The sequence below is a fragment of the Hemitrygon akajei genome, unplaced genomic scaffold, assembly GCF_048418815.1.
Source record: "Hemitrygon akajei unplaced genomic scaffold, sHemAka1.3 Scf000075, whole genome shotgun sequence".
Lineage (NCBI taxonomy): Eukaryota > Metazoa > Chordata > Chondrichthyes > Myliobatiformes > Dasyatidae > Hemitrygon > Hemitrygon akajei.
Genome location: NW_027331961.1, coordinates 1079819 through 1223304, shown reverse-complemented (window position 1 = coordinate 1223304; position 143486 = coordinate 1079819). Strand labels below are relative to the sequence as shown.

Below are 143486 nucleotides of genomic sequence, written 5' to 3'. Positions count from 1 at the left end.
GAACTTTAGCAGTGGGGAGATATTTTTTTCAGTGTGGTCTCTCTCAAACTGGAACATGGAAACTCTCAGAGTAAACAAGTTCTGGTTCACATCCAAGAGTCGTGCTTATAAATAAATGTTTTCTCTCCACACCTGCTCTCCCACAAGTACAAAACAATATTCGCCAACTTCCTCTGCCAATTGTTTTCTTCCTCAATTTACCTCCGTGAGCTCGTTTGCAAAGCACAGCATTTTAACCCTTCACCATCTTTTCTAAATATTGTTATTTGCAAAGCTGCCTTTTGTTGAAGGCAAGCGCAGATTACACAGATTGGGCATCTCAGAACTGTGGCTGTAGCGGAATTGTTTTTGTTTCAGTGAGGTGTCTCTCAAATTGGAGCAGAGAAACTCCACGTAAACGAGTTCTGGTTCACGTCTCCAATTCACTTCTGCAAGCTGGCAAAGATATGGCAGTTACGGTGTCAGTTATCACAAAGTGCAGTCGTGTCCGTCCGTTTCTGATGCCCACCAACTGTAAGTCTGAGGCTGCAGTCTGATCGGCCGAGATCTCCTGAAGCAGGGGAACATGCCCTATCTGCCGACTGGCCGACCTGAGTTCGCTTTGGAAATGTCAGTGCGTTAACCTCAGCAGTCCGCCCGATATCCTTTATGATTTAAAGTAAGTCATTGAAGAAATTGCAACTCGTTTAAACGTGTTTTGGGAACAATTAACTGATGAGTATTTGTCAGCTGCAGTTCGGATTTGCCAGTAATGACGTCACCACAGTGAACCACGTGGGAACTTGCGGGGACTTGGTTGGACAAGAGCACAGATGTACAGCTCCTGATTGCACTGCAGACAGGGTTCACGGCCCTCAGCATAGGGAGTCAGTCACAAAGAAGGAATAAGTTATTTACACCGTCTGTTACCGATCTATTTAGAACCATCGAACACTACAGCACAGTAGAGGCCTTCAGCTTTCCATGTTGTGCCGACCCAAATAATCCTCAAAAAAATGTACTAAACCCACACCACTCCGTAACCCTCCATTTGTCTTTCATCCATGTGCCTGTCCATGAGGCTCTTAAATACCCCTGATGTTTTAGCCTCCACCAGCAACCCTGGCAAGTCATTCCAGTCACTCACAGCCCTCTGTGTAAAAAACTTACCCCTGATGTCTCCCCTAAACTTCCCTCCCTTAATTTTGTACATATGCCCTCTGGCGTTTGCTGTTGGTGCCCTGGGAAACAGGTACTGGCTATCCACCCTATCTATGCCTCTCGTAATATTGTAGACCTCTATCAAGTCCCCTCTCGTCCTTCTACACTCCAAAGAGAAAAGTCCCAGATCTGCTAACCGTGCTTCATATGACTTGTTCTCCAATCCATCCTGGTAAATCTCCACTGCAGCCTCTCCATAGCTTCCACATCCTTCCTATAATGAGGTGACCAGAACTGAACACAGTACTCTAAGTGCGGTCTCACCAGAGATTTGTAGAGTTGCAACATGACCTCTCTACTCTTGAACTCAATCCACCTGTTTATGAAACCTAGCATCCCATAGGCCTTCTTATCTACCCTATCAGCCTGTGCAGCGACCTTGAGGGATGTATGGATTTGTACACAAAGCTCCCTTTGTTCATCCACACTCTTAAGTAACTAACCATTAATCCTGTACTCAGTCTTCTGGTTTGTCTATCCAAAATGCATCACCTCACACTTGTCCGGATTGAACTCCGTCTGCCATTTTACTGCCCAACTCTGCAGCCTGTCCACAGGTGAGTCTTGCTTTTTTATATTCCTAGACCACTTGAAATGGACGCTGTCGTTGCATTTGCCTTCCTCAAGCTGCAAGTGAACCTTGAGGGAATCCTGCAGCAGGACTCCCAAATCTATTTGCGCCTCAAGATTTGTTGATGTCACCCCCTCCGCCCGTCCGAACGCCGGCCGCAGTCCCAGCCATGGCCGGGAGGGGTCGCCGCTGCGCCGGGTCTTTCGCGGGACGGGACGGCGGGAGAAGAGGTCCCGTCCCGCGAAAGACCCGGCGGGATCGACTTCCTCCGGCCCCCTCCCACCAAACCCGTCCAGCACCCCCACATCCGAGAGGGTGGGGCCGAACTCCGGGAGAAAGAAAACATCGGGCACAGGGTGAGGGTGGAAGAAATAGAGAGGCAGAGAGAGTGAGAACAAGAACAAACAAGTTTATTGGAGAGTTAGTGTCGACACTGAAAGATAACAGGTAGGTCGGGAAGCACAGACCGATCTGTCCTCGCTCTCCGCCGCCTCATACTGACCTTCCGGAATCTGAAGTGGATCTGGTGAGTGTTTGTGTTAATAGAAGCATAGAACCACAGGACATTACAGCACAGTACAGTCCCTTCAGCCCTCTATGCTGTGCTGACCCATATAATCCTCAAAAAGGTATTAAACCTATACCACCCCATAACCCAACATTTATCTTTCATCCATGTGCCTGTCCAAGAGGCTCTTAAATACCCCTAATGTTTTAGCCTCCACCAGCATCCCTGGCAAGTCATTCCAGGCATTCACAACCCTCTGTGTAAAAAACTTACCCCTGATGCCTCCCCTAAACTTCCCTCCCTTAATTTTGGACAAATGCCCTCTGGTGTTTGCTGTTGGTGCCCTGGCAAACAGGTACTGACTATCCACCCTATCTGTGCCCTCTGGAGTGTTCTTTTCATTTCTGACGAAGAGAGAGTGGGTTTGAAATTCAGACGATATTTAGGACGGATAGTTTGAATGAACTTTGGACACTAAGGGGTAAAGTTGGAAAATGACATCAAAGCTTCTGGCCAATCAGCCGCGTGGTTTTTGAGTGATGGGTTAATCAGGGAGCAGGGGAAATGGTCATTTGAAGTTCCTATTTAATATGAGCTGACAATGGCCAGTTAACCCGCGACCAGCTGCGCTATGGTCCCCATCTGAGTTGAATAGGATGTAAAATGTTTTCGGATACAAATTATACAATCCAGGACAAAGCCAATTGGTCAGATAGCATCTACGGAAACGCAAAGGAATGGTGTTTCTAACTCGGAGCCATTTTACCTGAGCTCCCATGACACAGCCATGCACCAGCCGCTTATAATGCATGAGAATAACAGCGTCGACGAGACACGTGTTCAGCAACAAATGATGCACCATCTGCAATCCCACCAGACATCCGCGCGTTTATTCAATCACCGACCGAGTGTTGCATTTTGTCAATATCTCAGACACCTCAAATACGTCATCCTGGTATTAATGTTCTACTCACGGTCACAGTCTGGGTGAGAATTTGATAATTCACTGTAGAGGAACGAAAGAAGCTACAGAAAGTGGTAAAATCATGATGGAGACGCGAAATCTTCGGGGTAACCGCAGGTCTGTGTCTTTGCTGTCGCTTTGCTCACGCTGGAGTGCTCGGCGGCGGCGCCGATGTTTTTGTTTTTGCCGGTGGGGGGGAGAAGGGATTGTTGCTCGCTGGCGCCTACGCGCGGGAGGGGGGCATCTGGGGGGGACTTTGGGGTTCTAACATTCAACTCTCCTTCATTCTTTGGGGCACTCCTCTGTTTTCCTGGATGGTTGCGAAGAAAAAGCATCTCAGGATGTATATTGCACACAATTTTCTGGCATTAGATTGTACCCTTGAAAGATTGAACCTTTGAGAATGATCCCAAAACAAATAGGGCTGGATGTCACGGATAAAAATCTGGTTGCTGGATAAGACGATACTCACATCATATCTCTCAGTATTCAGTGAGCTAATTCTTATAACTTGCTAATACGAAGCCGCGGACGGGTCGGATGAAATCATTGGAATTATTGTCACGTGACCGTTTCAGCCGCTGCTCCAGGCTCCCGGACAAGAGAAAATCGAGGCGAGTCTGAAGGTTGAGGGTCACACATTGCTGTGTTTCAGATCCTCACGAAGCATGACTTTAGAAACGGAACCGCCTATAATGTGGGCAATAAGATTATTGAGATCATATCGCACAGCAACGTTGACAGGGCAAAGGTTGGTGGAAGGATGAGGGTGTCTAACATGGGATGTTGGAGTCTGGGTAGAGGTGACTGTCGAGAGAGGTATGACGGAGACATGGATAACGGTTGTAGATAAAAAGTGAGAGACGTTTTGAACGGTGGCTCCTTCAACGATGATAGTCCTTCTCATGTGTGAGTTCCCGGCCAACCGTCCTCTTCTATTCACCAGTGACGTCATCTGAGGAAATAAATAAACAATTCATGCTGGCTGTCATAGCAACCGGAAGGAAATAAAGTTGGTGAGTCAAAATACGGGCGATAGTTCCTTATTCGGTGTCAGAGATCGTGTCAATGAGAATTTGCAGACAATATATCTGTTTCGCAACCCACAGGCCCAGGACAATTATTCCTCTGAATAACAATGACTTGCTGCCCGTCGCCGCCTGACCCCAGTCCCACAGTGTTACATGTCTCTCATCTGTTAATCACTGGGTAACTTGAAATCACGCACAGCCGGGGCTCTGCTCAACTCATCGGCTTGGCAATAATGGGCATGTTCCCTTTGCAAGTCACATTTTGCATCGACAGTTTCATGTTCAGCTCACTAACCTCTTCAGATCACCGTAAACAGATCGATCGCCCAGAACCAGTCCCTGTTAAACGGAAGTAAATCACTGTGATTAGCAAAAGTTACTAACAAACGCAGTCTGTGAGAGAGGAGAATTGGAAGGACACCGAAAAGGACTTGGACACATGTAACAAATCGGCTCGGAAAGACCGTGGGACAGAGGGACCAGGCTGTGCTCCACAGTCCAGACTAACACATGATACTTCATGAGTTCATCCGCCATTTCTGCCGCCCCCATTGCCGCCTCTTCGACGTCATTCTCGCTGTCGAATGTCTCACTTCAGGGTCTGTTTCTTATTCTGTAAAGTGGAAACAATTACTTCAAAATGGGATTGACACAAATAATTCCCTCACCGTGTAAGTGGAGTTTCCATCTTGTGTATTGTTACTTGAGCCCTGTAAAGAGAAAAGGCGATTTATTTTTATCGTGACGTTTAACCAAGCGAGCACCAATTGTATTCTGACTCTGCACATTTAAACCCCGAGGGTATCGGTTTTCACATTCACTGCTGCTGGGAGCTCGCTGTTCGACGGACTGCGTGTTCCTGATTCACGCAGAATATTGACTGGAAGATTGCAAATGTCACTCCGCTATTTAAGAAGGGGGCAAGGAAGCAAAAAGGAAATTATAGACCTGTTAGCTTGACATCTGTGGTTGGGAAGTTGTTCGAGTCGATTGTCAAGGATGAGGTTACGGAGTACCTGGAGGCACATGACAAGATAGGCAGAACTCAGCATGGTTTCCTCAAAGGAAAATCCTGCCTGAGCAGATTTTTGAGGAAATTACAGGTAGGCTAGACAAGGGAGATGCAGTGGATGTTGTGTATTTTGATTATCAGAAGGCCTTTGACAAGGTGCCGCACATGAGGCTGCTGAACAAGATAAGAGCCCATGGAATTACGGGGAAGTTACATACGTGGATAGAACGTTGTTGATTGGCAGGAAGCAGAGAGTGGGAATAAAGGGATCCCATTCTGGTTGGCTGCCGGTTACCAGTGGTGTTCCACAAGGGTCCGTGTTGGGGCCGCTTCTTTTTTCGTTGTATATCAACGATTTGGATTATGGCTTTGTGGCTAAGTTTGCTGATGATACAAAGATAGATGGAGGGGCCGGTAGTGCTAAGGAAACAGAGAATCTGCAGAGAGACTTGGATAGATTGGGGGAATGGATAGAGAAATGGCAAATGAAATACAATGTTGGAAAGTGTACGGTCATGCACTTTGGTAGAAGAAATAAACGGGCAGGCTATTACTTAAATGGGGAGAGAATTCAAAGTTCTGAGACGCAACGGGACTTGGGAGTCCTCGTGCAGGTTACCCTTAAGGTTAACCTCAAAGTTTAGTCGGTAGTGAAGAAGGTGAATGCAATGTTGGCATTCATTTCTATAGGAATAGAGTATAGGAGCAGGAATGTGATGTTGAGGCTCCATAAGGCACTGGTAAGACCTCACTTGGCGTACTGTGTGCAGGTTTGGGCTCCTTATTTAAGAAAGGATATGCCGACATTGGAGAGGATTCGGAGAAGATTCACTAGAATGATTCCGGGAATGAGAGAGTTAACATATGAGGACCATTTGACCGCTTTTGGACTGTACTCCTTGGAGTTTAGAAGAATGAGGGGGGACCTCATAGAAACATTTCGAAAGTTGAAAGGCATGGAGAGAGTGGATGTGGCAAAGTTGTTTCCCATGGTGGGGGAGTCTAGGACGAGAGGACATGACTGGAGGATTGCAGGGCGCCCATTCAGAACAGAGATGCGATTTTTTTTTCAGCGAGAGGGCGGTAAATCTGTGGAGTTTGTTGCCAGGGGCGGCAGTGGAGGGCGGGTCATTTGGTGTATTTAAGGCAGAAATTGATAGGTATCTGAACAGCGAGGGCTTGAAAGGTTATGGTGAGAAGGCGGGGGAGTGGGACTAAAGGGGAGATTGGATCAGCTCATGATGAAATAGCGGAGCAGACTCGATGGGCCGAATGGCTGACTTCTGCTCCTTTGTCTTTTGGTTTTATGGTCTGATATATATTTTTTCCCTGACAGCATTCATATGCATTCAGCAATTCGGGCAGCATGATACATGTTACCTGATGAGGAACTCTCTTTCAGAACCGTTCGCCTTGAGAGATAAATCTGAATGAGAACGTGTACGTGGCGGATTGGGGATGTTGTGGTGGAGGGAGTACATTCAGATTGGAGGGTTGTGACGAGTGGTGTCCCACAAAGATCGGTTCTGGTACCTTGGCTTTTCGTGTGTTTTATTAACGACCTGGATGTGGGGGTAGAAGGGTGGGTTGGCAAGTTTGCAGATGACACAAAGGATGGTGGTTTTGTGAATAGTGTAGAGGATTTTCGAAGATTAAAGAGAGACGTTGATAGGATGCAGAAGTGGGCTGAGAAGTGGCAGATGGTGTTCAACCTGGAGGTGGTACACTTTGGAAGGACAAACTCCAAAACAGAGTACAACGTAAATGGCAGGATATTTGGTAGTGTGGAGGAGCAGAGGGATCAGGGGATACATGTCCGCAGATCCCTGAAAGTTGCCTCACATGTAGATGGGGTAGTTAAGAAAGCTTATGGGGTGTCAGCTTTCATAAGTCGAGGGATAGAGTTTAAGAGGCCCGGTGTAATGATGCAGCTCTATAAAACTCTAGTTAGGCCACACTTGCAGTACTGTGTCCAGTTCTGGTCACCTCACTATAGGAAAGATTTGGATGCATTGAAAAGGGTACAGAGGAGATTTATCTACCTGTTTTAGAGAGTATGCATTATGATCAGAGATTAAGGGAGCTAGGAATATATTCATTGGAGAGAAGGAATATGAGAGGAGACATGATAGAGATGTACAAGATATTCAGAGGAATAGACAGAGTGGACAGACAGCGCCTCTTCCCCAGGGCACCACTGCTCAGTACAAGAGGACATGGCTTTAAGATAAGGGGAGGGAAGTTCAAGGGGGATATTAGAGGAAGGTCTTTCACTCAGAGAGTGGTTGGTGCGTGGAATGCACTGCCTGAGTCAATGGTGGAGGCAGATACACTAGTGAAGTTTAAGAGACTACTAGAGAGGTATATGGAGGAATTTAAGGTGCGGTTTTATATGGGAGGCAGTAATCGGTTTGCTGAGGCGAGTGTGCCTTAGGAGAAAGGAGAGAAGGAGTGTCACCAGGGGGAGTTGATGGGCAGGTGAAGACAAGAGATAAGAGGCCAGAGTGGAAATAGAAGAAGAGGGAAGTGAACAAAAATACCTGTGGGATAAGCTCATCAGGTCTGGATCTATTTTGCGGAATATGACGTCTTGTTTCTCAATTAACTGAAAAGGAGATCCGGGATCGATCATCCAGGACCTTATAAATTGCCGAAAGACCCGATGGACGCCTCCGATCTTATATCCTCTTTGCGAAACAATGACTGAGATCATCTCCATCCTACCTGTTCATTCCTTGGGAAGTTTTCGTAGTTTTGCGATGCGTTCACGGTCTCTGTGTCCAAGGTACCTGTGGGAACAAAACGGATACGTCACAACGGCGCAGAGCATCGGGAGCCCTTGTTGAACACAGCAGACGTCAACCCGGCCCAGAACAAAACGGATACGTCACAACGGCGCAGAGCATCGGGAGCCCTTGTTGAACACAGCAGACGTCAACCCGGCCCAGAACAAAACGCCATTAACAGCATGAGCTTCCTTCCCACTCATCGCCGGACCCAGGAAGTGAGGGCCGATATTGATCAATATGAAGCTAAATTAAGTTGGATAAACTGCCATTCCAGCTCTCCGCTGATATTGTAATGTTGAGCAGAAAATTTCGACTTAAATAAGTGGAAAACTCAACGGCAGAATTCGCATAATTCGTGACCATTCGCTCGGATGAAAACCTCCAGCTTCCGTGCACTATGTGCTCCTAAAGTTAAATCAAATGTTTAAATTTCCACGGGAACAGCAATGGAACAGTTGAAACGGAATTCACTCACTTGGTCTTCCAGAATTGATGCTCGTATCGAGTTTGGATTGCGGTGGATCTTTGACCCTGAACAGACAGAAACAAAGATCAATACATGAATCGGGCAAGATGTCAATTTCCTGCGCTGGTACACCGAATGAGAACGGCTCCTGTAATTCCATGTGATTCTCTCTAGTATTCCCTTTCACGGCACTGGTTATCAGATGCCCGATTCCAGTCACCGTCATGGGTAAAGTGGAGAAAATTGCCCGGGCCTTTTTGACATACTCAGCTTTCCACACAGATATTGCTGAACGCAAACCTCTTTCAGAGAGGCGTTCAAATGTCAGACAAACAACTCCGCCGTGAACGTGGAATGCTGGTTCGGTCCACAGATGCCCCTGAATCCGAGCAGAAGCCGTTTCCGCCGAAATTCTCAAACACTAATTAAAGGTAGAAATGAGATTCGGAGAGAAATGCGTTTACCCTCCCGTTTTCCTCGCGATCAACCATCCGCTGACTCCGCCGATCAGGCCCACGCCAAGTAAACCAAGTACAATGCCCACGATCGCGCCAGAGGTGAGGGTACAACTTTCATCTGGTTTTGGTGCTAACACAGAAAACAAACATCAGTTTTACATTGCGAAAACGCATCTTATTTTTTTTTTAGAAATGATGACTGATCCACGCTCTGAATCGTTCCGGACGCTGTCTCGACATTGAACATTGGTTTGGTCCAATGTTCTGACATCATGTCGATGCCATTCGTCTGTAATCCGTAAAGACAACATAGTGTTCAACTCACCACGCAAGGAGATTTGGGAATCACCTACTTCCGGAGAGGGGTGAACAGGAAAGGTAAAGTGAATGAACGCGAATTCAGCTACTGGAAATGGTCATTCAATTTGTCACTAAGATTAAAAAAAAAACCAGTCCCGGCTCTTCTACTTTTTCTGACTGCATGACGCCCACGCAGAATGCCTGCCATCCGTTACCACCGTGTTCCTTCTTTAACCGATCAACCCACGCAGCAAAGCTTCTCTCGGCCCCGTGAATCCTGACTTTCCGAATGATCTCCTCGTTGGGAACCTTGTCCAACACCTCACTGAAATCCTGATACATCACTGCTCTACAGTTGATCACCCCCAATGTTGCCCTGTCGGTTTCGAGCTGTTCTTGTGATTCTACCCACGGTGTTCTCAAACCAGGAATATAACTTACCCGTTCTCACGGAAGTTGTGAATTTAAATTAGTGGGTGCCTTGTGAATGGCGACGTCATTTTTATTCACTACTTTTTGTTCAATGCTCGTGGTGTCGCTCAGGGTCTTCTTTTAAATCGATTATTACTTTAACCTGATCAGCCATTTACAAGTACGAGAGAATGTATGGAGTGTGGAGAGCGTGAGACGGAAATGGTTTGGATCTTTGATCATCGGGTTTACATGGACGAATGAGAGACACATTCACTCACCTTGTGCGGAAACATGGACAGTGAGGTTACTGCTCCGCTTGGTTACGTCGTTAGTAACCCGACATGTATAACTGCCAACGTCAACCGAGGTCACTGACACAAGGGTGAGTTCCTGCCCTGTCTGCAGGAGATTGTTCCCGTTGTACCATGCATACATACCCCAGGGGACTGACAGAGCAAAGCAAGTTAATGTCAGGTTTGACACAATATTGGACACAACTGGACGCTCCGGTACAATTCTGACCTTCTCTGGTCCATCTGTAAAACAAAAATAAATATATTGATGAGAGTAATGTCCTGGTGGATCCGGGATATTCTGACCTTCTCTGGTCCATCTGTAAAACAAAAATAAATATATTGATTAGAATAATATCCTGGTGGATCCGGGATACTCTGACCTTCTCTGTCCATCTCTACAAAGAGAACACACGTTGATAAATGTACTATCTGATACAAATGAACGCGGTTGACTAACTGTGGACTTACAGTAAACTTGCACGTTGGTCTCTCCAGCGCCACCGCTGATGGAGTTGCTGGCGATGCACTTGTACGTCCCTGCGTCGTTTCTGTTCACACTGATTATAGTCAGTTTCGCCTTGTCGAAAGATGTAAATATTCTGCCGTTTTCCCGCATGGGTTGGTCATCCTTGAACCATGTCCGTGTCTGAACAGTGCCCGACGCGTCACAACTCAGTGCGATGGTATCGAGGTTTTCCAGGGGAGTGGAATCATTGGTCACCACGGCAACCCCGGTCACTGCCACTGGATCTAAAATTAAATTTCGAATGGAGTTACACTTGTTTTCAGCGACATCATGTTCATAACAATTGGTTCGCCAACTCAAGATCCCTGCCTCTGTAAATGCAACCAAATTGCAAATTGTTTTACACTTGATTTTCTCTGCACGTTCAGGAAAATGTATGTGTCTCCAACTCAATATCGTCGCAATTCCTGTCTCTTATCCTCATGTGTTTCGATATCAGATCAGATCGCAGATGGAATGAAATTCCGGCAGAGTTTAAAGTTTTACTGTTGTTTTTAGGGGGACTAAGCAACTTGGCTAGAGTTTAATTGTCCTCTGGAACAATTGAGAATAAGCTGGTCTCCCCGTATACTCTGTCTTTACACATCTTATAAGACTTACAAAATTAGTCCTATAATATTTAAGGCAACATTGTATCACGGCGGAAAGGTTATAGCCGGGTGTTTGATACATATTGTATCGAAAGGACAGGCAGAAACACAAGCGGGTCGACGTTGCTCTGTTGGTGAAAAAGTGAAGTTAAAGTATTAGAAAGGGGTGAAAGTGGGTCGGAATGTATTAAACCGATGTGCAGAGAGCTGTGGAACAGCGAGGGTAAAAGGTCCCTGATGGGAATTGCACAGAGACCGCCAAACAGAGTAATGATGCGGCCTAAAACTACAACGTGTGATAGAAAATGCATGTCAAAAGGGCAATGTTACAATAAGTGAGGAGGGATTTCAATAGGAAGATTGATTGGGAAAATCAGGTTGGTGCTGGATTCCAGTTGGGCGATCTTGTAGAGTCCCTGCGAGCTGGCGTTTCAGGGCAGCTGGTGGTTGAGCCCAGTAGAGGATCATTTATTCCGGATTTGGTGTTGAGCAAAGATCCAGAATTGAATAGAGACCTTAAGGGAAAAGTAAACAAACAACTTCGAGATGTTGTTTATAATAGGAACGAATTCACCCTGAAATTTGTGAAGAAGAAGTCACATGTACCAGTATAACAATGGGGTAAATTGAATTACAGACCCATGGGAGGGGAGTTGGCCAGAATCATTTGGAGAGGATTCAATCATTAAGGATGAGGTCTCAGGGTACTTGGGGGCACATGATAAAATAGGCTGCAGTCAGCATGCTTCCCTCAGGGGGAAATCTTGCCTGACAAATCTGCTGCAATTCTTTGAAGAAATAACAGGCAAGATAGACAAATGATAACCGGTTGATTCTGTGTTCTGGAACTTTCAGAAGGCCATGACATGGTGCCATACATGAGGCTGTGTTATAATGGACGGGAGTTGGCCAGAATCATTTGGAGAGGATTCAATCATTAAGGATGAGGTCACAGGGTACTTGGAGGCACGTGATAAAATTGGCTGCAGTCAGCATCCCACAGCGGGAAATCTTGCCTGAACAATCTGTTGGAATTCTTTGAATAATGGATATGGTGAGGATGCTTCCTATAGTGGAGGAGTCTAGTGCCAGAGGACACAGATAGAGTGGATGTAGAGAGGATGTTTCCTGTAGTGGGGGAGTCTAGGACCAGAGGACACAGATAGAGTGGATGTGGAGAGGATGTTTCCTATAGTGGGGGAGTCTAGGACCAAAGGACAGAGACAGAGTGGATGTGGAGAAGATGTTTCCTGTAGTGGGAGAGTCTAGGACCAGTGGACACAGACAGAGTGAATGCGGAGAAGATGTTTCCTGTAGTGGGAGAGTCTAGGACCAGAGGACACAGATAGAGTGGCTGTGGAGAGGATGTTTCCTATAGTGGGGGAGTCTAGGACCAGAGGGCACAGATAGAGTAGATGTGGAGAGGATGTTTCCTATAGTGGGGGAGTGTAGGACCAGAGGACAGAGACAGAGTAGATGTGGAGAGGATGTTTCCTAGAGTGGGGGAGTCTAGGACCAGAGGACACAGATAGAGTGGATGTGGAGAGGATGTTTCCTATACTGGGGGAGTCTAGGACCAGAGGACACAAATAGAGTGGATGTGGAGAAGATGTTTCCTGTAGAGGGGGAGTCTAGGACCAGTACTCATTATCTAGAATCTCGGTCTGACCGATCCACTGGGCGAATGTTTTCCCTTTAAAGATCCAACTTCCACTGCTGACGTTGGACGACGGCCGGACTGAAAAAAGCGCATCAGCCCCAGCGGTGACATTTATCTGGCTGTGCTCAACGATAAAAGTAAATTGCTGGGACTCACCTGAGAAAGAGAAAATCATATGAGGGAAAAGCGACAGACGCGGATAGACTTGGGAACTGCACTTTCTCAATCTGTACAGATATCAGGGATCTGTTCTTAGCTCAGTCAGGTCGATAATTATAACCTGATCTTCATGCCTCCTACCACCCGCCACTCTGATGGTTCTCCCACCACTGAGGGTTCGAGAGAGTGACACTCACCCGCCGTTATGTGGAGACAAAGAACGAGAGCTGCGAAGGGCAGTCCCGACATCCCGGGAGAGCAGCGCCGATCTCTGTTACACTCGGAGACTGAGCCGCACTTCCTGGTTTGCGGGTCAGATATCTGGATTCTGACGTCACGAGCAGCGCTGATTGGGTCAGAGAGTCTGTACTTTGCTCAAATCTACATCAAATACTATGTGCTGTTCTACAACTATCTGCTGCTGTGTGGAATCCGATAATGGTCTCAAAGAGAGTTTCTCTCACCCACCGACATGAAGAGAAAGAGAGAGAGTAAAGTGAACGTCATCCACGCGATCCCGAGAGAGCGGCGCCTGTCTCTGTTACATTCGGAGAGTGAGCCTCATTTCCTGGTCTCCAAGAGAGATCCCGAGAGCCCGTTATCTGAAAAGCCGGAGCTGACTGGGGCGCAGAGCGAGAAGGCGGAGAATGAACGAACCTAAAACGCTGGAGAAGCAGAAGGCTATTCGGCCCTCGATACTCTGGTGTCGTCCTCCACCAGATCATGTAGAATTTTCCTCAAAACTACTTTCCTCCGGGATAGGTAGACTGTCTGAGTTGTCTCCGCAATAATCTTGCACACAAGGACAGCAAGACCAAGGATGTGACTGTGAACTCCGCGAAGGAGAAGTCGGGAGATCACACACCAGTCCTCATTGAAGGGTCGGCGGTGGTGAGGTTGAGCAGGTTTAAGCTCCTTCTGAGAGAATCTCTGCTTGGCCTCACATAGTTATACATTCACAAAGAAAGGCACGTCAGCGGCTGTATTCCATTAGGTGATAGAAACATAGAAACAGAGAAAGCCTACAGCACAATAAAGGCCCTTCGGCCCACAAAGCTTGAAGAGATTTGGTATGGGTATGTCACTAAAAACTGGGAAATGTTCGCACATGCAAGGCGGAGAGTATTCTGACTGTTTCCATCACCGTCTGGTGTGCAGGCTGTAATGCACAGGATCGACACAGATTGCAGAGGCTTGTGTACAACAATCACATTCATCACAGGGCAAGCCTCTTCATAATCGAGAAAATCTTCAAAAGGTGTTTCCTCAGGAATACCAGGTCCATAATTAAGGGCGATCACCGTCAGGTACATGCTCTTGTCTCATTACAACCATTAATCTCATTAAACGCCAGGTGAGTGAGACTGACTTTCGGGCACTTTTTGAGATGCTCGAAAGAGAGAGAGAGGGAGAGAGGGAGAGAGAGGTGGAGTTATTTGATGGACAAACGATGTTACGGTTTCTCTGCAGCTTGTTTACTTTTCACAGGGACAGTCACGGACACACAAACTCACACATTTTAGAGTCAAGATGGATTCGGTCAATGGAAGACACGAGTGAGTCGGTCGCTGGTTTAAACTATCAGTAGCCCGAAAGGGTGTGAATTAAGATCGATCCTGAGTATTGACAAATGACTCTCACAAGTTCTGCTACTCGATGTTTTGCAGAGAAGACAAGAGAGGAGAGGAAGGCTTGAAACTGAAGAAATCCAGTGACAAAGAGGTCACTGTTCGGACTCTCCTTCCCCGTAAGGGGTGAGTTCGTTTCCATTCGGATACGAAAGTGTGATGGTCACATGGTTAATCCACAGGAGTGGGTTCTGTGGTGAGGGGAAACCTTTGTGAATACCACGTATGTGTTTACCCTTTTGTCTGGGTGTGGTATTTCACTGAAGAAAGGCACCCCTGTGGTAAATCACTGTTGGAGTTACTTCCTGTGTCGTGGAGCTGGATAAGTGACTATCACGCGGTGTGTGATTGGGGTAACCTTGTGGAATCTGCCGGTGTGCTTACCCTTGCCTGGGTGGTAGTTTTCCCTGGAAGATGGCCCCTTTGTGATGAGCTACTGTTGGCGGTAATCCATGCGTGGATTCTGTTTGAGTATGCTGTGGCCGCCACTCTGGGATTTCCCGCAGCTGAATCCGGGTGTGGTACCACATGTGTTGAAAGGATGTTCGTTGAAGATCACTCTCGGTGATATTTCGTGTGTGGAGTGGAACAACTTCGGAGATAAAACCTACTGCAATTGCTATTTCGTATTGCTGTCGTGGAATCTGTGGAATATCGATGTAATTGCCGTCTCACAACATTCGCCTTTGGATTACAAACATCTCGCATTAATTAACCTGTGCATTTAAACTGAGCTGTCTAACACAACATAGCAAAACTGTATCACTTACCACCTGAGTTTGATGAAGTTTTGTGGATTTATATATTTACACCGATAACACCGTTAACTCTTGATTTAGCTGTTTAGGTTACTAGATGACGTAGTTACTAATAAAATAGTGGTTTGTTAACAGCAAAACCAGACTCCAGGTGTGTTCCATTGCTGCTGATGCTTTCACAGCGTTGCGTGTACGTCACACGCAGAAAATGCCGGAGGAACTCAACAGGCTAGGCAGCAGCAGAAGATAGAAGTGGAATATAGCAAACATTCGACATTTCGGGGCCCAGTCCCTTCATCAGGACTGGAAAGGAGGTTCGAAGGAGTCAGACTAAGAGAGTACCGGAAGTGGAGGAAGAAGAACAAGGTGGCATGTGGTAGGCAGAAAAAGGGTAAGGGGCTGGGCTGAGGTAAGGAGCTGTTCACTTGGTTTGCGGAAGAGATAGAGGGCAGGAGAGGGAGGCTGTCTAACTGGAGAGGAAATAAGACTACGGAAGAAAGAGGAAGGGAGAAGAGGAACAGAGCGAGGTTACGGGCAGGTAAGGAGGTAGAAAGGGAAAAGGGAATGGGGAATGTTAAAGGAGAGGGGATCAGAGAAGTGTCAGAAATTCAACAGCAAAGTTGAGGACAGTTGGAATTTTGAGGCGAAGTTGGTGAATTTGTTGAATCAGCATGGGCGCAGGAAAAGCAACTACGCAGACGACATTTTGAGACCGGAAAAATTCACGAGCACACCAAGCAAACGAAACCCCCTGCACTAAGGGCCAGTCAATATCAGGAAAATTAAAATCTCCCATCAGAAGAACCCTATCATTATTTCACTGTTCCAGAATCTACCTCTGTATTTTTTCCTCGATAACCTTGTTAGGATTGGTGGGTCTAGAAGAGAGCTTTTGTCTCTTTCCTGTTTCTGCTTTCCGCCTGCACTCCCTCAGTAGAGAATAATTTCATGACTTCCTCCTTTTCTGAAAACCAGACAATATCCCTGATTAACAATGCCACGCTCCCCCTCTTTTACCCCCATTCCTCTCTGTTGTGAAATATATAAAGCCCGGTACACTCAACCTTCCTGCCAGAGAGATATCTTAATCCCTGTAATGTCCAGAAAGTCACAGTCTCAAGTATTGATCCGTGCTCTAAGAACAGTTGCCTTGTTTAAGATACTCCTTGCATTAAAGTAGACTCATCTCAAATCACCAGGCTGAGTGTTTCCGTGATCTATCACCTGCCTATCCTTCCTCACAAACTCCCTGCAAGCTGCCCCTACTTGTGCACCAAACGCCCCATCCTCCGTCTCGTCATTTTTTACAATAATAGTTATCTAAGCTTCCATATTTGCACGAATCTGATTTGCTGGATGCTATTTTGAATATGAATCCTTTAGTAAGAGATTCTATTGGTAGAATTTATAATTTATTTTGACTACAAAAAATAACCTCTCACTAAAGATTAAACAAGATTGAGAGAGAGAACTTAATATGAATTTTGTTAACGAAGATTGGTTGTGAGTTCTGAAAATGGTCAATTCTTCTTTGATATGTGCCAATCACTGTTTAATTTAATTTAAAGTTGTTCACTGTTATTATTTAACAAAGGAGAGACTATCTAAAATATTTCCGAACATAGACAATTACTGCGATAGGTGTAAAACTGAATGAGCCACTTTGTCTCAATGTTCTGGTGATGTCCTTCATTAAAATCCTTTTGGAAATCTTAACTTTCTACAACTTCTAAAGCTCTGAAAATTAATTTACAACCTAATACATTAACTGCTCTATCTGGAATAGTTCCGCATCATATTCAGGGTATTTCATCTTCAGACCAACATGTAATTGCATTTGTTACATTGTGGGCAAGAAGGGCTATTTTATTAAAATGGAAAGACACCTCTGCCCCTACATTAATTCAAGGGTTTTCTCAAGTAATTTTTTGTCTCAGTTTGGAAAAAGCACAAGTAGAACTTTTGATCCTCGATTTGATTTTGAGAGAGGATGGGGCTCCTTTGCCAAATATTATCATTTAATTTGAATTATTTTATATGGTTTCCTTCCAATTTTATTTAAAATAAACATGAATTGGCGGTTGATGATTCATTTTTTATGTATATGGACGATGGTAAGTATTGCTCCGGGAGCTGATTCCTAATGTTTTTATTCTTTTTTCTGTCTCTTTCTCTTGTAGTTAGTGGGGTTTCTGTTTTTTTTTAGTAAGTTGGGGTTCTCTTTTTTCCTTCTTTTCTTTATATAAGTATTTTCATTATCATATATTATCCTTTTTTGATAAGTTTATTTCTTCATATTTAATAATTATATATATTGTTGAAGCTCTGTATCATTTTATAGCTGTCGAAGATTATGTATCAGACAAAAGATTTTTAAAATGAAAATGAATATATTTCATTACAGTAATTAATTTCCTGGTTTATTGATTTGTTTCAGACTGTTTCTTTGCTACAAATCACAATACAAAACAGGTGAGCTCTACCTGCAGTCTGTTTCTGAGCCACCTGGAACCTCCTGTACACACCAAACACCGCGCCCTGTTACTGAGCTTAAGTACCCTCCCTCCTCTGACTCCATCTTGCATTACACACAGCCACCCACAGTGTCTTCCTGTTCAAAGTGCGCATCTACTCTCCTTTTCACCCTCCAGGGGTCCCATGGTTTACCCTAGTTTTACTGTCAAATTACATATCCACCACCCCTTGTTACCACTGTCCATCACCTCTCAACCCCTGCCGTGTTCTCCATGTTTACACATCTGACGTCACTCCCATCTTTCAATCAGCCGCGTTTAACTGGACACCTCTGTCACGTGTCAGCTGCCATCGCACCCTCCACGCTCGACTCTTTATATAAATATCTCCCTCTTTATCATTCAGAAGATGACAGGCAATGACAGTGGAGAATTCCTTGATACATTTTCTAACATCATTTCGACTCTCTGCCCGCAGCAACTGCCCATCAAAGCCTCGCTGCTGGATCACTTATCCCACACTAGATCTTGCACCAGCCGACTTTGTAAACTATCTCACTGCCCTGGTGGTGTTCAGTATCGCTGCAGGGTCTCGACACGACCCGTGACGGCTCATTGCCCTTCTCAGATATTGCATGACCGCTGATTTCTCAACATTTATTGTGTCCATTATTTTCACACTCTCTCTCCTGTCCTTTCCAGTGATACACTTTGTGCGTGACCTGCTGTAGTCTTAATTTCGCAAGTGCATGTTCTGTTTCCTCAATAATAGACCGCTGCAAATTCCCCAAGCTAGAGGTCAAACTTTCCTCGCCTCATTTCTCCGTTTCTGCTTCTTCCGCTTTCATGAAATAGCGAAGTGTGCTTCACCGCGCTCTGTAGTAACTTCGGTAAAACATAAGGAGTTGGAGAAGAGGACAACCAAAGGTTCAACACACTCAATTGTCAGACCTTGTGAAACCTCCTGTTGCAGATGGTCAGATCCAAGAGTCGAGCTTATAAACATGTGTCAATTTCATTTAGACTGTGCTTTCTCACGGCACATATTCCCCCACAAAGTTCCGCCTTCCCCACAAGTACAAAACAATATGCGCCAACCTCCTCAGCTATTTGCCTTCTTCCTCAACTTACTTCTGTGCGGCCTTTTGCATAGAACGGAATTTTAACCCTTGACAATCTGTTCTAAATATTCATAATTGTAAAGCTGGCTTTTCTTAGCTGATGATGCAAATATTGGAGGCGTAATGGACACTGAAGAAGGTTTTCAAAGTTTGCAGACGGATCTGGAACAGCTGGAAAATTGGCTGAAAAATGGCAGACGTATTTTAATACAGACAACTGTGAGGTATTGCACTTTGGAAGGAAAACAAAAACAAGGTAGAACATACAAGGTAAATGGTAGGGCATTGAGGAGTGCAGTAGAACAGAGGGATCTAGGAATACAGGTACAACATTCCCTAAAAGTGGCGTCACAGGTAGATAGGGTAATAAAGAGAGCTTTTGGTACATTGGCCTTTATAAATCAAAGTATTGAGTATAAGATCTGGAATGTTATGGTGAGAATAGCCCAGGTGTATGGAGGGATATGGTCCAGGTGCAGGTCAGTGGGACTAGGCAGAAAAATGGTTTGTCAGAGCCAAGAAGGGCCAAAAGGCTTTTTTTCTGTGCTGTAATGTTCTGTGGTTCAATGGTTCTAAGGTTGAAGGCAAGCACAGTTTATATAGATTGGGAGTATTTAGAATTTTAGCTGCAGCGAGAATTTGTTTTTCAATGTAATGTCTCTTAAACGGGAACAAAGAAACTCTCTAGGTAAACACGTTCTGGTTCACGCCTCCAATTCCCATCACGGGTGCCTAAAATATCGCAGTTACGTCATTATTTATCACCCAGGCAGTCGTGCCCGTATATTCCTGACGCCCACCGACTGTGAGTCTGAGGCTGCAGTCAGACCGGCCGAGATCTCCTGAAGTCGGGGAGCCGGCTCTATATGGCGATTAGCCGACCGGAGTTCATGTTAGAAATGTCAGTGGGTTAACTTCAACAATTCGTCCGATATTCTTTCCGGATTAAAATAAGTGACTAAATAAACTGAAACTCGTAAAAACGTGTTTTTGTGATCAGTTTACATAGGAGCATTTGTGAGCTGCAATGAGGATTTACCAATAGTGACGTCGCCAGAGTGAACCACGTGGGAACTTGCGGGGATTTGGTTGGTCAAGAGCACAGATACACAGCTTCTGATTACAATGCAGACAGGGTTCACGGTCCTCAATATAGGGAGCCAATCAGAAAGAAGTAATAAGTTCTTTACAATGTCTGTTACCTATCTGTTTTTTTTTCTTTTAATTCTCGACCAAGAGATAGAGGACTTGAAATTCTGAAGATATTTCGGAGAGATAGTTTGAAAAACCTCTGGACACTGACCGGGCGATTTAGAACGTTACATCAACGCTTCTGGCCAATCAGCCACGAGGTTCTTGAGTGATATTTGATTTACCGTGCGGGTGGAGGCGAAATGGTCATCTGACGTTACTATTTAATATGATCTGATAATGGCCAATGAACCTGCTGCCCCAGTGACCCGCGACCGGCTGCACTATGGTGGCGCGCCTGAGTTGAATAGGCTTTAAAGTGCTCACTGATGCAAAACATATAATCCAGGACATAGTCAATTGGTCAGATAGCATCCATGGAGGCGCTAAGGAATATCTAATCGACCTCGGAGCCATTTTTCCTGATCGCCCTTGACACATCCATGCACCAGCCGCTTATACTGCATGGCTTTGAAGAGACACGTGTTCAACAACAAAGGATTCTTTCACGCTCCCCTTTCTACATCCTTTGTACATCATGGTTGTTTAGCTGTACCACCCGTTCCCTGGCTCAATGCAACACTCCTCTGCAGGACGCCGTATAAATGTTTCCTGAACATTTGCCACATTTCTGCCTTGGATTCCACTGAGAACATCTGCTCCCAGTTTATGCTCCCAGGTTCCTGCCTGATAGCATCATAATTACCCCTATCCCAATTAGAAGTTTTTCCAAATTGTCTGTTCCAATCCGTCTCAAGCGCTATGGCAAAGAGACAGAATTGTGATCACTATCTCTAAAATGGTCTCCAACCGAGGGGTCTGATACCTCACAGTGTTAATATTCCAATACCAGGTCAGGTACAGCCTCTCCCCTATTTGGCCTATCTACATATTGCGTCAGGAAAACTTCCCCAGCACATCCAACACACTGCACCTCATCTAAACGCCTTGCTCGAAGGAGACGCCAGTCAATATTAGGAAAGTTAAAATCTCCCATCAGAACAACCCCATTATTATTTCACTGCTCCACAATTTGTTTCTCTATTTGCTCCTCGATGTCCCTGTTCCGATTGGGGTGGGGTGGGGTCTATAATAACACCCATTAGGGCTTTTACCTCCCTCCTGTTTCTGCGTTCCACCCACACTGACTCAGTGGATAATCCTTCCATGAATTCCTCCTATTCTGCAACCCTGACAATATCCCTGATTAGCAATGCCACGCCCTCATCTCTGTTGCCTACTTCCGTTTCTTTTTCCAAACAGCTAATGTCCGGCACGCTCCACATTCCGGCCACTGAGATATCGACGTCTCTGTGACGGCCACTACGTCATAGTCCTACGTATTGATCGGCATTCTAAGTACATTCGCCTTGTGTGGGATACTCCGTGCATGAAAATAGACGCATCTCAGACCATTAGGCTGAGTGAATCCCTGTTCTATCATCAGCCCGTCCTCCCTCACAAACTCCCTGCATACTGTCTCTACTTGTGCGCCAACCGCCCGATCCTCTGCCTCTTCTCTTTGCTCCCCGGCCCCTGCAAATGTAGCTTAAACCCTCCCCAATAGCATTAACAAACCACCCCTCCAGGATATTCATTGTACACTGTAATCGTGATTTGAGGATTTGGGGTTGGACCGACGGTTCTAAACAGATGGCGGCCATGGAACCATAACTTCCATTCTCCCCGACTGAGAATCAGGGGAATTTCTCAAAATAAAAATCACATAGAAAATATGGAGTTACACTAATTTACGTTTGAAACATGAATCTGGAAATAAGAACATCAACTACACTAGTTTGCTACAGGTTTCATTCAATCTCATGAGAAAAAATGTAAAATCCAACACCTACAGTGTCCAGATAAAGTATTCACCAGCTTTCATGATCTATTACTGTACAGCTTTGAATCACAGTCGATTTAATTCGGCATTTTTGACACAGATCAACAACAGCAATATATATATTGCATATATATATATATATGCATGTGTGTGTGTGTGTGTGTGTGTGTGTGTGTGTGTATCCTCGGGTTAAAGTGAAAACAGATCTCCACAAAGCGATCTTAATTAACAAGAAAGATAAACACAAAATAATTGATTGCATGAATATTCCCCTCCCCCACCGTTAATAGGACAGGCCCAAACATTTTGATGCGGTCAGTTCATTTCAGAAGTCCCAGAATTAGTTAAACGGAGATAAGTTTTTGGAGACCTCCATACAGTCCAGTTGTTTCAATTAATTACTGAACAAATACACCTGCATCAGGAAGGTCCAGCTGCTGTTAGAATGGACCCCGGCAAAAAAATTACACCAGGAGGACAAATGAACACTCCAAACAGGTCCACGGAAAGGAGATTGAAAAGCACATGTCAGGAATGGGTTCCAAGTCACTGAATATTCCTTGGAGTGCAGTTAAGTCAAACGTAGGAAATGGGAAGAATATGGCACAGCTATAAATTTGACTAGATCAGGCCGTCCTTAGAAACGCAGTAACCGCTCAAGAAGGGGACAAGGGAAAGAGACCACCAAGAGACATATGGAGTTGCAACCTTCAGTGTCTGAGATGGGAGAGAATGCTCATACAACAACTGTTACCCAGGTGCTTCACCGGTCGCAGCTTTATGGGGCAGCGACACAGAGAAAACCACTGTTGAAAAAGAAGACATAGCCACATCAAATCGCACATAGAGCTGCCAGAAGGTATGTGGGAGACTCTAACGTCAGCTAGGGGAAGGTTCTATGTTCTGATGAAACCAAAACTGGGCTTTTTGCCCATCAGACATAATGCTGTGTTTGCCGAAAGCCACACACCGCACATCATCAAAAATGCACCATCCCTACCGTGAAGCATGGTGGTCGCTATATTACGCTGTGGGGATGTCTCGCTGCAGCGCGCCATGAAAGGCTTGTGATATTAGAGGGTCAAATGAATGCAGGGAAATACAGAGAGGTGTTGCTGCTGCGACACCTGCTGGTTAAGTGATGTCACAGCAGCAGGTTTGCACTTCGTGTCAGGGAGACCAAAAGGCTGATTGTGGACTACAGAAAGGGTAAGATGAGGGAACACGGGCCAATTCTCACAGGGGGATCAGAAGTGGAGAAAGTATGCAATTTTAAATTCCTCGGCGTCAGCATCTCTGAGGATCTAACCTGGTCCCAACACATTGATGCGACTATATTTTTATAAGGAGTTTGAAGATCCTTGCTTTGTCGCATAAAACACTGGAAAACTTCCACAGATGTGCCGTGGTGAGGATTCTGACAGGCCGCAATGCCATATCGGGGGTGGTGGAAGGATGATTGTTAACTGCGGAGGGTCGTAAGAAGCTACAGGAAGTTGTAAAATCTTCATCGACAGCAGCCTTCGCAATCTCCAAGACATCTTCAAGGAGCGGTGCCGCAGAAAGGGGGCATCCATCGGAAAGGAAACCCGGCACCCAAGGCAACCCCTCCTCTCACTGCTGCCATCTGTTAGGAGGTACAGAAGCCTGAAGTCACACCCTCAACGCTTCAGGAACTGATCCTTCCCCTCTGCAATACGATTACTAATTGGACATTTAACCCATGAACATTACCTCACTATTTAAATTATTTGTGCTTTTCTATAATTTAAATTTAAATATACACACACACACACACACACACACACACACACACACACACACACACACACACACACACACACACACACACACATATATATATACACATAAACATTTATATATATATTCTGTCTGTAATTATTTATCCCCATGTATTTTTTTCAATATCATATTGCATTGCATTGTACTGCTGCCGCTAAGATACCAAATTTCATGACGTATGCTGAAGGGGTATTTCTTTTCTGTAATTCTCAAAACAAAACACATGAGCTCCACCTGCAATCTACTTCGGAGCTACCTAGAACCGCCTGCACACAGCAAACACTCCACCCTGTTACTAAGCTTAATTACCCTCCCGCCTGTGACTCCATCTTGCATTACACACACACACTAAACCAAAGGTTCCACACACTCCGTTGTCAGACCTTGTGAAACCTCCTGTTGCAGATACTCAGATCCAAGAGTCGAGCTTGTAAACATATGTCAATTTCCTTTAGACTCTGCTTTCTCTCCGCCCCTGTTCCCCCACAAAGTTCCGCCTTCTCCACAAGTACAAAACAATATGCGCCAACCTCCTCAGCTATTTACCTTCTTCCTCATTTTACTTCTGTGCGCCCTTTTGCAAAGAACCGAATTTTAACCCTTGACAATCTTTTCTAAACATTCACAATTGCAAAGCCGGCTTTGGTTGAAGGCAAGCAGAGTTTATATAGATTGGGAATCTTTAGAACTTTAGCTGTAGGGAGATTTTTTTTTTCAGTGTGGTCTCTCTCAAACTGGAACATGGAAACTCTCTGAGTAAACAAGTTCTGGTTCACATCCAAGAGTCGTGCTTATAAATAAATGCTTTCTCTCCGCACCTGCTCTCCCACAAGTACAAAACAATATTCGCCAACTTCCTCTGCCATTTGCTTTCTTCCTCAATTTACCTCTGTGAGCACGTTTAACCCTTGACAATGTCTTCGAAATATCCATATTTGCAAAGCTGCCTTTCATTGAATGCAAGCACTGATTAAACAGATTGGGAATCTCAGAACAGATTTTTCTTTTGTTTCAGTGTGGTGTCTCTTAGACGAGAGCATAGAAACTCCACGTAAACGAGTTCTGGTTCACGTCTCCAATTCACTTCTGCAAGCTGGCAAAGATATGGCAGTTACGGTGTCAGTTATCACAGAGTGCAGTCGTGTCCGCCCGTTTCCGATGCCCACCAACTGTAATTCTGAGGCTGCAGTCTGATCGGCCGAGATCTCCTGACGCAGGGGAACAGGCTCTATCTGCCGACTGGCCGAACTGTGTGCACTTTAGAAATGTAAGTGCGTTAACCTCAGCCGTCCGCCCGATATCCTTTATGGTTTAAAGTAAGTCATTAATGAAATTGCAACTCGTATAAACGTGGTTTGGGAACAATTAACTGATGAGTATTTGTCAGCTGCAGTTAGGATTTGCCAATGATGACGTCACCACAGTGAACCACGTGGTGACTTGCGGGGACTTGGTTGGACAAGAGCACAGATGTACAGCCTCTGATTGCACTGCAGACAGGGTTCACGGCCCTCAAAATAGGGAGTCAGTCAGAAAGAAGGAATAAGTTCCTTAGACCGTCTGTTGCCAATCTTTTTTCTTTTAATTTCTGACGAAGAGATAGTGGGTTTGAAATTCAGACGATATTCAGGTCGGATAGTTTGAATGAGCTTTGGACACTAAGGAGAGAGGTTGGAAAATGGCATCAAAGCTTCTGGCCAATCCGGAACTTCCGGCGTGGTTTTTGAGTGATGGGTTAGTCAGGGTACGGGGGAAATGGTGATCTGAAGTTTCTATTCAATATGATCTGAAAATGGCCAGTTAACTGCAACCAGCTGCGCTATGGTGGAGCATCTGAGTTGAATAGGATTTAACATGTTTTCTGATGCAAAATATATAATCCAGGACAGAGTCAATTGGTCAGATAGCAACCATGGACGCGGAAAGGGAAGGCGATTCTAACTCGGAGCCATTTTACCTGAGCGCCCTTGACACATCCACGCACCAGCCGCTTATACTGCATGAGAATAACAGCGTTGAAGAGACACGTGTTCAACAACAAAGGATGCACCTTCTGCAATCCCACCAGACACCCGCGTGTTTATTCAATCACCGTCCGAGTGTTGCATTTTGTCAATATCTCAGACACCTCAAATCCGTCATCCTGGTATTAATGTTCTACTCACGGTCACGGTCTGGGCCAGAATTTTGAAATTCTCTGTGAATTTGTCACCACAAAGTGTTATCATTCTTTCCAAGACCCCTAGTTTACGTCACATTGTTGTTTATTTCACAAACCCGACCGCTAATTCTGCACTTCCCAGTGCCTGGAAAATCCCTTCTACAAGCCCATGTTTGGACCCCCCACACCCGCACCTCCCGCGCAGTCCAAATGCACCTTGTGCCTCTGTGACCACGGTGTGCGGCGGAGGGCGAGAAAGTGGTTCCTGGCAACTGCTGGCTGTAGAAACGGGCATCGGGGTGGCCACTCCCGTCAAGGTGGGAAAATGTTCGCCCCTCTTCCTCCCTGATTAGGGAGAGAACCTGTGGAATATCGAATACCGGGTGAAAGGCGAACTCTTCGGGGTAACTGCAAGTCTGTGTCTTTGCTGTTGATCGGTGATCGGTGGGGGTGCCGATGGCATTTTTGCCGGTGGGGGCGGAGAGGGGATGGTTGCGCGCTGCCGCTTATGAGGGGGTGTGGGGGTGAGAGCTGGGGGAGGGGGCTTTGGGGTGCTAATATTTAACTCTCGTTCATTCTTTGTGGGCCGAAGGGCCTGCAATGCGCTGCAGGTTTTCTGTGTATCAATGTTTCTATATCGCAGGGCAAAGTTGAGAGGGCGAATGTGGGTGGAAGCATGAGGGTGGTGAACCCATGAAGGTGACGTCATTGGATGTAGGAGTCTGGATTGAGGTGAGAGAACTCAGCGGCTTCGATACAAAATGAGTCTCGATCTTCAGTGATATCCCGGAGTGAAGATGTGACACCTGGCAGACATGTGGGGGAGTCATGGACAACGGTTGTAAATGTAACCCTCACGCAATCGGCTGGTGTATGTCCCGGGGAAATTCCGTCCACCCACCAAAACGGGCCTCCCGTGTACGTGGATGCTGTGACGTGCACCTGAGCAAAATCTCGCACACACACTATCAAACCGCACACCAGGTACTTTCACAGAATACCCTTTATATATCTTACTAGGACCAAGTGTTTAATAGCGATACAATATATATCAAAGAGAAGAAAGGAAAGAAAAATGTGCCAGAACTTATCAGGGTTCAGTGCACAGTCGTTGGAGCTCAACCATCGAAGACTGCGGTCCGCTATTCGATCCTCTCCGACCTCCACGACCCGCGCGCCTGGGACCACCCGCAGTGATCGACCACAGCGCCTCCAGACCGTCCGCCTTCCTCCCGATCTCCTCTCCAACTCCCCAAATACCGCGAAACCACAGCTCGCAGACCCACAAGAAACAATAACAGATATCCCAATTGGTTAACAAATGGATACCAGTCTCATGGTCAGTAACTATAACCCAAACTAGCTGCCAGAGAAAGCTCTCTCTCTGCAGTTACATAACAAAGAAGCCATTTTGATTAACATACGCAGTGACATACGAAACCCTCTACACACATAAAAAGTAAGAGATGTTTTGAGAGGTGGCTTCTTCAACGATGGTTGTCCTTCTCATGTGAGAATTCCCTGTCAACCGTCCTCTTCTATTCACCAGTGACGTCATCTGAGGAAACAATACACAATTCATGTGGATTACCTTTGCAACCAGAAGGAAATAAAGTTGGTGAGACCGAATACGGGCGAGATTTACTTATTCGGCGTCAGACATCGTGTCAATGAGAATTTGTAGACTGTTTATCTGTTTCATAAGGCCACAGGCCCATGACAGTTGTTCCTCTGAATACAATGACTTGCTGAATGTCGACGCCTGTAACGTGTCTCACATCTGTTAATCACCGGGTCTCGGCCGGGAACGTCGACAGTGCTTCTCCCTATAGCGATCACATCTCCGCTGCTTCTGACATTTCAAATACCCTAGAATGGTTTTCCGATTTAGTCTGAAGGTTATGGTACATTCAACTCGTTTTCAGAACTGACAAAACATGTCTTCCCACTGCCAGACCATAAGACCTCCTTCTAATCAGGCACTGATTTATCCATGCTGGAATCTTTCCTGTAATACCATGGGCTCCTAGCTTGCTAAGCAGCCTCGAGTGTGGCACATTGTCAAAGGTCTTTCGAAAATCCAAGTACCCAACATCAACTTATTCACCTCTCTCTAACCCGACTGTTATTTCTTCAAATAAAAATCGCCCGAATATCCTGCTATTAATTCAATATGCCAGCAACAACCTCTGACAAATAAGAGACCCAGCGAGTTTAATTTTTCGAGTTCTTCCATCACTCACTGATGAAAAACGGTTGCTGTATGTGTAAAGTAAATGCGATATCAGGCAAATTCACCAGCAGGAAATGGTCTAAATTTCATATGATGGCGCTGTGATCCTGCAATTTGTTTCCAGTGAGTGAACAATAAACTGAAGGAGAAGGGCATCCGTATCTTGCTGTCGACTTTGTACGGTAGTTATCTCTGGGAGATGGTAATCTCGGCACAGCCGCTCCCCATTGCCCATTACCCAAAGGTAACAACTGCGGGCAACTGTTAAAGATGGCTTTTAAATGGCCAACTTAAAATCAGTGCAAGCCCAGGCTACGGGGGCACAGTTAAATCTGGAGAAAGGGAATGTCCGCTGATCAAAAGAGAACATTATTCCAAATGCATAATATTTCATTAGAGTTGAGAGCGCCCTTGCTTCTGCTCATTCTGTGCAATAAACCCACAGCGATCTTTGCCCTGAGCTGTCGCTGGAGTTTATAATCTGACAATAAACTGGTCCCAAGGTGAACAATAACTCAAAGCGACGGCACCAACCGAACGGAACCAGGATGCGGGTTATGATTCCTCTCTGGAGGTGGTAAAATGTCGCGCACTGAAGTATTAATTCTAGTTCGGACCACAAGTTAGAATGACTCATTCAAGCAAGGTGAGTCTTTGTGTGGTTTAACACAAGCGTTGTGGAACAGGGTGTAGCGTTACATGCTGAATAGACTGAAGTTCTGGTTTATGAGCGTGTTATCAACTGAACATTGCTCAGGGTGTGTTCACTTACTGGTAGGGACATAAAATTCAGACACTCGGATTCACTGAAACTAGACCCAGGAGTCCTGCATCAGGTAGGAACATGGACTGTATTCGGGAATGTTATGGTGTTTTAATAAGCCTACTTCTAACGGGAGTATTTCTAATATTTCTACCATATCAATATTACCATTGAAATCGCGCGGATTTACAGATCTGTGCGCTCAATTATTCTGTATGTGTTTTTTCAGCGAAGACGAGGTAGATCTGACCGTGATATTTATATTAACAAATAATGTGATAATTCTCACTAACCGTAGACCAAAATAGCAAATTCTACACTCAGTGGGCGCTTTACTATGTACCTACTGTACCTAATAATGTGGCCACTGAGTGCATGTCCGGGAGCATCTGCTGCTGTTACCTGTCCGCTTCAATGCTGACCTCTACTCTGTGTTCGCTGGAACTCGATAAAGATGGGGAGTTGATTGTATTCGCTGTCATTTAGATGAAGGTGAGGAGATTTTATCCGCTGGTGGTTACATAAATGAATTAAGCTTATGCTGGAGACATCGAACATCACCTGGATTCCGAACAGGAATGTGGGGAACATGTTTGCTGCTGTAAGGGGAAACAGTTATTTTTTCCACTGAGGTGGAGCTAGTGTCTCTTTTCCTCAAAGGGAAAGAGAAGAAGAGTTTTCTTTCAATGTGGTTAATTCGGCAGCGCACAGATCCTCGACAGGCAACGGAGTGAAGTGTTGCAGCCGGTCGCAGGGATGTGTCACTGAGATCACGGTCCAGCTGTGATCATAGAGAATGGCGGAACAGGACTGAGGGGACGAATGTCCTGTTACTACTTCAATAGACCAGTGGCACATTCTGACGAATAAGGGACCCGGTGTATTTAACATTTGATGTTTTTCCTTCGATCTCAGACGAGGAACGGTAGTTGTATTTGTAAAATAAGTGCAATTCCTGCCAAGTTGGCCAGCGGGATATGGTCATAATTTCATATGGTTCTACTTTGCCATGGTAACTTGTTTCCAGTAAGCGAGCAATAAACTGAAGGAGAAGGGCGTTCTTATCTCGCTGTTGACTTTGACCGGTTGTTATCTCTGGGAGATGGTTATCTCGGCACAGTTGCTCCACAATCGGCCCATTATTGTAATGGACCAACTGCGGACTTCTGTTAAAAATGGTTCTTTCTAAACAGGCTGACCATCAAGTCAGCTCCAGGCAGCTGGGGCAGACTCAGGGAATGCCCAGTGTTCAAAAGGAAAAAAATATATATAAATGGCTCCAAATGCATAATATTTTACAATCGCCCTTCCTTCTGCTCTCTCTGTGCAATAAACCCACAGCGATCTTTGTCCTGAGCTGTACCTGGAGTTTATAACCTGACTATAAACTGGTCCCAAGGCGAACCATAAATCAAAGGGACGACACCAGCAGAACCGAACAAGGATACGGGTTGTGCTCCCTCCCTGGAGCAGATCAAATTTTCGAGAGAAAGGTAATCATTGCATCGGGCAGTGAAGTCGCACTTTTGGCTCGAACCACAGGTTAGAAACGAGTTTTTGCGTTTTTCTCTACAAGCGTTGTGGAACAGGGTGTGACGTTACATGCTGAATAGACTGAAGCTCAGGTTTATGAGCGAGTTATCAACTGAACATTGCTCAGGGTGTGTTCACTTACTGGTAGCGCCATAAAATTCAGATGCTCGGATTCACTGAAACCAGACTCAGGAGTCCAGCACCAGGTAAGAACAGGGACTGTACTGGGCTGTGTTATGGTGTTTCAATAAGCCCACTTGTCTCGGCAAGTACTTCTAGTTTTTCTACCGTATCAATACTATCAGTTGCTGTTCCAGGGGAAGCTGAAACAGGTGAAGACAGATGAGTTTATTTTTATGAGGTGGAACTGTTTTCAAAGGAAATGAGAACCGGGGTTTGGTTTTTTCAATGTTTTATATTCCGCAGGACACAGATTCCGGACAGGCAAGGGAGTGAAGTGTTGCAGACGGTCGCAGGGACGTGTCACTGAGATCTCAGTCCAGCTGTGATCATAGAGAATGGCGGAACAGGACTGAGGGGGTGAATGTCCTGTTACTAATTCCACACTCTATGTGGTGGAACTTGTGTGTGTTTAGAATGCTCTTCCTCAAATGAAACGAGAAGCAGGGATTATTTTCAGTGAGTTTAATTCCGCAGCGGAGAGATTCTGGACAGGCAAGGGAGTGAAGTGTTGCAGACTGTCGCAGGGATGTGTCACTGAGATCACAGTCCTGCTGTGATCACAGAGAATGGCGGAACAGGACTGAGGGGGCGAATGTCCTGTTACTAATTCAACAAACCAGCAGCAAACTCTGACAGAGAAGAAACGCAGTGAAATTAATGTTTTTACCTATCGTTCTCTGACGAGGAACGGTACAAGTTCCTTTAAAATAAATGCGAAGCTGGTGGATGTATGTGTGAAGTGAACGGGTTGCCAGGCAAATTCGCCAGCGGGATATGATGATAATTTCATATGATTGCTACTCTGATGTGGTAACCTGTTTCCAGTAAGTGAGCAAAAAGCTGAAGGAGAAGGGCGTCCTTATCTTGCTGTGGACATTGACCGGTGGTTATCTCTGGGAGATGGTTATCTCGGGACAGCTGCTCTCCAGTCGGCCCATTACTGCAATGATCCAACTGCGGACTACAGTTAAAGATGGCTCGTTATAAACGGGGTGACCTTGAAGTCTGCTCCAGGCAGAGGGGTCACAGTAAAATCTGGAGAAAAGGAATGCCTCCTGTTCAAAAGAGAACATTATTCCAAATACGTAATATTCCATCAGAGTTGAGAGCGCCCTTCCTTCTGCTGTCTCTGTGCAATAAACCCACGGCGATCTTTGCCCTGAGCTGTCGCTGGAGTTTATAATCTGACAATAAACTGGCCCTAACTGGTACAATAAATTGAAGTGTCGACGCCAGGATGCGGGTTGCGATTCCTCTCTAGAGCAGATCAAGTATTCTGGAGAGAGGAAATTACTGTACCGCTTGCACTGTAGTATTAATTCTGGTTCAGACTGCTTGTAAGAGTGACTTGTTCATGGAAATTAAGCTTTTATGTGGTTTAACACAAGCGTTGTGGAACAGGGTGTGGCGTTACATGCTGAATAGGCTGAAGTTCAGGTTTATGAGCGTGTTATCAACTGAACATTGCTCAGGGTGTGTTCACTTACTGGTAGCGCCATAAAATTCAGATGTTCGGATTCGCTGGAAACAGAATCAGGAGTCCAGCACCAGGTAAGGACAGGGTCATAGGGGAAATGCTATGGTGCTTTATTACGCCCACTGGTCGCACTAGTAATGCTATTGTTTCTATCAGTTCAATATTGTCCTTAGGGTTGCGTGGATTAACGAATATGTGTGTTTTATTCTGTTTGTGTTTTTTTAACAAAAACTTTATATATCTAGCAGTGATATTTAGGATAAATATTCCTGTAATAAATCTCACTGGCAGTTGATAAAAGAAAAGAAGTCTACACTCAGTGGGCACGTTTTAATGTGCTTCATTATCTCTCTGGTTAAAGTTAGACCTGCGGTGAGAGATTTATTGGAAGAAAAGTCCGCCACTGGAAGCAAACCACAACTGAAGACGAGGGGGCAGCAACAATGAACCAGCCCGAGGATTGAGAGCATCAACAGGAGAGGAACTCTTCTGACTCAGAGTTTCCATTAATTCAGTCAGGAGAAAGTTTGGTGAGTCTCATTTAGTCAAACACTGGTCCTTTAGATATTACATTCCTGTACCAAGGAAGGTACGAAATAGGTGGAATGGACTGAATGTGCCCAGAGATACCGGTTGCCTCTGCCTGACCCAGCTCCAATCACTAAAGATCTGGTAGAATAGGTGGAATGCCTCTGTCAGTCCCAGTTGCAATCACTCCAGGTCTGGTAATGTGCTTTCAGAAGCCCAGCTCTTTACAGTCACTCATATTCTCTCAGTCTTTGCTCATTTGAAGGTCCTGCATCATCTGAAGAAGCTTTTGGTTAGTTCTGATGTTTCCTTGTTACGTTATAATCATCTTAAAATGCGTTGACAATTTCCTGCCTTCATAAGAAGCCCCAAGTGTGTCATGTTGTAGTGATTGTAGAAATGTGGAATTACCATGAACTGCAGCAACATGCCCTTGATCCCATTGGCTATTGCAATCTGTCGTGATATACTTACCCTCGAATATATCGTCGCGTAGGCCTCTGCTGAGAACAGACCATTTATAAAGCAAAATATCCCACCTCTGCATTTTATTCAGTCCTCACTAGCACATGGCAACCCATAATTTACACTGACATACCTTGGCCTCATCAAGTACTTTTCTGCTAATTACATTGTCAGAACCTGTGAACGTGACATTAAGCAGAGGTGGAAATTCAAAGTTATGTTCCCATGGATGTTGTGCATGGGACTTCAGCAAAGCCTTTGACAAGGTGTCACATGGCAGCTTGGTCTCGGTGATCAGGTCCCATGCTGTCCGGAGAGAGCAAATTGGATGTATTCTAAATAATCTTTAAGGTAGCAAGCAAAGAGTGCTGGTTGAAGGTTTCTCCTCGCAATGGAGGCGAGTAATTAGCGGTCTGCCATGAGGCTACAAGTTGGGACCTGTGATATTCGTTATTTTATAGCAATGATTTGGATGCGATTACACAAGGATTACTTGACAGGTAAGTTCGCAGAATGCACAACATTAGTAGTTGCTGTTCACAGAGAAGATTATCGTAGCATCTAGGGGATCTAAATGGACAGGGGCTGGTAAAGAGATTGCAAAGCCAATCTGATCAGCAGCGGATTCATGCAGATGTTGGGGATCATGTGGAGGAAACAGCCAGAGGAAGTGGATGAGGCAGGTGCAGTTGCATAATTCAAAAAGCAGTTGGGGTGTGTAGATGGAGTGAAGAGGCCAGAAGGGAGATGGCCCCATCACAGGAAATTGTGACCATCTCAGTGGGCACTGTGGTTGGCATTGTCTCGGGCTGAACGCTCTGAATTTGGATTTTATTGCTCTGTGGCTCTGTCAGCAGATGCGCCAGTTATCAGTGGACAGATATGGTGTGGAAGTGGTTACTAACAGGGAATGTTTGGTCCCCATGCCAAATGCTACAGGGGATGGAAATACTGTCATATTTGCAAAGTAGTCGTACTCTCTGACTCACTGTCTGCTTGTTCTGAAATTTAGACCTCACCAGCAGGTGGAGCTGTCCTGCAGAGCGACCAAAGTGTAAACAAGACGACGACAATCAACAATCGTCAGTCAGAATCAGAATGGACAAAGGTATGATCACAGGGATCTTTGAATTAAACTTTTATCGCGTTTGTACACAATAGTTCAGATGAAAAAACTGACAGGTGTTAACAGTGCATAGAAAAGTTTCATCCAGCAGTGTCATTTATCCCACTGGTAAAGCGGCCTTGAGTAATTGATCAACCCAACAGTTCCAGCGCAGGGACCTGACACCAGTAATGGTCGAATCACTCCGCTCACCACACAAAGCTTCAGCTGAGTGAAAGGAGCAGGGGCTCCTGAATCAGGTGGTCGTGAGTGAAACACAGACAGGAATGTGACAGCGATCTTGTGGTTTATGTGAATGTTCAGGGTCAGGGTCCATTTCACCTCCAGACAGGCCCTGATGTGTAAGACATCCTCAACTTTCATTTATAAAATTCAGAAGCAGATGATAGAAGCATTTCCGGGATTTCCGAGATTCTATGATAACACAGCATTTCAGGTTTTGGAAGGAAAGCTACCAACTCCCCCCCTGGTTTTTCTTGCCTGCTACGCAAAGGAGGGGTGTCACCGAAATCTGTTTTCTGGAGCGGAGCGGAGATCATTGCCGGTGCTGGGAATGGCTGAGGATCAGGAGGCAGCTCATTGTAGATACATTTGTGATCTGCTTCGGAGTGTTAATACCCCAGTGAATGTCTGGGCTGTGGAGAAATGGTGAACCTGATTTTCTAAATATTTCCCTCTTGATATGATCTTCCACATGAATTTAAATTCCCAGGATCTTGGCTGGGAAACCCGGCATAACCAATGACCAAATGTCTCTGTCACCTGTAGACAATGTGATTGTGCTCAAATCTGAGATTCCAGCTGGAATAAAAACGATGCTCCAGCCTGGAAACGGGTCCTTCGGCCCATATAATTCATGCTGATCTAAATGTCCCATTTTCCTGCAGTTTTCCCAAATTTCCCTAGTAAACTTCTTCTCCCTTTTTTCCTGCCCACATGCTCTCAATTTTGTAAGTTTATTTGTGTTTGCGGCCTCCTCTGGATGCATGTAATTTATACCCATCAGCCACCACGTGAAAAATGCCCCTTTGGTCCCTTTTAAATCTCTGCCCTCGAGTCTCAGACTCCCACACCCGGGGAAAAAGACTCTGACCATCTACCCTATCTGCACCTCTGATTACTGTATGTGTGTGTGTAAGGTTTCCCTTCAAGCTCCTGAGCTCCAGGGCAAGCTGCCCCAGCCCAACCATATAACACAAAAAACAACACCCTAGCCCAGTACCGTAGTGTTCATTCTTCACTTCACACTTTCCAGCTTCATCACCTCCATCCTATAGATTAGCAACTGCAACTACACACAAAGCTCTATAACCAAGACTTTGCCAATGACATGCATAGTTGTTACATGATGATCAGCAGGTAGGGGAGAAGATGGCAACCAGGGGAGAGAACAGCATAGATCGCAAGGGAATGGTCAGCCTGCGACCCAGGGGACCGGACAACGTGCGTCTCAAGGGAATGGTCAGTCAGCGACCAAGGGGACTGGTGAAAGCAACTCCAGTCCCCTTGTCCAGTCTCCAGCCCCTCGTGTGACAAAGCAACTGGAGAATGTGTGATCCAGCAGACTGGACCATGTGTAATCCCGTTGCTGGTCTTTGTGTGACACAGACTACTGGACAGTTAGTGACCGAGGGAGATTTTAGCTTGTGGAAGATAATCACAGTGATATATCCCAGTATCACCGGACATCGGTGCATTATGATCCCATGGTCATCCGTGCGTTCAACTGCTGTGATTAGTATTACTGTGCTTATCGTGCTATTTTACTGGGAGTAAATGTGTCCAGTCACCAGCTTATCGGGATGATCACCTGACAGGGTGTACGGTTCACATTAACCAGCACATTTCCACTCCAAATCTGGTCACAACACAGAGAGAAAAAAAAACACACAACTACACTAAACTGCACACTAATCTAGGACTGCATAAAGTGCACAAAACAGTGCAGACATTACAATAAATAATATACGTGACAGTAGGGCAGTAAGGTGTCAGGCCAGGCGCTGGGTATTGAGGAGTCTGATAGCTTGGGGGAAGAAACTGTTGCATAGTCTGGCCGTGAGAGCCCGAATGCTTCGGTGCATTTTCCCAGATGACAGGAGGGAGAAGAGATTGTATGAGGGGTGCATGGATCCTTTATAATGCTGCTGGCTTTACGGATGCAGCGTGTGGTGTAAATGTCCGTGATGGCGGGAAGCGAGACCCCGGTGATCTTCTCAGCTGACCTCACTATCCGCTGCAGGGTCTTGCGATCTGAGATGGTGTAATTTCCAAACCAGGCAATGATGCAGCTGCTCAGGATGCTCTCAATACAACCCCTATAGAATGTGATGAGGATGGGGGGTGGGAAATGGACTTTTCTCAGCCTTCGCAGAAAGTGGAGACGCTGCTGGGCTTTCTTTGCTATGGAGCTGGTGTTGAGGGACCAGGTGAGATTCTCCGCTAGATGAACAGCAAGAAATTTGTTTTGTTCACATTCAGAGACAGGCTGCTGGCTCTGCACCAGTCCGTTAGCTGCTGCACCTCCTCTCTGTAAGCTGACTCGTCGTTCTTGCTGTGTGTTGCAGCACAGTCGTGGGTCAGCAGAGTGAACAGCAGTGGTCTGTGCACACAGCCGTAGGGTGACTCCGTGCTCAGTGTGATGGTGTTGGAGATGGAAAATTAATCCAGTTTTGTATCTGTAGGCAGGTTCAAGACACGGTTTTTTGTTGAGTTGGGTGAGAGCGGTGGAGACGAGGGATAACTGAGTTCAAGCCTACATTTTCCTTTTTATATTCACAGAGCCAGAGTTTACAATCTCTGACCTCCTGGCACAGGGGGAGGAATATCGACTGTACCAACTGACAAAGTTCTACGGGGACAGACTCAAACAAGCAATTGAAGAAAAGGTTGAGAGACTCGGTTGGATGTTGACAGAGGAGGGACATTTCAGTAGACATGAAAATGAGGTGAGTGCAGTTCGTGTATTGTCACTGATCTGCTGGTATCAGGGGGAATAGTGATCAACATTAATCTCCTGTACGTTTTAGGAGATCGACTTGGGAATGGAGACTTTGATCTCTGACTTGTCTCTCGCAGATCTGGTTTCAGTTGTTAAGGTGGGGAGCACTGGGAACTGCAGGTTTAGCATCACCTTTTCTTGTATCACCTGCTGTATTTATCAGTGTGAAGTAAGAGCAGTGGCTGCATATCTGGACTTCCAAAAGGCATTCGGTCTGAAACTAATTTCAAATCTTGGCTGAACCGTCGGGTAGCTTTACCTCATCTCATTAATCCAGGATGAGCATTAAACTGTCAATGGGGCCAACCGGCTTCACTGCGGTACCTGAGGCAGGGAAACCAGCTAACCACAGCTTGTCTTGGTTCCGTGAGTTCCCAAACAATGTGTGGCTGACTTGTCATAGTCACAGCAAAGTACAGTGCAGAAACAGGCCTTTTGGCCCATCTATTCCATGCCTGACTACAGAATCTACTTATTCCCACTGACCTGCACCGGGCCATGGCGCTCTATATGCTCATTACGCATGCATCTATTCAGAATTCTCAACCACTTGCACTACTTGCCCTGCTAGCTAGTTTCGCACTCTCACCACCCTCTGAGTAAACCGGTTTCACCTTTGTACCCTTTGAACTTTTCACCTTTCACCCTTTGGTGATAACCTCTTGTTGGAGTACCTCTTTACCTCAGTACAAAATGCCTGCTTGCATTTATCCTATCTATATCCCAATGTAATTACGTACACTTCTATCAGATCTCCGCTCAATCTTTCATGTTCCAATGAATAAAGCCCTAATCAGTTCACTCTTTTCATATAACTTATGTCTTCCAGTCCGGGTAACATCCTTGTAATGTTTTTTCTGTACTCTTTCAAACTTATTTCCATCTGTCCTGCAGGTAGGTGTGCAGAACTGCACATAATATTCAAATTAGGCCTCTCCAACGTCTTATACAACATCATATCGTACACGATATTTTCATTTACCAAGGATAATGCGCTAAGAAACTTTCTTTCAGAGCCTAGCAACATTTGCTGCCACTTTCAATGGCTTATGTACCTGTATTCCCAGATCACTTTGTTCTACCGGTCTCTCTGTAAGATCTACCCTGATTGGTCCATCCAAAGTGCTACATCTTGCACCTATCTGCATTAAATTGCATCGGCCCCTTTTAAGTCCATTCTCCAGTTGGTCCATATCTCACTGCAAGCTCGTGTAGTCTTCCTCTTTGTCCACTGCACCTTCCCAATTTTGGAGTCATCAACAAGTTTGCTGATGCTGTTAACCGTAATTTCATCCAGATCATTGATATAGATGACAAACAACAACAGGCACAGCACCGATCCCCCTGACACTGCACGAGATACAGGCGCCAAACAGAAATGCAACAGTCTATAGTGACACTCCGGATACTTTCAAAAAAGTTACTGTCTAATCCAGTTTACTATTTTATCTTGAATGCTAAGCAACTGAATCTTCTAGACCAACCTCCTATACAGGACCTTGTCAAATACCGTACTGAAGTCCATGTAGACAATATCCAGAACCTTGCCTTCATCAACTTTCCTGGTAACTTCCTCGAAAAACTCTGAGATTGATTGGATGTGAAAGATCACGCTCAAAGCTGATATCTTATGACCACAAACATCAATAGTTTGATCTAAAAGGGCAGAAGAAAGCACAAAACATAAATCTGGTGATCTAGCTGATATCTCATGATCCCAAAAAATCAACAGGTTGTCCTGAAAGGGCAGAAGATCAATAGTTTTTCCTGAAAGGGAAGGTACAAACCAAAAAAATCTGCTAACTTGCTGAATATCTGACTATGAGAGACAGGGTCACATCATTTCAGGTCGCTCTCCTTGGAGCTCACAAACAGAGATTGTCTTGTCCTAGATCTGACCTATTCAGCCATGAGTGGTATTACAAAATCAAGTGTGTTACACCCGTGATAACTCTGTTCTCGCTGGGATTCATTGGCGCTGTCTGTAATGAATCACACAGGCATTATCCAAAGGCAAGAATCTGTAAATATGATGCTGATCTATAAATTCATCATCTGGAGACGTCTGCTTTACTGGTAAAACTTTAAATTTCCTTCACAACGGTAACTCCTCAGACCTGGTAGCAGTGAAACTGAGGGATTATTTCACAGTGCAGTGGACCATCAGGGAATTATGCTGATTTATTCCATAATTGTTGTCCATTATCTGTGTTATGGAAAAGCTTTCCAATTTTCGAATGGACGTCCCTCGAATCTGAGACTGCTCCGTCTGGTTCTTGACTCCCCCAATTAGAAACATCATCTCCACCTCCTCTCAATGCCTTTCGATATTCCACAGGTTACAATTAGATTCGCCCTCATCCTTCCACACTCTGGCCAGTACAGGTGCATCCAGGAATCATTCCCATCAAAATCTGGTTTAACATCACTGGTTCTGTTCGTTTAGATTCCTCTCTGGATTTTGCACAATGCCATCACATATTTTCTCTGATCAGGGGATCAAAATATGCGAGTGCCGTCTGGCCAGTGCTTGTTCTTATATTCTGATCCTCTCGAAATGAATGCTGGCATTTGTATTTGCCTTTCCGAACACCGACTCAACCTACACGAAATCCTGCACCAGGTCTCAAGAGACCCTTTACAACTCCGATTTCTGAATTTTCTCCCAGATTCAAAAATTCCAACAGTTCTGTCAGGCAGGATTCCCTTCCATGGATGTTGGCCTTTTTCTTATCATGTGCGTCGAAATACCCCGAAAACTTATCCTCAATTATCGACTGCTGACATCTTCCCAAACGCTGATCAGACTAACTGCCCTATAGTTTAAAATGATCAGTCCTCCGGAACCATTCCAAAATCTAGTGATTCTTGAGTGATCATTACTAATGTCTCCACAATCTCTTCAGCCTCCTCCTTCAGAAGCAATCGGGTGAGTTGATCTGGACTCATCTATCTTCAGAACTTTCAGCTTACCAAGCGCCTTCTCCGCAATAATTGCAAATACACTCACTTCTGCCACCGGACATTCTCAAATATCTGGCACGTTCTAGTGTTTTTACAGTGAGGACTGACGCAAAATGCCGACCAATATCTTCCGGCATTTCCTTGTCCCCTGACAGTACCTCTCCACTGTCATTTTCCAGTGGTCCAATATCCACTCTCCTCTCTTTCAATCTTCATATATCAGACGGACGTTTTGGTAAGCTATTTTACATCATTCTCTAGCCTACCTTCATATTTCATATTTTCTCTATTTACGGCTTTTTAATTGCCTTCTGTTGATTTGTAAAAACATCCCAGTCCTCCAGCTTTTTACGATATTTTTTAATACTCTGTGCCCTCTACTTTGCTTTTGTGCTGCTTTGACTACCTCGTCAGCCACGGTTGATCATCCTCCCTTTAGAATAATTCTTCATCATTGTGATCATTTGTCCCGCACCTTCTGAAATGCTCCGAGAAAAATCAGCCATCCCTGCTCTGCTATTGTCCCTGTTAATGTCAGTTCCGAATTTATTTTTGCCCAGCTCCTCTCTCATACAGAGGTATTTCCTTTATTCTACTGTAGCACTGATACCTCTGACTTCACCTTCTCCCTTTCAACCTGCTGGCTGAGTTCTGCTATTTTATGATCACTGCCTCTTAAGGGTTTATTTAGCTAAAGCTCCCTAATCAAATCTGGTTCAATACACAACACAGAATCCAGATCCACCTTTCGTATAGTGGGCTCAACCATAGGCTTCTCTCAAAAGCCATCTCATAGGCATTCTATAAATTCCCTCACTTGGGATTCAGCACCGACCTGATTTTCCAAAGCTACCTGGATATTAAAACTCCCCGTGACAATTTTAGCATTGACTTTTTCCATGCATCTCCTCTCCCCGTTGTAATTTGTAACCCACATCCTGGCTACTGTTAAGACGCCTGTATATGATTTCCATCAGGGTCATTTTACCTACGCAGTTTCTTAACATCCACATCATCGAATCCGACATCACCTCTTTCTCAGGACTTTTCATTTTTAATGACAGCAGCTTCGACCCAACACTTTCACCTACCTGCGTATCCTTTCGATTCAATATTTATCCTTGGATTTAAGCACCCAACTATAAACTTTTGTCAGCCACGACTCAGTGATGCCCGCCATCCATTTGTTTTTGTTCTCTCTCTCCCATATCTTCCGTTCTTGTTGTCACATCTTGTTGATGTAATGCTGCACATTGACAGATCGAGGAAATTAATCACATTGCATCTACTGCAGGGTGTCAGAAAATCCTTATTCTTACACACTATTGATTTAGAATTTCCTTCAGTTACTGTTTCTCTGTTAATGACTGAACCCAGAGAGGATGAGGCAACAGCCCAGTGACTGCATCTGTTCTGAATCTACTGGTGCCATGAACAGATACTTTCCTGCACATTCTCCATGTCTGTCTGTCTGCTCCACAATAAGTCCAATGTTTGCTTTTATAGAAAGTCACTGAGCTGACAGAGAAGGGAAACCGGACAGAGAGTTCCAGACTCTTCCTCAGTTTGGTGAATGGCAAAGGTTCCCGGGCCCGGAGGGCGATGTGGGAATCCTTTGTGACATGGAGGACTGAGTTACCGAAGTTGGACAGAATACTGAGGGAAATACAGGAACACGGTATGTTAAAACCACGCACTGAACACAAAGGCACATTGAGATAAACATTTTAGTTATTTTAATTATCTCAACTCTGTTTCCATGGATTTTTTTATATTTAAATAGGTCCTGATCCACAGAAATACATGAACATCGGGCAAGGTTTATCGGAATTACCCACTCAGCTGATCGGTGAGTGATCAAATGCACAGTTCAAACCACATCTCAAGTGTTAGTCTGTGACTTGGCAAAGCCTGGGAATCAAAATTCGCCATTAGTCATTCGCTGAACTCTGGATTCAAGTAACAATTCAAAGAATCTCCCTTTGCAGCCTGAATATTCTACAATATATTTTTCTATTAATCCAGCTGTTGGTTCTGATGAAGCCTTCACTCCAGGTCCTCACGCTCTGGGAATCCCCGCACACCCCAGGCAGGTTCCTGATACACTGTATGACCCAGTCCAGGTGACTTTTCTATCTTCAGACCTTTCATCTTCCAAGCCCCTTTTCCTTTGTAATAGCACTACACGCAATTCTGTTTGCTGATGTTCTTTACCTTTTGGAATTCTGCCAGTGACTTGCACAGAGTTTGTCTGGCATTTCCTTTTCACCCGTTACTGCAACTACAACAGCAGTTTCTATGGTACGATATCGACCCTCTCCCTTTTTTCACTCCTTATATATCCGGGAAAGAAAAAATATATACTTTGGTATCCTTTCTTATATTATTGACCATTTCCTTGCATTTCCTGCACATTCATGTATAACTAGGAGCATCTATAACATAGTTGCCTCCGACATGACCCTAGTCACTAGACTCTAGACACTAGAATACTACAGCACAGTGCAGGCTCTTCCGCCCCGGATGTTGTGCCGACCCATGTATTCCTTTAAAAAGAGTACTAAACCCACAGTACCCCGTGACCCTCTATTTTTCTTTCATCCATGTGCCTGTCCAAGAGGTTCTTAAATACCCTTAATGTTTTAGCCTCCACCACCATCCCTGGCAAGTTGTTCCAGGCACCCACAACACTTTGTAAAAAACTTACCCCTGATGTCTCCCCTAAACTTCCCTCCCTTAACTTTGTACATATGTCCTCTAGTGTTTGCTATTGGTGCCCTGGGAAACAGGTTCTAGCAATCCATCCTATCTATGCCTCTCATAACTTTTTAGACCTCTATCAAGTGCACTCTCATCCCTCTACGCTCCAAAGAGAAAAGTCCCAGCTCTGCTAACCTTGCTTCACATGACTTGTTCTCCAAACCAGGCAACATCCTGGTAAAACTCCTCTGCACCCTCTCCATAGCTTCCACATCCTTCCTATAATGAGGTGACCAGAATTGAACACGATACTCTAAGTGCGGTCTCACCAGAGATTTGTAGATTTGCAACTTGGCCTCTCTACTCTTGAACTCAATCCCCCTATTAATGAAGCCTAGCATCCCATAGGAGGTCTTAACTATCCTATCAACCCATGCAGTGACCTTAAGGGATGTATGGATTTGAACCCCAAGGTCCCTCTGTTCATCTACACTCTTAAGTAACCAACGATTAAACTTGTACTCAGCATTCTGGTTTGTCCTTCCAAAATGCATCACCTCACACTTATCCGGATTGAACCACATCTGCCACTTTTCTGCCCAAATCTGCACCCTGTCTATATCCTCTTGTAACCTTCGACAACCTACAGCTCCATCCACAACTCCTCCAATCTTCATGTCATCCACAAATTCACTCACCCATTCTTCCACCTCTATATCCAGGTCCTTTATAAAAAATCACAAATAGCAGGGGTCCCAGGACAGATCCCTGCGGCACTCCACTAGTCACCGACCTCCAGGCAGAATACTTTCCTTTCACTACTACCCTCTGCTTTCTTCCTGTATGACAATTATTTATCCAAACAGCCAAGGTTCCACTTATCCCGTGCCTCATGATTTTCTGGATGAGTCTCTCGTGAGGGACCTTGTCAAATGCCTTGCTAAAATCCATGTAGACCACATCTACTACCGTACCTCCGTCAATTGCTTTTTGTTACCGCTTTAAAAAACCCAGTTAGCCTCGTGAGGCACGACCTTCCCTTCACAAAGCCATGTTAACCCAGACAGTAAATTCCAGGCACCCACAATTCTGTTAAAAAACTACCCACAATTGCTGTAAATTTACCCCATCTCACCTTAACCAAACGCCCTCTGGTAATAGACACCAGTCATATGTAAAAAATAACAAACAAAATACAAGCTGTCGACCCAAACTCTTATCTCTCAAACTTGTACACCTCAGTCAGATCTCTATTCTAACTCCAGAACAAACAAACCAGGTTTATCACACTTCTACTTGTAGCACATGTCACCGAATTCAGGCAACATCCTGATGAACCTGTTCTGCACCCTCTCCAATCCTTCCAAGAGCTGGACAATCAGAAGTGAACACAATACCCCAGATGCTCCCTAAAACCATAAGACCTAGTAGCAGAATTAAGCCATTCGGCTCAGTGAATTTGCTCTTCAATTCCTCTCTACCCCATTATCCCAGTAAACGTCGACACTCTTCCTAATCAGGAACATATCGACCTGCATTTTAAACATATCAAATGAAGTGTCTTCCTCAGCCGTCTATGACAATAATTTCACAGATTCACCACCCGCCAGCCAAGACATTTCTCCTAGTTTGTGTCCCCGGCAGCCAGGACAGTTCCCCACATTTCTCAAGCATGTTAATATTCTGTATGAACCTCCCATGTGGGACCTTGTCAAACACTCTACCAATATACAAGTTGACAATATCCATGTGTAACTGCATCCATCACCTTTGTCACCTCCTGGAGGAACTCAATCAAGCTGGCAAGACACAAACCCGAACCAAAGCCTTGCTACTGAACCCCAAACCACCTCATGCATCCTCTCTGTCATACACCCACGGGGCAGAACATATAAAAGGCTGAAGGTATGTACCACCAGCCTGAACTACAGTTTTATTCTGCATTTATAAGACTACTAAATGGTCACCTACTATATTATTATTGGCTCTTAATAATAATAAGACAATTTTATATCTAAAATTATAGCATTGTACATCTCGTAACTAATAACAACTCAGATAACAATTTAGATAACCACAATATACTCACAGGAGAGCAGACAGAATACCGTTCGGGTTTGAACAACAGATAACAGATTATGTAATTCTATTTCAAACCCTGTGGAAAGCAGAAAACTTTCAGTGTTATATTGTCAATAAAAAAAAACATCTGATACTGTTCCTTGTGTTTAAGAGAAGTTCCAAATATATATAAAATTCATACAATACTTGTGAAATTTCTACAACTGATGAAGCATTCGCGTAAAATAATCATCCTATTAACAACCACAGAGGAACAACGACCACTATCAAAATAAATGGAGGGATTTTCCAGAGCGACTCATTAAGCCCACTGTGGTTTTGTCTAGCTTTAAGCCGACTCATAATTTACTGAAACAGACAAAAATCAGGTATCTAATCAGAAAAATATACGAACTATACCTTGACACAGCTATACATTGATGATTTGAAATTATTTGCTCTTGCAGCAATAAAGCTGAAACAAATAATTCAAATAATGGAACTAATTTCCAAATATATAAGCATGAACTTTAGACTAAGAAAGTACAGAACATGATTAAACATAAAGAAAGGTGCAATAGAGCCGGTAGAATATCAAACAGAGCATCAGGATGCAATGTAACAGAATATGAAACGGATATTTAGGATATCAAGAAGCAAAGAAAAAAGATAATAGTGTGATAAAGGAAAACCTTCCAACAAAATGTACTTCAAGGCTGAAGAAAATCTGAATTTACTGCAAGGCTGAACAAACTTTGAATTTACACCAAGGATCAAGAAAATCTGCCAAACAGAGCTGAACAGTAAATATATAACGAAGGTAGTAAACACTGACTGTGCCCATATCGATGTATAATTTTGGTAAAATATCCTGGTCTGAAACAGATCTGGAAAATATGCAAAAAAATAAGAACTGAAATAGCAATTTCTGGAAAACCCCACGTGCACTGGAGCGCACTTGGATTGATATGAACGAGGACAGTATGAGGATGATGAATAACAGATCTAAAAAAATGAGACAGCAGCCAGATAAAAATTTTCAGGATCAGGGTTAATATCATGGACACATGTCGTGAAAATTGTTTTTCTGTACCAGCAGTACGATTACAGTAAAGTGTGTGCAGTGAGTCTGTATTTATGTATACAATTGTGGAAATAGAATTGTATCAGCGTGAATTAATCAGTCTGATGGCCTGGTGGAAGAAGCTGTCCCGGAGCCTGTTGGTCCTGGCCTTTAAACTGTGGTACCATTTCCCGGATGGTAGCAGCTGGAACAGTTTGTGGTTGGTGAGACTTGGGTCCAGAATGATCCTTCGGGCACTTTTTACCCCCTGTCTCTGAAATGACCTGAGTAGTAGGAAGTTCACACCTACAGATGCACTGGGCTGTCCGCACCACTCTCTGCAGAGTCCTGCAATTGAGAGAAGTACAGTTCCCATACCAGGCAGTGATGCAGCCAGTCAGGATGCAGAAAGTTGTGCCCCTATAGAAAATTGTTAGCATTTATGGGCCCATCCCAAACGTCCTCAACCATCTCAACCATCTGTTTTTCTGTTTTTCTTTTCTTTTTGTTCAGACTAGAGAATATGCCAGGCAGGATGTCGGAATGCTCCTCTTGCAGGATGTGGGAAGTCAGGGAGACATCCAGTGTCCCTGACAACGATACCTGCAAGAAGTGCATCCAGCTGCAGCTCCTAACAGACCGCATTAGGGAACTGGAGCAGGAGCTGGATGACCTCCGGATCATTCGGGAGACTGAGCAGTTTATAGATAGTAGCTTCCGGGAGGTATTTACACCTAAGAAACAGGGCACAGGTAATTGGGCTACCGTCAGGCGAGTGAAGGGGAAAGGGCAGTTAATGCAGGGTTCTTCTGTGGCCATTCCCCTCCAAAATAGGTATGCCTATTTGGATACTGTTGCGGGGGGGGATGGGTTACCTGGGACAAGCTGCGGCAGCCGGATCTGTGGCACTGAGTCTGGTTCTGCAGTGCAGAACGGAGGGAGGAGGAAGAGGACAGCGGTAGTGATAGGGGACTCCATAGTCAGGGGTACAGACAGGAGATACTGTGGTTGTGACAGAGACTCCCGGATGGTTTGTTGCCTCCCGGGTGCCATGGTCAGGGATGTCTCTGATCGTCTGCACAGCATTCTGAGGTGGGAGGGTGATCAGCCAGGTGTCGTGGTACACATCAGTACCAATGACATAGGTAGAAAGAGTCAGGATGTCCTGAAGAGTGAGTACAGAGAGCTTGAAAAACAGGACACAGAGGGTAGTAATCTCCGGATTGCTGCCTGTGCCACGTGCCAGTGAGGGTAAGAGTCCGATGCTCTGGCAGATGAACACGTGGCTGAGAAACTGGTGTAGGGGGCAGGGTTTCAGATTTCTAGATCATCGGGACCTCTTCAGGGGCAGGTGGGACCTGTACAAGAGAGACGGGTTACACCTGAACTACAAGGGCACCAATATACTTGCAGGGAAGTTTGCTAGTTTTATTGGGGAGGGTTTAAACTAGATGGGAACCAGAGTGCCAGAGCAGATAGTGGAACTGGGGTAAAAATAAATGATGTTGGTACTTCATGCAAAGTCACAAATAGCAAGGCTGTGTGTGCTGGTAATAATCTTCTGAGGTGTATATATTTCAAAGCGTGGAGTATTGTGGGAAAGGCAGACGAGCTGAGGGCCTGGATTGACACATGGAATTATGACATCATAGCCATTACTGAACCTTGGCTACAGGAGGGGCAGGACTGGCAGCTCAGTGTTCCGGGGTTCCAATGTTTCAGACGTGATAGAGACAGAGGGATGAAGGGTGGGTGGTGGCTTTGCTAGTCAGGGAAAATATTACAGCAGTGCTTCGGCAGGACAGATTAGATGGCTTGTCTACTGAGGCCATATGAGTGGAGCTGAGAAACAGGAAGGTATGACCACATTAATAGGGTTGTATTATGGACCACCCAATAGTCAGCGAGAATTGAAGGAGCAAATCTGCAAAGAGATAACAGACAACTGCAGGAGACAGAAATTTGTGATTGGAGAGGATTTTAATTTTCCACACATTGATTGGGACTCCCATACTGTTAAACGTCTAGATGGGTTAGAGTTTGTAAAATGTGTTCAGGAAAGTTTTCTAAATCAATATATAGATGTACCAACTAGGGAGGATGCAATATTAGATCTCCTATTAGGAAATGAGTTAGGGCAGGTGATGGAAGTGTGTGTAGGGGAACACTTTGGTTCCAGTGATCATAACATCATTAGTTTCAACTTGATCATGGATAAAGATAGATCTGGTCCTCGGGTTGACGTTCTAAACCTGAAAAGGGCCAAATTTGAAGAAATGAGAAGAGATCTAAAAATCGTAGATTGGGACAGGTTGTTCTCTGGCAAGGATGTGATTGGTAAGTGGGAGACCTTCAAAGGAGAAATTTTGAGAGTGCAGAGTTTGTATGTTCCTGTCAGGGTTAAAGGCAAAATGAATAAGAATAAGGAGCCTTGGCTATCGAGGGATATTGGAACTCTGATAACGAAGAAGAGAGATGTATAACATGTATAGGCAACAGGGAGGAAATAAGATGCTTGAGGAGTATAAAAAGAGCAAGAAAATACTTAAGAAAGAAATCAGGAGAGCTAAAAGAGGACATGAGGTTGCTTTGGCAGTCAGGGTAAAGGATAATTTTAAGAACTTCTACGGGTATGTTAAGAGCAAAAGGATAATAAGGGATAAAATTGATCCTCTTGAAGATCAGAGTGGTCGGCTATGTATGGAACCAAAAGAAATGGGAGAGATATTAAATGGGTATTTTGCATCTGTATTTACTAAGGAAACTAGAATGGAGTCTATGGAAACAAGGCAAACAAGTAGGGAGATCATGGAACTTATACAGATTAAAGAGGAGTAGGTGCTTGCTGTCTTGAGGCAAATCAGAGTAGATAAATCCCCAGGACCTGACAGGGTATTCCCTCGGACCTTGAAGGAGAATAAATGTTGAAATTGCAGTGGCCCTGGCATAAATATTATGTCAATATCCACGGATCGGGTGTCAGAGGATTGGAGGATAGCTCATGTAGTTCTGTTGTTTAAAAAAGGCTCAAAAAGTAAGCCGTGAAACTATAGGCCGGTAAGTTTGACATCGGTAGTAGGTAAATTATTGGAAGGAATACTAAGAGATAGGATCTCCAGGTATTTGGTTAGACAGGGACTTATTAGAAAAAGTCAGTATGGCTTTGTGCGTGGTAGATCATGTTTAATCAATCTATTAGAGTTTATTGAGGAAGTTACCAGGAAAGTGGATGAAGGGAAGGCAGTGGATGTTGTATACATAGACTTCAGTAAGGCCTTTGGCAAGGTCCCGCATTGGAGGTTAGTTAGGAAGATTCAGTCGCTTGGTATACATGGAGAGATAGTAAATCGGATTAGACATTGGCTCAATGGAAGAAGCCAGAGAGTGGTAGTGGAGGATTGCTACTCTGAGTGGAGGCCTGTGACTAGTGATGCGCCACGGGGATCAGTGCTGGGTCCATTGTTATTTGTCATCTATCTCAATGATCTGGATGAGAATGTGGCAAATTGGATCAGCAAATTCACTGATGATACAAAGATTGGAGGTGTAGTGGACAGTGAGGAAGGTTTTCAAAGCTTGCAGAGGGATTTGGACCAGTTGGAGGAATGGGCTGAAAAACGGCAGATGGAGTTTAATGCGGACAAGTGTGAGGTATTGCACTTCGGAAGGTCAAACCAAGTTAGAACATACAAGGTAAATATTAGGACACTGAGGAGGGCAGTAGAACAGAGGGATTTGGGAGTATAGATACATAATTCCCTAAAAGTGGCGTCACGGGTAGATAGGGTAGTAAAGAGACCTTTTGGTACATTGGCCTTTATAAATCAAAGTACTGAGAATAAGAGTTGGAATGAAATGGTGAGGTTGTATAAGACATTGGTGAGACCGAATTTGAAGTATTGTATGCAGTTTTGGTCACCTAATTACAGGAAGGATATTAATAAGGTTGAAAGATTGCAGAGAAGGTTTACAAAGACGTTGCCGGGACTTGAGAAACTGAGTTACAGGGAAAGTTTGAATAGGTTAGGACTTTATTCCCTGGTATGTAGGAGAATGAGAGGTGATTTGATAGAGGTGTATAAAATTATGATGGGTATAGATAGAGGGAATACGAGCAGGCTTTTTCCACTGAGGCTAGGGGAGAAAAGAAATCAGAGGTCATGGGTTAAGGGTGAAGGGCGAAAAGCTTAAAGGGAACATTAGCGGGGGCTTCTTCACACAGAGAGTGGTAGGAGTGTGGAATGAGCTGCCAGATGAAGTGGTGAATGCGGGATCACTTTGACATTTAAGAAAAACTGGGACAGGTACATGGATGAGAGGGGTTTGGACGGATACGGTCCGGGTGCAGGTCAGTGGGACTAGGCGGAAAAATGGTTCGGCACAGCCAAGAAGGGCCAAAAGGCCTGTTTCTGTGCTGTAATGTTCTATGGTTCTATGGTTCTATCTGAGGTGAAAGAGGTGCTGTTGTGCCTTTTTTCACCACACAATTGATGTGTACAGACCACGTGAGGTCCTCAGTGATGTGAATGCCGAGGAAATTAAAGCTGTTCACTGTCTCAACCCCAGATCCATTGATAGCCCGTCTCCATTCCTCTTGTCTTTGCAACATTGCATCCAGCTCCTTTGTTTTTGCGACATTGAGGGAGAAGTTGTTTTCTTGTCACCACTGTGTCAGGGTGATGACTTCTTCTGTGTCGGCTGCCTCGTTATTATTTGAGATTTGGCCAATAAATATAGTAACCTCAGCAAATTTAATTAGCAGATTGGAGCTGTGGGTAGCGACACAGTCATGTAGGGGGTCCAGTGTGGGTGGTAACAAGCTGCAGATGCAGTCCTTGACCAGTCTCTCGAAGCATTTGCTTATTATTAAGGTGAGTGCGACAGGACGCCAGACGTTCAGGCATGTTGCCTTAGTTGTTTTAGGTTCAGGAACAATGGTGGATGATTTGAAGCAGGAGGGAACTCTACACTGGGAGAGGGTGAGATTAAAAATATCCGTAAATACACCTGCCAGTTGTGCCTCGCGCATCCTGAGTACCCGCCCTGGGACGCCGTCCGGTCCCGCAGGCTTGCGACTGTCCACTCGTTGGAAACACCTGCGAACTTCAGCCTCAGAGATGACCAATGTGCAGGTCGCTTTGTCGGCTCTCCTCGGGGTCTCAGTGTTGGCGATATCGAACCGAGCGTAAAGAGACTTAGATCCTCTGGGAGACAGGCAGCGATGTTGGCAGCACCACTGCACTCAGCTCTGAAGTCTGCATTGGGGTGCAGAGCTTACCATAAGCTGTGTGTGCTGTTGGTGGAGAGCTGTGCCTGAATACGATCTCTGTATTGTCGTTTCGCTGCCTGGATGACTTTGCACAGATCGGAGCTGAATTTCTTGAGCTCCTGCTGATCACCGGCAATGTAAACAGTCGGTCACATGGCAAGTGCTGTTCACACAGAACTGTTGATACAAATTTTGTGGTTTGGGAAGTCCTGACCGATTTCTGAAGGAAATCATCTCCCCTCTGTGACAATAACACACAACTGGGGGATGTTGTTATTACACAGCTGTGATAATAACAGCCGGGAACTCCCTTGGCAGCCGGAAAGGTTTACACAGCAGCACCAGGTACTCCATTCCAATGCTCTGCAAGTCACATCTGTAGAAATATTCGAGTGATGTTGGAAACTCCTGATGAACTATAGCCACTGTTCTGCCTTCTTTGTAGCTGCATCGATATATTGGGTCCAGGTTAGATACTCGGAGATACTGACAGCAAGAAATTTGAAATTGCTCACTCTTTCCACATCATATCCCTCTATGAGGACTGGTGTGTCGTGTTCCCTCAGCTTGCCTTTTCTGAAACCCACAATTAGCTCTATTGACATACTTTCATAACGCAACCAGGATTCAGCACTCCATACACGTATATGCAATTCTGATAAGGGATACACATCACTGAACGTAAATGAAAGCATAACCCATAAAAGTGAAGAAACTATCATAAAAGTAGAAAACGTTAACCAATGGAAGAGTCTGACTCCCCACGGAGGACATCCACACGATCTGAGCCGATTAGATGTCGACAAGGAAGCGTCGAGCTCCTGGCTCAGAGTTGGAGACCTCTTCCCAGAAACAGAAGGGATCATTGTAGCAATACATGACAAGATTGTTGACACATGTAGTTATCAATAATACAGAATAAACGACCAATAGATTCAGGACGATAAATGCTGAAAATTACAAGGGAAACCAGAAATAATCCAACACTTTACAACATCCTGCAGTAATTTAACTGAATCTCATGACTTGCACAAGCACAATCAAGTGGTGGACAACATTCCCAAAAATCTTGCTTGAACTACAACTGATGAAAAACACGATAACTTACAATAAGTACAAGCCTGCTCCACTTTTAGAGTTAGAGTCCTTCATATCATAATGCGTCCGATCATTATTTCGGATAGGATAATACATGATCTGCGTTCGGATGTAATTTTACAGGATAAACAAGCAAAAGCAACTTTTTAAATATATATAGCCATTCCAAACACACATAACTTACAGAAATGAATTAGTAAAAAAAAAATACCAGAAATATGTTGAATTGAAAGGGCAAAATGAAAGACTATGGAACACGAACAGGGTATTATTTATCCCAATCATAATATCAATAACTGGTATCATCCTAAAGGCTTTACAGAATAGTATTAATAAATTAGGCCCACACGGCGATACTTGTGTAAATCTTCGAAAACCCATAACACTATACACCACGAGAATAGTCTGAAATCTCCTATCAATTGAGACATGAGTGTGCTTGGCTATGCCTGTACCTCAAGTTTTACCAGTTTAGGCTAAGATGATGGTGATGATGATGATGATGATGATGATGATGATAATAATGATAATAATAATAATAATAATAATAATGACTTATTTATAAAGCACCTTTCATCCAGACGATGCCGTTCAAACGGCATCACAACGGGATAAAGTGCAAACTAGAAAATGAAAGACAAAATGTGTCAGTCCTAATATACACCTCAGACTTCTGCACAGTACTGTAGTTTAAGGTGTTGAATTCTACAGTTTAGGAACATAGTCCCAATAAAACTCAACGCTGACTTCACAATGATCCTTTGGCCTTCTACCTTATCGTCTGCCTGCACTGCATTTTCTCGGCAACTGAAACACTGTTTCCCTGAACTATTCTGTTCCATTTTTCCTTGTACAACCTCATTGCACCGATGTGATGTAATGATCTATTTGGATCGCATGCAGAAAAGTTTTCCATTTTACAGTGGGGAATGTCACAATAATAAACCAATCTACCGATTCATTGTCAATAATACAGCGCCCCTTGGTTGCTTAAGATTGTTATAACTGGGGGGGAGGGGGGTGACAGTGCGGATGAGCTGCCACGACCTATTAAATGCTCCCAGTGGCGAGTAGCCTCTGTCCAGCTCTTGGCCTTCACGTGCGGTTTAGCCACTAATCCCGGTGGAAGCGTTTCTTCTGACAGGAGAAGGGGCAGAGGTGGGTTACTGGTGCCTTACAACCAGTCGCTTTGGGCAGATGGGGCTCATCGGCCGAGATTGGCAGCTCACCCAGGAGCAGGAAAACTCTGATCTCAAAACTCCACTGCCTTGTAACTGTAACCCCTCATGGGGAAGAATTTGGGAGTAAACCCAATGGGAAAAGCCTGGAGCTGGAGTCCCTGAGTCAGTGTTAAATGGTGTTCAACGCAGACTGGCATCTCCTGCGACACCTCTGGTGCCAAGCTGTGTCAGTCTCTGTCGTTCCTTTGTGTACATCAGATGCATGGAGAGAGGGAGCTTGCTACATCGGCAGAAGCTTCCTCTCCATATCGGAGTGTCCCGGCTTGCAGGGGCAGGACATCCATGGTCGACTCTGACAGACGGAGGCCTCATTAGACAGAGCCCCACACCCCCACAGCAAGACTGATGAGTAGCAGTTGCCAAGACTTCACCACCCTCTCCCACAGACACGATGTACATCACTGAGACAGACGCTTGTGGCTTCTTCCATTAACACAGATTCCATCTTTCCACCAATCCTCCATCACTGCGATTGAAAACTACCCATTTTCATTCCTGTCATTCCGATGGGTTATGGATCCGCAACTTCACTGTGATTCTTCACAAACGCTGCCCGACTTGAGTATTTCCCGCGTATTCTGCTACTGTTTTGATGCAAGAGCATTGGACACCTGTGACTCCCCAGTGTGTAGATTGGCCAAAATGTACAGTGTCCTGCTCTCCATAGTTCCACACCAGATCAACATTAACAGCGTCTGCTAATGATGCAAACAATGCTTTAAATATAGTGAAATGTTGTTGTAACGGGAGTGCAGTCAGAACTGCAATAGGATATTCAAGATTCTAAAACTTTATTGTCATTCCAACCGTACATCAGCTCTGCAGGGTAGAATGAGACAGCGTTTCCCAGGAGCAGTGCAATCATAACATAACAAACGCAAAACTAAATAATAAACACAACAATAAGTAATAAAACACAACAGCCACATGTCGGTTTAAATCAAGTTATAAGTGTTCGGTGCAAGTTAAAAGTGTCCAAAGCAGAGTCAGATAGAGCAGCTATTTAGCAGTCTGACTGCCTGAGGGAGGAAGCTGTTTAGTAGTCTTGTGGTTTTAGTTTTGATGCTCCTGTAACGTTTGCCTGATGGCAGAAGAACAAACAGTTCATGGAGAGGGTGTGAGGGGTCTTTAATGATGTACTGTGTCTGCTGGAGGCATCAAACCTGAAAGAGGTCTTGGACAGAAGGTAGGGAGACCCCAATAACCTTCTCTGCTCCCCTAACCACCCCCTGCAAGGCTTTTTTGTCGGCAGCACTGCAGCTGGAGTACCAGGTTGTGATGCAAAAGGTCAGCACACTCTCAACCACGCCTCTGTAGAATGTAGTTAAGATGTTAGTGGGGAGTGATGCTTGTTTAAGCTTCCTCAGAAAGTGCAATCAGGGGAATGTTCACCTTCACAAACAAGTAGAACCAGAACATGAGGATTGCACATTTTCAGGTACATCCATTGCTGTCAATTCCGTGTCTGTGAACAGAATTTTACTTTCTGTCCTAATATCCATGGAAGCATTGAATTTATTCATGTAATCTCAAACACTGAATGCTGAAATACCGTTATAAAGTTCTTTGTCAGATGAGCCATTTAACTTTTTGAATATGTTCTCTGTTCCCATGGAAGATGTTCAACAGAAACACAAGCAGACTCTGCGGGCACAAACTGAAACACTGAGAGTGAACACGATCCTGATGAGGGAGAAGGTGAAGGTTTTCCAGCTGGTTGATCGATACGTTGAGCTCACGGTCATTTCTACTGTTCGAGATCGGACACTAGTGGAACATGAGCTGCTGGCAAGAGGCAGAGACCATGAGGATTATAGAGAGGAGCAACTCCGCAGACAGCTGGAAAAAATCCGGACTGATCAGTTATTCCAGAGCAGGTTTTCCCGGAGTAAATCCAAATCTGGGAGTTCAGCAGCAGTGGCCGGAGTCCCGGGGATCGGGAAAACAACGATGGTACAAAAGATTGTTTATGACTGGGCCATGGGGAAAATATACCAACAATTCCAGTTTGTCTTCAGTTTCAAATTCCGAGATTTAAGCACCATTAACTGTAGAATAAACCTGAAGGAACTGATTCTGGATCAGTATCCTTACTTTGGGAATATCCTGAGAGAAGTCTGGAAGAACCCAGAGGGATTACTGTTTATATTCGATGGTTTAGATGAATTCAAACAAAAAATCGATTTTGCGGACAGTCGGAGAGATACAGAACCCAAGCACCAGTGCCCAGATCCCGAGTGGTGGTGTGAAGTGTCTGACATTGTGTACAGTTTAATCCAGGGCAAGCTGCTCCCAGGGTGTTCAGTGCTGGTGACCACCCGTCCCACTGCGTTACATTTATTGGAAAAGGCGGAGATCAGTGTCCGGGCTGAAATCCTGGGATTTGTTGATAAGGAACGAAAGGAATATTTCATCAAACATTTTGAAGATCAGACGGTGGCCGATGCTGTTTTCAAACACGTGAAGGAGAATGAGATCCTGTACACAGTCAGCTACAACCCCTCCTACTGCTGGATCCTCGCACTGGCACTGGGCCCCTTCTTCACACAAAGAGTCAGGGACCCACAGCGAGTTCCCAAGACCATCACACAACTGTACTCCTACTATATTTACAACATCCTGAAAAACCACGGCCGTGAGATTGAGAGACCCCGTGATGTGTTACTCAGGGTTGGTCAGATGGCCTTCAGAGGAGTGTCCGAGAAGAAGATTGTGTTTACAGATGGAGATTTGATCAAGTACAATCTGCAGCCTTCCCAGTTCCTGACCGGGTTCCTGATGGAGCTTTTGGAGAGAGAGGATTCTGCCCAGAGCGTGGTGTACACATTCCCACACCTCACCATCCAAGAGTTTGTAGCTGCAGTCGCACAATTCCTGAATCCACATCCCGGGGATATCCTGAAATTCTTCACTGATGCCCACAGCACGACAGATGGGCGATTTGAGGTTTTTCTCCGTTTTGTTGCTGGTCTCTCCTCCCCAATGACAGCTCGGGGCCTGGTGGAGTTTCTGGGTCCATTTCATCATGAAACAACCTGCCGGGTGATTGACTGGGTGAAGGAGGAGGTTCAACGCCAGAGTGGAAACACAGGGAGTGAAGCTGGTAAAAGGAGCCTCCTGAACACATTGCACTACCTGTTTGAGTCTCAGAATCGTGGACTGGCTCAGGCCGCACTGGGATCTGTGGAAACATTTTCATTCAGTGGAATGACACTGACCCCGATTGACCTCGCGGTCCTGTCTCATGCCATCGGACTCTGTGATACAATAAAACACCTCGACCTGGAGAACTGCCACATTCAGTGTGAAGGAATCCAGCGGCTGGGACCCGGGCTGCACAAGTGCCAGGAGTTGAGGTAACTTGATTTATCTCTCACTCTGAACTGTGAAAATGTTCTATTGTGTCATTTCAATGTAAAGGGACTTGGGTTAAACTGTGATAAATCAGATTGTGAAGAATTGTGACAAATGCCCAGGGGATCGGTCAGTAACTCCCAAGGACAGGAGGGTTCTGTGGTTCCTTGTGAAGGGATGTTGGAGACTTCATCAGATCAGTGACCAACGACTATTGGTTTAATGGTAGTAAATCACAGGAATGGCCGTGTTTCCTGCTGCCTGTGACACGTCCATTGACAATGTTCCTTCTCACTGTTACTGACACCCAGACAGACACTGACTGCAGCAGGTGGGTCAGAGATTCACACCCCCTTCCCGGTGAGGGACAAGAGACCGTCAGCAGACTGTCACAGTGAGAAGGAAAGAAATACCATTGTGAGATTATCCTCCCCTGCCCTTGATAGTGTGTGACTTTGCTCACTACCAGATACACAGAGAGCGAGGCCGCATCTCCTCTGGGTCTCTGATCAGACTCAACACACACGTACAAAAATTTTCTGCATCCTCTCGTCTTGTAGGATTATCGTTTACCCTTGGAATCCTCCTGTGGGAACTCTTATCCAAATCCCCCTTCGATTCTTAGGGATCTCGTCCCCATCCCCATTCCTCCTGTGGGCTCTCTATTACCCTTTCCTCATCCTCCAGTGGAATGTCTTTTCCCCACTCCCCTTACTGCGGGATCTTTCTTCCCCATGACCCTTCTTCCCGTGAGATCTCTCTTCCACATCACCCTTCCACCTGTGGGATCTCTCTTCCCCATCCCCCTTCCTCTTATGCGATCTCTCTTCCGCATCCACCTTCCTGCTGTGGGATCTCTCTGCCCATCCCCCTCCCTCCTGTGGGACCTCTCTTCCCCATCGCCCTTTCCTCCTGTCGGATCCCTCTTCTCCATCTCCCTTCCTCCTGTGGGATCTATCTTCCACATCCCCCTTTCCTCCTGTGGGATCCCTCTTCTCCATCCCCATTCCTCGTGTGGGATCTCTCTCCCCCATCCCCCTTCGTCTTGTGGGATATCTCGTCCAGATCCCGCTTCCTCCTGTAGGATCTATCTTCCCGAAACCCCTTCCGAGGGATCTCTCTTCCCTACCCCCCTCCTCCTGTGAGTCCTCTGCTCCTGTGTCCCCTCTTCCTGTCGTATCCCACCTCCCCATGTTCCTTCCTCCTGTGGGATCTATCTTCCACATCCCCCTTTCCTCCTGTGGGATCCCTCTTCTCCATCCCCATTCCTCCTGTGGGATCTCTCTCCCCCATCCCCCTTCGTCTTCTGGGATATCTCGTCCAGATCCCGCTTCCTCCTGTAGGATCTATCTTCCCGAACCCCCTTCCGAGGGATCTGTCTTCCCTACCCCCCTCCTCCTGTGAGTCCTCTGCTCCTGTGTCGCCTATTCCTGTCGTATCTCACCTCCCCATGTTCCTTCCACCTGTGGGATCTCTCTTTACCATCCCCCGTCCTCCTGTGGGATAACTCTTCCCCATCCCTTCTTCTTGTGGGATCACACTCCCCCATCCCTTCCTCTTGTGGGATCTCCCTTCCCCATCCCCTTCCTCCTGTGGGATCTCACTTCCCCATCTCCCTTCCTCTTGTGGGATCTCTCTCCCCCATTCCCCTTCCTCCTGTGGGATCTATCTCCCCAATCGACCTTCCTCCTGTTTGATCCCTCTTTCCCATCCCTTTCCTCCGGTGGGATCTCTCTCCCCCATCCCCCTTCCTCCTGTGGGATATCTCTTCCCCATCGCCTTCCTCTTGTGGGATGTCTCTTCCACATCCCCATTCCTCCTGTGGGGTCTCTTTTCCACATCCCCCTTCCTCCTGTGGCATCTCTCTTCCCCAACACTTCCTCCGCTGGAATCTTTCTCCCCCATCCCTCTTCCTCCTGTGGGATCTCTCTTCCCCATCCCCCTTCCTCTTATGCGATCTCTCTTCCGCATCCACCTTCCTCCTGTGTGATCTCTCACCCACATTCCCCTTCCTCTTGTGGGATCTCTCTACCCCATCCCCCTTTTTCCTGTTGGGCCTCTGTTCCCATGACCACATCTCCTGTGGGATCTGTCTTCCCCATCCCCCGTCCTCCTGTGGGATCACTCTGCCCCATCCCTTCCCCTTGTGGGATTTCTCTGCCCCATCACCCTTCCTCCTGTGGGATCACTCTCCCCCATCCCTTCCTCTTGTGGGATCTCCCTTCCCCATCCCCTTCCTCCTGTGGGATCTCACTTCCCCATCCCCCTTCTTCTTGTGGGATCTCTCTCCCCCATTCCCCTTCCTCCTGTGGGATCTATCTCCCCAATCGACCTTCCTCCTGTGTGATCCCTCTTTCCCATCCCTTTCCTCCGGTGGGATCTCTCTCCCCCATCCCCCTTCCTCCTGTGGGATATCTCTTCCCCATCGCCTTCCTCTTGTGGGATTTCTCTTCCACATCCCCATTCCTCCTGTGGGGTCTCTTTTCCGCATCCCCCTTCCTCCTGTGGGATCTCTCTTCCCCAACGCTTCCTCCTATGGAATCTTTCTCCCTCATCCCTCTTCCTCCTGTGGGATCTCTCTTCCCCATCCCCCTTCCTCCTGTGGGATCTCTCTCCCCCATCCCCCTTCCTCCTGTGGGATCTCTCTTCCCTATCTCCCTTCCTCCTGTGGGGTCTCTCTTCCCCATCCCCCTTCCTCCTGTGTGATCTCTCTCCCACATTCCCCTTCCTCTTGTGGAATCTCTCTACCCCATCCCCCTTTTTCCTGTTGGGCCTCTGTTCCCATCACCACATCTCCTGTGGGATCTGTCTTCCCCATCCCCCTTCCTCCTGTGGGATATCTCTTCCCCATCGCCTTCCACTTGTGGGATTTCACTTCCCCATCCCCATTCCTCCTGTGTGATCTCCCTTCTCCATCCCTTTCCTCATGTGGGATCTCTCTCCCCCATCCCTCTTCCTCCTGTGGGATCTATCTCCCCAATTGACCATCCTCCTTTGGGATCTCTCTTCCCCATCCCCCTTCCTCCTTTGCGATCTCTCTTACCCGTCTCCATTCCTCCTGTGGGATCTCTCTCCCCTATCCACCTTCCTCCTGTGGGATATCTCTTCCCCATCGCCTTCCACTTGTGCGATTTCACTTCCCCATCCCCCTTCCTCCTGTGGGGTCTCTTTTCCCCATCCCCCTTCCTCCTGTGGGATCTCTCTTCGCCATTCCCCTTCCTCCTGTGTGATCTCCCTTCCCCATCCCTTTCCTCCTGTGGGATCTCTCTCCCCCATCCCTCTTCCTCCTGTGGGATCTATCTCCCCAATTGACCATCCTCCTTTGGGATCTCTCTTCCCCATCCCCCTTCCTCCTGTGTGATCTCTCTTCCCCATCCTCCTTCCTCCTTTGCGATCTCTCTTACCCGTCTCCATTCCTCCTGTGGGATCTCTCTCCCCTATCCGCCTTCCTCCTGTGGGATATCTCTCCCCCATCCCTCTTCCTCCTGTGTGATCTCTCTTCCTCATCAAATTCCAACGGTGAGATATGTCCTTCCCATCCCACTTCCTCCCGTGGGTTCTCCCCTTCCCAAAACCTTTCTTCCCATGGGAACTCTCTACCCTATCTGCCTTCCTCCATTGGGATCACCTGACAATCTGACTTCCTCCTGTGGGATAGCTCTACCCCATTCCCATTCCTCATCTGGGATCTCCCTTCCCCATCCCCTTTCCTCCTGTGGGGTCTCTTTTCCCCATCCCCCTTCCTCCTGTGGGATCTCTCTTCCCCAACGCTTCCTCCTATGGAATCTTTCTCCCCCATTCCTCTTCCTCCTGTGGGATCTCTCTTCCCCATCCCACTTCCTCTTATGCGATCTCTCTTCCGCATCCACATTCCTCCTTTGGGATCTCTCTGCCCATCCCCCTCCATCCTGTGGGATCTCTCTTCCCCATCCCCCTTCCTCCTGTGGGATCTCACTTCGCTATTTCCTTCCTCCTGTGGGGTCTCTCTTCCCCATCCCCCTTCCTCCTGTGCGATCTGTCTCCCACATTCCCCTTGCTCTTGTGGGATCTCTCTATCCCATCCCCCTTTTTCCTGTTTGGCCTCTGTTCCTATCACCACACCTCCTGTGGGATCTCTCTTCCACATCCCCGTTCCTCCTGTGGGATCTCTCTCCCCCAACCCCCTTTCTCCTGTGGTATCTCTCTTCCCCATCCCTTCCTCCTGTGGGATCTCTCTCCCCCATCCCCTTCCTGTTGTGTGATTTCTATTCCACATCCCCCTTCTGCCTGTGGGGTCTGTCTTCCCCATCCCCCTTCCTGCTGTGGGATCTCTCTCCCCCATCCCCCTTCCTCCTGTGGGATCTCTCTTCCCTATCTCCCTTCCTCCTGTGGGGTCTCTCTTCCCCATCCCCCTTCCTCCTGTGTGATCTCTCTCCCACATTCCCCTTCCTCTTGTGGGATCTCTCTACCCCATCCCCCTTTTTCCTGTTGGGCCTCTGTTCCCATCACCACATCTCCTGTGGGATCTGTCTTCCCCATCCCCCTTCCTCCTGTGGGATATCTCTTCCCCATCGCCTTCCACTTGTGGGATTTCACTTCCCCATCCCCATTCCTCCTGTGTGATCTCCCTTCTCCATCCCTTTCCTCATGTGGGATCTCTCTCCCCCATCCCTCTTCCTCCTGTGGGATCTATCTCCCCAATTGACCATCCTCCTTTGGGATATCTCTTTCCCATCGCCTTCCACTTGTGGGATTTCACTTCCCCATCCCCCTTCCTCCTGTGGGGTCTCTTTTCCCCATCCCCCTTCCTCCTGTGGGATCTCTCTTCGCCATTCCCCTTCCTCCTGTGTGATCTCCCTTCCCCATCCCTTTCCTCCTGTGGGATCTCTCTCCCCCATCCCTCTTCCTCCTGTGGGATCTATCTCCCCAATTGACCATCCTCCTTTGGGATCTCTCTTCCCCATCCCCCTTCCTCCTGTGTGATCTCTCTTCCCCATCCTCCTTCCTCCTTTGCGATCTCTCTTACCCGTCTCCATTCCTCCTGTGGGATCTCTCTCCCCTATCCGCCTTCCTCCTGTGGGATATCTCTCCCCCATCCCACTTCCTCCTGTGCGATCTCTCTTCCTCATCAAATTCCAACGGTGAGATATTGCCTTCCCATCCCACTTCCTCCCGTGGGTTCTCCCCTTCCCAAAACCTTTCTTCCCATGGGAACTCTCTACCCTATCTGCCTTCCTCCATTGGGATCACCTGACAATCTGACTTCCTCCTGTGGGATAGCTCTACCCCATTCCCATTCCTCATCTGGGATCTCCCTTCCCCATCCCCTTTCCTCCTGTGGGACCTCACACCCCATCCCCCTTTCTCCTGTGGGATCTCTCTCCCACATCCCCCTTCCTCTTGTGTGATTTCTCTTCCACATCCCCCTTCCTCCTGTGGGGTCTGTCTTCCCCATCCCCCTTCCTCCTGTGGGATGTCTCTTCTCCATGCCCCTTCCTCCTGTGGGATCTCTCTTCGCTATCTCCCTTCCTCCTGTGGGGTCTGTCTTCCCCATCCCCCTTCCTGCTGTGGGATGCCTCTTCCCCATCCCCCTTCCTCCTGTGGGATCTCACTTCGCTATTCCCTTCCTCCTGTGGGGTCTCTCTTCCCCATCCCCCTTCCTCCTGTGCGATCTCTCTCCCACATTCCCCTTGCTCTTGTGCGATCTCTCTCCCCATCCCCCTTCCTCCTGTGGGATCTCTCTTCCCTATCTCCCTTTCTCCTGTGGGGTCTCACTTCCCCATCCCCCTTCCTTCTGTGTGATCTCTCACCCACATTCCCCTTCCTCTGGTGGGATCTCTCTACCCCATCCCTCTTTTTCCTGTTGGGCCTCTGTTCCCATCACCACATCTCCTGTGGGATCTGTCTTCCCCATCCCCCGTCCTCCTGTGGGATAACTCTTCCCCATCCCTTCCTCTTGTGGGATCACTCTCCCCCATCCCTTCCTCTTGTGGGATCTCCCTTCCAAATCCCCATCCTCCTGTGGGATCTCACTTCCCCATCCCCCTTCCTCTTGTGGGATCTCTCTCCCCCATTCCCCTTCCTCCTGTGGGATCTATCTCCCCAATCGACCTTCCTCCTGTGTGATCCCTCTTTCCCATCCCTTTCCTCCGCTGGGATCTCTCTCCCCCATCCCCCTTCCTCCTGTGGGATATCTCTTCCCCATCGCCTTCCTCTTGTGGGATTTCTCTTCCACATCCCCATTCCTCCTGTGGGGTCTCTTTTCCCCATCCCCCTTCCTCCTGTGGGATCTCTCTTCCCCAACACTTCCTCCTCTGGAATCTTTCTCCCCCATCCCTCTTCCTCCTGTGGGATCTCTCTTCCCCATCCCTCTTCCTCTTATGCGATCTCTCTTCCGCATCCACCTTCCTCCTGTGGGGTCTCTCTTCCCCATCCCCCTTCCTCCTGTGCGATCTCTCTCCCACATTCCCCTTGCTCTTGTGCGATCTCTCTCCCCATCCCCCTTCCTCCTGTGGGATCTCTCTTCCCTATCTCCCTTTCTCCTGTGGGGTCACACTTCCCCATCCCCCTTCCTTCTGTGTGATCTCTCACCCACATTCCCCTTCCTCTGGTGGGATCTCTCTACCCCATCCCTCTTTTTCCTGTTGGGCCTCTGTTCCCATCACCACATCTCCTGTGGGATCTGTCTTCGCCATCCCCCGTCCTCCTGTGGGATAACTCTTCCCCATCCCTTCCTCTTGTGGGATCACTCTCCCCCATCCCTTCCTCTTGTGGGATCTCCCTTCCAAATCCCCTTCCTCCTGTGGGATCTCACTTCCCCATCCCCCTTCCTCTTGTGGGATCTCTCTCCCCCATTCCCCTTCCTCCTGTGGGATCTATCTCCCCAATCGACCATCCTCCTGTGTGATCCCTCTTTCCCATCCCTTTCCTCCGCTGGGATCTCTCTCCCCCATCCCCCTTCCTCCTGTTGGATATCTCTTCCCCATCGCCTTCCTCTTGTGGGATTTCTCTTCCACATCCCCATTCCTCCAGTGGGGTCTCTTTTCCCCATCCCCCTTCCTCCTGTGGGATCTCTCTTCCCCAACACTTCCTCCTCTGGAATCTTTCTCCCCCATCCCTCTTCCTCCTGTGGGATCTCTCTTCCCCATCCCTCTTCCTCTTATGCGATCTCTCTTCCGCATCCACCTTCCTCCTTTGGGATCTCTCTGCCCATCCCCCTCCATTCTGTGGGATCTCTCTTCCCCATCCCCCTTCCTCCTGTGGGATCTCTCTCCCACATCCCCCTTCCTCCTGTGGGATCTCTCTTCCCTATCTCCCTTCCTCCTGTGGGGTCTCTCTCCCCCATCCCTCTTCCTCCTCTGGGATCTATCTCCCCAATTGACCATCCTCCTTTGGGATCTCTCTTCCCCATCCCCCTTCCTCCTGTGTGATCTCTCTTCCCCACCCTCCTTCCTCCTTTGCGATCTCTCTTACCCGTCTCCATTCCTCCTGTGGGATCTCTCTCCCCTATCCGCCTTCCTCCTGTGGGATATCTCTCCCCCATCCCTCTTCCTCCTGTGGGATCTCTCTTCCTCATCAAATTCCAACGGTGAGATATGTCCTTCCCATCCCACTTCCTCCCGTGGGTTCTCCCCTTCCCAAAACCTTTCTTCCCATGGGAACTCTCTACCCTATCTGCCTTCCTCCATTGGGATCACCTGACAATCTGACTTCCTCCTGTGGGATAGCTCTACCCCATTCCCATTCCTCATCTGGGATCTACCTTCCCCATCCCCTTTCCTCCTGTGGGGTCTCTTTTCCCCATCCCCCTTCATCCTGTGGGGTCTCTCTTCCCCATCCCCCTTCCTCCTGTGGGATCTCTCTCCCCCATCCCCCTTCCTCCTGTGGGATCTCTCTTCCCTATCTCCCTTCCTCTTGTGGGATCTCTCTACCCCATCCCCCTTTTTCCTGTTGGGCCTCTGTTCCCATCACCACATCTCCTGTGGGATCTGTCTTCCCCATCCCCCTTCCTCCTGTGGGATATCTCTTCCCCATCGCCTTCCACTTGTGGGATTTCACTTCCCCATCCCCATTCCTCCTGTGTGATCTCCCTTCTCCATCCCTTTCCTCATGTGGGATCACTCTCCCCCATCCCTCTTCCTCCTGTGGGATCTATCTCCCCAATTGACCATCCTCCTTTGGGATCTCTCTTCCCCATCCTCCTTCCGCCTGTGTGATCTCTCTTCCCCATCCCCCTTCCTCCTTTGCGATCTCTCTTACCCGTCTCCATTCCTCCTGTGGGATCTCTCTCCCCTATCCACCTTCCTCCTGTGGGATATCTCTTCCCCATCGCCTTCCACTTGTGGGATTTCACTTCCCCATCCCCCTTCCTCCTGTGGGGTCTCTTTTCCCCATCCCCCTTCCTCCTGTGGGATCTCACTTCGCCATTTCCCTTCCTCCTGTGTGATCTCCCTTCCCCATCCCTTTCCTCCTGTGGGATCTCTCTCCCCCATCCCTCTTCCTCCTGTGGGATCTATCTCCCCAATTGACCATCCTCCTTTGGGATCTCTCTTCCCCATCCCCCTTCCTCCTGTGTGATCTCTCTTCCCCATCCTCCTTCCTCCTTTGGGATCTCTCTTACCCGTCTCCATTCCTCCTGTGGGATCTCTCTCCCCTATCCGCCTTCCTCCTGTGGGATATCTCTCCCCCATCCCTCTTCCTCCTGTGGGATCTCTCTTCCTCATCAAATTCCAACGGTGAGATATGTCCTTCCCATCCCACTTCCTCCCGTGGGTTCTCCCCTTCCCAAAACCTTTCTTCCCATGGGAACACTCTACCCTATCTGCCTTCCTCCATTGGGATCACCTGACAATCTGACTTCCTCCTGTGGGATAGCTCTACCCCATTCCCATTCCTCATCTGGGATCTCCCTTCCCCATCCCCTTTCCTCCTGTGGGACCTCACACCCCATCCCCCTTTCTCCTGTGGTATCTCTCTTCCCCATCCCTTCCTCCTGTGGGATCTCTCTCCCACATCCCCCTTCCTCTTGTGTGATTTCTCTTCCACATCCCCCTTCCTCCTGTGGGGTCTGTCTTCCCCATCCCCCTTCCTGCTGTGGGATGCCTCTTCCCCATCCCCCTTCCTCCTGTGGGATCTCACTTCGCTATTCCCTTCCTCCTGTGGGGTCTCTCTTCCCCATCCCCCTTCCTCCTGTGCGATCTCTCTCCCACATTCCCCTTGCTCTTGTGCGATCTCTCTCCCCATCCCCCTTCCTCCTGTGGGATCTCGCTTCCCTATCTCCCTTCCTCCTGTGGGGTCACACTTCCCCATCCCCTTCCTTCTGTGTGATCTCTCACCCACATTCCCCTTCCTCTGGTGGGATCTCTCTACCCCATCCCTCTTTTTCCTGTTGGGCCTCTGTTCCCATCACCACATCTCCTGTGGGATCTGTCTTCCCGATCCCCCGTCCTCCTGTGGGATAACTCTTCCCCATCCCTTCCTCTTGTGGGATCACTCTCCCCCATCCCTTCCTCTTGTGGGATCTCCCTTCCAAATCCCCTTCCTCCTGTGGGATCTCACTTCCCCATCCCCCTTCCTCTTGTGGGATCTCTCTCCCCCATTCCCCTTCCTCCTGTGGGATCTATCTCCCCAATCGACCTTCCTCCTGTGTGATCCCTCTTTCCCATCCCTTTCCTCCGCTGGGATGTCTCTCCCCCATCCCCCTTCCTCCTGTGGGATATCTCTTCCCCATCGCCTTCCTCTTGTGGGATTTCTCTTCCACATCCCCATTCCTCCTGTGGGGTCTCTTTTCCCCATCCCCCTTCCTCCTGTGGGATCTCTCTTCCCCAACACTTCCTCCTCTGGAATCTTTCTCCCCCATCGCTCTTCCTCCTGTGGGATCTCTCTTCCCCATCCCTCTTCCTCTTATGCGATCTCTCTTCCGCATCCACCTTCCTCCTTTGGGATCTGTCTGCCCATCCCCCTCCATTCTGTGGGATCTCTCTTCCCCATCCCCCTTCCTCCTGTGGGATCTCACTTCGCTATTTCCTTCCTCCTGTGGGGTCTCTCTTCCCCATCCCCCATCCTCCTGTGCGATCTCTCTCCCACATTCCCCTTTCTCTTGTGGGATCTCTCTATCCCATCCCCCTTTTTCCTGTTGGGCCTCTGTTCCTATTACCACACCTCCTGTGGGATCTCTCTTCCACATCCACCTTCCTCCTGTGGGATCTCTCACCCCCAACACACTTTCTCCTGTGGTATCTCTCTTCCCCATCCCTTCCTCCTGTGGGATCTCTCTCGCCCATCCCCTTCCTGTTGTGTGATTTCTCTTCCACATCTCCCTACCGCCTGTGGGGTCTGTCTTCCCCATCCCCCTTCCTCCTGTGGGATCTCTCTTCCTTATCTCCCTTCCTCTTGTGGGGTCTCTCTTCCCCATCCCCCTTCCTCCTGTGTGATCTCTCTCCCACATTCCCCTTCCTCTTGTGGGATCTCTCTACCCCATCCCCCTTTTTCCTGTTGGGCCTCTGTTCCCATCACCACATCTCCTGTGGGATCTGTCTTCCCCATCCCCCTTCCTCCTGTGGGATATCTCTTCCCCATCGCCTTCCACTTGTGGGATTTCACTTCCTCATCCCCCTTCCTCCTGTGGGGTCTCATTTCCCCATCCCCCTTCCTCCTGTGGGATCGCTCTTCCTCATTCCCCTTCCTCCTGTGTGATCTCCCTTCCCCATCCCTTTCCTCCTGTGGGATCTCTCTCCCCCATCCCTCTTCCTCCTGTGGGATCTATCTCCCCAATTGACCATCCTCCTTTGGGATCTCTCTTCCCCATCCCCCTTCCTCCTGTGTGATCTCTCTTCCCCATCCTCCTTCCTCCTTTGCGATCTCTCTTACCCGTCTCCATTCCTCCTGTGGGATCTCTCTCCCCTATCCGCCTTCCTCCTGTGGGATATCTCTCCCCCATCCCTCTTCCTCCTGTGTGATCTCTCTTCCTCATCAAATTCCAACGGTGAGATATGTCCTTCCCATCCCACTGCCTCCCGTGGGTTCTCCCCTTCCCAAAACCTTTCTTCCCATGGGAACTCTCTACCCTATCTGCCTTCCTCCATTGGGATCACCTGACAATCTGACTTCCTCCTGTGGGATAGCTCTACCCCATTCCCATTCCTCATCTGGGATCTCCCTTCCCCATCCCCTTTCCTCCTGTGGGGTCTCTTTTCCCCATCCCCCTTCCTCCTGTGGGGTCTCTCTTCCCCATCCCCCTTCCTCCTGTGGGATCTCTCTCCCCCATCCCCCTTCCTCCTGTGGGATCTCTCTTCCCTATTTCCCTTCCTCTTGTGGGATCTCTCTACCCCATCCCCCTTTTTCCTTTTGGGCCTCTGTTCCCATCACCACATCTCCTGTGGGATCTGTCTTCCCCATCCCCCTTCCTCCTGTGGGATATCTCTTCCCCATCGCCTTCCACTTGTGGGATTTCACTTCCCCATCCCCATTCCTCCTGTGTGATCTCCCTTCTCCATCCCTTTCCTCATGTGGGATCACTCTCCCCCATCCCTCTTCCTCCTGTGGAATCTATCTCCCAAATTGACCATCCTCCTTTGGGATCTCTCTTCCCCATCCTCCTTCCGCCTGTGTGATCTCTCTTCCCCATCCCCCTTCCTCCTTTGCGATCTCTCTTACCCGTCTCCATTCCTCCTGTGGGATCTCTCTCCCCTATCCACCTTCCTCCTGTGGGATATCTCTTCCCCATCCCCCTTCCTCCTGTGGGATCTCACTTCGCCATTCCCCTTCCTCCTGTGTGATCTCCCTTCCCCATCCCTTTCCTCCTGTGGGATCTCTCTCCCCCATCCCTATTCCTCCTGTGGGATCTATCTCGCCAATTGACCATCCTCCTTTGGGATCTCTCTTCCCCATCCCCCTTCCTCCTGTGTGATCTCTCTTCCCCATCCCTTCCTCCTGTGGGATCTCTCTCGCCCATCCCCTTCCTGTTGTGTGATTTCTCTTCCACATCTCCCTACCGCCTGTGGGGTCTGTCTTCCCCATCCCCCTTCCTCCTGTGGGATCTCTCTTCCTTATCTCCCTTCCTCTTGTGGGGTCTCTCTTCCCCATCCCCCTTCCTCCTGTGTGATCTCTCTCCCACATTCCCCTTCCTCTTGTGGGATATCTCTACCCCATCCCCCTTTTTCCTGTTGGGCCTCTGTTCCCATCACCACATCTCCTGTGGGATCTGTCTTCCCCATCCCCCTTCCTCCTGTGGGATATCTCTTCCCCATCGCCTTCCACTTGTGGGATTTCACTTCCTCATCCCCCTTCCTCCTGTGGGGTCTCATTTCCCCATCCCCCTTCCTCCTGTGGGATCGCTCTTCCTCATTCCCCTTCCTCCTGTGTGATCTCCCTTCCCCATCCCTTTCCTCCTGTGGGATCTCTCTCCCCCATCCCTCTTCCTCCTGTGGGATCTATCTCCCCAATTGACCATCCTCCTTTGGGATCTCTCTTCCCCATCCCCCTTCCTCCTGTGTGATCTCTCTTCCCCATCCTCCTTCCTCCTTTGCGATCTCTCTTACCCGTCTCCATTCCTCCTGTGGCATCTCTCTCCCCTATCCGCCTTCCTCCTGTGGGATATCTCTCCCCCATCCCTCTTCCTCCTGTGGGATCTCTCTTCCTCATCAAATTCCAACGGTGAGATATGTCCTTCCCATCCCACTTCCTCCCGTGGGTTCTCCCCTTCCCAAAACCTTTCTTCCCATGGGAACTCTCTACCCTATCTGCCTTCCTCCATTGGGATCACCTGACAATCTGACTTCCTCCTGTGGGATAGCTCTACCCCATTCCCATTCCTCATCTGGGATCTCCCTTCCTCATCCCCTTTCCTCCTGTGGGACCTCACACCCCATCCCCCTTTCTCCTGTGGTATCTCTCTTCCCCATCCCTTCCTCCTGTGGGATCTCTCTCCCACATCCCCCTTCCTCTTGTGTGATTTCTCTTCCACATCCCCCTTCCTCCTGTGGGGTCTGTCTTCCCCATCCCCCTTCCTCCTGTGGGATGTCTCTTCCCCATGCCCCTTCCTCCTGTGGGATCTCTCTTCGCTATCTCCCTTCCTCCTGTGGGGTCTGTCTTCCCCATCCCCCTTCCTGCTGTGGGATGCCTCTTCCCCATCCCCCTTCCTCCTGTGGGATCTCACTTCGCTATTCCCTTCCTCCTGTGGGGTCTCTCTTCCCCATCCCCCTTCCTCCTGTGCGATCTCTCTCCCACATTCCCCTTGCTCTTGTGCGATCTCTCTCCCCATCCCCCTTCCTCCTGTGGGATCTCTCTTCCCTATCTCCCTTCCTCCTGTGGGGTCACACTTCCCCATCCCCTTCCTTCTGTGTGATCTCTCACCCACATTCCCCTTCCTCTGGTGGGATCTCTCTACCCCATCCCTCTTTTTCCTGTTGGGCCTCTGTTCCCATCACCACATCTCCTGTGGGATCTGTCTTCCCGATCCCCCGTCCTCCTGTGGGATAACTCTTCCCCATCCCTTCCTCTTGTGGGATCACTCTCCCCCATCCCTTCCTCTTGTGGGATCTCCCTTCCAAATCCCCTTCCTCCTGTGGGATCTCACTTCCCCATCCCCCTTCCTCTTGTCGGATCTCTCTCCCCCCATTCCCCTTCCTCCTGTGGGATCTATCTCCCCAATCGACCTTCCTCCTGTGTGATCCCTCTTTCCCATCCCTTTCCTCCGCTGGGATGTCTCTCCCCCATCCCCCTTCCTCCTGTGGGATATCTCTTCCCCATCGCCTTCCTCTTGTGGGATTTCTCTTCCACATCCCCATTCCTCCTGTGGGGTCTCTTTTCCCCATCCCCCTTCCTCCTGTGGGATCTCTCTTCCCCAACACTTCCTCCTCTGGAATCTTTCTCCCCCATCGCTCTTCCTCCTGTGGGATCTCTCTTCCCCATCCCTCTTCCTCTTATGCGATCTCTCTTCCGCATCCACCTTCCTCCTTTGGGATCTCTCTGCCCATCCCCCTCCATTCTGTGGGATCTCTCTTCCCCATCCCCCTTCCTCCTGTGGGATCTCACTTCGCTATTTCCTTCCTCCTGTGGGGTCTCTCTTCCCCATCCCCCATCCTCCTGTGCGATCTCTCTCCCACATTCCCCTTTCTCTTGTGGGATCTCTCTATCCCATCCCCCTTTTTCCTGTTGGGCCTCTGTTCCTATTACCACACCTCCTGTGGGATCTCTCTTCCACATCCACCTTCCTCCTGTGGGATCTCTCACCCCCAACACACTTTCTCCTGTGGTATCTCTCTTCCCCATCCCTTCCTCCTGTGGGATCTCTCTCGCCCATCCCCTTCCTGTTGTGTGATTTCTCTTCCACATCTCCCTACCGCCTGTGGGGTCTGTCTTCCCCATCCCCCTTCCTCCTGTGGGATCTCTCTCCCCCATCCCCCTTCCTCCTGTGGGATCTCTCTTCCTTATCTCCCTTCCTCTTGTGGGGTCTCTCTTCCCCATCCCCCTTCCTCCTGTGTGATCTCTCTCCCACATTCCCCTTCCTCTTGTGGGATCTCTCTACCCCATCCCCCTTTTTCCTGTTGGGCCTCTGTTCCCATCACCACATCTCCTGTGGGATCTCTCTTCCCCATCCCCCTTCCTCCTGTGGGATATCTCTTCCCCATCGCCTTCCACTTGTGGGATTTCACTTCCTCATCCCCCTTCCTCCTGTGGGGTCTCATTTCCCCATCCCCCTTCCTCCTGTTGGATCGTTCTTCCTCATTCCCCTTCCTCCTGTGTGATCTCCCTTCCCCATCCCTTTCCTCCTGTGGGATCTCTCTCCCCCATCCCTCTTCCTCCTGTGGGATCTATCTCCCCAATTGACCATCCTCCTTTGGGATCTCTCTTCCCCATCCTCCTTCCGCCTGTGTGATCTCTCTTCCCCATCCCCCTTCCTCCTTTGCGATCTCTCTTACCCGTCTCCATTCCTCCTGTGGGATCTCTCTCCCCTATCCACCTTCCTCCTGTGGGATATCTCTTCCCCATCGCCTTCCACATGTGGGATTTCACTTCCCCAGCGCCCTTCCTCCTGTGGGGTCTCTTTTCCCCATCCCCCTTCCTCCTGTGGGATCTCTCTTCCCCATTCCCCTTCCTCCTGTGTGATCTCCCTTCCCCATCCCTTTCCTCCTGTGGGATCTCTCTCCCCTATCCATCTTCCTCCTGTGGGATCTCTCTCCCCCATCCCTCTTCCTCCTGTGGGATCTCTCTTCCCCATACCCGTTTCTCCTGTGTGATTTCTCTTCCACATCCCCCTTCCTCCTGTGGGATCTCTCTTCCCCTTCCCCCTTCCTCCTGTGGGTTCCCTCTTCCCCATCCCTCTTTCCTCAGTTGGGGTCTGTCTTCCCCATCACCCTTCCTCCTGTGGGATGTCTCTTCCCCATCCCCCTTCCTCCTGTGGGATGCCTCTTCCCCATCCCCCTTCCTCCTTTGGGATCTCTCTTCCCCATCCTCCTTCCGCCTGTGTGATCTCTCTTCCCCATCCCCCTTCCTCCTTTGCGATCTCTCTTACCCGTCTCCATTCCTCCTGTGGGATCTCTCTCCCCTATCCACCTTCCTCCTGTGGGATATCTCTTCCCCATCGCCTTCCACATGTGGGATTTCACTTCCCCAGCGCCCTTCCTCCTGTGGGGTCTCTTTTCCCCATCCCCCTTCCTCCTGTGGGATCTCTCTTCCCCATTCCCCTTCCTCCTGTGTGATCTCCCTTCCCCATCCCTTTCCTCCTGTGGGATCTCTCTCCCCTATCCATCTTCCTCCTGTGGGATCTCTCTTCCCCATACCCGTTTCTCCTGTGTGATTTCTCTTCCACATCCCCCTTCCTCCTGTGGGATCTCTCTTCCCCTTCCCCCTTCCTCCTGTGGGTTCCCTCTTCCCCATCCCTCTTTCCTCAGTTGGGGTCTGTCTTCCCCATCACCCTTCCTCCTGTGGGATGTCTCTTCCCCATCCCCCTTCCTCCTGTGGGATGCCTCTTCCCCATCCCCCTTCCTCCTGTGGGATCTCACTTCGCTATCTCACTTCCTCCTGTGGGGTCTCTCTTCCCCATCCCCCTTCCTCCTGTGGGATGCCGCTTCCCCAGCCCCATTCCTCCTGTGGGATCTCACTTCGCTATCTCCCTTCCTCCTGTGCGATCTCTCTCCCACATTCCCCTTGCTCTTGTGGGATCTCTCCATCCCATCCACCTTTTTCCTGTTGGTCCTCTGTTCCCATCACCACACCTCCTGTGGGATCTCTCTTCCACATCCCCCTTCCTCCTGTGGGATCTCTCTCCCCCAACCCCCTTTCTCCTGTGGGATCTCTCTCCCCCATCCCCTTCCTGTTGTGTGATTTCTCTTCCACATCCCCCTTCCTCCTGTGGGGTCTGTCTTCCCCATCCCCCTTCCTCCTGTGGGATCTCTCTCCCCCATCCCCCTTCCTCCTGTGGGATCTCTCTTATGGAATTATGGAAAACCCTGAACATCCTCTACATAGCACCATCCAGAGACAGAGAAGCAGTTTCAGCGACAGGTTGCTATCGATGCAATGCTCCTCAGACAGGATGAAGAGATCAATACTCCACAATGCCATTCGGCTTTACAATTCAACTGCCAGGAGTAAGATAGGTTAAAGTGCCGGGGTTAGGACTCAATGTATTTAAGTAAACTACATAAGAACTTTTTAAAAGCTATTATTAATGCTTTTTGAGAGGATATTAGATGCATATCATATTTTGTACTGAGTTAAGAATTGTATGTAATTAGTTTTGCTACAATAAGTGTATGGAACATTGGAAAAAATGTTGAATTTCCCCATGGGGATGAATAAAGTATCTATCTATCTATCTATCTATCTATCTATCTATCTATCTATCTATCTATCTATCTATCTATCTATCTATCTATCTATCTATCTATCTATCTATCTATCTATCTTCCCTACCTCGCTTCCTCCTGTGGGGTCTCTCTTACCCATCCCCCTTCCTCCTGTGTTATCTCTCTTCCACATTCCCCTTCCTCTTGTGGAATCTCTTTACCCCATCCCGCTTTTTCCTGTTGGGCCTCTGTTCCCATCACCACATCTCCTGTGGGTTCTGTCTTCCCCATCCCCCTTCCTCCTGTGGGAAAACTCTTCTCCATCCCTTCCTCGTGGGATCACTCTCCCCCATACCTTCCCCTTGTGGGGTCTCAATACCACATCCCCTTCCTCTTGTGGGATCTCACTTCCCCATCCCCCTTCCCCCCGTGAAATCTCTCTTCCCCATCCCCCTTACTCCTGTGGGATCTCCCTTCCCCATCCCCTTCCTCCCTTGGGATCTCACTTCCCCATCCCCCTTCCCCTTGTGGGATCTCTCTTCCCCATCCCCCTTGCTCCTGTGGGATCTCTCTCCGCCATTCCCCTTCCTCCTGTGGGATCTATGTCCCCAATCGACCTTCCTCCTGTGTGATCCCTCTTCCCCATCCCTTTCCCCGGTGGGATCTCTCTCCCCAATTCCCCTTCCCCCTGTGGAATATCTCTTCCCCATTCCCCTTCCTCCTGTGTGATCTCCCTTCCCCATCCCCTTCCTCCTGTGTGATCTCTCTTCCCCATCCCTTCCTCCTGTGGGATCTATGTCCCCAATCGACCTTCCTCCTGTGTGATCCCTCTTCCCCATCCCTTTCCCCGGTGGGATCTCTCTCCCCAATTCCCCTTCCCCCTGTGGAATATCTCTTCCCCATTCCCCTTCCTCTTGTGTAATTTCTCTTCCACATCCCCCTTCCTCCTGTGGGGTCTGTCTTCCCAATCCCCCTTCCTCCTGTGGGATGTCTCTTCCCCATCCCCCTTCCTCCTGTGGGATGTCTCTTCCCAATCCCCCTTCCTCCTGTGGGATGTCTCTTCCCCATCCCCCTTCCCCCTGTGGGATATCTCTTCCCCATTCCCCTTCCTCCTGTGTGATCTCCCTTCCCCATCCCCTTCCTCCTGTGTGATCTCTCTTCCCCATCCATTCCTCCTGTGGGATCTCTCTCCCACATCCCCCTTCCTCTTGTGTAATTTCTCTTCCACATCCCCCTTCCTCCTGTGGGGTCTGTCTTCCCCATCCCCCTTCCTCCTGTGGGATGTCTCTTCCCCATCCCCCTTCCTCCTGTGGGATCTCTCTTCGCTATCTCCCTTCCTCCTGTGGGGTCTGTCTTCCCCATCCCCCTTCCTGCTGTGGGATGCCTCTTCCCGATCCCCCTTCCTCCTGTGGGATCTCACTTCGCTATTCCCTTCCTCCTGTGGGGTCTCTCTTCCCCATCCCCCTTCCTCCTGTGCGATCTCTCTCCCACATTCCCCTTGCTCTTGTGCGATCTCTCTCCCCATCCCCCTTCCTCCTGAGGGATCTCTCTTCCCTATCTCCCTTCCTCCTGTGGGGTCTCACTTCCCCATCCCCCTTCCTCCTGTGTGAACTCTCACCCACATTCCCCTTCCTCTTGTGGGATCTCTCTACCCCATCCCCCTTTTTCCTGTTGGGCCTCTGTTCCTATCACAACACCTCCTGTGGGATCTCTCTTCCACATCCCCCTTCCTCCTGTGGGATCTCTCTGCCCCAACCCCCTTTCTCCTGTGGTATCTCTCTTCCCCATCCCTTCCTCCTGTGGGATCTCTCTCCCCCATCCCCTTCCTGTTGTGTGATTTCTCTTCCACATCCCCCTTCAGCCTCTGGGGTCTGTCTTCCCCATCCCCCTTCCTCCTGTGGGATCTCTCTTCCCTATCTCCCTTCCTCGTGTGGGGTCTCTCTTCCCCATCCCCCTTCCTCCTGTGTGATCTCTCTCCCACATTCCCCTTCCTCTTGTGGGATCTCTCTACCCCATCCCCCTTTTTCCTTTTGGGCCTCTGTTCCCATCACCACATCTCCTGTGGGATCTGTCTTCCCCATCCCCCTTCCTCCTGTGGGATATCTCTTCCCAATCGCCTTCCACTTGTGGGATTTCACTTCCCAATCCCCCTTCCTCCTGTGGGGGCTCATTTCCCCATCCCCCTTCCTCCTGTGAGATCTCTCTTCCTCATTCCCCTTCCTCCTGTGTGATCTCCCTTCCCCATCCCTTTCCTCCTGTGGGATCTCTCTCCCCCATCCCTCTTCCTCCTGTGGGATCTATCTCCCCAACTGACCATCCTCCTTTGGGATCTCTCTTCCCCATCCTCCTTCCGCCTGTGTGATCTCTCTTCCCCATCCCCCTTCCTCCTTTGCGATCTCTCTTACCCGTCTCCATTCCTCCTGTGGGATCTCTCTCCCCTATCCACCTTCCTCCTGTGGGATATCTCTTCCCCATCGCCTTCCACGTGGGATTTCACTTCCCCAGTCCCCTTCCTCCTGTGGGGTCTCTTTTCCCCATCCCCCTTCCTCCTGTGGGATCTCTCTTCCCCATTCCCCTTCCTCCTGTGTGATCTCCCTTCCCCATCCCTTTCCTCCTGTGGGATCTCTCTCCCCCATCCCTCTTCCTCCTGTGGGATCTATCTCCCCAATTGACCATCCTCCTTTGGGATCTCTCTTCCCCATCCCCCTTCCTCCTGTGTGATCTCTCTCCCCCATCCCTCTTCCTCCTGTGGGATCTCTCTTCCCCATACCCGTTTCTCCTGTGGGATTTCTCTTCCACATCCCCCTTCCTCCTGTGGGATCTCTCTTCCCCTTCCCCCGTCCTCCTGTGGGATAACTCTTCCACATCCCTTCCTCTTGTGGGATCACTCTCCCCCATCCCTTCGTCTTGTGGGATCTCCCTTCCAAATCCCCTTCCTCCTGTGGGATCTCACTTCCCCATCCCCCTTCCTCTTGTGGGATCTCTCTCCCCCATTCCCCTTCCTCCTGTGGGATCTATCTCCCCAATCGACCTTCCTCCTGTGTGATCCCTCTTTCCCATCCCTTTCCTCCGGTGGGATCTCTCTCCCCCATCCCCCTTCCTCCTGAGGGATATCTCTTCCCCATCGCCTTCCTCTTGTGGGATTTCTCTTCCACATCCCCATTCCTCCTGTGGGGTCTCTTTTCCCCATCCCCCTTCCTCCTGTGGGATCTCTCTTCCCCAACACATCCTCCTCTGGAATCTTTCTCCCCCATCCCTCTTCCTCCTGTGGGATCTCTCTTCCCCATCCCTCTTCCTCTTATGCGATCTCTCTTCTGCATCCACCTTCCTCCTTTGGGATCTCTCTGCCCACCCCCCTCCATCATGTGGGATCTCTCTTCCCCATCCCCCTTCCTCCTGTGGGATCTCACTTCGCTATTTCCTTCCTCCTGTGGGGTCTCTCTTCCCCATCCCCCTTCCTCCTGTGCGATCTCTCTCCCACATTCCCCTTTCTCTTGTGGGATCTCTCTATCGCATCCCCCTTTTTCCTGTGGTATCTCTCTTCCCCATCCCTTCCTCCTGTGGGATCTCTCTCCCCCATCCCCTTCCTGTTGTGTGATTTCTCTTCCACATCCCCCTTCAGCCTGTGGGGTCTGTCTTCCCCATCCCCCTTCCTCCTGTGGGATCTCTCTCCCCCATCCCCCTTCCTCCTGTGGGATCTCTCTTCCCTATCTCCCTTCCTCCTGTGGGGTCTCTCTTCCCCATCCCCCTTCCTCCTGTGTGATCTCTCTCCCACATTCCCCTTCCTCTTGTGGGATCTCTCTACCCCATCCCCCTTTTTCCTGTTGGGCCTCTGTTCCCATCACCACATCTCCTGTGGGATCTGTCTTCCCCATCCCCCTTCCTCCTGTGGGATATCTCTTCCCAATCGCCTTCCACTTGTGGGATTTCACTTCCCAATCCCCCTTCCTCCTGTGGGGGCTCATTTCCCCATCCCCCTTCCTCCTGTGAGATCTCTCTTCCTCATTCCCCTTCCTCCTGTGTGATCTCCCTTCCCCATCCCTTTCCTCCTGTGGGATCTCTCTCCCCCATCCCTCTTCCTCCTGTGGGATCTATCTCCACAATTGACCATCCTCCTTTGGGATCTCTCTTCCCCATCCTCCTTCCGCCTGTGTGATCTCTCTTCCCCATCCCCCTTCCTCCTTTGCGATCTCTCTTACCCGTCTCCATTCCTCCTGTGGGATCTCTCTCCCCTATCCACCTTCCTCCTGTGGGATATCTCTTCCCCATCGTCTTCCACTTGTGGGATTTCACTTCCCCAGCCCCCTTCCTCCTGTGGGGTCTCTTTTCCCCATCCCCCTTCCTCCTGTGGGATCTCTCTTCCCCATTCCCCTTCCTCCTGTGGGATCTCTCTGCCCCAACCCCCTTTCTCCTGTGGTATCTCTCTTCCCCATCCCTTCCTCCAGTGGGATCTCTCTCCCCCATCCCCTTCCTGTTGTGTGATTTCTCTTCCACATCCCCCTTCAGCCTGTGGGGTCTGTCTTCCCCATCCCCCTTCCTCCTGTGGGATCTCTCTTCCCTATCTCCCTTCCTCGTGTGGGGTCTGTCTTCCCCATCCCCCTTCCTCCTGTGGGATCTCTCTTCCCTATCTCCCTTCCTCTTGTGGGATCTCTCCACCCCATCCCCCTTTTTCCTGTTGGGCCTCTGTTCCTATCACAACACCTCCTGTGGGATCTCTCTTCCCCATCCCTTCCTCCTGTGGGATCTCTCTCCCCCATCCCCTTCCTGTTGTGTGATTTCTCTTCCACATCCCCCTTCAGCCTGTGGGGTCTGTCTTCCCCATCCCCCTTCCTCCTGTGGGATCTCTCTTCCCTATCTCCCTTCCTCGTGTGGGGTCTCTCTTCCCCATCCCCCTTCCTCCTGTGTGATCTCTCTCCCACATTCCCCTTCCTCTTGTGGGATCTCTCTACCCCATCCCCCTTTTTCCTTTTGGGCCTCTGTTCCCATCACCACATCTCCTGTGGGATCTGTCTTCCCCATCCCCCTTCCTCCTGTGGGATATCTCTTCCCAATCGCCTTCCACTTGTGGGATTTCACTTCCCAATCCCCCTTCCTCCTGTGGGGGCTCATTTCCCCATCCCCCTTCCTCCTGTGAGATCTCTCTTCCTCATTCCCCTTCCTCCTGTGTGATCTCCCTTCCCCATCCCTTTCCTCCTGTGGGATCTCTCTCCCCCATCCCTCTTCCTCCTGTGGGATCTATCTCCCCAACTGACCATCCTCCTTTGGGATCTCTATTCCCCATCCTCCTTCCGCCTGTGTGATCTCTCTTCCCAATCCCCCTTCCTCCTTTGCGATCTCTCTTACCCGTCTCCATTCCTCCTGTGGGATCTCTCTCCCCTATCCACCTTCCTCCTGTGGGATATCTCTTCCCCATCGCCTTCCACTTGTGGGATTTCACTTCCCCAGTCCCCTTCCTCCTGTGGGGTCTCTTTTCCCCATCCCCCTTCCTCCTGTGGGATCTCTCTTCCCCATTCCCCTTCCTCCTGTGTGATCTCCCTTCCCCATCCCTTTCCTCCTGTGGGATCTCTCTCCCCCATCCCTCTTCCTCCTGTGGGATCTATCTCCCCAATTGACCATCCTCCTTTGGGATCTCTCTTCCCCATCCCCCTTCCTCCTGTGTGATCTCTCTTCCCCATCCCCCTTCCTCCTTTGCGATGTCTCTTACCCGTCTCCATTCCTCCTGTGGGATCTCTCTCCCCTATCAACCTTCCTCCTGTGGGATCTCTCTCCCCCATCCCTCTTCCTCCTGTGGGATCTCTCTTCCCCATACCCGTTTCTCCTGTGGGATTTCTCTTCCACATCCCCCTTCCTCCTGTGGGATCTCTCTTCCCCTTCCCCCGTCCTCCTGTGGGATAACTCTTCCACATCCCTTCCTCTTGTGGGATCACTCTCCCCCATCCCTTCGTCTTGTGGGAACTCCCTTCCAAATCCCCTTCCTCCTGTGGGATCTCACTTCCCCATCCCCCTTCCTCTTGTGGGATCTCTCTCCCCCATTCCCCTTCCTCCTGTGGGATCTATCTCCCCAATCGACCTTCCTCCTGTGTGATCCCTCTTTCCCATCCCTTTCCTCCGGTGGGATCTCTCTCCCCCATCCCACTTCCTCCTGAGGGATATCTCTTCCCCATCGCCTTCCTCTTGTGGGATTTCTCTTCCACATCCCCATTCCTCCTGTGGGGTCTCTTTTCCCCATCCCCCTTCCTCCTGTGGGATCTCTCTTCCCCAACACATCCTCCTCTGGAATCTTTCTCCCCCATCCCTCTTCCTCCTGTGGGATCTCTCTTCCCCATCCCTCTTCCTCTTATGCGATCTCTCTTCTGCATCCACCTTCCTCCTTTGGGATCTCTCTGCCCACCCCCCTCCATCCTGTGGGATCTCTCTTCCCCATCCCCCTTCCTCCTGTGGGATCTCACTTCGCTATTTCCTTCCTCCTGTGGGGTCTCACTTCCAAATCCCCCTTCCTCCTGTGCGATCTCTCTCCCACATTCCCCTTTCTCTTGTGGGATCTCTCTATCCCATCCCCCTTTTTCCTGTGGTATCTCTCTTCCCCATCCCTTCCTCCTGTGGGATCTCTCTCCCCCATCCCCTTCCTGTTGTGTGATTTCTCTTCCACATCCCCCTTCAGCCTGTGGGGTCTGTCTTCCCCATCCCCCATCCTCCTGTGGGATCTCTCTCCCCCATCCCCCTTCCTCCTGTGGGATCTCTCTTCCCTATCTCCCTTCCTCCTGTGGGGTCTCTCTTCCCCATCCCCCTTCCTCCTGTGTGATCTCTCTCCCACATTCCCCTTCCTCTTGTGGGATCTCTCTACCCCATCCCCCTTTTTCCTGTTGGGCCTCTGTTCCCATCACCACATCTCCTGTGGGATCTGTCTTCCCCATCCCCCTTCCTCCTGTGGGATATCTCTTCCCAATCGCCTTCCACTTGTGGGATTTCACTTCCCAATCCCCCTTCCTCCTGTGGGGGCTCATTTCCCCATCCCCCTTCCTCCTGTGAGATCTCTCTTCCTCATTCCCCTTCCTCCTGTGTGATCTCCCTTCCCCATCCCTTTCCTCCTGTGGGATCTCTCTCCCCCATCCCTCTTCCTCCTGTGGGATCTATCTCCACAATTGACCATCCTCCTTTGGGATCTCTCTTCCCCATCCTCCTTCCGCCTGTGTGATCTCTCTTCCCCTTCCCCCTTCCTCCTTTGCGATCTCTCTTACCCGTCTCCATTCCTCCTGTGGGATCTCTCTCCCCTATCCACCTTCCTCCTGTGGGATATCTCTTCCCCATCGTCTTCCACTTGTGGGATTTCACTTCCCCAGCCCCCTTCCTCCTGTGGGGTCTCTTTTCCCCATCCCCCTTCCTCCTGTGGGATCTCACTTCCCCATTCCCCTTCCTCCTGTGGGATCTCTCTGCCCCAACCCCCTTTCTCCTGTGGTATCTCTCTTCCCCATCCCTTCCTCCTGTGGGATCTCTCTCCCCCATCCCCTTCCTGTTGTGTGATTTCTCTTCCACATCCCCCTTCAGCCTGTGGGGTCTGTCTTCCCCATCCCCCTTCCTCCTGTGGGATCTCTCTTCCCTATCTCCCTTCCTCGTGTGGGGTCTCTCTTCCCCATCCCCCTTCCTCCTGTGTGATCTCTCTCCCACATTCCCCTTCCTCTTGTGGGATCTCTCTACCCCATCCCCCTTTTTCCTTTTGGGCCTCTGTTCCCATCACCACATCTCCTGTGGGATCTGTCTTCCCCATCCCCCTTCCTCCTGTGGGATATCTCTTCCCAATCGCCTTCCACTTGTGGGATTTCACTTCCCAATCCCCCTTCCTCCTGTGGGGGCTCATTTCCCCATCCCCCTTCCTCCTGTGAGATCTCTCTTCCTCATTCCCCTTCCTCCTGTGTGATCTCCCTTCCCCATCCCTTTCCTCCTGTGGGATCTCTCTCCCCCATCCCTCTTCCTCCTGTGGGATCTATCTCCCCAACTGACCATCCTCCTTTGGGATCTCTATTCCCCATCCTCCTTCCGCCTGTGTGATCTCTCTTCCCAATCCCCCTTCCTCCTTTGCGATCTCTCTTACCCGTCTCCATTCCTCCTGTGGGATCTCTCTCCCCTATCCACCTTCCTCCTGTGGGATATCTCTTCCCCATCGCCTTCCACTTGTGGGATTTCACTTCCCCAGTCCCCTTCCTCCTGTGGGGTCTCTTTTCCCCATCCCCCTTCCTCCTGTGGGATCTCTCTTCCCCATTCCCCTTCCTCCTGTGTGATCTCCCTTCCCCATCCCTTTCCTCCTGTGGGATCTCTCTCCCCCATCCCTCTTCCTCCTGTGGGATCTATCTCCCCAATTGACCATCCTCCTTTGGGATCTCTCTTCCCCATCCCCCTTCCTCCTGTGTGATCTCTCTTCCCCATCCCCCTTCCTCCTTTGCGATGTCTCTTACCCGTCTCCATTCCTCCTGTGGGATCTCTCTCCCCTATCAACCTTCCTCCTGTGGGATCTCTCTCCCCCATCCCTCTTCCTCCTGTGGGATCTCTCTTCCCCATACCCGTTTCTCCTGTGGGATTTCTCTTCCACATCCCCCTTCCTCCTGTGGGATCTCTCTTCCCCTTCCCCCGTCCTCCTGTGGGATAACTCTTCCACATCCCTTCCTCTTGTGGGATCACTCTCCCCCATCCCTTCGTCTTGTGGGAACTCCCTTCCAAATCCCCTTCCTCCTGTGGGATCTCACTTCCCCATCCCCCTTCCTCTTGTGGGATCTCTCTCCCCCATTCCCCTTCCTCCTGTGGGATCTATCTCCCCAATCGACCTTCCTCCTGTGTGATCCCTCTTTCCCATCCCTTTCCTCCGGTGGGATCTCTCTCCCCCATCCCACTTCCTCCTGAGGGATATCTCTTCCCCATCGCCTTCCTCTTGTGGGATTTCTCTTCCACATCCCCATTCCTCCTGTGGGGTCTCTTTTCCCCATCCCCCTTCCTCCTGTGGGATCTCTCTTCCCCAACACATCCTCCTCTGGAATCTTTCTCCCCCATCCCTCTTCCTCCTGTGGGATCTCTCTTCCCCATCCCTCTTCCTCTTATGCGATCTCTCTTCTGCATCCACCTTCCTCCTTTGGGATCTCTCTGCCCACCCCCCTCCATCCTGTGGGATCTCTCTTCCCCATCCCCCTTCCTCCTGTGGGATCTCACTTCGCTATTTCCTTCCTCCTGTGGGGTCTCACTTCCAAATCCCCCTTCCTCCTGTGCGATCTCTCTCCCACATTCCCCTTTCTCTTGTGGGATCTCTCTATCCCATCCCCCTTTTTCCTGTGGTATCTCTCTTCCCCATCCCTTCCTCCTGTGGGATCTCTCTCCCCCATCCCCTTCCTGTTGTGTGATTTCTCTTCCACATCCCCCTTCAGCCTGTGGGGTCTGTCTTCCCCATCCCCCATCCTCCTGTGGGATCTCTCTCCCCCATCCCCCTTCCTCCTGTGGGATCTCTCTTCCCTATCTCCCTTCCTCCTGTGGGGTCTCTCTTCCCCATCCCCCTTCCTCCTGTGTGATCTCTCTCCCACATTCCCCTTCCTCTTGTGGGATCTCTCTACCCCATCCCCCTTTTTCCTGTTGGGCCTCTGTTCCCATCACCACATCTCCTGTGGGATCTGTCTTCCCCATCCCCCTTCCTCCTGTGGGATATCTCTTCCCAATCGCCTTCCACTTGTGGGATTTCACTTCCCAATCCCCCTTCCTCCTGTGGGGGCTCATTTCCCCATCCCCCTTCCTCCTGTGAGATCTCTCTTCCTCATTCCCCTTCCTCCTGTGTGATCTCCCTTCCCCATCCCTTTCCTCCTGTGGGATCTCTCTCCCCCATCCCTCTTCCTCCTGTGGGATCTATCTCCACAATTGACCATCCTCCTTTGGGATCTCTCTTCCCCATCCTCCTTCCGCCTGTGTGATCTCTCTTCCCCTTCCCCCTTCCTCCTTTGCGATCTCTCTTACCCGTCTCCATTCCTCCTGTGGGATCTCTCTCCCCTATCCACCTTCCTCCTGTGGGATATCTCTTCCCCATCGTCTTCCACTTGTGGGATTTCACTTCCCCAGCCCCCTTCCTCCTGTGGGGTCTCTTTTCCCCATCCCCCTTCCTCCTGTGGGATCTCACTTCCCCATTCCCCTTCCTCCTGTGGGATCTCTCTGCCCCAACCCCCTTTCTCCTGTGGTATCTCTCTTCCCCATCCCTTCCTCCTGTGGGATCTCTCTCCCCCATCCCCTTCCTGTTGTGTGATTTCTCTTCCACATCCCCCTTCAGCCTCTGGGGTCTGTCTTCCCCATCCCCCTTCCTCCTGTGGGATCTCTCTTCCCTATCTCCCTTCCTCGTGTGGGGTCTCTCTTCCCCATCCCCCTTCCTCCTGTGTGATCTCTCTCCCACATTCCCCTTCCTCTTGTGGGATCTCTCTACCCCATCCCCCTTTTTCCTTTTGGGCCTCTGTTCCCATCACCACATCTCCTGTGGGATCTGTCTTCCCCATCCCCCTTCCTCCTGTGGGATATCTCTTCCCAATCGCCTTCCACTTGTGGGATTTCACTTCCCAATCCCCCTTCCTCCTGTGGGGGCTCATTTCCCCATCCCCCTTCCTCCTGTGAGATCTCTCTTCCTCATTCCCCTTCCTCCTGTGTGATCTCCCTTCCCCATCCCTTTCCTCCTCTGGGATCTCTCTCCCCCATCCCTCTTCCTCCTGTGGGATCTATCTCCCCAACTGACCATCCTCCTTTGGGATCTCTCTTCCCCATCCTCCTTCCGCCTGTGTGATCTCTCTTCCCCATCCCCCTTCCTCCTTTGCGATCTCTCTTACCCGTCTCCATTCCTCCTGTGGGATCTCTCTCCCCTATCCACCTTCCTCCTGTGGGATATCTCTTCCCCATCGCCTTCCACTTGTGGGATTTCACTTCCCCAGCCCCCTTCCTCCTGTGGGGTCTCTTTTCCCCATCCCCCTTCCTCCTGTGGGATCTCTCTTCCCCATTCCCCTTCCTCCTGTGTGATCTCCCTTCCCCATCCCTTTCCTCCTGTGGGATCTCTCTCCCCCATCCCTCTTCCTCCTGTGGGATCTATCTCCCCAATTGACCATCCTCCTTTGGGATCTCTCTTCCCCATCCCCCTTCCTCCTGTGTGATCTCTCTTCCCCATCCCCCTTCCTCCTTTGCGATGTCTCTTACCCGTCTCCATTCCTCCTGTGGGATCTCTCTCCCCTATCAACCTTCCTCCTGTGGGATCTCTCTCCCCCCATCCCTCTTCCTCCTGTGGGATCTCTCTTCCCCATACCCGTTTCTCCTGTGGGATCACTCTCCCCCATCCCTTCGTCTTGTGGGATCTCCCTTCCAAATCCCCTTCCTCCTGTGGGATCTCACTTCCCCATCCCCCTTCCTCTTGTGGGATCTCTCTCCCCCATTCCCCTTCCTCCTGTGGGATCTATCTCCCCAATCGACCTTCCTCCTGTGTGATCCCTCTTTCCCATCCCTTTCCTCCGGTGGGATCTCTCTCCCCCATCCCCCTTCCTCCTGAGGGATATCTCTTCCCCATCGCCTTCCTCTTGTGGGATTTCTCTTCCACATCCCCATTCCTCCTGTGGGGTCTCTTTTCCCCATCCCCCTTCCTCCTGTGGGATCTCTCTTCCCCAACACATCCTCCTCTGGAATCTTTCTCCCCCATCCCTCTTCCTCCTGTGGGATCTCTCTTCCCCATCCCTCTTCCTCTTATGCGATCTCTCTTCTGCATCCACCTTCCTCCTTTGGGATCTCTCTGCCCACCCCCCTCCATCCTGTGGGATCTCTCTACCCCCATCCCCCTTCCTCCTGTGGGATCTCACTTCGCTATTTCCTTCCTCCTGTGGGGTCTCTCTTCCCCATCCCCCTTCCTCCTGTGCGATCTCTCTCCCACATTCCCCTTTCTCTTGTGGGATCTCTCTATCCCATCCCCCTTTTTCCTGTGGTATCTCTCTTCCCCATCCCTTCCTCCTGTGGGATCTCTCTCCCCCATCCCCTTCCTGTTGTGTGATTTCTCTTCCACATCCCCCTTCAGCCTGTGGGGTCTGTCTTCCCCATCCCCCTTCCTCCTGTGGGATCTCTCTCCCCCATCCCCCTTCCTCCTGTGGGATCTCTCTTCCCTATCTCCCTTCCTCCTGTGGGGTCTCTCTTCCCCATCCCCCTTCCTCCTGTGTGATCTCTCTCCCACATTCCCCTTCCTCTTGTGGGATCTCTCTACCCCATCCCCCTTTTTCCTGTTGGGCCTCTGTTCCCATCACCACATCTCCTGTGGGATCTGTCTTCCCCATCCCCCTTCCTCCTGTGGGATATCTCTTCCCAATCGCCTTCCACTTGTGGGATTTCACTTCCCAATCCCCCTTCCTCCTGTGGGGGCTCATTTCCCCATCCCCCTTCCTCCTGTGAGATCTCTCTTCCTCATTCCCCTTCCTCCTGTGTGATCTCCCTTCCCCATCCCTTTCCTCCTGTGGGATCTCTCTCCCCCATCCCTCTTCCTCCTGTGGGATCTATCTCCACAATTGACCATCCTCCTTTGGGATCTCTCTTCCCCATCCTCCTTCCGCCTGTGTGATCTCTCTTCCCCATCCCCCTTCCTCCTTTGCGATCTCTCTTACCCGTCTCCATTCCTCCTGTGGGATCTCTCTCCCCTATCCACCCTCCTCCTGTGGGATATCTCTTCCCCATCGTCTTCCACTTGTGGGATTTCACTTCCCCAGCCCCCTTCCTCCTGTGGGGTCTCTTTTCCCCATCCCCCTTCCTCCTGTGGGATCTCTCTTCCCCATTCCCCTTCCTCCTGTGTGATCTCCCTTCCCCATCCCTTTCCTCCTGTGGGATCTCTCTCCCCTATCCATCTTCCTCCTGTGGGATCTCTCTCCCCCATCCCTCTTCCTCCTGTGGGATCTCTCTTCCCCATACCCGTTTCTCCTGTGTGATTTCTCTTCCACATCCCCCTTCCTCCTGTGGGATCTCTCTTCCCCTTCCCCCTTCCTCCTGTGGGTTCCCTCTTCCCCATCCCTCTTTCCTCAGGTGGGGTCTGTCTTCCCCATCACCCTTCCTCCTGTGGGATGTCTCTTCCCCATCCCCCTTCCTCCTGTGGGATGCCTCTTCCCCATCCCCCTTCCTCCTATGGGATCTCACTTCGCTATCTCACTTCCTCCTGTGGGGTCTCTCTTCCCCATCCCACTTCCTCCTGTGGGATGCCGCTTCCCCAGCCCCATTCCTCCTGTGGGATCTCACTTCGCTATCTCCCTTCCTCCTGTGCGATCTCTCTCCCACATTCCCCTTGCTCTTGTGGGATCTCTCCATCCCATCCACCTTTTTCCTGTTGGTCCTCTGTTCCCATCACCACACCTCCTGTGGGATCTCTCTTCCACATCCCCCTTCCTCCTGTGGGATCTCTCTCCCCCAACCCCCTTTCTCCTGTGGGATCTCTCTCCCCCATCCCCTTCCTGTTGTGTGATTTCTCTTCCACATCCCCCTTCCTCCTGTGGGGTCTGTCTTCCCCATCCCCCTTCCTCCTGTGGGATCTCTCTCCCCCATCCCCCTTCCTCCTGTGGGATCTCTCTTATGGAATTATGGAAAACCCTGAACATCCTCTACATAGCACCATCCAGAGACAGAGAAGCAGTTTCAGCGACAGGTTGCTATCGATGCAATGCTCCTCAGACAGGATGAAGAGATCAATACTCCACAATGCCATTCGGCTTTACAATTCAACTGCCAGGATTCAGATAGGTTAAAGTGCCGGGGTTAGGACTCAATGTATTTAAGTAAACTACATAAGAACTTTTTAAAAGCTATTATTAATGCTTTTTGAGAGGATATTAGATGCATATCATATTTTGTACTGAGTTAAGAATTGTATGTAATTAGTTTTGCTACAATAAGTGTATGGAACATTGGAAAAAATGTTGAATTTCCCCATGGGGATGAATAAAGTATCTATCTATCTATCTATCTATCTATCTATCTATCTATCTATCTATCTATCTATCTATCTATCTATCTATCTATCTATCTATCTATCTATCTTCCCTATCTCGCTTCCTCCTGTGGGGTCTCTCTTACCCATCCCCCTTCCTCCTGTGTTATCTCTCTTCCACATTCCCCTTCCTCTTGTGGAATCTCTTTACCCCATCCCGCTTTTTCCTGTTGGGCCTCTGTTCCCATCACCACATCTCCTGTGGGATCTGTCTTCCCCATCCCCCTTCCTCCTGTGGGAAAACTCTTCTCCATCCCTTCCTCGTGGGATCACTCTCCCCCATACCTTCCCCTTGTGGGGTCTCAATACCACATCCCCTTCCTCTTGTGGGATCTCACTTCCCCATCCCCCTTCCCCCCGTGGGATCTCTCTTCCCCATCCCCCTTACTCCTGTGGGATCTCCCTTCCCCATCCCCTTCCTCCCTTGGGATCTCACTTCCCCATCCCCCTTCCCCTTGTGGGATCTCTCTTCCCCATCCCCCTTGCTCCTGTGGGATCTCTCTCCCCCATTCCCCTTCCTCCTGTGGGATCTATGTCCCCAATCGACCTTCCTCCTGTGTGATCCCTCTTCCCCATCCCTTTCCCCGGTGGGATCTCTCTCCCCAATCCCCCTTCCCCCTGTGGGATATCTCTTCCCCATTCCCCTTCCTCCTGTGTGATCTCCCTTCCCCATCCCCTTCCTCCTGTGTGATCTCTCTTCCCCATCCATTCCTCCTGTGGGATCTCTCTCCCACATCCCCCTTCCTCTTGTGTGATTTCTCTTCCACATCCCCCTTCCTCCTGTGGGGTCTGTCTTCCCCATCCCCCTTCCTCCTGTGGGATGTCTCTTCCCCATCCCCCTTCCTCCTGTGGGATCTCTCTTCGCTATCTCCCTTCCTCCTGTGGGGTCTGTCTTCCCCATCCCCCTTCCTGCTGTGGGATGCCTCTTCCCGATCCCCCTTCCTCCTGTGGGATCTCACTTCGCTATTCCCTTCCTCCTGTGGGGTCTCTCTTCCCCATCCCCCTTCCTCCTGTGCGATCTCTCTCCCACATTCCCCTTGCTCTTGTGCGATCTCTCTCCCCATCCCCCTTCCTCCTGAGGGATCTCTCTTCCCTATCTCCCTTCCTCCTGTGGGGTCCTCACTTCCCCATCCCCCCTTCCTCCTGTGTGATCTCTCACCCACATTCCCCTTCCTCTTGTGGGATCTCTCTACCCCATCCCCCTTTTTCCTGTTGGGCCTCTGTTCCTATCACAACACCTCCTGTGGGATCTCTCTTCCACATTCCCCTTCCTCTTGTGGGATCTCTCTACCCCATCCCCCTTTTTCCTGTTGGGCCTCTGTTCCCATCACCACATCTCCTGTGGGATCTGTCTTCCCCATCCCCCTTCCTCCTGTGGGATATCTCTTCCCAATCGCCTTCCACTTGTGGGATTTCACTTCCCAATCCCCCTTCCTCCTGTGGGGGCTCATTTCCCCATCCCCCTTCCTCCTGTGAGATCTCTCTTCCTCATTCCCCTTCCTCCTGTGTGATCTCCCTTCCCCATCCCTTTCCTCCTGTGGGATCTCTCTCCCCCATCCCTCTTCCTCCTGTGGGATCTATCTCCCCAACTGACCATCCTCCTTTGGGATCTCTCTTCCCCCATCCCTCCTTCCGCCTGTGTGATCTCTCTTCCCCCATCCCCCTTCCTCCTTTGCGATCTCTCTTACCCGTCTCCATTCCTCCTGTGGGATCTCTCTCCCCTATCCACCTTCCTCCTGTGGGATATCTCTTCCCCATCGCCTTCCACTTGTGGGATTTCACTTCCCCAGCCCCCTTCCTCCTGTGGGGTCTCTTTTCCCCATCCCCCTTCCTCCTGTGGGATCTCTCTTCCCCATTCCCCTTCCTCCTGTGTGATCTCCCTTCCCCATCCCTTTCCTCCTGTGGGATCTCTCTCCCCCATCCCTCTTCCTCCTGTGGGATCTATCTCCCCAATTGACCATCCTCCTTTGCGATCTCTCTTCCCCATCCCCCCTTCCTCCTGTGTGATCTCTCTTCCCCATCCCCCTTCCTCCTTTGCGATGTCTCTTACCCGTCTCCATTCCTCCTGTGGGATCTCTCTCCCCTATCAACCTTCCTCCTGTGGGATCTCTCTCCCCCATCCCTCTTCCTCCTGTGGGATCTCTCTTCCCCATACCCGTTTCTCCTGTGGGATTTCTCTTCCACATCCCCCTTCCTCCTGTGGGATCTCTCTTCCGCTTCCCCCGTCCTCCTGTGGGATAACTCTTCCACATACCTTCCTCTTGTGGGATCACTCTCCCCCATCCCTTCGTCTTGTGGGATCTCCCTTCCAAATCCCCTTCCTCCTGTGGGATCTCACTTCCCCATCCCCCTTCCTCTTGTGGGATCTCTCTCCCCCATTCCCCTTCCTCCTGTGGGATCTATCTCCCCAATCGACCTTCCTCCTGTGTGATCCCTCTTTCCCATCCCTTTCCTCCGGTGGGATCTCTCTCCCCCATCCCCCTTCCTCCTGAGGGATATCTCTTCCCCATCGCCTTCCTCTTGTGGGATTTCTCTTCCACATCCCCATTCCTCCTGTGGGGTCTCTTTTCCCCATCCCCCCTTCCTCCTGTGGGATCTCTCTTCCCCAACACATCCTCCTCTGGAATCTTTCTCCCCCATCCCTCTTCCTCCTGTGGATCTCTCTTCCCCATCCCTCTTCCTCTTATGCGATCTCTCTTCTGCATCCACCTTCCTCCTTTGGGATCTCTCTGCCCACCCCCCCTCCATCCTGTGGGATCTCTCTTCCCCATCCCCCTTCCTCCTGTGGGATCTCACTTCGCTATTTCCTTCCTCCTGTGGGGTCTCTCTTCCCCATCCCCCCTTCCTCCTGTGGGATGCCTCTTCCCCATCCCCCTTCCTCCTGTGGGATCTCACTTCGCTATCTCACTTCCTCCTGTGGGGTCTCTCTTCCCCATCCCCCTTCCTCCTGTGGGATCTCACTTCGCTATTCCCTTCCTCCTGTGGGGTCTCTCTTCCCCATCCCCCTTCCTCCTGTGCGATCTCTCTCCCCACATTCCCCTTGCTCTTGTGCGATCTCTCTCCCCATCCCCCTTCCTCCTGAGGGATCTCTCTTCCCTATCTCCCTTCCTCCTGTGGGGTCTCACTTCCCCATCCCCCTTCCTCCTGTGTGATCTCTCACCCACATTCCCCTTGCTCTTGTGGGATCTCTCCATCCCATCCACCTTTTTCCTGTTGGTCCTCTGTTCCCATCACCACACCTCCTGTGGGATCTCTCTTCCACATCCCCCTTCCTCCTGTGGGATCTCTCTCCCCCCAACCCCCTTTCTCCTGTGGGATCTCTCTCCCCCATCCCCTTCCTGTTGTGTGATTTCTCTTCCCCATCCCCCTTCCTCCTGTGGGGTCTGTCTTCCCCATCCCCCTTCCTCCTGTGGGATCTCTCTCCCCCATCCCCCTTCCTCCTGTGGGATCTCTCTTATGGAATTATGGAAAACCCTGAACATCCTCTACATAGCACCATCCAGAGACAGAGAAGCAGTTTCAGCGACAGGTTGCTATCGATGCAATGCTCCTCAGACAGGATGAAGAGATCAATACTCCACAATGCCATTCGGCTTTACAATTCAACTGCCAGGATTCAGATAGGTTAAATTGCCGGGGTTAGGACTCAATGTATTTAAGTAAACTACATAAGAACTTTTTAAAAGCTATTATTAATGCTTTTTGAGAGGATATTAGATGCATATCATATTTTGTACTGAGTTAAGAATTGTATGTAATTAGTTTTGCTACAATAAGTGTATGGAACATTGGAAAAAATGTTGAATTTCCCCATGGGGATGAATAAAGTATCTATCTATCTATCTATCTATCTATCTATCTATCTATCTATCTATCTATCTATCTATCTATCTATCTATCTATCTATCTATCTATCTATCTATCTTCCCTATCTCGCTTCCTCCTGTGGGGTCTCTCTTACCCATCCCCCCTTCCTCCTGTGTTATCTCTCTTCCACATTCCCCTTCCTCTTGTGGAATCTCTTTACCCCATCCCGCTTTTTCCTGTTGGGCCTCTGTTCCCATCACCACATCTCCTGTGGGATCTGTCTTCCCCATCCCCCTTCCTCCTGTGGGAAAACTCTTCTCCATCCCTTCCTCGTGGGATCACTCTCCCCCATACCTTCCCCTTGTGGGGTCTCAATACCACATCCCCTTCCTCTTGTGGGATCTCACTTCCCCATCCCCCTTCCCCCCGTGGGATCTCTCTTCCCCATCCCCCTTACTCCTGTGGGATCTCCCTTCCCCATCCCCTTCCTCCCTTGGGATCTCACTTCCCCATCCCCCCTTCCCCCTTGTGGGATCTCTCTTCCCCCATCCCCCTTGCTCCTGTGGGATCTCTCTCCCCCATTCCCCTTCCTCCTGTGGGATCTATGTCCCCAATCGACCTTCCTCCTGTGTGATCCCTCTTCCCCATCCCTTTCCCCGGTGGGATCTCTCTCCCCAATTCCCCTTCCCCCTGTGGAATATCTCTTCCCCATTCCCCTTCCTCCTGTGTGATCTCCCTTCCCCATCCCCTTCCTCCTGTGTGATCTCTCTTCCCCATCCCTTCCACCTGTGGGATCTCTCTCCCACATCCCCCTTCCTCTTGTGTAATTTCTCTTCCACATCCCCCTTCCTCCTGTGGGGTCTGTCTTCCCAATCCCCCTTCCTCCTGTGGGATGTCTCTTCCCCATCCCCCTTCCTCCTGTGGGATCTCTCTTCGCTATCTCCCTTCCTCCTGTGGGATCTCTCTCCCCAATCCCCCTTCCCCCTGTGGGATATCTCTTCCCCATTCCCCTTCCTCCTGTGTGATCTCCCTTCCCCATCCCCTTCCTCCTGTGTGATCTTTCTTCCCCATCCATTCCTCCTGTGGGATCTCTCTCCCACATCCCCCTTCCTCTTGTGTGATTTCTCTTCCACATCCCCCTTCCTCCTGTGGGGTCTGTCTTCCCCATCCCCCTTCCTCCTGTGGGATGTCTCTTCCCCATCCCCCTTCCTCCTGTGGGATCTCTCTTCGCTATCTCCCTTCCTCCTGTGGGGTCTGTCTTCCCCATCCCCCTTCCTGCTGTGGGATGCCTCTTCCCGATCCCCCTTCCTGCTGTGGGATCTCACTTCGCTATTCCCTTCCTCCTGTGGCGTCTGTCTTCCCCATCCCCCTTCCTGCTGTGGGATGCCTCTTCCCGATCCCCCTTCCTCCTGTGGGATCTCACTTCGCTATTCCCTTCCTCCTGTGGGGTCTCTCTTCCCCATCCCCCTTCCTCCTGTGCGATCTCTCTCCCACATTCCCCTTGCTCTTGTGCGATCTCTCTCCCCATCCCCCTTCCTCCTGAGGGATCTCTCTTCCCTATCTCCCTTCCTCCTGTGGGGTCTCACTTCCCCATCCCCCTTCCTCCTGTGTGATCTCTCACCCACATTCCCCTTCCTCTTGTGGGATCTCTCTACCCCATCCCCCTTTTTCCTGTTGGGCCTCTGTTCCTATCACAACACCTCCTGTGGGATCTCTCTTCCACATTCCCCTTCCTCTTGTGGGATCTCTCTACCCCATCCCCCTTTTTCCTGTTGGGCCTCTGTTCCCATCACCACATCTCCTGTGGGATCTGTCTTCCCCATCCCCCTTCCTCCTGTGGGATATCTCTTCCCAATCGCCTTCCACTTGTGGGATTTCACTTCCCAATCCCCCTTCCTCCTGTGGGGGGCTCATTTCCCCATCCCCCTTCCTCCTGTGAGATCTCTCTTCCTCATTCCCCTTCCTCCTGTGTGATCTCCCTTCCCCATCCCTTTCCTCCTGTGGGATCTCTCTTCCCCATCCCTTCCACCTGTGGGATCTCTCTCCCACATCCCCCTTCCTCTTGTGTAATTTCTCTTCCACATCCCCCTTCCTCCTGTGGGGTCTGTCTTCCCAATCCCCCTTCCTCCTGTGGGATGTCTCTTCCCCATCCCCCTTCCTCCTGTGGGATCTCTCTTCGCTATCTCCCTTCCTCCTGTGGGATCTCTCTCCCCAATCCCCCTTCCCCCTGTGGGATATCTCTTCCCCATTCCCCTTCCTCCTGTGTGATCTCCCTTCCCCATCCCCTTCCTCCTGTGTGATCTTTCTTCCCCATCCATTCCTCCTGTGGGATCTCTCTCCCACATCCCCCTTCCTCTTGTGTGATTTCTCTTCCACATCCCCCTTCCTCCTGTGGGGTCTGTCTTCCCCATCCCCCCTTCCTCCTGTGGGATGTCTCTTCCCCATCCCCCTTCCTCCTGTGGGATCTCTCTTCGCTATCTCCCTTCCTCCTGTGGGGTCTGTCTTCCCCATCCCCCTTCCTGCTGTGGGATGCCTCTTCCCGATCCCCCTTCCTGCTGTGGGATCTCACTTCGCTATTCCCTTCCTCCTGTGGCGTCTGTCTTCCCCATCCCCCTTCCTGCTGTGGGATGCCTCTTCCCGATCCCCCTTCCTCCTGTGGGATCTCACTTCGCTATTCCCTTCCTCCTGTGGGGTCTCTCTTCCCCATCCCCCTTCCTCCTGTGCGATCTCTCTCCCACATTCCCCTTGCTCTTGTGCGATCTCTCTCCCCATCCCCCTTCCTCCTGAGGGATCTCTCTTCCCTATCTCCCTTCCTCCTGTGGGGTCTCACTTCCCCCATCCCCCTTCCTCCTGTGTGATCTCTCACCCACATTCCCCTTCCTCTTGTGGGATCTCTCTACCCCATCCCCCTTTTTCCTGTTGGGCCTCTGTTCCTATCACAACACCTCCTGTGGGATCTCTCTTCCACATTCCCCTTCCTCTTGTGGGATCTCTCTACCCCATCCCCCCTTTTTCCTGTTGGGCCTCTGTTCCCATCACCACATCTCCTGTGGGATCTGTCTTCCCCATCCCCCTTCCTCCTGTGGGATATCTCTTCCCAATCGCCTTCCACTTGTGGGATTTCACTTCCCAATCCCCCTTCCTCCTGTGGGGGCTCATTTCCCCATCCCCCTTCCTCCTGTGAGATCTCTCTTCCTCATTCCCCTTCCTCCTGTGTGATCTCCCTTCCCCATCCCTTTCCTCCTGTGGGATCTCTCTCCCCCATCCCTCTTCCTCCTGTGGGATCTATCTCCCCAACTGACCATCCTCCTTTGGGATCTCTCTTCCCCATCCTCCTTCCGCCTGTGTGATCTCTCTTCCCCATCCCCCTTCCTCCTTTGCGATCTCTCTTACCCGTCTCCATTCCTCCTGTGGGATCTCTCTCCCCTATCCACCTTCCTCCTGTGGGATATCTCTTCCCCATCGCCTTCCACTTGTGGGATTTCACTTCCCCAGCCCCCTTCCTCCTGTGGGGTCTCTTTTCCCCATCCCCCTTCCTCCTGTGGGATCTCTCTTCCCCATTCCCCTTCCTCCTGTGTGATCTCCCTTCCCCATCCCTTTCCTCCTGTGGGATCTCTCTCCCCCATCCCTCTTCCTCCTGTGGGATCTATCTCCCCAATTGACCATCCTCCTTTGGGATCTCTCTTCCCCATCCCCCTTCCTCCTGTGTGATCTCTCTTCCCCATCCCCCTTCCTCCTTTGCGATGTCTCTTACCCGTCTCCATTCCTCCTGTGGGATCTCTCTCCCCTATCAACCTTCCTCCTGTGGGATCTCTCTCCCCCATCCCTCTTCCTCCTGTGGGATCTCTCTTCCCCATACCCGTTTCTCCTGTGGGATTTCTCTTCCACATCCCCCTTCCTCCTGTGGGATCTCTCTTCCGCTTCCCCCGTCCTCCTGTGGGATAACTCTTCCACATACCTTCCTCTTGTGGGATCACTCTCCCCCATCCCTTCGTCTTGTGGGATCTCCCTTCCAAATCCCCTTCCTCCTGTGGGATCTCACTTCCCCATCCCCCTTCCTCTTGTGGGATCTCTCTCCCCCATTCCCCTTCCTCCTGTGGGATCTATCTCCCCAATCGACCTTCCTCCTGTGTGATCCCTCTTTCCCATCCCTTTCCTCCGGTGGGATCTCTCTCCCCCCATCCCCCTTCCTCCTGAGGGATATCTCTTCCCCATCGCCTTCCTCTTGTGGGATTTCTCTTCCACATCCCCATTCCTCCTGTGGGGTCTCTTTTCCCCATCCCCCTTCCTCCTGTGGGATCTCTCTTCCCCAACACATCCTCCTCTGGAATCTTTCTCCCCCATCCCTCTTCCTCCTGTGGGATCTCTCTTCCCCATCCCTCTTCCTCTTATGCGATCTCTCTTCTGCATCCACCTTCCTCCTTTGGGATCTCTCTGCCCACCCCCCTCCATCCTGTGGGATCTCTCTTCCCCATCCCCCTTCCTCCTGTGGGATCTCACTTCGCTATTTCCTTCCTCCTGTGGGGTCTCTCTTCCCCATCCCCCTTCCTCCTGTGGGATGCCTCTTCCCCATCCCCCTTCCTCCTGTGGGATCTCACTTCGCTATCTCACTTCCTCCTGTGGGGTCTCTCTTCCCCATCCCCCTTCCTCCTGTGGGATCTCACTTCGCTATTCCCTTCCTCCTGTGGGGTCTCTCTTCCCCATCCCCCTTCCTCCTGTGCGATCTCTCTCCCACATTCCCCTTGCTCTTGTGCGATCTCTCTCCCCATCCCCCTTCCTCCTGAGGGATCTCTCTTCCCTATCTCCCTTCCTCCTGTGGGGTCTCACTTCCCCATCCCCCTTCCTCCTGTGTGATCTCTCACCCACATTCCCCTTGCTCTTGTGGGATCTCTCCATCCCATCCACCTTTTTCCTGTTGGTCCTCTGTTCCCATCACCACACCTCCTGTGGGATCTCTCTTCCACATCCCCCTTCCTCCTGTGGGATCTCTCTCCCCCAACCCCCTTTCTCCTGTGGGATCTCTCTCCCCCATCCCCTTCCTGTTGTGTGATTTCTCTTCCACATCCCCCTTCCTCCTGTGGGGTCTGTCTTCCCCATCCCCCTTCCTCCTGTGGGATCTCTCTCCCCCATCCCCCTTCCTCCTGTGGGATCTCTCTTATGGAATTATGGAAAACCCTGAACATCCTCTACATAGCACCATCCAGAGACAGAGAAGCAGTTTCAGCGACAGGTTGCTATCGATGCAATGCTCCTCAGACAGGATGAAGAGATCAATACTCCACAATGCCATTCGGCTTTACAATTCAACTGCCAGGATTCAGATAGGTTAAAGTGCCGGGGTTAGGACTCAATGTATTTAAGTAAACTACATAAGAACTTTTTAAAAGCTATTATTAATGCTTTTTGAGAGGATATTAGATGCATATCATATTTTGTACTGAGTTAAGAATTGTATGTAATTAGTTTTGCTACAATAAGTGTATGGAACATTGGAAAAAATGTTGAATTTCCCCATGGGGATGAATAAAGTATCTATCTATCTATCTATCTATCTATCTATCTATCTATCTATCTATCTATATATCTATCTATCTATCTATCTATCTATCTATCTATCTATCTATCTATCTATCTATCTATCTATCTTCCCTATCTCGCTTCCTCCTGTGGGGTCTCTCTTACCCATCCCCCTTCCTCCTGTGTTATCTCTCTTCCACATTCCCCTTCCTCTTGTGGAATCTCTTTACCCCATCCCGCTTTTTCCTGTTGGGCCTCTGTTCCCATCACCACATCTCCTGTGGGATCTGTCTTCCCCATCCCCCTTCCTCCTGTGGGAAAACTCTTCTCCATCCCTTCCTCGTGGGATCACTCTCCCCCATACCTTCCCCTTGTGGGGTCTCAATACCACATCCCCTTCCTCTTGTGGGATCTCACTTCCCCATCCCCCTTCCCCCCCGTGGGATCTCTCTTCCCCATCCCCCCTTACTCCTGTGGGATCTCCCTTCCCCATCCCCTTCCTCCCTTGGGATCTCACTTCCCCATCCCCCTTCCCCTTGTGGGATCTCTCTTCCCCATCCCCCTTGCTCCTGTGGGATCTCTCTCCCCCATTCCCCTTCCTCCTGTGGGATCTATGTCCCCAATCGACCTTCCTCCTGTGTGATCCCTCTTCCCCATCCCTTTCCCCGGTGGGATCTCTCTCCCCAATTCCCCTTCCCCCTGTGGAATATCTCTTCCCCATTCCCCTTCCTCCTGTGTGATCTCCCTTCCCCATCCCCTTCCTCCTGTGTGATCTCTCTTCCCCATCCCTTCCACCTGTGGGATCTCTCTCCCACATCCCCCTTCCTCTTGTGTAATTTCTCTTCCACATCCCCCTTCCTCCTGTGGGGTCTGTCTTCCCAATCCCCCTTCCTCCTGTGGGATGTCTCTTCCCCATCCCCCTTCCTCCTGTGGGATCTCTCTTCGCTATCTCCCTTCCTCCTGTGGGATCTCTCTCCCCAATCCCCCTTCCCCCTGTGGGATATCTCTTCCCCATTCCCCTTCCTCCTGTGTGATCTCCCTTCCCCATCCCCTTCCTCCTGTGTGATCTCTCTTCCCCATCCATTCCTCCTGTGGGATCTCTCTCCCACATCCCCCTTCCTCTTGTGTGATTTCTCTTCCACATCCCCCTTCCTCCTGTGGGGTCTGTCTTCCCCATCCCCCTTCCTCCTGTGGGATGTCTCTTCCCCATCCCCCTTCCTCCTGTGGGATCTCTCTTCGCTATCTCCCTTCCTCCTGTGGGGTCTGTCTTCCCCATCCCCCTTCCTGCTGTGGGATGCCTCTTCCCGATCCCCCTTCCTGCTGTGGGATCTCACTTCGCTATTCCCTTCCTCCTGTGGGGTCTCTCTTCCCCATCCCCCTTCCTCCTGTGCGATCTCTCTCCCACATTCCCCTTGCTCTTGTGCGATCTCTCTCCCCATCCCCCCTTCCTCCTGAGGGATCTCTCTTCCCTATCACCCTTCCTCCTGTGGGGTCTCACTTCCCCATCCCCCCTTCCTCCTGTGTGATCTCTCACCCACATTCCCCTTCCTCTTGTGGGATCTCTCTACCCCATCCCCCTTTTTCCTGTTGGGCCTCTGTTCCTATCACAACACCTCCTGTGGGATCTCTCTTCCACATCCCCCTTCCTCCTGTGGGATCTCTCTGCCCCAACCCCCCTTTCTCCTGTGGTATCTCTCTTCCCCATCCCTTCCTCCTGTGGGATCTCTCTCCCCCATCCCCTTCCTGTTGTGTGATTTCTCTTCCACATCCCCCTTCAGCCTTTGGGGTCTGTCTTCCCCATCCCCCTTCCTCCTGTGGGATCTCTCTTCCCTATCTCCCTTCCTCGTGTGGGGTCTCTCTTCCCCATCCCCCTTCCTCCTGTGTGATCTCTCTCCCACATTCCCCTTCCTCTTGTGGGATCTCTCTACCCCATCCCCCTTTTTCCTTTTGGGCCTCTGTTCCCATCACCACATCTCCTGTGGGATCTGTCTTCCCCATCCCCCTTCCTCCTGTGGGATATCTCTTCCCAATCGCCTTCCACTTGTGGGATTTCACTTCCCAATCCCCCTTCCTCCTGTGGGGGCTCATTTCCCCATCCCCCTTCCTCCTGTGAGATCTCTCTTCCTCATTCCCCTTCCTCCTGTGTGATCTCCCTTCCCCATCCCTTTCCTCCTGTGGGATCTCTCTCCCCCATCCCTCTTCCTCCTGTGGGATCTATCTCCCCAACTGACCATCCTCCTTTGGGATCTCTCTTCCCCATCCTCCTTCCGCCTGTGTGATCTCTCTTCCCCATCCCCCTTCCTCCTTTGCGATCTCTCTTACCCGTCTCCATTCCTCCTGTGGGATCTCTCTCCCCTATCCACCTTCCTCCTGTGGGATATCTCTTCCCCATCGCCTTCCACTTGTGGGATTTCACTTCCCCAGCGCCCTTCCTCCTGTGGGGTCTCTTTTCCCCATCCCCCTTCCTCCTGTGGGATCTCTCTTCCCCATTCCCCTTCCTCCTGTGTGATCTCCCTTCCCCATCCCTTTCCTCCTGTGGGATCTCTCTCCCCCATCCCTCTTCCTCCTGTGGGATCTATCTCCCCAATTGACCATCCTCCTTTGGGATCTCTCTTCCCCATCCCCCTTCCTCCTGTGTGATCTCTCTTCCCCATCCCCCTTCCTCCTTTGCGATGTCTCTTACCCGTCTCCATTCCTCCTGTGGCATCTCTCTCCCCTATCAACCTTCCTCCTGTGGGATCTCTCTCCCCCATCCCTCTTCCTCCTGTGGGATCTCTCTTCCCCATACCCGTTTCTCCTGTGGGATTTCTCTTCCACATCCCCCTTCCTCCTGTGGGATCTCTCTTCCGCTTCCCCCGTCCTCCTGTGCGATAACTCTTCCACATCCCTTCCTCTTGTGGGATCACTCTCCCCCATCCCTTCGTCTTGTGGGATCTCCCTTCCAAATCCCCTTCCTCCTGTGGGATCTCACTTCCCCATCCCCCTTCCTCTTGTGGGATCTCTCTCCCCCATTCCCCTTCCTCCTGTGGGATCTATCTCCCCAATCGACCTTCCTCCTGTGTGATCCCTCTTTCCCATCCCTTTCCTCCGGTGGGATCTCTCTCCCCCATCCCCCTTCCTCCTGAGGGATATCTCTTCCCCATCGCCTTCCTCCTGTGGGATTTCTCTTCCACATCCCCATTCCTCCTGTGGGGTCTCTTTTCCCCATCCCCCTTCCTCCTGTGGGATCTCTCTTCCCCAACACATCCTCCTCTGGAATCTTTCTCCCCCATCCCTCTTCCTCCTGTGGGATCTCTCTTCCCCATCCCTCTTCCTCTTATGCGATCTCTCTTCTGCATCCACCTTCCTCCTTTGGGATCTCTCTGCCCACCCCCCTCCATCCTGTGGGATCTCTCTTCCCCATCCCCTTCCTCCTGTGTGATCTCTCTTCCCCATCCCTTCCACCTGTGGGATCTCTCTCCCACATCCCCCTTCCTCTTGTGTAATTTCTCTTCCACATCCCCCTTCCTCCTGTGGGGTCTGTCTTCCCAATCCCCCTTCCTCCTGTGGGATGTCTCTTCCCCATCCCCCTTCCTCCTGTGGGATCTCTCTTCGCTATCTCCCTTCCTCCTGTGGGATCTCTCTCCCCAATCCCCCTTCCCCCTGTGGGATATCTCTTCCCCATTCCCCTTCCTCCTGTGTGATCTCCCTTCCCCATCCCCTTCCTCCTGTGTGATCTCTCTTCCCCATCCATTCCTCCTGTGGGATCTCTCTCCCACATCCCCCTTCCTCTTGTGTGATTTCTCTTCCACATCCCCCTTCCTCCTGTGGGGTCTGTCTTCCCCATCCCCCTTCCTCCTGTGGGATGTCTCTTCCCCATCCCCCTTCCTCCTGTGGGATCTCTCTTCGCTATCTCCCTTCCTCCTGTGGGGTCTGTCTTCCCCATCCCCCTTCCTGCTGTGGGATGCCTCTTCCCGATCCCCCTTCCTGCTGTGGGATCTCACTTCGCTATTCCCTTCCTCCTGTGGGGTCTCTCTTCCCCATCCCCCTTCCTCCTGTGCGATCTCTCTCCCACATTCCCCTTGCTCTTGTGCGATCTCTCTCCCCATCCCCCTTCCTCCTGAGGGATCTCTCTTCCCTATCTCCCTTCCTCCTGTGGGGTCTCACTTCCCCATCCCCCTTCCTCCTGTGTGATCTCTCACCCACATTCCCCTTCCTCTTGTGGGATCTCTCTACCCCATCCCCCTTTTTCCTGTTGGGCCTCTGTTCCTATCACAACACCTCCTGTGGGATCTCTCTTCCACATCCCCCTTCCTCCTGTGGGATCTCTCTGCCCCAACCCCCTTTCTCCTGTGGTATCTCTCTTCCCCATCCCTTCCTCCTGTGGGATCTCTCTCCCCCATCCCCTTCCTGTTGTGTGATTTCTCTTCCACATCCCCCTTCAGCCTTTGGGGTCTGTCTTCCCCATCCCCCTTCCTCCTGTGGGATCTCTCTTCCCTATCTCCCTTCCTCGTGTGGGGTCTCTCTTCCCCATCCCCCTTCCTCCTGTGTGATCTCTCTCCCACATTCCCCTTCCTCTTGTGGGATCTCTCTACCCCATCCCCCTTTTTCCTTTTGGGCCTCTGTTCCCATCACCACATCTCCTGTGGGATCTGTCTTCCCCATCCCCCTTCCTCCTGTGGGATATCTCTTCCCAATCGCCTTCCACTTGTGGGATTTCACTTCCCAATCCCCCTTCCTCCTGTGGGGGCTCATTTCCCCATCCCCCTTCCTCCTGTGAGATCTCTCTTCCTCATTCCCCTTCCTCCTGTGTGATCTCCCTTCCCCATCCCTTTCCTCCTGTGGGATCTCTCTCCCCCATCCCTCTTCCTCCTGTGGGATCTATCTCCCCAACTGACCATCCTCCTTTGGGATCTCTCTTCCCCATCCTCCTTCCGCCTGTGTGATCTCTCTTCCCCATCCCCCTTCCTCCTTTGCGATCTCTCTTACCCGTCTCCATTCCTCCTGTGGGATCTCTCTCCCCTATCCACCTTCCTCCTGTGGGATATCTCTTCCCCATCGCCTTCCACTTGTGGGATTTCACTTCCCCAGCGCCCTTCCTCCTGTGGGGTCTCTTTTCCCCATCCCCCTTCCTCCTGTGGGATCTCTCTTCCCCATTCCCCTTCCTCCTGTGTGATCTCCCTTCCCCATCCCTTTCCTCCTGTGGGATCTCTCTCCCCCATCCCTCTTCCTCCTGTGGGATCTATCTCCCCAATTGACCATCCTCCTTTGGGATCTCTCTTCCCCATCCCCCTTCCTCCTGTGTGATCTCTCTTCCCCATCCCCCTTCCTCCTTTGCGATGTCTCTTACCGTCTCCATTCCTCCTGTGGCATCTCTCTCCCCTATCAACCTTCCTCCTGTGGGATCTCTCTCCCCCATCCCTCTTCCTCCTGTGGGATCTCTCTTCCCCATACCCGTTTCTCCTGTGGGATTTCTCTTCCACATCCCCCTTCCTCCTGTGGGATCTCTCTTCCGCTTCCCCCGTCCTCCTGTGCGATAACTCTTCCACATCCCTTCCTCTTGTGGGATCACTCTCCCCCATCCCTTCGTCTTGTGGGATCTCCCTTCCAAATCCCCTTCCTCCTGTGGGATCTCACTTCCCCATCCCCCTTCCTCTTGTGGGATCTCTCTCCCCCATTCCCCTTCCTCCTGTGGGATCTATCTCCCCAATCGACCTTCCTCCTGTGTGATCCCTCTTTCCCATCCCTTTCCTCCGGTGGGATCTCTCTCCCCCATCCCCCTTCCTCCTGAGGGATATCTCTTCCCCATCGCCTTCCTCCTGTGGGATTTCTCTTCCACATCCCCATTCCTCCTGTGGGGTCTCTTTTCCCCATCCCCCTTCCTCCTGTGGGATCTCTCTTCCCCAACACATCCTCCTCTGGAATCTTTCTCCCCCATCCCTCTTCCTCCTGTGGGATCTCTCTTCCCCATCCCTCTTCCTCTTATGCGATCTCTCTTCTGCATCCACCTTCCTCCTTTGGGATCTCTCTGCCCACCCCCCTCCATCCTGTGGGATCTCTCTTCCCCATCCCCCTTCCTCCTGTGGGATCTCACTTCGCTATTTCCTTCCTCCTGTGGGGTCTCTCTTCCCCATCCCCCTTCCTCCTGTGCGATCTCTCTCCCACATTCCCCTTTCTCTTGTGGGATCTCTCTATCCCATCCCCCTTTTTCCTGTGGTATCTCTCTTCCCCATCCCTTCCTCCTGTGGGATCTCTCTCCCCCATCCCCTTCCTGTTGTGTGATTTCTCTTCCACATCCCCCTTCAGCCTGTGGGGTCTGTCTTCCCCATCCCCCTTCCTCCTGTGGGATCTCTCTCCCCCATCCCCCTTCCTCCTGTGGGATCTCTCTTCCCTATCTCCCTTCCTCCTGTGGGGTCTCTCTTCCCCATCCCCCTTCCTCCTGTGTGATCTCTCTCCCACATTCCCCTTCCTCTTGTGGGATCTCTCTACCCCATCCCCCTTTTTCCTGTTGGGCCTCTGTTCCCATCACCACATCTCCTGTGGGATCTGTCTTCCCCATCCCCCTTCCTCCTGTGGGATATCTCTTCCCAATCGCCTTCCACTTGTGGGATTTCACTTCCCAATCCCCCTTCCTCCTGTGGGGGCTCATTTCCCCATCCCCCTTCCTCCTGTGAGATCTCTCTTCCTCATTCCCCTTCCTCCTGTGTGATCTCCCTTCCCCATCCCTTTCCTCCTGTGGGATCTCTCTCCCCCATCCAACTTCCTCCTGTGGGATCTATCTCCACAATTGACCATCCTCCTTTGGGATCTCTCTTCCCCATCCTCCTTCCGCCTGTGTGATCTCTCTTCCCCATCCCCCTTCCTCCTTTGCGATCTCTCTTACCCGTCTCCATTCCTCCTGTGGGATCTCTCTCCCCTATCCACCTTCCTCCTGTGGGATATCTCTTCCCCATCGTCTTCCACTTGTGGGATTTCACTTCCCCAGCCCCCTTCCTCCTGTGGGGTCTCTTTTCCCCATCCCCCTTCCTCCTGTGGGATCTCTCTTCCCCATTCCCCTTCCTCCTGTGTGATCTCCCTTCCCCATCCCTTTCCTCCTGTGGGATCTCTCTCCCCCATCCCTCTTCCTCCTGTGGGATCTATCTCCCCAATTGACCATCCTCCTTTGGGATCTCTCTTCCCCATCCCCTTTCCTCCTGTGTGATCTCTCTTCCCCATCCCCCTTCCTCCTTTGCGATGTCTCTTGCCTGTCTCCATTCCTCCTGTGGGATCTCTCTCCCCTATCAACCTTCCTCCTGTGGGATCTCTCTCCCCCATCCCTCTTCCTCCTGTGGGATCTCTCTTCCCCATACCTGTTTCTCCTGTGGGATTTCTCTTCCACATCCCCCTTCCTCCTGTGGGATCTCTCTTCCCCTTCCCCCTTCCTCCTGTGGGTTCTCTCTTCCCCATCCCTCTTTCCTCAGGTGGGGTCTGTCTTCCTCATCACCCTTCCTACTGTGGGATGTCTCTTCCCCATCCCCCTTCCTCCTGTGGGATGCCTCTTCCCCATCCCCCTTAATCCTGTGGGATCTCACTTCGCTATCTCCCTTCCTCCTGTGGGGTCTCTCTTCCCCATCCCCCTTCCTCCTGTGGGTTGTCTCTTCCCCATCCCCCTTCCTCCTGTGGGATGCCTCTTCCCCATCCCCCTTCCTCCTGTGGGATCTCACTTCGCTATCTCCCTTCCTCCTGTGGGGTCTCTCTTCCCCATCCCCCTTCCTCCTGTGGGATCTCACTTCGCTATCTCCCTTCCTCCTGTGCGATCTCTCTCCCACATTCCCCTTGCTCTTGTGGGATCTCTCCATCCCATCCCCCTTTTTCCTGTTGGTCCTCTGTTCCCATCACCACACCTCCTGTGGGATCTGTCTTCCCCATCCCCCTTCCTCCTGTGGGATCTCTGTCCCCCATCCCCCTTCCTCCTGTCGGATCTCTCTTATGGAATTATGGAAAACCCTGAACATCCTCTACATAGCACCATCCAGAGAGAGAGAAGCAGTTTCAGCGACAGGTTGCTATCGATGCAATGCTCCTCAGACAGGATGAAGAGATCAATACTCCACAATGCCATTCGGCTTTACAATTCAACTGCCAGGAGTAAGATAGGTTAAAGTGCCGGGGTTAGGACTCAATGTATTTAAGTAAACTACATAAGAACTTTTTAAAAGCTATTATTAATGCTTTTTGAGAGGATATTAGATGCATATCATATTTCTACTGAGTTAAGAATTGTATGTAATTAGTTTTGCTACAATAAGTGTATGGGACATTGGAAAAAATGTTGAATTTCCCCATGGGGATGAATACAGTATCTATCTATCTATCTATCTATCTATCTATCTATCTATCTATCTATCTATCTATCTATCTATCTATCTATCTATCTATCTATCTTCCCTACCTCGCTTCCTCCTGTGGGGTGTCTCTTACCCATCCCCCTTCCTCCTGTGTTATCTCTCTTCCACATTCCCCTTCGTCTTGTGGAATCTCTTTACCCCATCCCGTTTTTTCCTGTTGGGCCTCTGTTCCCATCACCACATCTCCTGTGGGATCTGTCTTCCCCATCCCCCTTCCTCCTGTGGGATAACTCTTCTCCATCCCTTCCTCGTGGGATCACTCTCCCCCATACCTTCCCCTTGTGGGATCTCAATACCCCATCCCCTTCCTCTTGTGGGATCTCACTTCCCCATCCCCCTTCCCCCCGTGGGATCTCTCTTCCCCATCCCCCTTCCTCCTGTGGGATCTCACTTCCCCATCCCCCTTCCCCTTGTGGGATCTCTCTTCCCCATCCCCCTTCCCCTTGTGGGATCTCTCTCCCCAATCCCCCTTCCCCCTGTAGGATATCTCTTCCCCATCCCCCTTCCTCCTTTGGGATCTCACTTCGCTATACCCTTCCTCCTGTGGGGTCTCTCTTCCCCATCCCCCTTCCTCCTGTGCGATCTCTCTCCCACATTCCCCTTGCTCTTGTGGGATCTCTCTCCCCCATCCCCCTTCCTCCTGTGGGGTCTCTCTTCCCTATCTCCCTTCCTCCTGTGGGGTCTCTCTTCCCCATCCCCATTCCTCCTGTGTGATCTCTCTCCCACATTCCCCTTCCTCTTGTGGGATCTCTCTACCCCATCCCCCTTTTTCCTGTTGGGCCTCTGTTCCCATCACCACATCTCCTGTTGGATCTGTCTTCCCCAACCCCCTTCCTCCTGTGGGATAACTCTTCCCCATCCCTTCCTCTTGTGGGATCTCCCTTCCCCATCACCTTCCTCCTGTGGGATCTCACTTCCCCATCCCCCTTCCCCCAGTGGGATCTCTCTTCCCCATCCCCCTTGCTCCTGTGGGATCTCTCTTCCCCATTCCCCTTCCTCTTGTGGGATCTCTCTCCCCCATTCCCCTTCCTCCTGTGGGATCTATCTCCCCAATTGACCTTCCGCCTGTGTGATCCCTCTTCCCCATCCCTTTCCTCCGGTGGGATCTCTCTCCCCCATCCCCCATCCTCCTGTGGGATCTCTCTCCCCCATCCCCCATCCTCCTGTGGGATAACTCTTCCCCATCCCTTCCTCTTGTGGGATCACTCTCCCCCATCCCTTCCTCTTGTGGGTTCTCCCTTCCCCATCCCCTTCCTCCTGTGGGATCTCACACCCCATCCCCCTTTCTCCTGTGGTATCTCTCTTCCCCATCCCTTCCTCCTGTGGGATCTCTCTCCCCCATCCCCCTTCCTCTTGTGTGATTTCTCTTCCACATCCCCCTTCCTCCTGTGGGGTCTGTCTTCCCCATCCCCCTTCCTCCTGTGGGATCTCTCTTCGCTATCTCCCTTCCTCCTGTGGGGTCTGTCTTCCCCATCCCCCTTCCTGCTGTTGGATTCCTCTTCCCCATCCCCCTTCCTCCTTTGGGATCTCACTTCGCTATTCCCTTCCTCCTGTGGGGTCTCTCTTCCCCATCCCCCTTCCTCCTGTGCGATCTCTCTCCCACATTCCCCTTGCTCTTGTGGGATCTCTCTCCCCCATCCCCCTTCCTCCTGTGGGGTCTCTCTTCCCTATCTCCCTTCCTCCTGTGGGGTCTCTCTTCCCCATCCCCATTCCTCCTGTGTGATCTCTCTCCCACATTCCCCTTCCTCTTGTGGGATCTCTCTACCCCATCCTCCTTTTTCCTGTTGGGCCTCTGTTCCCATCACCGCATCTCCTGTGGGATCTGTCTTCCCCATCCCCCTTCCTCCTGTGGGATAACTCTTCCCCATCCCTTCCTCTTGTGGGATCACTCTCCCGCATCCCTTCCCCCTGTGGGATCTCTCTTCCCCATCCCCCTTGCTCCTGTGGGATCTGTCTTCCCCATTCCCCTTCCTCTTGTGGGATCACTCTCCCCCATTCCCCTTCCTCCTGTGGGATCTATCTCCCCAATCGACCTTCCTCCTGTGTGATCCCTCTTCCCCATCCCTTTCCTCCGGTGGGATCTCTCTCCCCCATCCCCCATCCTCCTGTGGGATAACTCTTCCCCATCCCTTCCTCTTGTGGGATCACTCTCCCCCAACCCTTCCTCTTGTGGTATCTCCCTTCCCCATCCCCTTCCGCCTGAGGGATCTCACTTCCCCATCCCCCTTCCTCCTGTGGGATGTCTCTTCCCCATCCCCCTTGCTCCTGTGGGATCTCCCTTCCCCATCCCTGTCCTCCCTTGGGATCTCACTTCCCCATCCCCCTTCCCCCTGTGGGATCTCTCTTCCCCATCCCCCTTGCTCTTGTGGGATCTCTCTCCCCCATCCCCCTTCCTCCTGTGGGGTCTCTCTTCCCTATCTCCCTTCCTCCTGTGGGGTCTCTCTTCCCCATCCCCATTCCTCCTGTGTGATCTCTCTCCCACATTCCCCTTCCTCTTGTGGGATCTCTCTACCCCATCCTCCTTTTTCCTGTTGGGCCTCTGTTCCCATCACCGCATCTCCTGTGGGATCTGTCTTCCCCATCCCCCTTCCTCCTGTGGGATAACTCTTCCCCATCCCTTCCTCTTGTGGGATCACTCTCCCGCATCCCTTCCCCCTGTGGGATCTCTCTTCCCCATCCCCCTTGCTCCTGTGGGATCTCTCTTCCCCATTCCCCTTGCTCTTGTGGTATCTCTCCCCCATCCCCCTTCCTCCTGTGGGATCTCTCTCCCCCATCCCCCTTCCTCCTGTGGGATCTCTCTTCCCTATCTCCCTTCCTCCTGTGGGGTCTCTCTTCCCCATCCCCCTTCCTCCTGTGTGATCTCTCTCTCACATTCCCCTTCCTCTTGTGGGATCTCTCTTCCCCATCCCCCTTCCTCTTATGCGATCTCTCTTCCGCATCCACCTTCCTCCTGTGGGATCTCTCTGCCCATCCCCCTCCATCCTGTGGGATCTCTCTTCCCCATCCCTTTCCTCCTGTGGGATCCCTCTTCTCAATTTCTCTTCCCCCTGTGGGATCTATCTTCCCCATTCCCCTTTCCTCCTGTGGGTTCCCTCTTCTCCATCCATATTCCTCCTGTGGGATATCTCCTCCCCATCCACCTTCCTCCAGTGGGATATCTCTTCCCCATACCTTCCTCCTGTGGGATCTCCCTTCCCCATCCCCCTTCCTCTTGTGGGATCTCAATCCCCCATCCCCCTTCCTCCTGTGGGATCTCTCTTCCGCATCCCCCTTCTTCCTGTGGGATCTCTATTCCCCATCCCCATTCCTCCTGTGGGATCTCTCTTCCACATCCCACTTCCTCCTGTGGGATCTCTCTCCCCATCCCCATTCGTCTTGTGGGATCTCTCGTCCAGATCCCACTTCTTCGTGTAGGATCTCTCTTCCAGAATCCCCTTGCGAGGGATCTCTCTTCCCTACCCCCTTCCTCCTGTAAGTCCTCTGCTCCTTTGTCCCCTCTTCCTGTCGTATCTCCCCTCCCTATGTTCCATCCGCCTGTGGGATCTCCCTTTCCATTCCCACACCTTCCTATGTGATCTAACTTCCAGTTCCACATTCCACCTGTGGGATCTCACTTCCTCATCAAATTGCAACGGTGAGATATGTCTTTCCCATCCCACTTCCTCCCGTGGGTTCTCCCCTTCCCAAAATCTTTCTTCCCATGGGATCTCTCTACCCTATCTGCCTTCCTCCATTGGGATCACTTGACAATCTGACTTCCTCCTGTGGGATAGCTCTACCCCATTCCCCTTCCTCATCTGGGATCTCCCTTCCCCATCCCCTTTCGTCCTGTGGGATCTCACACCCCATCCCCCTTTCTCCTGTGGTATCTCTCTTCCCCATCCCTTCCTCCTGTGGGATCTCTCTCCTCCATCTCCCTTCCTCTTGTGTGATTTCTCTTCCACATCCCCTTCCTCCTATTGGGTCTGTCTTCCCCATCCCCCTTCCTGCTGTGGGATCTCTCTCCCCCATCCCCCTTCCTCCTGTGGGATCTCTCTTCCCTATCTCCCTTCCTCCTCTGGGGTCTCTCTTCCCCATCCCCCTTTTTCCTGTTGGGCCTCTGTTCCCATCACCACATCTCCTGTGGGATCTGTCTTCCACATCCCCCTTCCTCCTGTGGGATAACTCTTCCCCATCCCTTCCTCTTGTGGGATCACTCTCCCCCATCCCTTCCTCTTGTGGGATCTCCCTTCCCCATCCCCTTCCTCCTGTGGGATCTCACTTCCCCATCCCCCGTCCCCCTGTGGGATCTCTCTTCCCCATCCCCCTTGCTCCTGTGGGATCACTCTTCCCCATTCCCCTTCCTCTTGTGGGATCTCTCTCCCCCATTCCCCTTCCTCCTGTGGGATCTATCTCCCCAATCGACCTTCCTCCTGTGTGATCTCTCTTCCCCATCCCTTCCTCCTGTGGGATCTCTCTCCCCCATCCCCTTTCCTCTTGTGTGATTTCTCTTCCACATCCCCCTTCCTCCTGTGGGGTCTGTCTTCCCCATCCCCCTTCCTCCTGTGGGATGTCTCTTCCCCATCCCCCTTCCTCCTGTGGGATCTCACTTCGCTATTCCCTTCCTCCTGTGGGGACTCTCTTCCCCATCCCCCTTCCTCCTGTGCGATCTCTCTCCCACATTCCCCTTGCTCTTGTGGGATCTCTCTCCCCCATCCCCCTTCCTCCTGTGGGGTCTCTCTTCCCTATCTCCCTTCCTCCTGTGGGGTCTCTCTTTCCCATCCCCATTCCTCCTGTGTGATCTCTCTCCCACATTCCCCTTCCTCTTGTGGGATCTCTCTACCCCATCCCCCTTTTTCCTGTTGGGCCTCTGTTCCCATCACCACATCTCCTGTGGGATCTGTCTTCCCCAACCCCCTTCCTCCTGTGGGATAACTCTTCCCCATCCCTTCCTCTTGTGGGATCTCCCTTCCCCATCCCCTTCCTCCTGTGGGATCTCACTTCCCCATACCCCTTCCCCCAGTGGGATCTCTCTTCCCCATCCCCCTTGCTCCTGTGGGATCTCTCTTCCCCATTCCCCTTCCTCTTGTGGGATCTCTCTCCCCCATTCCCATTCCTCCTGTGGGATCTATCTCCCCAATCGACCTTCCGCCTGTTTGATCCCTCTTCCCCATCCCTTTCCTCCGGTGGGATCTCTCTTCCCCATCCCCCATCCTCCTGTGGGATAACTCTTCCCCATCCCTTCCTCTTGTGGGATCACTCTCCCCCATCCCTTCCTCTTGTGGGTTCTCCCTTCCCCATCCCCTTCCTCCTGTGGGATCTCACACCCCATCCCCCTTTCTCCTGTGGTATCTCTCTTCCCCATCCCTTCCTCCTGTGGGATCTCTCTCCCCCATCCCCCTTCCTCTTGTGTGATTTCTCTTCCACATCCCCCTTCCTCCTGTGGGGTCTGTCTTCCCCATCCCCCTTCCTCCTGTGGGATCTCTCTTCGCTATCTCCCTTCCTCCTGTGGGGTCTGTCTTCCCCATCCCCCTTCCTGCTGTTGGATTCCTCTTCCCCATCCCCCTTCCTCCTTTGGGATCTCACTTCGCTATTCCCTTCCTCCTGTGGGGTCTCTCTTCCCCATCCCCCTTCCTCCTGTGCGACCTCTCTCCCACATTCCCCTTGCTCTTGTGGGATCTCTCTCCCCCATCCCCCTTCCTCCTGTGGGGTCTCTCTTCCCTATCTCTCTTCCTCCTGTGGGGTCTCTCTTCCCCATCCCCATTCCTCCTGTGTGATCTCTCTCCCACATTCCCCTTCCTCTTGTGGGATCTCTCTACCCCATCCTCCTTTTTCCTGTTGGGCCTCTGTTCCCATCACCGCATCTCCTGTGGGATCTGTCTTCCCCATCCCCCTTCCTCCCTTGGGATCTCACTTCCCCATCCCCCTTCCCCCTGTGAGATCTCTCTTCCCCATCCCCCTTGCTCTTGTGGGATCTCTCTACCCCATCCTCCTTTTTCCTGTTGGGCCTCTGTTCCCGTCACCGCATCTCCTGTGGGATCTGTCTTCCCCATCCCCCTTCCTCCTGTGGGATAACTCTTCCCCATCCCTTCCTCTTGTGGGATCACTCTCCCGCATCCCTTCCCCCTGTGGGATCTCTCTTCCCCATCCCCCTTGCTCCTGTGGGATCTGTCTTCCCCATTCCCCTTCCTCTTGTGGGATCACTCTCCCCCATTCCCCTTCCTCCTGTGGGATCTATCTCCCCAATCGACCTTCCTCCTGTGTGATCCCTCTTCCCCATCTCTTTCCTCCGGTGGGATCTCTCTCCCCCATCCCCCATCCTCCTGTGGGATAACTCTTCCCCATCCCTTCCTCTTGTGGGATCACTCTCCCCCATCCCTTCCTCTTGTGGTATCTCCCTTCCCCATCCCCTTCCGCCTGAGGGATCTCACTTCCCCATCCCCCTTGCTCCTGTGGGATCTCCCTTCCCCATCCCTGTCCTCCCTTGGGATCTCACTTCCCCATCCCCCTTCCCCCTGTGGGATCTCTCTTCCCCATCCCCCTTGCTCTTGTGGGATCTCTCTCCCCCATCCCCCTTCCTCCTGTGGGGTCTCTCTTCCCTATCTCCCTTCCTCCTGTGGGGTCTCTCTTCCCCATCCCCATTCCTCCTGTGTGATCTCTCTCCCACATTCCCCTTCCTCTTGTGGGATCTCTCTACCCCATCCTCCTTTTTCCTGTTGGGCCTCTGTTCCCATCACCGCATCTCCTGTGGGATCTGTCTTCCCCATCCCCCTTCCTCCTGTGGGATAACTCTTCCCCATCCCTTCCTCTTGTGGGATCACTCTCCCGCATCCCTTCCCCCTGTGGGATCTCTCTTCCCCATCCCCCTTGCTCCTGTGGGATCTCTCTTCCCCATTCCCCTTCCTCTTGTGGGATCACTCTCCCCCATTCCCCTTCCTCCTGTGGGATCTATCTCCCCAATCGACCTTCCTCCTGTGTGATCCCTCTTCCCCATCCCTTTCCTCCAGTGGGATCTCTCTCCCCCATCCCCCATCCTCCTGTGGGATAACTCTTCCCCATCCCTTCCTCTTGTGGTGTCTCCCTTCCCCATCCCCTTCCGCCTGAGGGATCTCTCTCCCGAACCCCCTTCCTCCAGTGGGATATCACTTCCTCATCCCCCTTCCTCCTGTGGGAACTCTCTTCCCCATCTCCCTTCCTCCTGTGGGATCTCTCTTCCCCACCCCCCTTCCTCTTGTGGGAACTCTCTCCCCCATCCCTCTTCCTATTGTGGGATCTATCTCCCCAATTGACCTTCCTCCTTTGGGATCTCTCTTCCCCATCCCCCTTCCTCCTGTGTGATCTCTCTTCCACATCCCCCTCCTCCTTTGCGATCTCTCTTACCCGTCTCCATTCCTCCTGTGGTATCTCTCTCCCCTATCCCCCTTCCTCCTGTGGGATCTCTCTCCCCCATCCCCCTTCCTCCTGTGGGATCTCTCTTCCCCATACCCCTTTCTCCTGTGGGATTTCTCTTCCACATCCCCCTTCCTCCTGTGGGATCTCTCTTCCCCTTCCCCCTTCCTCCTGTGGTATCCCTCTTCCCCATCCCCCTTCCTCCTGTGGGATCTCTCTTCCCCATCCCCCTTCCTCCTGTGGGATCTCTCTTCCCCTTCCCCCTTCCTCCAGTGGGATCCCTCTTCCCCATCCCTCTTTCCTCCTGTGGGATCTCTCTGCCCCATCCCCCTTCCTCTTGTGGGATCTCTCTTCCAGCTCCACCTTCCTCCTGTGGGATCTCTCTTCCACATCCACCTTCCTGCTGTGGGATCTCTCTTCCACATCCGCTTCCTTCTTTGTCTTTCCATTCTTTACCTTAGGTGATGTCTCTTCCTCCATCTCCCTGCGACATTTCTCGATTCTCAAATCTTCCTCACTGTTTGACTTTCTCCCCCTCACCCCTGCCCTTTCCGACTGTCTCACGTCAGAAACACTTTTCTAACCATCAGGGAATGCGACAGAATATGTGGAGTTCACAGGGTCACACTGACAGACGAGATTACTGACATTCGGTGAATTCATTGGAGCTGGGCAGAGAGGGACATTGACAGTGATGGGAACTACGATCATTGAATGAATAAAGTGTTTAATGTTTCCGGAAATATCCGAGTGAGAGAAATGCCCTCAGACCCACAGTTTTAATCACTATGTTCATCAATTTGTCTGTTTGTGTTTAGACTGAACACTAATAAACTGGGAGATTCAGGATTGAAACTGGTGTCTGCGGCTCTGAGGAACCCGGAGTGTAAAATACAGAAACTGCGGTAAGTACCAGACTGTGGGAGATTGTGTTTACAGTCACTGGGTGTCTGACACTGAACATTAATGTGATCAGTAATTGTGTTACTGATAAACACTGGGGATTTGTACCGTCTCCTGTCTCTCTGTGTCCTTCACCCTCACTCTCTCTCATCTCCAGGCTGGAGAATGTCGGTCTCACAGATTCTGGTGCCGAGGATCTCGCCTCCGCTCTCAGTACAAACCCATCACTCACGGAGCTGGACCTGAGTGATAATAAACTGGGGGATTCAGGAGTGAAACTGGTGTCTGCGGCTCTGAGGAACCCGGAGTGTAAAATACAGAAACTGCGGTAAGTACCAGACTGTGGGAGATTGTGTTTACAGTCACTGGGTGTCCGACACTGAACATTAATGTGATCAGTAATTGTGTTTCTGATAAATACTGTGGATTTGTACCGTCTCCTGTCTCTCTGTGTCCTTCACCCTCACTCTCTCTCATCTCCAGGCTGAGGGGTGTCGGTCTCACAGATTCTGGTGCCGAGGATCTCGCCTCCGCTCTCAGTACAAACCCATCACTGACGGAGCTGGACCTGAGTGTTAATGACCTGGGAGATTCGGGAGTGAAACTGGTGTCTGTGGCTCTGAGGAACCCGGAGAGTAAAATACAGAAACTGCGGTAAGAACTAGACTGTGGGAGATTGTGTCTACAGTCACTGGGTGTCTGACACTGAACATTAATGTGATCAGTAATTGTGTTACTGACAAACACTGGGGATTTGTACCGTCTCCTGTCTCTCTGTGTCCTTCACCCTCACTCTCTCTCATCTCCAGGATGAAACGTGTCGGTCTCACAGATTCTGGTGCCGAGGATCTCGTCTCCGCTCTCAGTACAAAACCATTACTGACGGAGCTGGACCTGGGTTATAATAAACTGGGAGATTCAGGAGTGAAACTGGTGTCTGCGGCTCTGAGAAACCCGGAGTGTAAAATACAGAAACTGCGGTAAGTACCAGACTGTGGCAGATTGTGTTTACAGTCACTGGGTGTCTGACACTGAACATTAATGTGATCAGTAATTGTGTTACTGATAAACACTGGGGATTTGTACCGTCTCCTGTCTCTCTGTGTCCTTCACCCTCACTCTCTCTCATCTCCAGGCTGTGGGATGTCGGTCTCACAGATTCTGGTGCCGAGGATCTCGTCTCCGCTCTCAGTACAAACCCATCACTGACGGGGCTGAACCTGGGATTAAACTCTCTGACAGACCGATCTGTCCCCGCTCTCCGCCGCCTCATACTGACCCTCCCGAGTCTGGAGTGGATCCGGTGAGTGTTTGTGTTAATGTTCAGTGTGATAAAATATCAGCGGATCCGCGGGTTTTCTGGTGATATTTGTCTGTAAGTGTTGTGGAAACATTAACCCCGGTCCCCTGTTACTGACACTGTTGTGTAATCTGTTTATTTCATCTTTATTCTCCCATCTGTTTCAGGCTGGGGGGGAATCGGTTCAGTGAGACCGGGAGGAAGGAACTGAGATCTCTGCAGGAACCCAGACCCGGACTGAGAGTGACCTGTGAAAATCTGAATGTGTGAACATCCCCGCCCGCGGGATGGGGACATTTGGCCGACTCCCCGCCCTCCCCTTTAACTCCCGCCCTTAACTTTAACGGCCGCGCGCCGGGACTGATTCCCAACGGTTTTAACGGAACCGGCTCGGGCTTCGCGCTGTGTGCGTCGCTCGCAGCGGTCCCGCAGTGACGTGTTTCCGCCTGCTGTCCATGTACGAGACTCCCACGTGACACCCCGGAGAATTACCCGGACAGGAAGAGCCCGGGGGTCCGGGGCTCAGTCTGGGACACCGGTGTCCCGGGGTGGGGGGGGGGATGATCCCGGGAGAGAATCCTTTTGCTCCCTTTGCTGAGGACGGTGCATTCGGCAGCCTGGCCGATATAATGATGTTAAATGGACAAATCCCTCGGCAGTGACCCTGGATCTGCAGCGATCCCGGACACGGCCCTGAAGTGTGATTTTATAATCATCGGTTCCCCGATGCAGAGTGACGGTGCGAAACGGGACTGATTATTCAACCGGTCACTCCTTGTCGCCGGTCAGTAAATTGTGTTTGACTGTGAGCAGATTATTTATTCCCGCACGTTAGCAGCTCACACATTGTTTCATTTATATTTCTCATAAAAAATCAATAAAGCACTGTATCTTCCTGACTTGTGTCGGACTCGAGTTTTATTTGAGGTTTCTGTTGCCCTCCACACCCTGTGCACTGCAACAGTGGGTCGGAGCTCCTCACACTGACACAGTAGCGTCTCAGCTCCAGGCTGAGGGAGGTCGGACAAGCAGAGTCTAGGAGCCCAGGATCTCATCTCCGCCAAAGCCCATTCCTGGCTAATTGACCCCCGCCTGTCCCCCGCAGTTAAAATCGACGTGAATCCACTGAGGTCCCGAGTACGAGAGTGATGGGGGGGTGGAAAACCGGCGTCAGACACAGAATGATTCTCCCTCCACACCGTCCCATCACACACTCCCGGGGTCCGACACAGAGTGAATCTCCCTCCTCACCGTCCCATCACACACTCCCCGGGTCAGACACAGAGTGAATCTCCCTCCGCACCGTCCCATCACACACTCCCGGGGTCAGACACAGAATGAATCTCCCTCCACACCGTCCCATCACACACTCCCGGGGTCAGACACAGAATGATTCTCCCTCCACACCGTCTCATCGCACACTCCCGGGGTCAGACACAGAGTGCATCTCCCTCCACACCGTCCCATCACACACTCCCGGAGTCAGACCCAGAGTGAATCTCCCTCCACACCGTCCCATCCCACACTCCCGGGGTCAGACACAGAGTGAATCTCCCTCCGCAACGTCCAATCACACAATCCCGGGGTCAGACACAGAGTGAATCTCCCTCAAAGCCATCCGATCACACAATCCCAGGGTAAGACACAGGGTGAATCTCCCTCCACACCGTCCCGTCACACACTCCCGGGGTCAGACACAGAGTGAATCTCGCTCCGCAACGTCCCATCACACACTCCCGGGGTCAGACACAGAGTGAATCTCCCTCCACACCGTCCCATCACACACTCCCGGGGTCAGACACAGAGTGAATCTCCCTCCACACCGTCCCTTCACACAGTCCTGGTGTCAGACACAGAGTGAATCTCCCTCCGCACCGTCCCATCACACACTCCCGGGGTCAGACACAGAGTGAATCTCCCTCCACACCGTCCCATCACACACTCCCGGGGTCAGACACAGAATGATTCTCCCTCCACACCGTCTCATCGCACACTCCCGGGGTCAGACACAGAGTGCATCTCCCTCCACACCGTCCCATCGCACACTCCCGGGGTCAGACACAGAGTGAATCTCCCTCCGCAACGTCCAATCACACAATCCCGGGTTCAGACACAGAGTGAATCTCCCTCAAAACCATCCGATCACACAATCCCAGGGTAAGACACAGGGTGAATCTCCCTCCACACCGTCCGATCACACAATCCCGGGGTCAGACACAGAGTGAATCTCCCTCCACACCGTCCCATCACAGACTCCCGGGTTCAGACACAGAGTGAATCTCCCTCCGCACCGTCCCATCACACACTCCCGGGGTCAGACACAGAGTGAATCTCCCTCCACACCGTCCCGTCACACACTCCCGGGGTCAGACACAGAGTGAATCTCCCTCCACACGGTCCCGTCACACACTCCCGGGGTCAGACACAGAGTGAATCTCGCTCCGCAACGTCCCATCACACACTCCCGGGGTCAGACACAGAGAGGAGCTCCCTCCACACCATCCCATCACAGACTCCCGGGGTCAGACACAGAGTGAATCTCCCTCCGCACCGTCCCAACACACACTCCCGGGGTCAGACACAGAGTGAAACTCCCTCCGCACCGTCCCAACACACACTCCCGGGGTCAGACACAGAGTGAATCTCCCTCCGCACCGTCCCAACACACACTCCCGGGGTCAGACACAGAGTGAAACTCCCTCCGCACCGTCCCAACACACACTCCCGGGGTCAGACACAGAGTGGAACTCCCTCCGCACCGTCCCAACACACACTCCCGGGGTCAGAGACAGAGTGAATCTCCCTCCACACCGTCCCGTCACACATTCCCGGGGTCAGATACAGAGAGGAGCTGTTCTGATTGCGCTGGGAGAAATCGGGGAAAAAACTGCTTTATGAAGGTCGTGAGTTACTTGGAAATTGGTTTGAAACGTCTCTTGAACATCTAAGTGAGCGGCCGGTTTAGAGTGGAAGCTTCGTTTGGAGTTTTTCTGCCAGTTTGGACGGGGTTCGTTGACGGCTTCGAACTGCGTAGCACCCTGCTGTGGCCGCCGGCAACTCGCCGGGAAGCCGGGTCGCTCCAAAAACCGGAGACAAACGCGGTTGTTCCCTCACTGACATCGGGACAACATCCTTCCATCTCTATCGTCGGCATTCTCGTTCGGTGTAGGAGCCGAAACATCGTTTGAGACGTCTCGACCTCTCACGGCCTGGAAGTTCTGCAGGAATAACGGAGCCTTTCCTGGCGTTGGAATTTCTGGCACTGAGCCAGCAAGGTACTGTCGAGTACAAACTTTTCCCGCCAGTTACTCAACTCGCTCCACGACTTTATAAGCAGCAGCACCACCGTATCATTCTCGATTGGGACACAGAAGCAACATGCCGGACTAGTCTACAGGGAGTCGCAGGCCTTCGGGGAGTTATGCAAAGGCGGCTGCCTCTCTAGCCTCGGACAACGCCCTGTTTCGGTCGGTGAAAGTGGAACGCGGGGTGCAATGTATTTTGCGAACTGGAACTACCTGGAAAAGTTCGCGGAGGCTATGGAGGACTTGTTGGGGAAAGATGGTGTTTTGGCCACCGAGAAAGAGGTCGGGAACGCAGTGTTTTACCTGAGGAATGATGAGTTGGTGCATCGGGCCCTCAGTAGAGGGATCACGGTGGAGAACATCTTTTTACAGATGGAGCTAGTGACAGCTCCCACACAACGCATCGTCCTCGGTCACGTAAAGCCTTTCATCCCCAACGAGGACCTGCTTCCCGCACTAACACGCTTGGGGCAAGTACGGTCAGAAATAACTGCCATCAGGCACAAATTCAGGAGACGCACCCTCCGTACCGTAATCTCTTTCCGGCGACAGGTATTCATGCAGCTGGAAAAGGAGGACGAAGTTGAGGGCCGGTTTACTGTCCGGCACGAGAGGCTAGGTTATCAGGTGTATTGGAGCTCTGAGCGCCCACGGTGCCATGCGTGCGGGGAGGTGGGGCACTTTCGGAGGGATTGTCCGAACACCCGAAAACCCAGGGAGACCACTTCGGGAACTAGTGCCCCAGCTACCTCTGCCCCTGATCCCATTCCTGCTCCTACACCTGTTCCGACCCCTGCTCCTGCCCCTGCCCCTGCCTCTACCCCTGTCCCTGTTCCTACGTCTGTTCCAGTCTCTGCTCCTACCCTTGTGATTCAGGCGGGTGATCCTGGGGCTACGTGCGGGGAGGTTCAGGCGAGGGGCGAGGTGGAGTCTGTGCGGGGCAAGAAAGCGAGGAAGAAGTCGAAACATGTGAAGAAGTCGGCCCCCGAGACCGCAGAGCTCACGCCCATTTGCCTTGAGGTGGAGAGGGAGGCTCGGGGAAGTGCACAGTCGGACGGGGTGATGGAAACGGAGAGTAACGCTCCATCGGTGAATCCCGCATCTGTGTGCTCCTCCGGCTTGAAGAGGAGAAGGGAATGTTCCCCCAAGAGGGCAGAGAGTGTAGATGAGGGGAATCCCAGAAAGGGGTGTGAATCCGGGTGGAAGTTGTGTCTAACCCTGAATCCCCGGATGTAGCCACCAGTCCTATGGTGGGTGGTGTGGTTCTGCAGGAAGCTAGTGCTGGGCCTGTTTGCACAACTAAAACAGACCTGGAGCCCTCCACCCAGGACTTAGCAGTAAGCGCCTCCCTGGAGGCAAATGTATTAAATAGGGCAAGCGGAGAGGAGACCAAGCTCTCTCACTGTCAGCATCAGGCAGCCGGTGAATCCATTGGACCAGAGCTGCTGGGGTCCCCTTCATGCCTGTCTCCTGGGGAGGGTGATATACCCTGCATGCCGACCCCATCAACTAATGTCCTGCAGGGAGTCCCTGGGGACTTTCCCTCCATCGTCGCAACTGTGGATAAGACTGATGCGACGGTGGAGCGGGAAGGTATGAGGGAGGTACCCGCTGTGCAGTGTGGGTTACAGGGGCAGCCACCTTATACACCACATGAGGAGGAAGATGGGGGATCTGTCTGCAGTGAGGGGCTGGAGGGAGATTCTATTGATAGTGAGACAATGGACATTCTCACCCCTCCTGAAAAGTCCCCATTGATACCTGTGGAGGAGATCAGAGAGTTCATTCACTCCTCTGTGGGTGCAAAGCATCGGCCTAAACTAGCCTCGCTTCGCTGGCCTAGCGTGCCGAGGCTGGTGAAGTCCCTGCGAGTCATCCTCAGACGGAAGGGGCAGGGGAAAGGGAAGGGGAGGAAGAATGCTGTGTCAGGGAATGACAGTCGGCAGCTGAAATCCTTTCTGGATGACCTGGTGAGGGACATCAGGGTGAAAAGCAGCCTCGCTCCTTCGGGAGATGGTGGGTCACAGGGTAGCGATGGTAGCAGTCGGGCCCGGAAAGCAAAGAATGCTCTTGGTTTTCTTCGGGATAGTGCGGCTGAGGGCGCCACCGCTCTCAGTGGGAAGGGGACTGGTGCTGAGGCCTAGTGTGCTCCCGACATGAAACTTACCATAGCTAGTTTTAATGAAAACGGTAGCAGGGGCTCCCTCCGCAGATATAACAATCTCTCAGTCCTCAGGGATGGGAGATACGCGGTGAGTTTCCTGCAGGAAACCCATACCACCCCGGGGGACGAGTCCGCTTGGCTCCTGGAGTGGCAGGGCGGGGTCTACATGAGTCACCTTAGCTCCAACTCTAGCGGGGTGGCGATCCTGTTGGCCCCAACCTTCCGGCCAGAAATCGTAGGAGTCCTAGATGTTGTGCCCGGCCGTCTGCTCCACCTGGCTGTGCGCCTCGATGGAGTACCGCTGCATTTTATCAACGTATATGCTTCGAGGCGCGGGGTGATGCAGACGCGCCTATTCTGTCAGCTGTCCACCTTGCTGAGTTCCATCGATCCTGGGGACTGCGTCATCCTCGGGGGAGACTTCAACTGTACCCTCGAGGTGGAGGACCGCTCGGGCCTCCAACGCGACCCAGCATCGGCGAAAAAGTTAAAGGAGCTAGTCGGCTCCTTTGACTTGGTGGACAGCTGGCGAAATCTTCACCCCGACGCTAGCGCCTTCTCCAGAAGATCTAGAGAGGGGGGTTCCCGGATAGACCCCCTGTATCTCTCTCGGTCTTATGTCTCCCGCGTGTCGGCGTCCTCCATGCGGCCGGTGTCGTGCTCGGATCATTACCTTGTGTGGATGGAATTTACTCCTCTGCACCCTCGGGTGGGATCGGGTATTGGCACTTTAACAACCGGCTGCTGGAGGAGAGCCGATTCCGGGATTCATTCCGAGCGTTCTGGGCCACCTGGAGAGAGAGACGGAGCGAGTTTAGCTCCCTACGGCTGTGGTGGGATGTGGGCAAGGCCCACATCCGGTTTTTATGTCGGGAGTACACTAAGGGGTCGACAAAGAGGCGGGGCTCTGAGATTGAGCGGCTTGAGAGAGCGTTGCTTGACATCGAGTCCCGTCTTGGTCCGACCGGTGGAGACCATCAAATGTGGCAGGAATACCAGGAGAAGAAGGACGCACTTAGGAATCTGCAGCTTCAGCAGTCCCGAGGTGCATATGTGAGGTCGCGGATCCAAATGCTGCAAGATTTGGACCGCGGCTCGCCCTTCTTCTACTCGTTGGAGTAGTGGCGGGGAGTTCAAAAGCAGCTGGTGGAGCTACTGGCTGCTGATGGCTCCTCCATCACGGATCCTGAGGAAATTATCAAAGAAGTCCGGACTTTCTATTGGTCCTTATTCTCCAAGACATTGGAACCTAGGCCTTTGTAACAAGAAATCAATGAGCAAACATGACCAATTGGGAGAACATTGTTTTGGTGGTCAATGGGAATAAAGGTAAGGAGGTATGAACATTGCTACTACACTCAGAACAAGAGCTGACCTGGTTAGTCAGAGGAGTCATCATCCCGTTCAGTCAAATTCAACAAGTCCTTCCAGTCAAACGGACAATTCCAAGAATAATCATATGCAGCAACCAGCTAAGATAAGGATCTATACGGAGAATAGTTTAAACAATTTGTTATAGTTAGTGAGGGTACTGACACGACTTGCTGAATGTTGCAATGCATAACTCAAAATAAAATTATTCTGCCCCTTTTTCCCCAGTCCTGATGAAGGGTCTTGACCCAAAGCGTACACTGTTCATTCCATTCCACAAAAGCTGCCTGACTTGCAGAGTTCCTCCAGTATTTTGTGTGTACTGCTCAAGGTTTGCAGCACCTGCTGAATCTTCTGTGATTGTATTTGATTACTGGATACAACTTGGCTGCGTTTTGTAAAAGTATAAAGCTGAAATTCTAAAATGGTTAGGTTAGCGAGGTAATACTCAGATGAAGCAGCACAATAGCTCTGTCCTGACACACTCCTTGCAGATGAAAGGTAAAGACTGCGCGTGGAGCTTCAACTTCTGTCAAAGATATCACCACTGATAATAGTTATTTAAAAATTATTGTAAATCAAATAATAACTTCTTTAAATACTTTGAGTTGCTAACGGGAACAAATTAAACAATTTGCAAATAATTAAATATATTACGCTGAAGTAAAATAATTAAAATAAAAGCCTGCTTCTTTGCTTATGAATCTGCAGGCAAAGACTCTTCACTGAAATCAACGGAGCCTCCAATTTTATACCAGATCTGAAATAACCTAGGATCCGAGAGGTGATGCACCAGCACAAGATGATGCTCTTCAGTTAGATACCCCATGGAGTGGCATATGCAGTACCGTTAGTGATTCAGTAACTCTTGGCTTCTACCCTTGATAGTGTAAAAGCTTTGAAGAATTCTCAAGTTTAAACGCCCGTAATTCCAATCAGCAAAACTTAACTATTGCACTAAGCTTACAGAGGACTGGACGATACTAATCAATATCCCTGAAGGTTTGGTTTGTCACCCTGAGTCAGCTAGTAGCAGTCGCACCTCTAGATCTTAAGTCCCACTCCAGTGCATCTATGCTGCCTCCCCAGGGTAACAGTCAGACTCTGTTAGATGTCCATCTATTAATCCAAGGTTTACGCTGCTCTCATACGAACATGAAGACTCAAACATCATGGTGTAGCATGATGAGCGCAGTACGATGCCATTGTACTGACTGCTACTTATGAGTCTATCACTGCAAATGGGGCTGTTCAGACATTGCTGAATCGTCACTTCTGGAGCCCTTTTGTGCAAAGCTGACTACATGAAGGCTGGATACTTAGAGATGTGGGCAATTAGAGAAGGTTCCTACACCCAGTCAGAGTCTGTGATCGGCTTGGCTTTTGGGGTTTTGATCAATGGAGTATTTGGGCCTTAGGACATCGGAAAATGGTTATTATGTGGCATTCCGAGGAAAGCGCACTTTCAGTTGCTTAGCACTGAATCCTACAGCACATCAGCACTACAGTACATCAGCTCTCTCGGCCGAAGAGTGTCATGGACTCGCTTCAATGATGAAGCAGGAGCTGTCCCAAGTATCCCATAGACATCATCATCATCATCATCAGGTGCCGTGTCCAGTGTGAGCTTTGACTGTCATGGCCCGCACACTCCTGTTTCGGGTCAAGTGGATCAATTCATTGTTATTCATTTCCAGTTCTCTGGCTGCTGTCTCCATCATCATTTGTCTTTGCTTTCCTCTTGCTTTCTTCCCTTCAATCGTTCCCATAGTCGTCGTGCATTCTAACTCCTCTTTCCTAATCACATGTCCAATGAATCCCACAGACAACTCTAAAACGCAACTACCTATTCATTATCACATTTTGGTCTGGAAGAGCTTGATAGGCACAAATATGAAAAAGTATTTCCTGCATTGGAAATTGTGGCTACACTTCAGAAGTACTTCGTCATCTAGGAAAGCATTTTCGGACTTCAGGAAAGGATGTGAATAACTATTTTTTTTTCTTGATACTGGCTTAATTCAACCTGCCTGGCTGAAGCAATATGACGAGACAAATGGGAGAAATGGTGAGAGCTGTGCACATAAATAAAGCCTTAAGTTAAAAAAAAACACCAACCTATCCAAAGAGGGAAAATGAAACCCCGCTTTATGGGTTAAGTAAAAACGTCTGCAATGGTTAGAAACATACTGACTGGCTGATAAATATCACATCATTTTAGTTTTCTAAGTTTGGGTTGGGAGAATCTGAGATAACAGAACAGCTCAAATGTCATCATATGCACAAATTAATAACTTAAACCAGCTTAATTTAAAGTGGATAATTTATCTGGTTGGATGTAACCAAATATCAAGTGAAAATAGGATGATCCTTCTGATATGAGACAGGTCAGGGATGGCAGGGCAGATGTTTTTGGAATTTCAGTGTGTGGTAGCTAGTGGAGACCAGGAACAACCTTCAGTAATTTGCTTTATAACTCTAGCAGTAGTGCAGTCAAGGACCCAGGAAGAGTGAATGCTGCAACCGAGATGTCAGGGTTCAGTTTTTGACTTGGAGAGTGGTGAGTGCGTGGAATGGGCTGCTGGTGACAATGGTGGAGGCGGATGCGATAGGGTCTTTCAAGAGACTCCTGGCCAGGTACATGGAGCTCAGACAAATAGAGGGCTATGGATAGCCCTAGGTCATTTCTCAGGTAAGGACATGTTGGGCACAGCCTTGTGGGCCGAAGGGCCTGTATTGTGCTGTAGGCTTTCTGTGTTTCTATGAACCTTGCAGGTGGTGAATCCTCATAATCCAGATACCAGTATCAGTAGCCAGGATGCATTGCGTCATTACTCTTCACATCTTCTTCATCCCACTAAATATCATCTGAGGAGGATATCATTTATTTGCCTCGTTTCTCCTGCGCGCAATTTCAGCTCGTTTGCTGTGCAATTATGTTAAGATCATATAATGTTGGACAGTTCAAGGTTTATTCAGGCATCTTCGTCATTCCTTTGACCTGTTCAGTCACCCTTTATTTTAATACTGACCACCGTCACTCTATCATAGTCCCAAACCGAACTACACAACGACAATTCCCAACCTCATGCCCCTACACAGACCCCCCACCCCAATTCCGGGCAACGCACCCGGTTATACTGAACTTTCCCGCCTCCTGACCCTCAGCAACACCGAATGATCTTCAGGACCCGGACCCACTCCGCAAATGTTCCAACACATATGCAATTCCAACACAAAGCCGGACCCGATCCCTCCCCCACCCTTGGGACCACAATTGTCAGCTCATTGGTTATGGGACGAGCAGGAAGAGAATATGTGTCGTTATTCCATTTTGTTCAAGCGTCCGATGGCTGAGGGTGAGTAACCATTCTTGACCCCGGCGCTCCGAGCCCTGAGACACTCGTGCCTTCTCCCTGATGGCAGCAGCGAGCAAAGAGCGTGTCCTGGCTGGTGAGCGCATTTGCTGATGGTTGCCACCTCTCCAGGGCAACGTTTCAAATAATGTTCTCAGTGGTTGGGGGTGGGCTTTCCCCGTGATTTACTGAGACAAATCCACTGTTTTTTGCAGGGGGTTTCCGGTCAAAGGCATTGGTTTCCCCACACCAGGCCGGAATGCAGACAGTCAGCACCTTCCTGCCGCACCCCTGCGGATATTTGCCAAGGTTTTCGATGACATGCCGAATCTCCACAGACCCCTGAGGAAGAGGAGGCGGCGTTGTGCTCACCTAGTAATTATATTTATATATTTGGTCCAGGGCTGGTCCTCTGAGATGGTTACATCCGGGAACATAAAGTCACTGAACCTCTCCACCTCTCATCCTCCGATCAGTACTGACTCATTCATCTCAGAGTTCCCTCACTCTCTTCTCTCTCTCCCGCTCTCTCTCCTTCTCTCTCTCCCCCCTCCTCTCTCTCTCCTTCTCTCTCTCCCCTATCCGTCTCTCTCTTTTCTCTTTCTCTCTTTCTCTCTCTCTTTCTCTCTCCCCCTCGTGTCTCTCTCTCCCTTTCCCTCTCTCCCTCTCTTTCTTTCTCCCTCCCCCTTTCTCTCTCTCCTTAATGCAAAGGCGCGATAATGCAGAGGTGTCTCTCATTTATAGCCCAAATAGAATTTCCAGCATATGAGAAGGGTTTTTCTTTATCAGGCAGTTTCACTTCGAAGAATTTCAGCAGCTGGGCATGACAAAAGGAGAAACACAACTGCACCCGGTGATAAATGACACCGGCGGCAACACAGAGACGGCCAGACTTTCACTGGCAAGGTCCTAAGGGCATCAGTGCAGGTCAGGCAGGACGCTGTCACCACCAGGGGGCAGTGTGGAAGATACAGACTCGAGGTGAGAATGGGAGCATTGGTCACGCGCGTCTCTGAGCCGCTCCACCAAGCAGTCTCCTTCAATCTCGAGTATCATTTCTGTCTCCTGCCATCGCCCGTCCGATTTAAAACCATTGCACCACTGGCGATATAGGGCGACAATTTCCGTCAGCTCACTGATCTACAAGACGTACATTTTCTGAACTGTTATCGCCGCAGTCTTCTGCCAATTAAGCACAAAAAAAGACACGCGAATTCTCTACATGCACCAGCGATCAAACGAACTCCACTTGAACAGTAACGACTCGTCGAAGATAAACTCCCAGCAATGCCACCATTGCACCTGGAAGTGAGGGGAATTCCGCCAGAGAAGCGAAGTCGACCAGGGGAGGACGGAGTGCGGTGGGTATCAGGCCAGAGTGAAGCTACGGGAACACGACCACTGTTCCATCGCATCTTCCTGGCCAATGTACATTCATTAGAGAGCAGAGCACAGGGCCTAAGGACAAGATTGCTGTTTCGAAGGGACACAAAGGATTTCTGAGTCCTCTCTTTCACTGAGACAGCTCACCTGCCACACTCTGGTTGTAGCGCGCCAGCCCAAAGGTTTCTCAGTCCACCAGGCAGACCGATAGGCCGCATCAGATAAGAACAGAGCAGCGGCGACTCCTTCATGATAAACCATGGATTCGGAGCGCAACTGTGTGTCTCTTCCATGTCCACTGAATATGCGTTCCGATCCTCTAATTGAGGATCCCCAATCGCTATTGCACTCCCCTTTCACCATCCTCTTCTGGGCCACAGAGCCGGTCTCAGTACCTTCCTTCTCGTAATTTCCACTCCCGGCAACCTACCAAATGCATCTGAAGCGGTACTCCTATTATTGAGGGAATGGCCACAAGGGAGCGCTTTTCTTGCGTTCTATCTGCTTTGCCTCTCGTGCAGGTCACCCGTGATACGGTCGCCTTCATCTCGGGTGGCTGCCTCCCTGTAGCTTCTACCTATCACCTCCTCATTGTCCCGTGTGAATCGAAGCTCATGGACCAGCAGCTCCCGTTCTTTAACATGCTCGCTCAGGAGCTGCACCGGATGGACATTGTGCGGATCAATTTATGCGGGACAGAGGCGGTATCTCAGTTTCTCTAAATCTCACACAAATCTCACACATGACACTGACTCGGCATCTACTCTCAGCGCACTAGCTATGTAATTACAAAAAAATATCAACTTCCTTGGAACTTCACTCCTTACTTCGAACATGCGGCTGTGTTTGTCCAAGCGTGTTCTCGCCTAAGCCTGTTTCACAAAAGCCGGACCACTCTAACAATTCACCACTCCAGCAATGGCCGTTCCAACAATGGAGAGTCCTTCTACATCTGGATGGCCAATTCGGAGAAGTCCCATTATTGCTGTCATAACTGCCAGGTGGCGCAACGCGCACACAGTTCATTATTAAGTAACATATGCATAAAATGTACAAAGTATTTAGGTAAGTAAACAAACGAATGAATGAATAAATTAATTAATGGAAAAAGTAAATGAACTAACAAGTAAAAAAGGAATTATGAGGTCGCTTTCATGGGTCCATGGACCGTTCAGAAATCTGATGGCAGAGGATTTAGGTAAATCTCTGAGCGTGGGTCTTCAGGGTCATGTACCTACTTCCGGATGGTGGTAAGGACACGAGAAAATAACTTGGATGATAGTAATGAGACAAGAAAATATCCCGAATGGCAGTAATGAGACAAGAGCATGTCCCGACTGGTAGTAATGAGACGAGAGCATATCCCGGATGGTAGTAATGAGACAAGAAAATATCCCGAATGGCAGTAATGAGACAAGAGCATGTCCCGACTGGTAATAATGAGACGAGAGCATATCCCGGATGGTACTGTTGGGAAGAGACGAGAGCATATCCCGGATGGTATTGTTGGGAAGAGAGCATATTCCGGATTGTACCAATGGAAGGGTGTATATCCCGAATGGTTGTAATGAGACAAGAGCATATACCTGACGGTGATCGCCCTTAATTATGTACCTGGTATTCCTGAGGAACCACCTTTTGAAGATTTTTGAAGATTTTTTGAAGATTTGAAGGAACCATCTTTTTTGAAGATTTACTCAGGTAAAGGTTAATTTTATATTTTTGTGCCGCTTTGTTGTTCCCCGCCTTCCCGTCCTGCATTGCAATCTCGACTCCTGCTTCTCGTTTTACAGATGCTACCCGACCTGCTGAGTGTTTCCAACGTTTTATGTTTCTACCGCTTAATGTTATGTTACTCCTACCCCCGGTAACTGGCTCCAAGATTGGTTCGCTCACTGTGTCCGCCGGCTGCATTTTATTCACAAAGGGGTCGCTTCCTTAACTTAGTGAAGTCAGGCTTGCACTGCTCGGGGTTCTGTATTCTGAGAAACGCATCTACTTCTCAAAACGTCAGGAGTTTCACTCGACAATATGTGGTGATGTCAAGTGAAGCTGCTACTGTGAAGAACGGCTTTGAGCGATCCTGATGACAAGCACCGGCCCTCGGTTACTGAGGCAGAAAGGCCGACATAGCACTCCATAATTTTAACCGGAGTGTTCTACCCGCTCTTTAGTTCTGTATCGTCTGGGAAACATGAAATATTATGCGCCTTGCCCTTAAATTAGTATTTTAAATCGCTGAATATGCCACAAAGTTAATGCTAAAATATCCCACACCCCATCGCTGCAAACTGCCCTCTGAATAAATCCCTCCAGACCCTCCATGATACGCTGCTCCATATTTACCACATACTTTCTTTTTCCTCTGGTGACCGACGTCGACAGAAGACCACAGCATGAAAATTGCAAAATTGCAAAATAAAATTACTTGGACGATTAAGCTGTCCATTGAAGTGGAATATCGGCAGAAACTTTTATTTACGCCATAGGCTGATCTTTACAGAAAATCCGCTGCGTTTCACAGTTACGTTGTTCTGAACCTGGCAAGTACAATTTCCACTGGCAGTGTTGACAACTGACTCGATGGTGTCGCCCTGTCCTGTCTGCTGTCAGCTCCACTGCGCCATCTAGAGACAGCATTGGGAAATGACTGGACAGAACAAGTTAATTTCAGACTTGTGACAGTATGTGTGACAACCGGACCCTGCGGCTGAATCCTGATTTTCCCTGACCCATCTACAACAGAAATAGAGATTGTACGCTGTTTCCGTGATCGGTTATGTTGAGTGTAAACTAACGTAATGATCTAACTGCGTACCTACAAGATATCAGATCGGTCAGATGTATTCTGAACATGCTCTATCTGAATTGCGCCCTTAGCGTCACAGGGGAATACAACTGTATCGGTGGTTTTTCTGAGAGTGTAATAGTTGATGTTTACATTGACACGAGACACGGGCTCTGCCAATAGAACTGAAAGAGGAATGGAATTATTCCTTTCTACTACAGTCCAATCATTTCAGCTAGGAAGCTGTAGACCAAATTACGATCGTGACCGACGTATTGGTCCTAATGGCAAATGAATGACAGCTTATGAAGAGGAGGGCGCGGCGTCAGTTCCACCGGCTCATGGAGAGGGCATGTGATTTACTTTTTTTCGATTGCTGAAGGCTCTGCTCCCGCACTGTACAGCTCTATGTGTGATATTAAATTGTTTTCCCCAGAGGGCGAGTCACGTGCAAAGCGACGTAATCATCACATAAATGTTCGGCCTTTGAGAAATCAGAGGTCCATGAGCCAGTAATCATCAGAGGATTAGAGGTGTACAGGGTCAGTAACTTCAAATTTCTGGGAGCCATTCCCTCGGAGGACCAGTCCTGGAACCACCGTAGAAATATAATTGCGAGGAAAGCACCAGAACTGTTTTAATTCCTCAGGAGCCTGACGAGATCTGGCATGTCATGAAATACCTCGGCAAACCTCTGTGGATCTGTTGCGAGAAGTGCACTGAGAGTCTGCAGTCAGACATCGTGTGGGAAGACCAATGCCTTCGAGCGGCAAATCACCCAGCAGGTGGCGCAGTCGTCCCAGCACGTCACGGGCACAACCCTCCAAACCACTGAGCAGATCCACGTGAAACGCGTCGGAGAAAAGCATCATCCACCATCACAAAGATCCTCACGACCCAGTGTGTGCACATTTCCCGCCGCTGCCATGAGGTAGAAGGTAAAGCTGCCTCGGGACTGGCAGCACCGGAATCAAGAACAGTCACCGACCCTCAACCATCAGACTCTTCACCAAAAGGAGATTACCACACTGATTTAAGGACCCTGTTATCCTGTTATCTCATAGACGTGACTTCTTGTTATTTATTTATATCTGCATTTGCACAGTTACACTGATCCTGTTTAGAGTTACAGTTCTATAGATTTGCTAATATGCCCACAGTAAAAGAATCTGAGGTTGCTTGTGGTGACGTGTATGTATGTACACTGATAATATATTTTACTTTGACTTTGATTTACTTGCTAAGTTGAACAATAATCCTTCAGCTGTCACGTGACTGTCAGACCCCGTCTCTGAGTCAGTAACTCAGGTGTCATTTGCCTATTAAAATACTGTCCAAAATACAGACCCGATCTGTCCTTCCTCTCGCTGTGGTGGACTTTACCTGTGCGGATTGGTGAGACAATCGTCTCTATTCTCCGGGCGAACGTAGCTGCAGAATAAACAAACAGACAGACAGACGAAGCACATAAATGAGTAAATTAATGACAGAAATGAATGAACGAATAATTAAATTAACCCAGGAGATTATACACCGGTGAGCCTTACCTCAGCGGTGGGAAGGATGTTGGAGAAGATCGCGAGAGGCAGGATTTATGATCATTTGCGAGCAGGCTTTTTCCACTTTTTCTGCCCATCACTCTGCCTGTTCTCCATCTCCTTCTGGTGCTCCCCTCCCCCTTTCCTTCTCCCGAGGCCTCCCGTCCCATGCTCCTTTCCCTTCTCCAGCTCTATATCCCTTTCGCCAATCACCTTTCCGGCTCTCAGTTTCACCCCACCCCCTCCTGCCTTCTCCTATCATTTCGCATTCCCCTCCCCCTCTTACTTTCACACCCCTTACTATCTTACCTTTCAGTTAGTCCTGACGAAGGGTCTCGGCCCGAAACGTCAGTTGCCTGGCCTGCTGCGTTCCACCAGCACTTTGTGTGTGTTGCCTGAATTTCCAGCACCTGCAGATTTCCTCGTGTTTGCGGATTAAATAGGCTGACCGTTCGGTGGCGACGCCTTTCGGACTGTAGAGTCTGATGCCAGCTTGGCCAGTTTGCCGGGTGAAGGCAGAAGACGAGAAGACACATCCAGCTTCCGGAAAATTTGAGCTCCAACATTGTGCACATTTTTATTTTTTTGATTATAATGGGCGATAATATTTAATTTTTCTCCCTTTCTTCAATTCCTGAACCACTGTTTGATTAAGTCGGCTTTCATAACTAAACCGTTCCTATTGTATACAGTGTACGATCGGTGATATCTTGAGGACGGGAAATTGCAAGAGGGCAGCATTTACACAGTCTTCGCTCAGATTGGGGTGCGGGTGGACAATATATCCCGGGTCTCTCTGTTTGGTGAGAAACAAGTCATATCACGGCTAGAGGTGCGGAGTTCGAGAAAAATAGTTTTCTCACCGCTGTGTTGATTGGCCTGTTAACGAGGGGCTAAACAGCGGTGTTTCTGGATGCGCCCGGTAAAATGGGGTTCCACTCATGTGTCTGTACGTGCAGAGTATCTTGAATTTTCTGACCTCACCTCCACTGAAATCGTGTAAATTAAATTCCTCGGTCTCAAACGTGATCTCACTGACCCACTGATCTCTCAGATACAAACTCACACGTGAACCTTCTCAGTCCTCCCAAGGGAGGGGTGGGACATCTTCACTGACACATCCTGATTTCTGCTTCGTTCCAGGATGCTGAGGTCAGCTCTGGAACATCTCATGGTGGCTGTTTGTCTTTGGTACATTAAGTTAGGTTTCACAGAAGCGAGTTTCTCTTCCCTGCTCTATTTGCTTTACACTGATGGAAGACTATGAGGTTATGCACAGCTCCAATGACATGTTGACGTCTGCAGACGACACCACCGATGGTGACGAATCAGGAGGGGCTAACTGCACACAAATTTATTTGCTCCATCTCTTTCAAGGACGTTTATCAAAGTCCAGTTTTGTCGCCAGATATAACCCCGGGGATAATTTTCTTGCGGCATCCTTAGTAAATCTATGGATTAATAACCGTATTAGCATCAGGGAAACGGCAAATCCACTACGTGTTCCAGCAGTGTGCAAACGACAGCACACTGTAGGAATAAAACACACAGAAAGAATGACAAATGAACAAATAAGCAGCGATTGGGTGTGGGATATCAAGCATTAACTATGTACAACATCGAGGTCGATGGGTCTATGCAGATGGGCAGAAGCTCCTGTTTGTGTGTTGAGGGGCGTTTCGACTTTGTGCCTCCGTGATGGTGAGGTTTGTGGCGTTAATGGATGTGATTGTGCCTACAATCCTCTGCAGCCTCTGTCCATGCTGTACACCACCCCGTGTCATTTCTGACATGCCGAGTCTCTTCACACCCTTAATAAGCTGCAGCCGCTGATGTGCCTTTCTTTGTGAATGTATCAGTATGTCAGGCCAAGCGGAGATCTTCCACGAAGTTCCGCGCCAAAGATCTTAAAGCTGCTCGCCATTTGCACCACTTCAATGTGGACGTGTGTATGTTCTCCCGATTTCTCTTTCGTGAAGTCGACAATCAAATCCTTCGTCGTGTTGTCTTTGTGTGCAAAATTGTCGTGGCGACGCCCCTCAGCCAGTCTACCTATCTGGTTGGAATGTAGCTTTGAGGTAAATGTCACGTGAGCTGGTAGAGGAGGAAAGAAGAGGAGCGAGGACTGAAGGGCTTTCTATGTCTTCCGTGTTTCAGGCTCGTTCATTCTCCCCGACACGTTCTCGCTCGGCGATCCATTCAGCTCCGCCTTTTCCGATGACGGGCTGCAGTGATCCGGCCCGGGGACCAGGAAGTGCGGCTCAGTCTCCGAGTGTGACGGAGACAGGCGCTGCTCTCTCGGGATGGCGGGGCTGTCCTTCTTGGCGTTTGTTCTTTGTCTCTTCATTCCCGCGGGTGAGGGTCTCTCTCTCTCAGACCGGTAGTGTTCAGAGAACCGACAGAGCGGCGGGTGGTTGCTGTAGAAAATAGATTGCGAGAGAAGTTACAGCTTAAATATCGGTACTTATTGTTCTGTGTAAGTATCTGTGTAGTCCCGAGTCTATCCGCCTCTGTCGCTTTTCCCTGATACAGTTTTCTCTTCCTCAGGTCAGTCTCAGAACTTTACCATCCACGTGGAGCACAACCGGATAAATGTCCCCGAGGGGGGTGATGCGTTCTTTTCCGTGCGGCCGTCGGCCGGGGTCAGCAGAGTGATCTGGTTTGTTAAGGATGAAACAATCGCCTCCTGGAAAATTCAGAACGTGACTAAAGAATACACATCGCGGGCTGAGTTACTCGCCTCCAACGGGTCGCTTCTGCTGAAGTCGGTGAACAGCGCTGACAGTGGGGAATACCGTGTGGATATGCTTCCAACCAGCGGCTCCGAGACCTCAGCGTTCGTCACTCTGCAAGTCCTCGGTAAGTGAGATTTCGCCGTATTCAGTCACGCATTCCCGGAAGATTACTTGCATTTTATTCCTGTGGTGAAAGAATACAATTTCACCTTTACTGTTTGTTCGTTGCGAAAGAGAAACGATATCGACTTAACAAGACAGAGCCACAGGTTCCAGCCTCCAGTGACACTTAACGATCCCCCTTTTAGGTCTGGTCGCAACCCCGCTCCAAGTGGCTGCTCCATTTTGAAACAGAATCTGTGTTTACTGCAGTAAGTTACACTTGGTTCAACGTTCTTTGTCCACTCTCTGTTTTATCGTGGCTTCTGTTCCGAGGAGCCGGTGAAATGATATTGACATTGAGAGGCCAAAGGACGGAACTCCAGTGCAGAGACAATATTTGTCCGCGGTGAGATTTTCAACCTCATTCCACAGTGGATTCAGAATCAGAATCAGGTTTATTATCACCGGCACGTGTGGTGAAATTTGTTAACTTAGCAGCAGCGATTCAATGCAACACGTAATACAGAATTAGTAGAAAAGGGAAAAATACTACTACTACTACTACTACTACTACTACTACTACTACTACTACTACTACTACTAATAATAATAATAATAATAATAATAATAATAATAATAATAATAATAATAATGAACTAATGAACTATAATCCTTCAGCTGTCATGTGGCGGTCAGACCCCGTCTCTGAGTCAATAACTCAGGTGTCATTTGTCTATTAAAATACTGTCCAAAATACAGCCCCGAGCTGTCCTTCCTCTCGCTGTGGTGGACTTTACCTGTGCGGATTGGTGAGACAAACGTCTCTATTCTCCGGGCGAAGACGAAGCACGAAAATGAGTAAATTGATGACAGAAATGAATGAACGAATAATTAAATTAACCCAGGAGATTATACACCAGTGAGCCTTACCTCAGCGGTGGGAAGGATGTTGGAGAAGATCGCGTGAGGCAGGATTTATGGTCATTTGCGAGCAGGCTTTTTCCACTGAGGGTAGGGGAGAAAAAACCCAGAGGACATGGGTTAAGGGTGAAGGGGGGAAAGTTTAAAGGGAACATGGGGGGGCGGGTTCTTCACACAGAGAGTGGTGGGAGTGTGGAACGAGCTGCCGGATGAAGTGGTGAATGCGGGCTCACTTTTAGCATTTAAGAAAAACTTGGACAGGTACATAGATGAGAGGGGTTTGGAGGGAAATGGTCCAGGTGCAGGTCAGTGGGACTAGGCAGAAGAACGGGTTGGCACAGCCAAGAAGGGAGGAAGGGCCAGACCGAGCAATTCATTCTGAGACGGTGGCAGATGTTTGTGGAATAGTTCACAACAATTGATCATTTGTCGAAGAAAATATTGTTTCTGTTCAGCACTGACGCTTATGACTCACTGCATCCAATTATCTGACCCGAGGACCAGGAAGTGTGGCTCAGTCCCCAGGTATAACAGACACAGGCGCTGCTCCCTCGGAGCATATCCCGGATGGTAGTAATGAAACAAGAGCATATCCGGATGGTAGTAATGAAACAAGAGCATATCCCGGATTGTAGTAATGTGACCAGAGCATATTCCTGATGGTAGCAATTGGACAAAAACATATCCGGATGGTAGTAATGAGACAAGAGCATATCCCGGATGGTAGTAATGAGACAAGAACACAACCCGGGTGGTAGTAATGAAACAAGAGCATATCCCGCATGGTAGTAATGTGACCAGAGCATATTCCTGATGGTAGTAATTGGACAAAAACATATCCGGTTGGTAGTAATGAGACAAGAGCATATCCGGATGGTAGTAATGAGACAAGAGCATGTCACGGATGGTAGTAATGAGAAGAGAGCATGTCACGGATGGTAGTAATGAGAGGAGAGCATGTCCCGGAAGGTAGTAATGAGAGGAGAGCATATTCCCGATGGTAGTAATGAGACAAGAGCATATCCCGAATGGTAGTAATGAGACAAGAGCATGTCACGGAAGGTGGTAATGAGACGAGACCAGGTCACGGAAGGTGGTAATGAGAAGAGACCAGGTCACGGAAGGTGGTAATGAGACGAGACCAGGTCACGGAAGGTGGTAATGAGAAGAGACCAGGTCACGGAAGGTGGTAATGAGACGAGACCAGGTCACGGAAGGTGGTAATGAGACGAGACCAGGTCACGGAAGGTGGTAGTGAGACGAGACCAGGTCACGGAAGGTGGTGGCTCTTATTTCTGGACCTGGTATTGTTGAGTGACCACCTTTTCATGATGTCTTGGATTATGGTGAGGCTTGTACCGTGATGGATGTGATTGTGTACACAGCCGTCTGCAAGCTTTGTCGATCCTGGGCATTGGAGCCTGCTGACCAGAGGGCAATGGAAACAGTCAGAATGCTCCCCATCTTGCATATTTCCCGGTCTTTGATGTCATACCAATACCAAGTCTCTTCAATGACGTAACAGAATACAACCGCTGACGTGACTTTCTTTGTGAAGGTATAAATATGTGCGGCCAAACAGAGATACCCTAAGAAGGAGCTTAAAGCTGCTCACCCTTACCTCCGCTGACCCTTCAATGAGAACTGGTGAGTGTTCTCCCGACTGCCCCTTCCTGAGGTTACAATGAATTCCTTGGTCTTGCTGACTTTGTGTGCAAACACAAATGCGGCGACATCACCCGACCAGTCCATCAATCTGGCAGGAAAATAGTTCTGAGGAAAATGCTACGTGAGCTGATAGAGGACGGGTGAAGAATATCAAGGGCCGAATAGCCTCCTGTTTCCGCAGTGTTTTACGTGCGTTCAGAGCCCGCCTTCTCACTGTGCGATCCATTCAGCTCCGGGTTTACAGATAAGGGACTCCCGAGGTCTGCAATAGTGACCAGGAGATGTGGCTCACTCTCCGAATGTAACAGAGACAGGCGCCGCTCTCTCGGGATCGCGTGGATGACGTTCACTTTACTCTCTCGCTTTCTCTTCCCGTATGTGGGTGAGAGAAACTCTCTTTGAGATTTTTATTGATTCAACACAGCAGCAGATAGTTGTAGAACAGCACACAGGATTTGATGTAGATTTGAGCAAAGTACAGACTCTCTGATCCAAACAGCGCTGCCGCTTGTGACGTCAGAATCCAGATATCTGCCCCGCAAACTGTGTCCATAGACAATGCCTACCGATCGCGGGCTGAGTCATTCTCCTCCAACCGGTCGCTTCTACTGAAGTCGGTGATCACGTCGGACAGTGGGGTATACCGTGTGAATATGGTTCTAGCTAATGGCTCACAAACCTCAGTGACCATCTCTCTGTATGTCCTTGGTAAGTGAGACAGAGTTATACAGAGTTCTGCGATCTCCGATTATAACATTCATTTCATTCCCGTTGTTACAGAATACAATCTAACCCTTACTGTTCGTTGCTGAATGACGGATTCTTTCCGAATGAAAAACTAGACCGAGTGAACAACACAGTTCCGCATTAGATTTAGTTTGAAGTCCATTTCGGAGAGGCCTCGGGGATGATTGGTGGCTATGGACGCGGCACCTGCCCTCTAGCGAACCCGACCAGTCCCACTTTCCGGACTGCTCAACTCTCACTCGTACTCAGTAAAGTTGTAGATTAGCAACTTTAACAGGATCAATGGAAAATCCACGAGAGTGGACAAGATAACACACTGCGCAGATACAAAGAGTAATAAGTAATGGGAACATGAAATAACAAGATAAAGTGTCCTTAAAGAGAGATCATTGGTTGTGGGAACCAACTGAGTTAAGTTATCCGCTTTGTTCAAGAGCCTGATGGCTGAAGGGTTGTAACTATCCTTCAGTCCGGTGCGACCAGTTTTGAGGTTCTTGTACCTTCCACCTGATGGCAGCATCGCGGGAGGCTCAAGTCCTGGGTGGTCAGGGTGTCTGATGATGGATGAAAATGCGTCATGCAGATGCACTCAATGGTTTTTAAAAAATCGTAGAACCATTGAAAAACCTACAGGACTATACAGGTCCCTCAGCCCACAAAGCTGTGCCGAGAATGTCCCTGCCAGAGAAATTGTCTATTGTTTCCCATAGCCCCCTATTGTTTATATAGGGCTTTACCCATGGTGGACAGGGTTGAATCCACTAATTTTTGCAGGATTTTCCATTCATTCGGACTTTCCTCATTCCAGGCCGTGAGGTAGAAGGTCAATACTCTCACCATTACACATCTGTCGATGTTTGTCAAAGCATTAGACGTCAGGACGAATCTCCGCAGACTCCTAAGGAAGTGGGGGCTCTGCCATGCTATCGTCGCTATTGCACTTACGTGCTGGGTCCAAGACCAGCGCGTTCTGCAAGCAGTTAGAATGCTCCCAACGGCACAACGTTAGAAATTTGCGAGTATTTCCAGTAGCATATCAATTTTCCTCAAACTCCTTATGGAAAATTGCCTTCACGGCCATTGCATCAATATGTTGGGCCCGGCATAGATCCTCAGAAAGGTTGACAGCCAGCATCTTTAAGCTGCTCCCCATCCGTGTGCAGCCAGTGTGGATTGTCAGCGAGGATGCGACGTTATTCCCGATCCACAGAGGCTGCCGTCTTTCGGTGAGGAAGTCAAGGATCCAGATGCAGGGGAGGGCACAGTCACCCAGGGTTAGGAGCGAATCAATGGGAATTGAGGACAATGTTTCTGTTGAGTGGTGAGCTTCAGCCTGCCATTGGTTCCAATATTGGCCAGTTGACACGAGGCCCGGTGCAGAGCGAGTGGGATTGTATCTGTTGTAGATCCGCTGTTGTGAAAAGCAAATTGCAGCCGGTCGCATTCTAGTCATGACCAACTGATCACAGTATTGGGAATTGATCCTGGTGTTTGGTATTGGGAATTGAACCTGGTGTTTGGTATTGGGAATTGAACCTGGTGTTTGGTATTGGGAATTGATCCTGGTGTTTGATATTGGGAATTGATCCTGGTGTTTGGTATTGGGAAATGAACCTGGTGTTTGGTATTGGGAAATGAACCTGGTGTTTGGTATTGGGAATTGAACCTGGTGTTTGGTATTGGGAAATGAACCTGGTGTTTGGTATTGGGAATTGATCCTGGTGTTTGGTATTGGGAATTGAATCTGGTGTTTGGTATTGGGAATTGAAACTGGTGTTTGGTATTGGGAATTGAACCTGGTGTTTGGTATTGGGAATTGAACCTGGTGTTTGGTATTGGGAAATGAACCTGGTGTTTGGTATTGGGAATTGAACCTGGTGTTTGGTATTGGGAATTGAACCTGGTGTTTGGTATTGGGAAATGAACCTGGTGTTTGGTATTGGGAATTGAACCTGGTGTTTGGTATTGGGAAATGAACCTGGTGTTTGGAATTGGGAATTGAACCTGGTGTTTGGTATTGGGAATTGATCCTGGTGTTTGGTATTGGGAATTGAACCTGGTGTTTGGTATTGGGAAATGAACCTGGTGTTTGGTATTGGGAATTGAACCTGGTGTTTGGTATTGGGAAATGAACCTGGTGTTTGGTATTGGGAAATGAACCTGGTGTTTGGTATTGGGAAATGAACCTGGTGTTTGGTATTGGGAAATGAACCTGGTGTTTGGTATTGGGATTTGAACCTGGTGTTTGGTATTGGGAATTGAACCTGGTGTTTGGTATTGGGAATTGATCCTGGTGTTTGGTATTGGGAAATGAACCTGGTGTTTGGTATTGGGAAATGATCCTGGTGTTTGGTATTGGGAATTGAACCTGGTGTTTGGTATTGGGATTTGAACCTGGTGTTTGGTATTGGGAATTGAACCTGGTGTTTGGTTTTGGGAATTGATCCTGGTGTTTAGTATTGGGAATTGAACCTGGTGTTTGGTATTGGGAATTGAACCTGGTGTTTGGTATAGGGAATTGAACCTGGTGTTTGGTATTGGGAATTGATCCTGGTGTTTGGTATTGGGAATTGAACCTGGTGTTTGGTATTGGGAATTGAACCTGGTGTTTGGTATTGGGAATTGAACCTGGTGTTTGGTATTGGGAAATGAACCTGGTGTTTGGTATTGGGAATTGATCCTGGTGTTTGGTATTGGGAATTGAACCTGGTGTTTGGTATTGGGAATTGAACCTGGTGTTTGGTATTGGGAAATGAACCTGGTGTTTGGTATTGGGAATTGAACCTGGTGTTTGGTTTTGGGAATTGAACCTGATGTTTGGTATTGGGAATTGAACCTGGTGTTTGGTATTGGGAATTGAACCTGGTGTTTGGTATTGGGAAATGAACCTGGTGTTTGGTATTGGGAATTGAACCTGGTGTTTGGTATTGGGAATTGAACCTGGTGTTTGGTATTGGGAATTGAACCTGGTGTTTGGTATTGGGAAATGAACCTGGTGTTTGGTATTGGGAAATGAACCTGGTGTTTGGTATTGGGAAATGAACCTGGTGTTTGGTATTGGGAATTGAATGTGGCGAATGCTCAGCGGATGTTTGTGTGGAGTTCTGCATAGGTACTTTTCAATGAGACAGAGATGTTATGGTCGGGTACAGGAACCGTGGTGTTCAAAGGCTGTAGTGAATCTAGTTGAACGGAACGGTGAGGTACAGACACAGGATGTAAATTGTTAGTCATTTTCCAGGGCAGAGAAGGCAACACTACGGGGCCTTTGTTAAGATGAAAGGGGATTCATTTCAAGGAGACGCGAGGAGCAAAGATCTCACACAGAGCTTGATGCTGATGTAGAAAGATCAGCCGGAGGGATTTGTAGATGCGGACGCATTCGGGTTGTTTAAAATTGATTTGGTCAGATGCGATGAAACAAGGGCGAGTAAATGCTACCACCTCAGGCAGAATATTCGGTGGGATAAACCAGATCGGGCAAAGGGCCTGGTTCAGCTTTGTGTGAGTCTGACAGTTACTGTGTCTTTGCTGAACCAACCGTTGATTTGTACATTATGCACGTTGAGATCAGAGGCAAAGATGTTGAAACACCAGCTCGCAGACCGTTGCATGTTTGGTCCTAAAAAGCTGACGCAGTTTCCGAAAGTGCGCAGCATCTATCCTGAACATGTCCTCTTCTCGGAAGGTATGAACACGTTGACTGGAAATGTGCATCAGTGGTGGAATGAATTGCAACAGTCGGTTGCTAAGATACAAACCGCAGTTTCGTGTGGGTTTGACTTCCCTCACAGGAGGGGGCGGAAGTGTGGAGCGCGTTGATTAGAGGAGTACTGATCCGACCATGGATTCAAAACTCTCATCACTGTCAACTCCAACGGCAGTTACAGACCAACAAGAGGTGTGCGTGAGGGGCCCTTGCTGTTCCAATGGATTTCCGTGTTTCCCTGTTGGAAACTCTGCAAGCATAAACACCAGTGTGATTCAAGGACAGAACAGGGATGGAGAGCGTTGCCCAACTGTTAACATAACTGTAAAAGAGGAAGATATGAAATTGAGCTGCAGGATTTCCTCTTGCGAAAGAAACGGGGACAGCGAACTGCTCAGCTTCAGTAACTTCTCAGTCAGAATGCGGGAATGACGGTGTTAAATGCTGAGCTGCAGCCGATGAACAACGTCCTGTCATTGGTGTTTGCATTGTCCAGGTGATATAAGGTCACCTGGCACCTAAGCACAGGGTTGTGATTGTGGGAGATTTTAATATTCCTCACATGGACTGGGAAGCCCACACTGTAAAAGGGCTGGATGGTTTGGAGTTTGTAAAATGTGTGCAGGATATTTTTTTTTGCAGCAATACATAGAGGCACCATCTAGAGAAGGGGCAGTGTTGGATCTCCTGTTAGGGAATGAGAAAGGTCAGGTGACGGAAGTATGTGTTGGCGCGCACTTTGGGTCCAGTGATCGCAATGCTATTAATTTCAATATAATTGTGGAGATGGTTAAGACTGGACCCAGGGTTGAGATTTTCGATTCGAGAAAGGATAACTTTGAGGAGATGGGAAAGGATTTAGAAGGAATGGATTGGGACAATTTGTTTTATGGGAAGGATAAAATAGAGAAATGGAGGTCATGGAAAGGTGAAATTTTGAGTGTACAGAATCTTTATGTTCCTGTTAGGTTGAAAGGAAAGGTTAAAAGTTTGAGAGTACCATGGTTTTCAAGGGATATTGGAAACTTGTTCGTAAAAAAGAGATATCTGCAATAAATACAGGCAGCATGGTGGAAATGAGGCGCTCGAGGAATATAAAGAAAGTAAAATGAATCTTATGAAAGAAATTAGAAAAGCTAAAAGAAGATACGAGGTTGCTTTGGCAAGTAAGGTGAAAATAAATCCGAAGGGTTTCGATAGTTATATTAATAGCAAAAGGATAGTGAGAGATAAAATTGGTCCCTTAGAGAATCAGAGTGGTCAGCTATGTGTGGAGCCGAAAGAGATGGGGGAGATTTTGAACAATTTCTGTTCTTCGGTATTCACTAAGGAGAAGGATATTGAATTGTGTAAGGTAAGGGAAACAAGTAGCGAAGTTATGGAAACTATGACGATTAAAGAGGTGCAAGTATTGGCGCGTTTAAGGGATATAAAAGTGGATAAATCTCCGGATCCTGACAGAATATTCCCTAGGACCTTGAGGGAAGTTAGTGTAGAAATAGCAGGGGCTGTAACAGAAATATTTCAAATGTCATCAGAAACGGGGATGGTGCCGGAGGATTGGAGTATTGCTCATGTGGTTCCATTGTTTAAAAAGGGTTCTAAGAGTAAACCTAGCAAATATAAGCCTGTCAGTTTGACATCATTGGTGGGTAAAATAATGGAAAGTATTCTTAGGGATGGTATATATAATTCTCTGGATAGACAGGTTCTGAGTAGGAACAGTCAGCATGGATTTGTGCGTGGAAAGTCATGTTGGACAAATCTTATTGAATTTCTTGAAGAGGTTACGAGGAAAGTTGACGAGGGTAAAGCAGTGGATGTTGTCTATATGGACTTCAGTAAGGCATTTGACAAGGTTCCGCACGGAAGATTAGTCAGGAAGGTTCAATCTTTAGGTATTAATATTGAAGTAGTAAAATGGATTCAACAGTGGCTGGATGGGAGATACCAGAGAGTAGTGGTGGATAACTGTTTGTCAGGTCGGAGGCCGGTGAGTGGTGGTGTGCCTCAGGGATCTGTACTGGGTCCAATGTTGTTTGTCATATACATTAATGATCTGGATGATGGGGTGGTAAATTGGATTAGTAAGTATGCAGATGATACTAAGGGAGGTGGGTTTGTGGATAATGAAGCAGGCTTTCAAAGCTTGCAGAGAGTTTTAGGCCAGTTAGAAGAGTGGGCTGAACGATGGCAGATGGAGTTTAATGCTGTTAAGTGTGAAGTGCTACATTTTGGTAGGAATAATCCAAATAGGACATACATGGTAAATGGTAGGGCATTGAGGAATGCAGTAGAACAGAGTGATCTAGGAATAATGGTGCATAGTTCCCTGAAGGTGGAATCTCATGTGGATAGGGTGGTGAAGAAAGCTTTTGGTATGCTGGCCTTTATAAATCAGAGCATTGAGTATAGGAGTCGGGATGTAATGTTAAAATTGTACAAGGCATTGGTGAGGCCAAATTTGGAGTATTGTGTACAGTTCTGGTCACAGAATTATAGGAAAGATGTCAACAAAATAGAGAGAGTACAGAGACGATTTACTAGACTGTTACCTGGGTTTCAGCACCCAAGTTACAGGGAAAGGTTGAACAAGTTAGGTCTTTATTCTTTGGAGTGTAGAAGGTTGAGGGGGGACTTGATAGCGGTATTTAATATTATGAGGGGGATAGATAGAGTTGACGT

At 49.9% G+C, this 143486-nt stretch overlaps 3 protein-coding genes across 3 annotated transcripts in view; 2 read left to right on the top strand and 1 right to left on the bottom strand.

The window, feature by feature from the left end:
• Positions 1–12773, bottom strand: part of LOC140722344 (cell adhesion molecule CEACAM6-like) — a 17334-nt gene extending 4561 nt beyond the window's left edge. The window contains exons 1-8 of the mRNA XM_073037109.1: positions 12770–12773; positions 10478–10759; positions 9992–10249; positions 9006–9129; positions 8551–8606; positions 8011–8075; positions 4943–4984; positions 4570–4613 (exon numbers count right to left, since the gene is read on the bottom strand). Of these exons, the coding sequence (XP_072893210.1) occupies positions 4570–4613; positions 4943–4984; positions 8011–8075; positions 8551–8606; positions 9006–9129; positions 9992–10249; positions 10478–10759; positions 12770–12773 (875 nt within the window). The remainder of the gene's footprint in view (positions 1–4569; positions 4614–4942; positions 4985–8010; positions 8076–8550; positions 8607–9005; positions 9130–9991; positions 10250–10477; positions 10760–12769) is intronic.
• Positions 12774–32556: 19783 nt separating this feature from the next.
• LOC140722334 (NACHT, LRR and PYD domains-containing protein 12-like) lies at positions 32557–115899 on the top strand. The gene is made up of 12 exons (XM_073037107.1): positions 32557–32642; positions 34118–34213; positions 37013–37179; positions 41703–41874; positions 41980–42045; positions 55247–56984; positions 113630–113716; positions 113872–114042; positions 114198–114368; positions 114524–114694; positions 114850–115017; positions 115182–115899. Exons 2-12 carry the CDS (start codon positions 34204–34206, stop codon positions 115282–115284), a joined length of 3024 nt encoding a protein of 1007 aa, XP_072893208.1. The 5' UTR covers positions 32557–32642; positions 34118–34203; the 3' UTR covers positions 115285–115899.
• A 17302-nt stretch (positions 115900–133201) lies between these two features.
• Positions 133202–143486, top strand: part of LOC140722327 (cell adhesion molecule CEACAM7-like) — a 15932-nt gene continuing 5647 nt past the window's right edge. The window contains exons 1-2 of the mRNA XM_073037101.1: positions 133202–133274; positions 133467–133778. Coding sequence (XP_072893202.1) covers positions 133223–133274; positions 133467–133778 — 364 coding nt within the window. The 5' untranslated portion in view covers positions 133202–133222. The remainder of the gene's footprint in view (positions 133275–133466; positions 133779–143486) is intronic.

Bases quoted from the DNA above. Each gene is read 5' to 3' on its own strand.
- LOC140722334 (XM_073037107.1), top strand. The intron at 37,180-41,702 runs GTGAGTGCAGTT...TTGCTTTTATAG, and splicing joins TCAGTAGACATGAAAATGAG to AAAGTCACTGAGCTGACAGA. The intron at 41,875-41,979 runs GTATGTTAAAAC...ATATTTAAATAG, and splicing joins GAGGGAAATACAGGAACACG to GTCCTGATCCACAGAAATAC.